The 140,402-nt window shown below is 55.3% G+C and overlaps 2 protein-coding genes and 1 long non-coding RNA gene across 7 annotated transcripts; all 3 read left to right on the forward strand.

Moving 5' to 3' along the window:
* Positions 1-4,451: 4,451 nt before the first annotated feature.
* Positions 4,452-106,029, forward strand: SUSD4 (sushi domain containing 4). Of its 4 annotated transcripts, XR_004900857.1 has the most exons (11): positions 4,453-4,704; positions 5,334-5,519; positions 51,579-51,791; positions 65,445-65,618; positions 69,770-69,957; positions 87,200-87,398; positions 88,413-88,557; positions 90,759-91,135; positions 92,095-92,183; positions 97,059-97,063; positions 106,017-106,029. XR_004900857.1 is itself a non-coding variant. In XM_028531201.2 (9 exons), the coding sequence occupies exons 2-9, from the start codon at positions 5,369-5,371 to the stop codon at positions 92,121-92,123; spliced, it is 1,470 nt and encodes a 489-aa protein (XP_028387002.1). In that variant the 5' UTR covers positions 4,452-4,704; positions 5,334-5,368; the 3' UTR covers positions 92,124-93,063. The 4 variants fall into 4 exon arrangements, 3 of the variants coding, with proteins under 3 accessions (XP_028387002.1, XP_035872112.1, XP_035872111.1); XM_028531201.2 differs by lacking the exons at positions 97,059-97,063; positions 106,017-106,029 and having other exon boundaries at positions 4,452-4,704; positions 69,770-69,958; positions 87,207-87,398; positions 92,095-93,063; XM_036016218.1 differs by lacking the exons at positions 97,059-97,063; positions 106,017-106,029 and having other exon boundaries at positions 92,095-93,063.
* Positions 106,030-114,230: 8,201 nt separating this feature from the next.
* On the forward strand, positions 114,231-117,051 carry LOC118498278. The gene is made up of 3 exons (XR_004900802.1): positions 114,231-114,341; positions 114,447-114,598; positions 115,446-117,051. It is a non-coding gene; the product is annotated as an uncharacterized LOC118498278 (long non-coding RNA).
* Positions 117,052-122,427: 5,376 nt separating this feature from the next.
* On the forward strand, positions 122,428-128,806 carry TLR5 (toll like receptor 5). 2 transcript variants are annotated; one of them, XM_028531236.2, is made up of 3 exons: positions 122,428-122,720; positions 125,546-125,653; positions 126,078-128,806. In XM_028531236.2, exons 2-3 carry the CDS (start codon positions 125,649-125,651, stop codon positions 128,656-128,658), a joined length of 2,586 nt encoding a protein of 861 aa, XP_028387037.1. In that variant the 5' UTR covers positions 122,428-122,720; positions 125,546-125,648; the 3' UTR covers positions 128,659-128,806. The 2 variants fall into 2 exon arrangements, with proteins under 2 accessions (XP_028387037.1, XP_035871956.1); XM_036016063.1 differs by lacking the exon at positions 125,546-125,653.
* Positions 128,807-140,402: the final 11,596 nt, after the last annotated feature.

Consider the following 140,402-nt stretch of genomic DNA (forward strand, 5'->3'; position numbering starts at 1 on the left):
TTTGGTTGCATCTTCAGACTCGGGTGTTTCTCCACATTCGCAACCTTAATGCCGTTCAGATCTGCAGAGGGTAACGGACCAATTCTGTGGAAGAAAGGAAGGGCTCAGAACAAGCACTTTCAGGGGGGAAAGTGAGTTCACTTCCACCAGGAGATAACCGGATGCAGTTACAGGGTCACTCAGCGGTGACACAGAAACCCCAAACGGCACAGTGAAGTCGTCGGTGTTTTGAAATTTCATCACAAATAGTTTGTAAGGTTAAACATTAGAGGAAGTTTCCCAGTGGAAATGTGAGAAAAGTATTGCACTGGATAATCGATCTCCTTTGGAGTTGTTTCTTCATCATCCTCGACATAACGTATTAGATATCTAATATCTAACATAGATATTAGATATTTTTTTTTAAAGAAGGTGTTTTGCTGGAACTTAAAATATGTGTGAGTTTTTAAAAGTTCTGTGTTTTGTTTTAATTTTTTTTCCTGTTCTGCTACAATTGAGTCTGGATTTTTTAAAAATATTTTTTAGTTTTTTTAAAGATATTATTCATCCATTTTTAGGGAGGGAAGGGGAGAGAGAGAGAGAGAGAGACAGAGAGAGACAGAGAGAGGGAGAGAAGCATCAATGTGCGGTTGCTGGGGGTTATGGCCTGCAACCCAGGAATGTGCCCTGGCTGGGAATCGAACCTGGGACACTTTAGTTCCCAGCCCGCGCTCAAACCACTGAGCTACACCAGCAGGGCTTAGTTTGGAGTTTTTAACGCCCAAGGAGACTTGTTTCTCGGAGAGGCGTCAGTGAGGGGAGAGAGCTCCACAGCGGTCTGGTGATGGACTGCCTGCAGTGACCGCTGGCTGCGCATGCGCGGTGACGTGTGGCGCACTGTGGCTCTTCCGCTGATGCCATCAGCAGGGTGAGCACCCTCAGCTCTCTCAAATTCCAGCCTCCGCGGGCTTAACATACTGTGGAAAGATTTTCAGTGAGCGTCTCAGAGCATTCTTTTCACTCAAAGCCACCCCTCCGCGAGGCTGGAGTAGGAGCTTGGCAACCGTGAGTGGCTATGTCTGTGAAGCGCCTGGAATGGCGCTCTTCCTCTGACCCCCCTCCAGGTGAAATCCTCCACTGTCCACTCACAGCGCCCTTGGAGCACCAGGCTCTCTCCTTGCTGGTATATAGGTCTGGTGAGGGCTGGGGGGGGGGAGGGGGGCGGGGCTATGTGAAAATTTGATACGAACATTTTATATGTGTTGTATACCAGGTGGTGAAGTAAAATACAGGGTCCGGCACACATAACGCCCCTTCTTTTTACTACAAAATCATAAGCATGTAATTCTATAGTATAACAATATCGCTCTCAAGCATACCACAGGTCATTTTAGGGGAAAGGCTCAAATTAAAACTATAAATTATTATACTCATTATGACCCTACTAATCACACTCAAGCAGGTGTTACCTCTGCTGGACCCTGTATATCTCTTACCACGAGTTGCATACAAAAGCTGTGTTTCTCTAGAAGTGTTCCTTTATAGTTGAGAAGGCCAAGGCTGATATCCCAGAAGCCAGATCTATTGGCCTCCTCTCAGCCTCATCTTGAGTTCTCTGTCCTATTTGGCATTGAGGTCCACCTTCTATTTGAATTTTTCCCTCCCCTCCCCTCCCCTCCCCTCCCCTCCTCTCCCCTTCCCTTCCCTTCTCCGAGCTACTTGCACAAAAAGAAATCCAGGTGTTCCCTGGCCAGCATAGCTCAGCTGGTTGGGGTGTTGTCCTGTACACCAAAAGGTTGGGGGTCAATTCCCAATCAGGGCACATGGCTGGGTTGCAGGTTCAGTCCCCAGTCGGGGAGCATATGGGAGGCAACCAATTGATGTCTCTCTCTCACACTGATGTTTCTCTCCCTCTCTGCCTTCCCCTCTAAAATCAATAGACTTTTAAAAATTATACCTATTTTTTAAAAAAAGAACTCCAGGAGTGTAGGGACACAGGTGGCCAGCCTCCAAGTTGCCTCGTACACCCATCATTTTGTTTCCTGCCACCCTGCGCCTCCCCCTCTCACAGCGAGTAGGACTCAGCCGTGTAGCCAGTGGGATTCTGCAGAAGGAACCACTGTGACTTCCGAGGCTGGGTCATGGAAGACATGGTGGTCTCTGCCTTTCTGTTTGGAGCACCATGGGATGAGGACCATCACCTTAGACTCAGATCCTCCAGCCCAAAGAAGTCTGCGGATGTCTGAGGCCTGGCTGACCACTTGCCTCAACCTCATGAGATGCCCGGCCAGAAGCACCCAGCTGACACCCCGGGGTCTTGATGCACGGAAGCCAGGAGACAGCGATGCTGCTGGCAGCTGGCTGAAGATGCTGAGCCTTGGGGTGATCGGTCAGGGGTCACTAGATGAGGGAGGGGGTATGCTCTTTAGATGGTATGTTCCCAGACCCCACCGTAGGCCTACAGATTGGATTCTGTGCGGAGGGGCTGGGAGTCTGTGTGAATCTCTCTGCTCTTCCTCCTTTTTACTGACTGGCCTCCCTCGCCCTTTTCCTACAGTGCAGTTCTCAAAATTTCTGTCCAGGGCCTCTGCCCTTTTCCCTGCACCCTCCCCAGGCAAGCGCATCTAGTCTGTGACTTTAAGGGACAGGCTCAGGTGATGCATGGACCCGCTTTTCCTGCTCTGACCCCTCTGCAAGATACCTACGTTGTAATTTCCAACCGTCTGCCGGATATTTCCAGATGGAGTTCCCTCCAGCTACTCAGATTCCACATCACATTCATAACTGTCGTCATAAAACCTCCTTTTCAGTTGTGTTCCCTATTTTTATTAGCAATTTACAGCTTGGTCTCCTAGACTCTAAATCTTGATGTCATCTCTGCATCCTGTCCCCCTCCCCCAGGCCGTCCTGGTCCCTGAGATCTGACAAACCCCCTCTTCAGAGCCTTCCACGGTCGCGGCCATGGTCCCTGTATCTCTTAGGAATTGAAAACGATGTGCATGATCCACACGTATTTTTGAGCTCTGTTGATTTGATGGCTATCAGAAAAGCTTTACAAAATTTACTGAGAAAGTAAAAGAAATAAGTGTTCAAATTGTAAAGGTCCGTCATAAGATCTCGGGCAAGTGGGAGGGCCCCCAGCGAACACTCCAGAGCCGGAAGTACAGGCTTTAGGCACCGAGAGGACTTGTGTTAGTCAAAATCGTAAAGTGATTCTGTGCAAAACTGCTCCCTCTAATTTCACAAAGCAAAAATAAATATAAATAAAAATGCTGAGTTTGATTTAGCTACTAGAAGTTAATCTATCCTGAAAGAATTGGCTAAAGTTAATCCCAGTACGAGTGGACCCAGTAAAAGCCATCATTTCCAGACTACCACCGGTTTGGGAGGTTGGGGGAAAGCCGGTAGAAGCAAGGGATGCTTTGGTGGCGTTATCAGAAACACGGTATTGACAGCAGAAAACTGCTCCGGAACGAAGGGGTGCCTCTGGTTCAGAAGTGCTGCCTGCCCCTATCACCTCGTTTGCATACACCCCTTAACTACCCTGGCTGGAGAGCAGGCGGCCGGAGCCAGTGGGAATTCAGAACCTCACCCGCTACGGGGCGGGCGCGGGCACCGGAAACGGCACAGAGACATCACCCAAGAGGCGAGCTCGCTCTACTGGGGGCCGGGAGAACAGACACCCTAGATCCCCTTGGGTTCCCACTCAAGTCCCCCGACAGGCCCTGTCCCCGCAGCGGAATTTCTGCAGCGGCACGCACGGATCGCTTTACCCCGACCACGGGAGAGCGCAGCGGGGCAGAGGTTCGGAGGGACCAGTGCACCCCCAAGACCGGCTTAAAGAGTCCTCGCGCAGGACGCCGGCGGTTTGCAGAAAGTCCGGTAGCTGAGGGGAGGCGGACGAGTGTCCTGCGGCATCCGAGGGCGCGTGCAGAACCTTGGCTGCGGGGAGGGGAGAGGACTACAGTCCACAACGCCGGGAAATAGACTGTAGCAATCGGCCGCGCCCGCCACCCACCTCCCCCTCCTCGCCCCGCACGTGAGGTGGTGAGGGTGAGGGCACACGACCAGCCCGGCCACGCACTCCCGTCCCAGGGTTTGGCGCCACGGCCGCGGCAGCAGCCTAAAGCAGAGCGCTCTCCCACGCTGCGCCGCCGGCGCTGGGGGCACTAGACGCCGCATGGAGGCCGCAGCGGGCACCTGGCTGTCGCTCAGCCCAGGCGGGGACCCCGGTCCTGCGCCAGGGAGGGGTCAACCCGGCCCGCGCGCGTGTGGGAGGGAGGTCGCCAGCACGTCGCACCCCGACAGGTGCAGGCGCGCAGGCATCCGATTGGTCGCGGAGGCGGCGGCGGCCCCTTCCCGCTCCCCGCCGGCTCTAGTTCCCTTCCCTCGCGGCCGCCGCTGCGCGCCTCCGCTCCGCCCCTGCCACCTCCCTCCTTCCGCGCCGCCGCCGCCGCGCGCTCCCGAGCTCAGGTAGCGGGAGCGCGGGCGCCTCCTCGGGGGCGCGCGGCCGGGCTGCGGTCCTCCCCCACCACCCCGCACCCAGCGGCTCCCGGAGCCAGGGGAGGGAGAGCGCGGGCGGGGGCAGCCGGAGCCCCGCCGCCGAGGCTTCCAGTCTCTGTGGCTCGCGCAGCGGCGGCGGCAGAGGTCGCGCACAGATGCGGGTGAGACTGGCGGGGGGAGGCGGCGGAGGAGGGAAGGAAGCTGCTTGCATGAGACCCACAGGTAAGACCCAGAGCCCCGGCAGGGGCTTTGCATCCCGGGGAGGCGCGCGCAGGCCCAGGAGGGGGAGTTGGTGCCCGGTTCTGCCCCCCGGGGAAGGATTTTTATTCATTTATTTAATTATTTATTTTTGACGGCGCAGGGCAATTTCATTGGGGACCGGGCAATAGGACTCGTCTTCATCCTGGGGTAAACCAGAGAAGTATCCTGGGGGATCCTGGGGGGTCGGGTGCCACATGTGAGATTCCTAAGAGTGACCTGTCTAGGCCCAGGAAAAAGTGTTTTTTCGGCCCCGAGACACTGGAAGGCTTTAGACTTTCCCCTCATGGTCACTGCCGCTGGATCCCGGGGACCGGCGCAGAGCCAACGTGCGCTACCCCGGGCCCTCCCTCCCCTCCCCTCCTCCATCCCTCCCCGCACGCGCAGCACCCCGCCGCGGCTGTTACTCAACCCGCGCTGGGGGGATCTCGCCGTGGGAGAAGGGGTGGGAGAGGACCGGGGATAGAGCCTGGAGCCGGGGAAGCCGGGCTCCACCCCCGCCCCCCATCCCCGAGTCCCATGGCTGAGGAGCGGAAGCGTGGCCCCGGAGCCCAGGCAGCCAGGGGTATTGTCGTGTCGGTTCCTGGTTGCAGACTCTTGCAAGCCGGATGCCCTCTGTGGATGAAAGATGTATTATGGAATGAACCCGAGCCATGGAGATGGATTTCTAGAACAGCAGCAGCAGCAACAGCAGCAGCCTCAGTCCCCCCAGAGACTCTTGGCCGTGATCCTGTGGTTTCAGCTGGCCCTGTGCTTCGGCCCTGCACAGCTCACGGGCGGTGAGTGACTCTGCTGCGACCAGGGGGGCCAGGACGGCAGGGAGGGGGAGGCTGGCCGGCAGGACAGCCCCGCCACTCCCCGCTACACCCAGACTTCTGGGGTACCTGAGAACCCGAGGAGCCCCTGTGTCCCAGCCTAAGACCATCCTTTTTCTAAGCTGCTGGAGTTCCCCCCAAATTCCTCCAGAGCCTGCACAGCTTCACACCCGCAGTCTTCTGTCTGGAGCTTCCCATCAGCTGCCTAGACTGGCTTCTCTGAAGGGAAGACAATAAGGCTGGCCTGTTATCCCACTTTGGCAGAGAGAGAGAGAGGGAGAGAGATTTGTGGATTGTGGGTGCTTGTGGACCCCTCGTCTACGCCCTCAGCAGACAGGGGGCAGGTTTCAGTTGCAAGACCCCCTTTGTGCATGCCAAGGGTCTGAGAACAAGGCCGGGCCGGCTGCAGGACTGGTTCACTGGGAAGTTAACTTTCTCTCTCCTTGGGAGGTGGCGTGTGCAGGCATGCCTGTGCATGTCGGGGGTGGGGAGGGGACGCAGAGGGGTTTTTTCAGATGCGTTTCTGAAGGATAGCTTGGCTTCTCCAGCCTGAGTTACAGGGGGAGCCAAGTCCAGTGCTTTCGTATGAAGTGGAAGCCGGCTGGGGTACAGGTTAACCTCAGACGCCAGAGGCGGCTACCCTGTAACATACTCGGTTTGGGGGGAGTGGGAGGGATGGAGGTCCCTCCTGCATTTCACAGCCTGAGAATGTCTCTGCCTCCCCGGTCCATCGCTGCCCGTCACTGCTGTCCTCTCCACGCTTTCCGTGAGAGCTTGCTGGTGTGTCCATGTTGAAAGGACAGAACCAGGTTCCAGAGCTGAGATACCGTTCACATATAAATAAGTTATAGTTGGTGGAAAAACAGGTATTGATGGATATGCATACACCATGTTAGTGCATTAAGATATTGCTGTTTCAGAGAATTCCAAGGTGAAGATGGGAAAAAAAAAGAAAAATTAGCAAAAGTGGGGAGGGTAATAACAAGTTGGGACTTCAGCACGGAGCCATCAATAAGGCAGGCCTCGCCCTTAGGGATGATGGGAAAGACACTGTCTGCTATGCACTGGGCAGAACTGGTGAGGAGACCCTTGCTTTGGAGGGGGGTCCTGTTTGGGGTTTTGGTTTCTTTTTTTTTCTCCAAAAGGTAACTTCTTTGGTGCTCTTCTTTTTATGGTACAGTCTCTGAGGCAGGCTCCCTCTTCACAGAGGGCAAGTTCAAATGCCGTGCCACGACGGCATCCATGTGGGGCTCTGGTCGGAGCCTCGGCCAAGCCCTGGACCTACGAGCTGCGCAGGTGGGCAGGGCTGCACGGGGCCGAGGTGACTCATTTCCGTCCCCCTTCTTCTCTTCTCTTGCCTTCTGCCTAAGCTTCCATCGCCCCAGAGCGGGTCCACGGGGCCTCTCCCCCTCCTGGTGGTCTCTCCCGGAGAGGGAACAGAGTCATCCACGTGTGCCCACGTGCGTTTTGAGGGTCGATATCGCAGGTGTGAGGTCTGAGCACGGCCCAGACTCAGAGGCGGTGTTCTTGGTTCTGCCGCTTGCTCCGGGTCTTGGGGCGCAGCGCGGCCCCCTCGGCCTCACATTAGTCACCCACCAACATGCCCTGGAGGCCTCTCTTCCCAGGGGAGGGGACATCAGGCAGAAAGATCCAGAGCTTCGAGGATGAAGCAGGGAAGGAGGGTTGCCGTCACCTCTCGGTTTCAGAGGTCTCCCTTTTTAGGGGCTCCAAGTGTTCCATCTGGAGCTCCTTCAGGCCCTGGGTCTGAGTTCCGGAAGAACACTTATTATGTCAGAATTCCTCTGGGAATACACAGTGTGGGTGGGGAGGGGGTGGGACTGTCCTGTGGAGTTCACTCTTCAGAGATGTCTTTCTTAGGGCAGAAACCAGAGGGGGGGGCCCAGGATGGTAATAAAAGGAAATTCACTTCAGTTCTAGGTCTGTGCTTCTAAAATTTGACTGTGCCTGGGAGCCAACCTGGGTTGTTGCTCAAAGGCAGACTCTGGTTCAGCTGGTCAGGGCTGGGGCCTGAGAGTCCGCATTTCCAAGCGGTTCACAGGTGAGGTCCTTGTTCCTGGCCCAAGGACTGCACTTCGTCAGCGGCTCTGTAGACCAAAGCCGAGGCGTTCCTCCAAATCAGCCGGTCCGGCACAGGAGTTTCGGCTGTCCCTCTCAGGCGCCCAGGTGCAGATGGCCTGGTGGGGGGTGGTGGGGGGGGTGGGCAGGTGTCCCCATGGTCTAATCTCCAGGTGAGACATGGAGCTGAAAATCAACCTTCCGAGAGCGCTCACTTTTACTTTATCCACAACAAAAGATGCATATTTAGGAGACACTGCTCTGAAATGTGGATTTTCATTTTTGGTTGCTTTCCCTGGAAGAGGAACGCCACAATAGCAATCTCTGATAACCTCTGCTGGGAGGAGAAAAGCCTGTGCCCAGTACAAGTATCACGGAAAAAGCCTGGACTAGAAAGGGAGAAATTGAGAAAATGATCAGATGAAGAAAGGGGCAGGGTGGGGGGGAGGACTCTTATCAAAAATGAAATGCTTTGTCCTCCAACCCCAGAGATTCAATTCAGTTCGCTGAGCCCCGGGAGGGAGAGCTTTCAGGGGCCTGAATTGGCCTCAGGTGACTTTGGGGTGGCTCTCCCCAGGCTGTCTTTTGTGAATTAGGAAGACCGCCCTCACTGGGGGCCACGGAGCCCAAACACCCGGAGCGGACTAACAACCAGGTGGATTGGGAGACGTGGGTCCCTGCTGCTTCCAGCACCTGCGTGGAGGCGGGCTGGGATGATTCTCTCTTCCCCTGTCCCAGTTCCTGTCCGCAGAGGCGGGATTTGGGGGGAGTTGGGGCGTAGGGGAAAGAGGAAGAGTTTATTCCGTACACCGTTTGCTCCGTACACCGGTCCTTGAAGACGGGCTCCTTAGCACATCCCTGTGTTCTCAGGAACCCAGGCCCAGGCTGCTCCCTGAGAGCTTTGGGGCCTTTGAAAGCCCGGATCAATGAGGATGGTGCCGCCTGCCTTGCAGGGTGGGTGGGAGGGGTGGAAATCACGTAGGTGCTTGCTCTGTAAACTCAGCGAGTAGTGGCGAGGAAGGGCTGAGACAACGCTGTAATGACCTGGGCTTTTGCTCCATTCCCTCAAGGCGTATCAAGTGCCTGTCCCCACTGTTCCAAACCCAGAGGTCTATGATACTCCTTTCACCTGGGAGAACCTTTCTTTATGTTTTGCCCCATGAACAAACGTCTCGTCAAGACCCAACACAAATGCCCTCACCTGTTTAGTAACTTCCCTGGTCACTGCATTCTCCCCTCACCTGGGCTCCCTTCTACTGCGCAGGATATATATAACCCTCCACCCTCCTTCCTGGTGCCTCATCCACCAGACCATAAGCCCCCCAAGGCCAGGACCCCGTCTTCCTTCATTTTTGTGTCTCAGGCACCTGGGACAGCGTTAGACGCGTAGAAACTGCTCGATGCTGGTTGACAGCAAGAAAAAAGGTCCCCAAATTGCTGCCACGCCACTTAGAAAAGGATGAACAAGGGTGGTGACAACGTGCAAGAGTGTCGTGGCACTTGAGGCCACTTCCGCTTGGTGGTGGTCTCGGAGGCTGGAGGGAAATCAGGGAGGGCTCCCAGGAAAAGGCGGTGCCTAGGCCGGGCTCCGAGGGAGGGGGCGGCGGTTGGAGCACCCGGAAGGTTTCCCTTAAAGAAAAAAGCATTTTATTCACTGTCCCATTCCAGCTGCCATACGATATTGTATCAGTTTCAGGGGCACAACACCGTGCTGAGACACTTGTGTACCTGACCAGGCAGTCACCGTGGTGAATCTAGTGCCCATCTGACACCGCGCATGCTCATTGCAACATCGTTGACCATGCTCCCTGGGCTGTGCTTGGCGTGATTATCTTTATAACCGGCGATGTGTACTGCTCAACCCCTTTGCCTTTCTCCCCCGGCCCCTCCAACCCCGCTCCCATCTGGCGACCACCAATTTGTTCTCTTCGTCTGTGAGTTTGTTTCTGTTTTGTTTGTTTATTTTGTTTTTTAGATTCCACATGTAAGTGAAATCGTGTGGGGTTTGTCTTCCCCTGTCTGCCTTACCTCACTTAGTGTAACACCCTCAAGGCCCATCAAAGAGGTTGACTTCCAAGTAAGAATTGCAGAAGATGGTCTGTGGGAGTCTCTTGATTACTCTGCTGTCCAGGGTTTGATGGTAGCGACCTAAGATACTAAGTTCTAGGGGAAATTCTGGCCCAGTTTCCTCTTCTTTAAGAAAAAGAATCCCGTGCTACTCTTAAGACAGAAGAAATTACCCACTCAAGAAGAAAAAAAAATAGAAATAATTAAGCAAGTTGCTCATGAACTAGAGTTAAAAGTGCATTTAAAATGGCTTTTTCATTGAGGAGATTGTAATTGCTTTATTAATTTTAAACAAGGTAAACTGGGGACATGAGAGAAGTATAGCAAAAGCGATCCTTGACGTTAGTTGGGACTGACGGTGAACTTGGACACACGGTGGTGGAAAACAAGCCTCTGTTACCCCTAGTGCCCCACGCCAGGGGGAAGGCACATGCAGGCCCCCGCGGGGCAGGGTCTGCGGTCGGCACGAGAGTGAACCCGCGGAATGAAAGCCTGGTCTCCAGACTCTGATGCTTAGGGGTGAGAGGGATCGCTGAGCCCCGTAAACTTGACCAATGATCATTTCATCATTATCCCATTAAATGGAGCTCTTCAAGAGGATGAGTAAGGTTCGCTTTTGGAAATCAAGGTTCGACCTGCTGTCTCATGTTTACGTTTGAAATCAGTGACTTTAATCTCCTGGAATTACCTGCGTGGGTAATTCCAGTCTGCACAGTGAGGGTCACTCACGGGCCGTATTCCCTTTTCTCGAAGTAACAAAATCCAAGAAGACCTTGTTTCTTTGGTCTGATTGGATTTATCGAAGATATAAGTGATTGAGTCGGGAGAACCAGTGAGAAAGAGATGACATCCATTCTTGCAGTGGGTTCTGTAAAATCTGTGCGTGTACAGCTTGGTTACAATCCAGCTGCTTTCCAAATTCAGATCCTCGGTGTATAGAAGGAGCCTTAGGACCTCCCTGAACGCTTAACCTCAGAAGATTCTAATTCTCTCCCTGCAAGAAACGCCAGGTCCTGCTTGCTCGGTGGACATCTGGTGGGTTTGGAGGATTAATCCTGTGCGAGGCTGTCCATTACTCTATGAGATCCTGCTGCTGTTAACTCCCCCTGAGTCTCAGTGTGAGAATCCCCTCCAAGGATGCGTTTTAACAGCTTCTTTTGGGGGGTACATCTGCAAATGTAAGCCATAGGATGACAGCAGGTACTCGATGGCTGATTGGAGCCGCCTCTGTGTTTAAATTATACGTAGACAAAATAGGGAAATAGGCTTTTTAGAGACTTGAGTTCCTTCAGTAGAGAACAATCCAGTTCTGAATTACTGTGTGGCCTTTCAAGGGCGTGCCTGGAGTTTTCCGTTTGGCAGTGGGGCACCTTTTTTTTGTTGTTTTTTTTCTGTCATTTTTCTGTCTACACCATTGTTTTGTAGGGAGGAGCTGCTCATTTGCTTATCATAATGACTTAGAGGAGGGTCTATTTTAGTTTCTTGAGGCAAAGAGCCGGAGAGGTGTAATCATGTCCAGTAGTAAGTACACGCGGCCACTTGCTCCCGTCCCCCACTGGCTACGTGGCAGTACCCTAACTGCTGCCTCAGTTTTATCCTCCCCATCTGCCAAATGGGAATACCACTGCACCACCAGCCACGCGTGGTGGTCGAGAGAATCAAACGCGTTAACGGGGAAAGCGTAGTTGTTTGAGGCACCGACACCGTCACCCACGAACTGGTAGTGGATGCTCACCCTTTTCACTGTGCTGAGGGTTTCCGGGAGCTTCTTCTGCCCCGAAAGGGTGTAACGTGACGAGTGCATCGTGACACTCCGTGGCGCGGGCCGAGATGGATGGATGTGTGGTATCGAGATCACTAGGTGGTCGCCTATCCTTGGTCCCCGCAGCCCCCTGGGACTGTCCGTCATGACACGGCATCCCGGGTCCTACGGTGGCCCAAGAGGGCGACATTCGAGCTGAGTCTTCTTTCTCCCTGTGGTTAAATCAGCCTTGCTTTTCAGTTATAGTTGACATGCGGATACATTATTATATGAGCTTCAGGTGTTCACCCCGGGGATTAGACGTTATATGACTACCTGAGCGACCGTCCCCACAAACCCCGCACCCGTCTGGTGCCACATGCTGTCGGTAGAGCATTATGGACTGTACTCCCCGGGCTGTGCTTTACATCCCCGTGACCGTGCCGTAACAACCAACCAATCCGTACTCCTCAGTCCCTTCACCTTTTCCACCCAGCCCCCCCAACCTCCCTCCCCTGAGTCTTGAGCGATAGAATCATTTTCCAGGTAGAGCAGGTGGTGAGAGGTGATTTCTCAGGAGAGAGGAGAGAATCGACTAAGGCTCAGAGTGGGGAAAGGACAAGCATCAGAGACCTGGGCCAGCTCAGGGCAGCCTTGGCGAAGGGCGAAGGGGAAGAGAAGAGATAGGCCAGGCCGGTGGGACTCACGTGGCAGCCGTGTACCGGGCTCGGGTGTTGGAAGGTTATACTGCACTTGGCCGGGGGCCTGCAGAGTGGTCTGTAGGTGTCTGGCTTGGTGGGCTCTTCGTTTCAGAAGAGGATTTTTTAGCAACGTGGCAGGCGGAGGTGAGATTGAGAGGCCCTTCCTCATTGACGACGTCATTGTGCACCCACCTTGACTCAGCGGAGGGCGGGTATGGAAACAAAGAACCAAGTCCCGCCCTCGGGGAACTTAGATTCCAGCGGGGGCCAGTGAGGACGCTCTTGCACTGGCCCAGGAGGGGACGTGAGGAGGGCTTTAACGGAGAGGAATAATTGCACGTGAAACAGAGGCCAGAGCCAGACAGCTGGCTGGCTGAGGGGGCGGAGGAAGAGAGTCTTTTGGGGCCCCTGCAGTGGTCATCTGGAGGGAGGCTAACGAGTTCGTTTTGAGTGAGGAGACTGGCGTGGCCTGCAGGACATCCATCCGGGCGCCGTCGTCCATCACGCAGTCGAAGACGAGCTCGGGTGCCCTGGAGAGTGACGAGAGCCGGAGACGCAGATTTGTGTGCGGTCTACGTAGGGGGGCTGCCTGCCCTGCCTGGGCTGCGGGTGGGGTGGGGCTTCCCCGGGAACAGAGTGCAAGGAGCCAGGAAGAGGGTTGGAGGGTGACGCTCAGGAAACACACACATTTAAGCGTCAAGAGGAGAAGCCAGTAAGGAGGACGGGCCGTTGTGCTGATGATCAGTGCTGGCAAAGATGCAACGGCAAGAGAACTTGATCCTGGCTGTCGTTTGCTCACTCTGATTTGGGGGCAGGAGATTCATTCTTGTGATATTATTAGGGTGGTGTTAGCTACCCTGAGCTCAGGAGGCCCACACCACTGGACCCAGAGGAGAGCAGGGCCAGGAAGGGACAGGCAAGGCTGTGGCTGGGAGGGTGGTGGGTCGGCATGGTGGTCTCTGAGACTTGTCTGCGAAGAGTCAGAATCTTCTCCAGCCTTGACCGGGAGAAGCGGGGTTCATGGGAGGCTTTGGGTACTTCCCCTCTGGGGATGCGGAGCAGAGGGGACCCTGGGCATGAGTGTAATGACGGTGGCTGGAGGGCTTCCTCCCTGCTGTGGCCCCTTCCGCACGCCTGGGGCACTGGGACTTTGCTGGGGCTCTCTGCTGCCCGGGCCTGTCCTTCCTGCACGGGCCTTTGGCAGCCCCGCCCTCCGGCCCTTCAAAGACTCATCTTCTCCAGCTGCCGGTGATGCTTCAAAGGCGCGATTGTCAGAGAGTGATCATCCCCCCAGACCCCCTCCCCCTACGCCGTGACTAGCTCCATCACCTCTGCAGCGAGTCACTTAACCTCTCCAAGCTTTGGTGTCTCCACCTGAAAATCAGGAGCAACAGGGCTGTTGCTCTGCACTTCCCAGGGGGCGGGATGTGCGTGGACAGAGCAGGCAGGGTCAGGAGACCAGGCGTTTGATAAATACAAAACAATCTGGAAGGACACCTGTCTCCGCGCGGCGCCCGGGGCCGTTTGTGCCCTTTGCTTCCCCCAGTCTCGGCGGGGGGGCTCAGGAATGCCCCACGCGGCGTGCGGACGCCTCCCCACGTGCAGGTCCTGACCCGGGAAAGCTCATTTTGTGTGGACAGGATGTCAGGCAGCCGGAGGGGCTCCTCTGCTGCGAAACGGGATGTGCTAGTCTGTGCTCCATCCCTGCTGCTTGGCCTGTTTGGTGAACAGTCTCGTCTGGAGGTGCAGGAGGTCCCTGTGCCATGGAGAGGAACTCCTCAGGAGCTGCTGGCCCAAGCCCAGTCAGTCCCGCCTGTGGGCTCACGGAAGCCTGAGGGTTGGGTGCGAGGTGGAGAAACGGAACATGTGAGGCAGGCGAGCGACTCATTACAGGGGCTTCCGAGGGCCGGTGAGGGAGTCGGGGGCTCTGTGTCCCTCTGTGCTTCCCCCGTACCCTGCGTGGTACCCTGCATGGCATCTGTGCTGCTGGGAGCATCTGGGCGCAGCGGGCCAGCGTCTGCAGCCCCAGGTAGCACGGTGGGATGAACAGGGAGCTGCATGCAGATCTGGAGCATCACTGAGTGCTTTATCCAGGTCGGGTGCCTCCCCTCCCCTCCAGCTGCCGGCTGGCTCTAATTCTTGGGAATCTCTTTATAGCTCTGTGGGTGGGATGCTGCCTCTGGGATGCTGTGGGCTGCAGATCTTGGGATTCCTCGTCTTTGGCGGGGATGCCTGGCAGTCTTCTGCCTACGTGCAGGCCTCTGAGCCCTTCAGGGCAGCAGCCGGCCAGCCAGCCCAGGGCACCCCACTGCAGCCTCTTTTGGGCCCCCGTCTTCTAGTTCTTTGCCACAGGTGGGCCTCCGGAATGTGGGGGTCTAGTTTGGAGAAGGAGTCCTTAAAATAAGACCTGATCTCGGGTTTCGGGTGAACAGAATAGGTTCTTGCATGGTTTCGTGAGGTAGCTGGGCACTCCCCCTTTTGGCCACCCCAGTCTGCCTCTGCGGATTTCGTTTCCATGGTCATGAGGGTGCAGAGACTTTGCCCTTTGTCCTCGCCAGAGGAAGGAGGGCCCAGTTCTCAGGGGGCTCCCCAAACACACAGGAGCTGCAACTGGGCGTGAACCTGCCCCGTCTCTGTAGCAGTCAGTCGCCTTTGTGCCTCAGGTGAATCACGGGCCCATTCAAGGGCCGGTTCCCGCGAATCTGCCGTCAGGATTGTTCTCTCTCAGCTCCCTGCTCGCGGCGTGGCTACCAGCAGCTTTCCTCCGCGGCAGAGCCGGTGACTGGTCCCTGCCTCCACTTCGCGACATGGCTTGTGTTCATCTCACCTCCTACGTGCCTCGGCCTTCTAATGGTGGGCATTTTCTCCGGTACCTGCTGTGTTGATGTTGCTGCTAAATTGGGTCGTGTTCTTGGTGCTGTGGCAGAAGCTGACTTGCACGGAAACGCACGAGGGTGTCCCGAGCCCGGCTCTCCCTGGGCCTTCCGTGTACATGCAAGCTCAACGTGTGCAGCGCTGTTCCTGGAGGAAGATGGACACACACAGTTGTTCTCCTGCAGCTGAAGGGCAAGGTGGCCCCATGGTCACCATGGGTTCCAGGACATGCCGCATTAAGGGTGGTCCGTTGACCCAGAAAGACAAGGGCAGGGGGCAAAATTCAAATTGCACCTGCTGCACCTAAGTCCTCGCTCTGCCCTAAGGGGTGCTGGGCGGGTCCCTGCGGCTGGCCTTCACACAGCTGGGCCTGCAGTCCCCTCGTCCTCTTTCTACCGTCACAGAGCCTTCCTGTCCCTTACGAGACAGCTTCTGTCTCACGTCCACTCTTTCTGTGACCCTGTGGGTGGCCCCTGGCTCCCCCAGCTCAGAATTCTCAGGACACTCCCATCTTGGCCAGTCGGCCTTGGGAGGGCCACGGGGACAGTCTGGGCTGGGACGTCGATGCAAAGCCCCTTAGCTCCTTCACAGGGCCTGCCCAAGCTGGGTGGGGACTGAGGGGACCTGGCTGACTGTCTGGGCCACCCCGGAGCCCCCGCCTGCCTTCCCCGGGGTGCGCCCCTGCTTTCCATGCGGCGCCTCCTCAAAACCGTTCCCCAGTCCGTGGAACCCCTGCACCCCGTGCGGCCCTGTCGTTCTGAAGAGGAGGAGGAAGGTCTGTGTCACCCACAGGGCACGTCAGGGTGGCCACTGACAGCAGGTCCCCCGGGACTGAATCGGAGCCGTACGGCGTGGTCGCTTCCTATGTGGGGCAAACTGCTTCCTCTGCCTCTGCCTCAGTTTTGTCATCTGGAAAAGGGGGGCAACGCCCACCCCACGGAGCTGCTGGGAAGACTCGGCAGGCTCACGGGGGGGGGGCACGGAACAGCGCAGCGGGACTTGCGTGAGCGCTGGCCGTCCGTCTCCTCGTTCCCTTCACCGTGACTGCTGGTTTTGTCTGTACTCAGAGAAGCTCCCGGGAGGCAGGGTGCACGGCTGAGTCGTCTCGCACGACCGCGCCGTGCACGTCCTAGATACTCAGGAAACAGGTCCGCTGGCTGACGGGCGCACTGAGGTGGCGGTGACCCTGACAGGGTCAGACCTCCACAGTGGATGTTGTTTCTAGAGGCGGGGGGGGGGCCCAGGCCTGCCCCCAGAGCGTGGCCAGTGGGTTAGCGGGCTCTGCAGCCGGTTCCAGGGCCGAGACTTGCTACTCTGTGAATAAGATACCGTTGAGTGCCTGATTATTATTACTAAGGTCTCCCTTCCCTCTTGCATCTGACGTCTGGGTCAGGTGGCAGGAAGGACAACGGGAGCGCTGACGTCTGGCTCTGCCTTGGACCTTGCCCCTCCCCCGGTGGGTGAAGCACCCGGACGGACTCTGTTTGCACTGCTGTGACCTGCTGGGGCTCAGGCGTGGCTGTGACCTCCTGAGGTGGGAGAGGGAGTGAGCGGGACTTTCAGCCTCGAGTCTTCCATCATCCGCTCTTCTGCTTGCTCATCAGGGATGCACAAAGCCCTCACCGTGTGCGAGGATTGCGTTAAGGAGGCACTAAGACTAGAAATAGGGGTACGATATACTACCCAGCCTTCAAGGAGCTCGGGTCCGTGTGTCCGTGTGTGTTATCCATGTACTTGGGCGGCTGTAATGAAGTGCAGTCACCTGGGGGGCTTACACAACAGAAACGTGTTTGCTCACGGTTCTGGAGGCTGGAAGTCCAAGATCAAGGTGCCAGCAGCGTTGGCTGCTGCAGATGGCTGCCCTCTAGCTGTGTCCTCACACGACCTTTCCTCGCTGTGTGTGCGTGGAGGGAGAGAGGGGAAGGAGAAGGAACACACCGGGGTTTCTTTTTATAAGGACACGAGTCAGGCTGACTTCGGACCTCACGTTCATGACCTCGTTTAACCTTAGTCACCTCATTATGGGGTGGTGGGGGGCTGTGCCCAAATACTCACATCAGAGGTTAGGGCTTTCACATATGAATATTGGGGGCAGAGTCAGTCCTTAGCAGATGCTAAAGAAAGATAAATGTTAACTCTGATGAAAAGGGACCCTAGCCAGGGGAGATCAGGGAAGGCTTCCAGGAAGAGGTGAAAGCAGGGCTGCGATCTGAAGGAGGAGCGGCAATCAGGTGAAGAAAGGGAGGAGGAAGCAACACGAGCAGAGCTGTAGGCACGGGAACTCGCCTGGGTGCGGCGAGGGGGCGGGGCGGAGCGCGGCAGTTTATTTACAAGCCATTCCCTTCCCTCCTCCTGCCTGTTGTTGAGACAGTGACCAAACATTCCCCAAGGTCGGGTGGACACAGACTCCTGCGCAGACACCGCTGGCGGGGTCCAGAGGTGATCTGGAAGCTCCTATTTGCGGAATTTCCCAAACGCAGGGCCTTCCTGTCTGCTATAACCTAATCAGCCCACCGCTAGACACTCCCATCATTCGACTGCAGCTGCCGGCCACTGAAAAATCGATTGCGAGCGGCTCCCCAGGCCACCCAGGGGGCTCACCCCTGGTCCAGGTCAGGCAAACATTGAGTTATTCCACGGAGTTAGTCTGCGGAAAAGCGACTGGTTAATACCTCCCGAAATGGGAGGCTAGCTCCGATTGTATTTTTAAGTCATTCCCAATCTCTCTCTTAGGGCGCAATGTCTTCTCTCCTAATCAAAACATTTCCTTTGCTCCTTCCCCCACCCTTCCTTTGCTGATATCTGAAGTTGAAACAAGTGGAGAGCCCGAATGGTCTGTGAGTCCAGGTGTCGTTGTGGGGTCACTCTAAGGTGCCTGTGTTCTGAGACCGGCAGCCCTTTTCATCAACGCGGTGGCCTCGGTGGCAGAGAAGGTGCCGGGGTCTCCCTCGCTTTGCCGACCGTCTCTGCCCCCTCCCCCCCCCCCACATCCTAGGGGTGCTCAGCCCTGTGCCACGGACCCGCCTCTGTTGGGGGGGGGGCTGTGGGCCTCCCCGACCCTCACCCTTGAACACGCATGCAGACTTGCGTGTGCACTTCTCCGAAGGGGGGTCTACAGCCTTCAGCAGGCCCTCTGATGGGTTCCTCACACAGAAAAATCACAGGCTCAGAGCCAACTGCTTGGAGCATGTCTGCGTCTAAGCCACGGACTGAGGTCCTGTGGAGAAGGAAGCTGTTTTCAAGGGCGAGGGAAAGCATTGGTCCCGTTTCTGATGGCCTTTCTCTGGAAGTTCTGGGCCCAAACGCCTGTGCGCTGAGGCTCGAGGTGGACTGGGGAAAAAGAGGATAAAGCCGAAAGGCGGACAGGGTGGCTGACAAATTCATCGGACCCCGGGGCCATCAGACAGCTGCCCCTTTAATGTAACCCTTCACCCTCCCTCCCTGGCAGTTGAAAACACTGCGCATTAAAACCAACCAACCAACCAAGCAACCTCTATTAAGTGAGTTCTCTACAAATATTTAAAAAATAAGTAGACACAGAAGAGGCAGGATTGATTCAACACCATGGAGCCTTTATTATGTGCCAGACCCTGGATCAGGCAGGCGAGGCGAGTCCGAGGTGAATGAGAGGCAGAACCCCACAGTCTGTGCTATTGGGGTCCTAACTGAAAATTACGTGCGGAAGATATCCATCTTTGTACCCCTCCCCCCGCCCTGAAAACGTGGGCAGAATGAGAAACAGTCTCTCTCGCAGGCGGGAACAGTGCTTTCGTGTTGGCCGTGTCTGTGCGTCCCGGGGCTGTTGTGACACGTCGAGGCGGGAGGGACCGCACAGCTGTGAGGGGGCCGGCGTTTCCAGGGCTGTGAGCTGATGGCTTCAGCGCACGTGAAGAAAGTTGTTGTTTTTTTTTCTGTTGTTGTTTTAGGGTTTCATTTCTGCCGTGCTGGATATTGGAAACATAACACATGTCCCTGTTGTTCAGATCCCTGGTCCGCCCGGTCTGGGCTTTGGGCTGGTAGAGCTGGGCGGGCTCCGGGAGTGGTGTGGGCGGGAGGACCCGGGAGGGGGCGCGGCGTGTGGCCGCTTTCACTGCTGGTTCGTGGCAGAGCTGAGCCGGGGACCCCTCCTCCCTGGTGGGGCGTTTCTGGAGCATCATTCTCTATCCTTCGGGCAACTGGGGATTGTAACCACAGGCTCCAGCTTTCGGGGGTGGTTTGGATTAAATGAGATGATAGGTGGGAAATGCACGTAGAATGAGGCCTGGCCCGGGACACGAGCTCAGTGCATGCCAGCCCCTATCATTTCTATTATTCCGCCCTTTCTGTGAATCTCGCTTTCCGTAAAGTCATTTGACCCTTCTCGAAGAGGGCCTTTTCCCCTCTGGGTCTCGGGCGACGTGTTTCATGTGCGTACGACCTGCCAAGCACTTCTTCCATTTCTTGCACATACATTTGTGGTTCCAGGGGCCCCTCAGACGAGCCTTGCACTTTTTTGGAGCATTTGAATATGCTGTTGTTTTCAGACTTCACTCCCCCAGGAAGGTCACCGTTTGTCCCTGCCTCTGTCTCCTTATCTTCCGGTGAGCCTGACTCTCCCTCCCCCGGGCCGGGGCCATCTGGTCCCCAGAGGCTCGGCCGAGGGGCACTGGCGGTCAGCTGCCTGGGCGTGTATGCTGGTCCATGGCCCGTGGGACAGGTTCCTTTCCGATGACAGCCACAAGACTGCTGACAGCCTCACGCCGGGCGATGTTGTTGTCCCCAGGGAACAGAGGCTCCAACTCGCAGATCTGTTGGCGTGGTTTGAGGGTGGCTGGGAGGCTGTTGTTGCAGGGAGCCTGTTGTTGCAGAGAGCCTGTTGTTGCAGGGAAGCTGTTGTTGCAGGGGGGCTGTTGTTGCTGGGAGCCTGTTGTTGCAGGGGGGCTGTTGTTGCAGGGGGGCTGTTGTTGCAGGGAGCCTGTTGTTGCAGGGGGGCTGTTGTTGCAGGGAGGCTGTGTGGTGCGAACAGCTGTCCCTGAGCGAGGCTCCCTGACAGCGAACCTCCGGAGCCCCGGCTCGGAGGACGTCACCCTGGGGACGCCACACTGGCTTGTGCGCATCGGCCCTGAGGTCTTCCTCTCCTTACGGCGGTGCCACCCGCCAAAGCTCACACAGCAGCCAGAGTACCACAAGGCAATTAGTAGTCTGTGGGAGAATATTCATCAACACTTAACATACAAAAAAGAAAGTGGGGGAGGAATGGTATTTATCACGCTTAAGACCTTGTAACTAAGAACTTGAAGTTAGAAAACTTTTACAAGTCTGTGCTAGCCAGATGATCAGTACAGCCAGCACAGGGGAGGTCACATGTTCATGTGCCTGAAAAGGCTGGTCTCGGGCCCCGACTGGTGTGGCTCGGTGGGCTGGAGCGCCGATTTCCGGTCAGGGCACATGCCTAGGTTGTGGGGCTGGTCCCTGGTCGGGGTGTGGTTGGGGGTGCCTACGAGAGGCCACCGAGTGATGTGTCTCTCACATCGAGGTTTCTCTCCTTCTCCTTCTCCCTCCCTTCCCCTCCCTCTTAAAGTGGGTAGATGAAATCTTACAAAAATATATGCTGGTCTCAGATAAGAAATCACAGCACGATAAAACAGGGGCTTAGAGGAACTGCTTCATTTGTGCATTCCAGCTGGAACTACAAAGTACTCACTATGTGAGGGGCGCTACCCCAGGTTCCGGAGAGCGATGTCTACATAGGACCCTTGCCCTTCGGGGCCGAGGTGTGTTTGGTTGGGAAATAACTCTGTCACCTGTAATGGGGACAGAGGGGAGTCTCTCTTGAGGGCATAGTCAGGGCAGTGTGGGGTCCAGCTGGAAGAAGGCGTGGCTGGTAACAGGGAAGCCGTTGCAGTTAGAGTGTCCAACTGCCCGGGAGGAGACGGGGCCAGGAGATTGCAGCAGCAAGAGCGTGGCCGAGGGCGTCGCCATGGGCGGGCATGGGGTCCGTCCCCGGCCGGGGAGGGACTCACAGGGGCCCGGCCTGAAAGCGTGTTTTGTAGACACACAGGCAGCGAGGCGAGACCTGCAGTAGTAATAGTAATACTAATGGTAACGCTTGTTACCACTAATAGTTATCAGTGACTGCTGTATGCCAGGCGCTTTTCAAGTGCTTTACACACATTAACTCATTTAACCCTACGCATCAGGCAGTGTTTTTATCCTCATTTTCAGGCAAGCAGAGGCTGAAGGACAGACCCAAGGTCCTGGAATTAGGAAGTGCAGGGGCTGGGGTCTCCATCTAAGTCACCTGGTGCGGGAGCCTGGCTCTCCACCACCGAGTCTTCCACTTGCCACCACCAGAGACCCCAGGAGAGTTTATCCACCGCCCTGTTTGTCCTCATTAGACTCTCTTTCCCCAGCACCCCTCGAACCCCAGCCCGAAAGTGGTGGAGCCCAAAACCCCACTCGAAGGAAAATCATAAACAGGAAACATCATTTTCTAATGCCTTGGAAACCGTTTCCTTCCTGAGAAGGGAGTCACTGGCGAGTCCCGGGAGTGCCTGTGGGGGCAGCGTGGCTGAGTCAGGCGTCAGGGCCAGGGCCCCAGCTGGGCGGGCCAGCCCTCCCGGGACCTTCGGCTACACCTGGAGACGTTTTGGGTTGTCCAGACTGGAAGGGGGGTGGGGGTGGGGGTGGAGGGGGTGTGCTACCGGCTTCTAGGGGCCAGGAGTGCTGCTGGTCATCGTATAACACCCAGGGCAACCCCGCAGCAAGGAGGCGTCCAGCCCCAGATGTCCATGGACCGAAGGCTAGAAACATGTTCTGGGGTTTAGTCTGCCTGTGGTGGGGGGCGGGGTGCCCCTAGGGGAGGTGAACACAGGAGGCCAAGAGGCGGTGTTCAGGTGAGGGGTGCTCAGGGTCCAGAGGAGAGCTAGGCAGCAGCAATGGGAGGGGAGGGAAAGGGGTGAATTCGAGAGCACAGAGGGAAAGACCCGGAAGAAATGGCAGCCAGAGGTCTCCAGCGTGCGTGCGTGTCAAAGGGAAGCGTGGCACCATTAGCTGTGATGGAGACATCAAGAAGAAAGCTGAGTTTAGGAAGATGATGAGCTTGGCCTTGAGATAATTTAAATGTTGACATGCAGGTGGAATTGCCCGGCAGGCACTTGAGGAGAGGATGGAGTGAGAGAAGCCGAGGTTATGAGTGCGGGTTCAGGGGTCATCTCCCGGGGGCAGCGATGACAGGGTAGTCGGTAGTCAGTCCTGAGGGGAGGGGCCGGGAGGCCTGGGGCAAAGGGAGGGTCGCGAGGCCTGGCTTTGCCTCCCAGCTCTGATGAGCTTGTGATCTTGAACACGTCCTTGAACCGCTCTGTGCCTCGGTTTCCTCGCAGGAGACCACGCCACTGTTCAGAGACATTGCTGGGGAGCCAGGACAGTGCGTGGCTGCCACACTCAGGGACGAGCGGGTGTAGGGACGGGGGTGGTCGATGGTGTGAGACTCTGCAGAGGGGGGCCCTGGGAACTGGAAGCAGCCCCCGCATGAAGAGCTCATCGGTGACTTTGGGGCCAGCTTTCTCACGATGGTTTGCGCGTGCCCCGTCAATGTCAGCGGGCCTCCCCACGACATCCAGTGTTTTTTACAGTGGGTCATAGAGGCTGCGTTTATGTGTACCTAGTAGCAAATGACTGGAATCATTCTTTTTTTTTCCCCTCCCTTAAATAAGGGACAAACTGTGGAGGAGAGAGAAAGAGATGAATAGGCGAGAAGGTACACATGAGAGGAGAGAGATGGTGGGCAGGAAGACATGCGCATTTCTGTAGAATCCATCTTCTTTCCAACCCCCAAACTCGGAGCCTTGGGCAGAAGAAATAGTGCTACATGTTCTAAACTCAGGAAACTCGTCCAGATGGACTCGAGGAAGCAATCTGCCTGCCTTCCTCGAGTCCCTGTGGGACCCCTCCTGGACCCCAGACAGGCCTGCTCTGTCTCGGAGCCCGTGGGAGGGGGCGTGCCTGGCCTCAGATGGGAACGGTCCATCCTGATTAAACCAGGGCCTCTGGGTCTGGAGGCGGGCCGGGCGATTTCCCTGTGTTGAAACCTCAGGTGCGGGGCTCACACAGATAAGGAACGGGGGCCCTGTCCTTGGCGGCTCTTCAAGGGGAAGCTTTTCTCAGCCGTAACAGTTCTTAAAAGCAATTTCTTCGGTGTAGGAAGTGTAGCCTGGCCCTTTCCTTTCTTGCAAATCAGCCGGCCGGTTTTATTCTCCGGGAAGTGCCGGGTCAGCACTGCCTTGCTGTGTTCAGAACGCCGGGCAAGTGGGGTGCTTGCACTCTCACCCCCTCTCAGTGGTGTGAGCCCCTCACGGGAGAAGCTGGGCCCCACACCCGCGCCGCCCTGACCTCTGACCGCGACACTTTTGCCTGCCCGGACCTCGTACCCCGTGCACGCCGAACACACGCAGTCCGCCCGCCTCTCTGAAATACGGTGCGAGGGATCTTTGCCTCGAGTTACCGAAACCTGCACTCACCCCTTCTTCCCTTTTCCCGGGTGGTCAGCTGCCTGCACAGACAGGCGCGGAGTGGACACAGCTCTCCAGGCGGAGCGTGGACAGAGGTCCAAAAAGCTGTGGCTCACGTTCCATTGGAACTGTTCTGGGGAGTCCAGCTACTTGGTGGAAATCGAAGGTTTTCTTAAAATGTGGGGTGCTCATCTGTTTAGTTTTTACTTTCTGAAGGGGCTTAGAATCTGGGGCCGAGAGGTAGCTGAACAGAGCTCTCCCCGGTGCCTTGGAGCTGGGCTCTGTGTTCTCGTTCTTTCTGGGCGGAAATAAAGATGAAGGCGTGAGGAAGGAGGGTCGGGGGGAACTGTGGAAAGGGGAACCCACAGTAATTTCCAAGGTGAAATCACACAGGGACTCCATGGCTTAGAGCAGAAAACTGTAAGTAGTTTTAATCATTTCTCCCTTATACACACACATACACACGCTCACAACATATATTGAATTTTTCAAGAAAATTTGGATAAGCAAAATTAAGAAAATGAATGTCACGCCAGCCCTCTGTTAAAAACGTGATGTATGTGCCTTTCCTATGTGTATACATTTTCCCCCAAAATGGTACTATAGACATTATTTTGTGACCTGTTTTTGTTACTTAACAATACATATCTTTTACACTGTTTTCACAGTTCATCTTTTATGACATCACTTTAACGGACTGTATAGGGCTCCGTTTTACGTGCATCCCATAATTTATTTAACCCTTGTGGCGCACATACAAGGGTCAGAAAAAACAGAGGCAGTTCGCCCACGGGGAGGGGACAGTAGGAGAAGGACAAAAATGGATGTGTGAGTGCAAGCCGGAAAGAGTGCCACGCGGGATATGACACAGGAGGAGGGGGACCTGGCGTAGCCTGCGCCGGGGGAATCGGCTTTGAGCAGAGAGTCAAATGGCTTTCACCAGGTCAAGGTCAAGGTTCCCGGTGTTCCCGACAGAGGGAACCGCCTGTGCAAAGATCCTGTGGCAGGGGGTAGCACTGGATGGTCAGGGACCAAGAGAAGACCAGTGTGGCCGGAATGAAGAAAGCCTCCTGTCTTTAGTGACCGTTTGCAGTTTCTGTTTCGAATCATTGGTTCATGTTCTTTGTCAATCTTTGTCCATCTTTCTGTTAATTCTTAACATCTCTCCCTTATCCATTGGTTAAAACTCCTCAAGTATTCACCCTTTTACATATATCACCATAATTGTTCCTACCATTTCCATTTGCCTTTAAATGCTTTATGGTAATTCTGTCGACCTTTTTTTCCCTCTATGGTTTCTTCCATGTGGTGTCATGCTTTGGATGTTCTTTGCCAGCCCAAGGTTATTTAAATATCCATCTGCCTTTTGATAGTTTACTTTATGTAAACTTTTACTCAATCTGGAAATTCATTCCTGTGTCTTGGAAGAAGTAGGGATATGGTTTATTTTCATCTCAATGCCTAGCAGGTTGCGCCAATACTATTTACTGAGTCATTCATTTGTTTTCCACTGTTTTGAAATACCAGCTTCATAACATACGAACATCATTGAGACATTTGGGTCCGTTTCTGGACCTTCTATTATATTCCATTGATTTGATGTCTCTCCCCGTGCATCTGCCTCACAATTTCACTCCTTGCTCCTTTAAAAATCCGATAGAGCCAATCCCCATTTGTTACTCTTCTTTTTCAACATGTTCTCAGCAAGTCCCATGAAATTATCCTTCCAGATCCATTTTAGAATCATTTCGCTAATTTCGCAGATTAATTTGGGGACGAGTGACATCTATTTGATACTGGTGTTCTCTGCATAATGGCAAACCTCTTTGTTATTTTAAATCTCCTCTGGGTTACTGGGTAGAACATTTCTAAAGAAAACATCAGCCCCGAGGACACTGCCGTTTCATCTTGAAAACATCACAGGCCCAGGGAACACGGCTGGAATGAAAGCTGGACCAATAGCAGGAAACCGAGGACCCTCCGGTGGTTTTCTCCACCCCCTGTGCCCCAGGTGCCCCCGTCCTCTGGACCCTGGGTTTGTTGACACCGTGGTCCACCTCAGCCGTGACTGTGAAGACACCATCAGATGCGGGTGTTGCTGCATCCAGATCATTTATGCTGGGCATCCATCTGGAGGCATTGCATGTTACCTCACTTACCCTTCACGTGACCAGCCAAATTAGTGCTCATTAGCTCTGATTTGCACCAGCGTGAGACCCTGAGAAATGACAGAATCTGGCCAAGACAGAGAAGGGTCCAGCAGGAGGCAGGTGGTTGACGTGGGTTTGAACCCAGGCCTCTCCAAACACGAAGTCTCACCTCTTTCTACTGGACCAAGATACCTGCTCCCCTCCTTCTGGCGGAGTGGCCCCCTTACTGGCCATTAAGTGGGCAGGGGGGAGTTGGGAGCGCCCCCTATGGGTGTGGGTGGACACACAGTTGTCAGTATTTGGGCCACAGGGGAGGAATGTGCATTGTCTATTTGTGTATTTGAAACAACATATGGGCCCACAGGCGCTCGGGTACCCCATCACCAGTGGATCCAGGGGCCACCGGCGCTTCCAAGCCGGGCGTTCTGCCTGGGGAGCTTGATGGATTTGCCCCTCCAGCTTCCCACGTGGCCGTCACGGCTGGGAGGCGGCCCCGGCGGGTGGGTGGTGGGACCCTCTGCAGGCTCTGCTGGTGGCAGCTGCCCTGCCTCGCGGGGAGCCTGGGCTGGCGACATGCAGCCGCAGCTCAGCTCGGCTATTTTTAAGCCGTCCGCTATGCTCCAGTGGAGGCTGCCGGCGTCTGATGCTGAATCATGATCCAGCTTGCTAATTGCGGCAGCGCCTGTGGCCTGCCAAGCACCCAGACAGGCATCTGGCTCTGCATTTCGGGTTCCCGTGATAGAGCCGGGGTGGGGGGGGGGCAGGTAGGGTGATGAACACCCAGGAGAACACGAGTCCCAGGCAGGCCCAGCACTCTCACGGCTCTGGGGCACACCTTCGGTTTTTATAAACGCACAATGAGAACACTTCCCCGAAGAGCTCCAGATCATGACCGGGTCTGCTTCCAGAGGAGGCCTTTGCAGTCAAACATGCGTATTTCAGCAGTCAGGTTGCTTTCGTTCCCTCCCTCCGAACAGGTAGCAGCTTCGTGCCGGTGGGAAAGTAAAAGACTACGCGGAACACACAGGAGGGTCGATGTGTGAGGTCAAGTGTGCCTTCTTCCAGAAGTCAGCCTTGCCCGGGCATTTATTCTACTTCTGAAACAATGGCGATTTCAGGAGTGTTCCCACCGGGAGTTTGCACTGTGGACACACTCTCTCCCACCACAGGCCTGTCTGCGCGGGTCCCTTCTCTCGCCCTAAGCACTTTAGGAGTGCAAGGGCCCACCTTTCACCTCCTGTGCGGCAGAGGTCATGCTCTTGACCCCTGATCTTTTGGCTGGAACCTCTTAGACCCAACTGCCCAGCGTTCTAAGCAGATCGAGTGGTGAGGCCTTCGGACAGAGGGCCCCTTTGCGTGAGTGAGAATTTATTTAAAGGACTCGGGGCTGACGGCCCCTTCTTACTTTTGAAGGTGGCGTGTCTGCTGGGCGGGGCCTCTCTGCACGAGAGGCTCTCCTCGTCTCTGCTCTGACACAAAAGGGACTGCGGTTTGACACAAAGGGACTGTGCTTTTCAGTCACAGCACCGTGTGCTTCCCGGGCTCTGCGTCGCAAGTGGGGGGTCTCTGGGGGTCAGGCTGTCTCTTTGTGTTCGCCGAGATGCCCGTTTCTTCCCACCACCCCTTGGGAAGGACCGACAAGCCCGAGGCTCCCCCGAGCTCCCGGAGCCTGCGCCCTGTCCGTCCCCGCAGGCAGGGTCAATTACCCGGGAGCCCAGCTGTCTGGGGAGGAGGAGTGACGAGCATGCACGTGGCTGCCCTGCTCCCAGACGGGCGGGGTATTGAACTTCTGGGCGTTGTTCGTTGTTTTCTCAGGGCATCGGGCCGGCACCAAGGCCCGAGGTACAAGCCAGAGCGTTCCTCCAGGCCTGAGTCCACGTGGTCATCCTCAGAGAACGTGATCCCAGCAAGGTGACCATGGGGCTGTGTCCCCTGCGGCTCTTCCTAGACCGGAGGGGCGCAGGAAGACGCCTTTAAGGGGATGAAGGGTTTCTGTGTCATTGCTCAGTAAGGGGAGGCTGGCGGGTGAGAACCCCATTCCCTTCAACTGAGCACATTAGTGTCCATTTCCACTGGGGGCTGCCGCAACCCCCCTAAACCGTGTGAGGGCAAAAGTGGTGTGCAGGTGTCAGGACCCACCGGCTCTGGGCGAAGGGTGGGACCGGCTTCTGCTCCCGGTGGGCGCTTCGGTGCACAGTGTGCAGGCAGGGCTTGCTCTGTCCGTGGTGGTCCAGTGCGTCAGAACTCGCTGGCAGGGGGGTTTCTGCAGAGGTCGCCTGGCCTCGTGCCCGGAGGCTCCAGGAAGGTAGACCTGCGTGCAGAGTCGGAATTGATCTGTTTGACGACCACCTCGAGAGTCTGATGGGCATCTGGTTACATGCGGTGACTCCCTCAGTGCCACACGGGATCAGGGAGGACTCAATGTTCCCAAGGGAAGGCGGCCAAAACCCCGAGGCAAACTGGCCAGCGGGAGACGCCATAGACCTTAGGAGGCACAGCAGACTGGCACGGTGGGGCGTAGGGGGCCCTCTGTCTCACCCCACCACTGCCCCCTGCACCCCTGATCCTTCTCAGCTGACGCCAGACCGACGTCTCCAATCAAAACTGTTCCTTGGTCTTGGCCCTCCCCTGAAGTTCTCCTCCCTCCAAAGTTGAGCTCCGGGAGATAATGGTCCATTTTTAGTCTCTCTCCTCACTTCCAACTCACTCTTCAACCCACCGCAATATGGTGTCCACCCCCACCGCTCCACTGAAATTATCCCGGTAAATGTCACCGCCAGAAGACACGTCAACACCGCGTCCGTGCACACAGTGCAGCCTTGTCTGTCCCCGTCTTTCCCGAGCCCTTTGCACTGCTTGACGACGTTTTCTCCTGCCATGACTGCCATGACGTCACTGTCACAGCCCTCTTTGCATCCCTGTCCCCGGCATCTGTCCAGGGGAGCTCCTCCATCTGTATCTGGGTGCCTTTGTCCCTCTCTGATTTTTTTCCTGGACCCCGTGAGGACACGCAGCTGCTCACTGGACGTTTCTCCTGAGTTGTCACTCACACACACCTCAAACTCACCTTGCCTGGAACTGAACTGTATTCTTCCCTCGAAGTGCTCCTCTCTCCCAGGTCCCCGTCTCGGGGAATGGCACTACTGGCCGCTTGGCCCTCCACCTCACACACCTGGGTCACCCTGTGTCCCCGATTCAGTCTCCCCTGGCAGTGTTCCGCCGTAGACTCCTGGAGTGTCACCCGCCGCCCCTCTCCGCTGCCCTCCTTCCTGCTGTCTTCCTGTTGCTCCCAGACAGACCTCAGGAGAAGCTTCCCGGCTCCTGGGCCACCCCTTGTAAGTGCCTCTCCCCTCCCCACAAGAGCCTGCTCTTCCAAGTAGCTCTTTGCTGGTGTCGTCTTACCTCTCACGCCCTCCACTGGTCCCCGTGCTGCTGGCGGTGGGTCAAGGCAGGGGCGTGACAACAGAGCCCTCTTGCCAGCTGCACCCACCCCTCTGTCCTGCTTCATTTGTGCCACTTGTCCCTCCTTTCCGGCTGTACTCAGCGACTGGAAGCCCCTGGCTACTCTGTGCAGCCCCAAGGGCTCTGGTCACAAAGCAAAGGACGCACATATCCCTCGGAGGATGCTGGCTCCCAGCCCTCTGCCCTCTGGGTCCCCTTAACTCTCTTCCACCCACGGACTTAGTGTTCTATAGGAGAAGGTCCACGTTTATGAACTGCAGTTTCACCCCATTTTCGAGGAGAGATGGACGTACATGTAAATATCCGTGTGTTCACCATGAGTTAAGCCTTTTCACCGCATCGTATTTCCAAGCAAACAAAACCTGCATTTTTACGTGGGCCTGTGCAGACCTGCCCTGGATAACTGTGCTATTTCCACTCACCTGTTTAAAGAAATGGAAAGTAGTTCAAGCAGCCCCTCGGAGCCCAGGGACTTTGGGTGGAACAGATGTTGTCCTGTTTGAGAAAGCGGCCCCACCCAGAGGGCTGGACGGTGTCGGTCACAGGCTTTCTCGGCTCCTGGGATCTTCCCTGAGGGACCTGGTGTGCGTTGGCCTCATTTTCTCACCCTGAGCCTCCTTTGTTTTTGCCTCTGGTCACGCTGAAGACAAGGGTTGCTCCGCCTCTTGAGCACAAAGGCTAGCCTGAGCGATGACTCTGTAAACCGATCACGCAGCAGGTGACCACGCAGCTGACGCGGGCGCAGGGAGGGGAAAGCGAGACCTGACGGTTTTGCTCCTGGGCCACAGCGTCCTATTCTCCGTCTTGTGAGCGGACGGTTTGCTCCGGTGCAATTAAAGTTCCAATAGAGCGTCTGCCGCCAGCACGCACGTACGCACGCACGCAAGAGCGTGTCTCCTGTCACCCTGTTCTCAGGAATCTTGTGTTACGTGGGTCCTGACTTCTGTCCCTCGCACCTCAAGCTACATGGGGACACGTGAGGCTGCATCCACTCAGGGCAAGTGCGGGAAGGCTCCAGAAGGCACCGTTCATGCATGCTACGAATGTTCTGGCGCCAAGGAACCGGTGGTGACTCAGAGACACAGTCCGCTCTCACAGAGCACGCAGCCTAGACTAGAGGGAAGACGGCAATAAAACAGGATGAATCGTGAAGACTTCTTTCAAGAAAGTGTGCTGTCGGCAGGATGCATTGGCAGGGAGCGGGGCCGGCAGCAGGCGGCCAGTTGCAGGGCTCGTGGCAGTGGCCTTTCCTACTGTCTTAACTACACCGTCACCAGGTTCCAGGCTCTTCGGGGGCTGTTTCGGAGCCACATGAGTCCCAGGCTGTGGGACACAGCAAATGACACCTGCGCAAAGACTCTCAGACACTTCCGGGGGGCCAGGAGTTGGGGAGACAGAGCCCGAAGAGCTGGCGTTCAAGCCCACCTGGAGCATTAGCTGCGTGGCTTGTGGAGTCCTCACACGTGTAAGGACTAACAGATATGTATGGGCTTCTGTTAGGGGGACATGGGACAAAGGCTGTGCCAAGATCTACAAGGACAGGGTCCAGGAAGGCGAGGCAATGTGCCATAGTGGGGGGCCATTGGGGCAGTGTCCACCCAGAGTGCCAGGAGCACGTGGCCAGGGACCATCACTGGCGTGGGGTCACACAGAAGATGCCATTGTGAGCCACTCCTACAACAGCCCCTCCCCTCCTCAGTGCCCAGGGGGCAGCCAGGGGGGGCGGCAAAGAACAGAGGCAGGAGCATGAGAGGCCCAGCCCAGGAGCACCGGGCCACGAGAGGAAGTTGTCACCCCCGGGCCCGTCTCCCTGTGGCCTGAAGAAGGGGAGGCTTGTCCGTGGAGGCTCCCATCTTCCCGCCACTTCCCCGAGTCACCGAGAACCGCAGGATAACTCATCCGGTGCGGCCAGGCCAGGCCGTGTTTCAGGGCCGGGGGAGTTTATTTTAAAGTCTCGAATCCAAATTACAGCCTTAAAAATAAGCAACGGCCTCTAGAGGACATGGACAGGTCCCGGGGAACTTTATATATCTCTGGGCAATGAACTAGGCAGGGAGGTGTTAGGTAATGCTCGCTCCTGAAAATTGTTAGCGATGCCGGCAGCGGCAAACGTCCGATTTTTGCAAGAGAGAAAGTAATGGAATCCTTTTGATGCTAGTTGGAATGCGGGTGGCGTGTCTGAATAGAGATGTGCCATTTATAAACACACGATGACGTTTTCTGTAGGTAGGTGGGTATACGGTCACATCGAGAACAGGTTGCTCTGAGGTGGCCCAGCCATGCTTCCTGATAGCATCCTCCAAATATTTTACGAGCTGAATCTCATGTATTTTATGGCCGCATGTAGCGTCCCTGACACAGCGCCATGACTGCCGTTTTCCTCTGTAATTGTCACTTGACCAGGTGGGCTGGAGCTCAGAAGCCGGCTTGGGAAGGGGAGCTTGTAACCAGGGCCAGGCAGGTGCCTGCGTCCCCAAGACTCAGCCCTCCCCGCTAGGGTCCATGGGCGCCCTCTACAATGGCCTCATCGGGATTAATGGCCACATCAGGGTTTCATGAAACAGGACGCAGGTGGAGGTCGGCCGGGTGAGGGGGGATGGGAGCCTGCTTTGCAAAATGTCCTTCTAGCATTGACGAAGGTCTGTCCCTGCCTTACCATTCATCACTGGTTGTTTTGTTGTTGCCTCCGTTGTTGTTTTCGATACAATGCGGACATGTCACTGTCCCTCCGTGGGGTGATTTCTTGGTGAAGACAGGTGAGCACACGTCCTGCGGGGTGTCTTTGCGATGGCACTGCCAGGCTGGGGTGGGGACTCGTGGGGCCCCCTGGGCTCCTGGGGCTCCTGCTTGTGGAAGCATACGGCTTTGGTGGAGTCTCTCTGACGAGTCACACAAAGTCTTATGAAAGTCTTGCACGGTGCGTGAGTCAGGCCAGCGGCTGTTGAGGTCTCAGATCCCAAGGACCTCGTTTCTACCTTGCGTGAATAGTATCAGAGGCCTTGGAGAGAAACCAAGGGCTCTGAGGTCAGCAGTGGGGGGTGACTGATTCTCAGGCCATGTGGGCATTGCTTTTGGGGGGCCCTTTTAGCTGTGCTCCACCCAACCACGTGGTTGGTCCAGGTTCAGCGGTGTTTTGCTGGAAGCGGCAGGCTTTGTGGGCACACAGGGCTTCTCAGCTGGCTTGGATGGGAATAAAGAGAAGGGGAAAGCTGGCCCTCGGGATCTCAGTGGCCCAGCGCGTTGGCTGTGGGCTAAGGAACAGGTCTGTCTGTGACGTCGGAGTTTGAAAGCAGGTCGCGAACTCTGAAGCTCCACCAAAGCAAGTCCAAGGCGTTGTGATTCTTATCCCTTTGATAACGGGTGGTAGTTGCCACTCTGCACCATCAGAGAAAATAGTGTGAATCTGATGGGAAAGCAGGAGCATAGGAATTGAAAAGGGGGGGAGGACCCATTAAGGGGCCTGGGTGGGCCTGTCACGGAGAAATACCCTCGCCTGCAGTGACTCGGTCAGTCATACCTCTGGCTACTATGAAAATGGGGGCAGCCATGTTTATCGGGACAAAGATTCCCAAGTCACCATTTGGCAGAACTCTTCTCTCTCTCTCTCTCTCTCCCATCCATCCATCTTTGATTTCTGGCAGGATAATATGTGTGTGATAAAGAGGCCCTACCTGTCTACATGCCCCTCCTCCCCCCACCCCAGGACCCTCCTGTTTTTACATGAAACCCACCAGCTACGGTGGCTGGTACCACGAGACTAAATGCTGCAATCAATTGTGTCTACAATCTGTTTACTTGGATTTGTCTCCGCTGTACTTGAACTCTGTGGCTCCAATTGCCCGGGGTGCTAACTGTACATGAGCTGCAGGAGGCTGGGGACGTGCAGTTTTATTTCTGTGAGTGCCAGGAGAGAGAGAGAGTTAAAAGCAGTAACCAAGACAAATGGTGTTGTTATTGGCAGATCCTCCTTTCTGCTGTCACTTAACCTATTTTATTTTTCTTACTGTGGGCTTTATTTTCTCCTCCGTTGTTCTCTGAACCTCCTTGTTTAAGACCACAAATTTGACGAAAATAGGCAATGAGAGTCTTAGGAAGAAAGAATAAAGATATTTCGGGAGAACTTGGAAAGCATATGAAGCAGGTGAAAGGAGGAGGACCTGGGGGATTTCCCAAACGGGGAACTTTTATTATTTTTAAATACAAAGTGAGAACAGTGACATGTGGGTTGTGGTTTAGCTCTTCAAGTTTCAGACGTCTGATGGAGTTCCCTGGCCGCAGCCTGCCAGGATGCTTTTAATTTAGTGATGGCGATAGAGAAGTTGCAGCACTCCCACAACTGAGAGTGTGCCTGGGAATCCAACGAGTGTGGTAATGACATGAGGATGAGTGTGGGCTGCTTTTCCAAAGGAATGCAAAAAGAGAGCAAGTTGTAGGAGCATGCACGAGGAAGAGTCTCCCTTCTGTCCCCCATTTTTCCATGCATCTATCATTTAGCCATCTGTCTATCCTGCCATTTAAACATCCATCCATCCATCCATCCATCTGTCCTGCCATCCATCCACCTGTTCATCTACTCATCAATTTATCCATTCATTCATTATCTGTCTGTCTGTCTCTCTTGCCATCTACCCATCCATCCATCCACCCATCCATCCATCCATCACCTATGAGTCCATTTACTAAACCAACTTTTACTGAGCTCTACCCACGTGAAAGGCCAACAGTAAACACTTCAGGGATGCAAAAGTAAATCAGGAGTGTGCGCCTTCTAAACGCTTCGAGTCAGAGATGAGCACAGGACACAAAAGACTGTAAGACAGAGAAAGTGAAGAAAAAGGAGTGTGTAGGTGGAGTCATGTGGGAGGTTGGGGGCGGGGGGAATGACAAACCTGGGAGGAAGGGCATGAGGGTGTGACCACAGGGAAAAGGCAAGGCAATTTCAGGCAAAGGTGTTTTCGAGCTTTTTGGAATGAGATTGTAAATTATTAAGTGACACCAGACAACCCACAGTCATTCTTGTTCATTTATTGATCAAGGATAGGATACTTTGGGGACATGAAGGCCGTTTGTAGCCCCCACATTTCATCTGCATGTGTTTTAGCCCCCCCCGATTGTAAATAGAAAACTGGACCTACAATCCTCCTTCTCTTACTCCTCCTCACCGTCACAAGGCTGCCGTACTGAAGTGGGAGTCACCCCCCGGGAGCACGGAGGGCTGGAGAGGAAGAGATGTTAGCAGAGGGGGCACCCCGAGTCCCGGGACGGGAACACCAACCTGACCCGAGTGAAGGTCAGTTGTCAGGACGGGACACGGGGCTGAGTTTTGCATTCCCGGCACAGCCCAGGGACAGATGGACTTGGAAACCCAAGAGAAGGTGGGTGGCACTAAGGTCATCAAACTCCAGGCCAAAATAAAAGGTAGGGGACTGGTGGTAGGGGCAGATACTTCGATAGCCAAGAGCATCCGTCAGGGGGCCAAACTCAACCCTGGATGAATACTAAGGAGTCAACTGGTCTACCAGCCAAGGAAGCAGGGATGGCCCCTGTGGCCCAGCTGTTGACATATGGTCCCGATGGCACTGGCAGAGTCAGGCTTACACCCAGCAAGCCCTGCAGATGCTCCTGAAGTCGGGACTTGGGGCAATAACGAGGGACTGGGGACCAGACTGGTGAATGGCAAAGGCGGCTGTATTATTGGTCTCTCTTTCCCCAGACAGGTGCGTCGAGTCTTTGAATGGTGTGGCTAATCAGGTGAGAAAAAAGCAATCAAAGAGGCACATTTTGGCCCGAGAGGAGTCTCCAGTATGTCTCACAAGAGGAATTGGGAACTTTTTACATACAGAGTACGTAGATTCTGTACTCAGAGCAATTCAGGCAACCCAGTGCTGAGTATCTGTTGTTGGGTGCCCAGAGCAGGAAGGGGCCTGGTGCTGGTCTTACCTCTGGGGCTGCCACCTACCCCGAGACTGGGAGCAAGCCACTGAGCCTCTCAGAGAGCTCGGGCGTCCGTATGACGTAAGGGCCACGTAGAAAGGACTGAGGCTGCGCCAGAGAGCCCTTTGTACAGCACGGGGAGCCAAAGGTGTTTTAATAACAGTCATCCTTGGACACTTTGACACTGTGATTATTGTGTCTAGTAGCACAGGAAAAAAATGCTAATTTTCTTTAAAAACATTTTTTTAGGGAACACTAATTATTTTGCTGCCGACAGACGACATCACCCCTGTAGAGTTCCGTCTCCGTCTAATCTTGAGTTTGGAGGCAGAGATTGCCTTTGTGGATAAAGAGATTAGAGTCAGCTGCTGAGAGCCACGTTCTCTGCCTCATGCTTCCCTGTGGACGACAGCCAACCAGAAATTACCCCTCAAGGAGATACATTTTCAGTGAGCTGATGCTTTCTAAATGATTAGACAGTTTGGCCAAGGAGACTCTCTGTGCCAGTGCAATAGCTTATTGAGTCTTTAAAGCTGGCAACAGCTCCCTGAGATAGGGATATGCAGGTGGCCCCTGACCCAGGGGTGCCAGCAAGGAGAAGACTCTGTTCACGGCTGGGCTCCGCCTTTCTCCAAATGCACAGAGGCCACCTCTGGGCTGGCGGCGGCCCCGTGCGCCTCGCTGAGTTCAAGGCGCCCCGGGGCAGACAGGATACGGAGCCGCCGTCCAGCCCTCCTGCAGCCACGGTGCAGCCACGGTGGAGTCACCCAGTCTGGTTTGAACCCTACACAAGAAAGTCGTTTTCTTTTCTCCTCCATGGCGAATCGTTTGAAGCGGTGGGCTAAGCTAAACGTGGGCTACGAGAAGCTGTACGTGGATGAAGCTTGGGATGACTTAGGAACGGTCTCTCCTCAGAATCCTGTGACACCACCTCCAACTCCAAGTGTAGTCCCTGCTGTCACTCCTGGTGTGTGTCTGCCAGAGTCGGGCGCTTTCGGACTGTTTCTTATGGCCAGATTCAATGCAATGGTGGTATTATTGGGGATTCTTTTAGTTTTTAGTTGGCTTGTTTATTTTCGCCTTTAAATGGAGACCTCAGCACTGTGGGAGTGGGTGTCTGCTTTACCTGGTGTGTGGGAGGGATGCAGGGAATGAGCTTTTATCTTCTTCCCTCAACCTCCCTCCCTCGCTCCCCCTCTCTCCCCTCTTCCCTTTGCCCTGGGCTGAGGGTCAGGCCCAAAGAGAGGAGGCACAGGTCCTGGTTCTGCCCTTTCTTCCTCTCTTCCCTCCTCCTCCGGCCTCCCCCTCTCCCCCCACAGCTGGGAGGGCCATCCACTTCCTCTGCCTGCTGGGCGGCAGGTGGCAGGCTTTCTGTCCCGCCCCCCTCCTTCCCTGTCTGTGGCCTCCCCTGCGCTCCGCCCCCCTTCCCTGGGGAATGGATTGCAGGGAACGCGCTGATGAGGAAATGAAAAATGTATCAGTTTAATATTTTCGAAATACCATGCCTGTTGCAGAGATTTAAATAAGACATGGGCTGTGTCCACGCAAAGCTTATTCTAGCTGAGGACCTGGACTCATACCCTATAATTTCAGAAAAATTTGGCAAATGCACAACTGCCATTGTAGTTTTCCACTCCCCACCACACACACACATGCACACACACGTGTGTGCACACACACACACCCAGGCCACCTGCCCTTCCCGTCACCTATACGAGAGAGCATACTATGGCATTTTCCAGCTTTTATCTCGAATCACAGTTACTGTGTACAAGTTTTTAGCTTCTGGAGGGCATGAGCCTCATCTATTTTGTGGCACTTGGCAAAGACTCTTACATTTCTTCCTTTAAAAAAGCACAGTATGTTAAGACCTTCCTGTGTACCAAGCTCTATACTCAAGGTCAAGGTTCAAAGATAAGTAGAACAATGAACTCTTATGAAACTCGCAGCCTAAATCGAGGTTCTCAAGAGAATTCACGGGATCTGTGAGTCTAGATTAGAAAAAAATTACTTTTTTTATTTTCACGAAAGCCCAGCTGAAGTGTGGCGTTTCCTTTACTTAGGAAGGTAGGGAGAGCCTGGAGCTCTCCGTGTGGAATGCTCTGGTTTGTTGGTGAATTTTCAGCGCGTTTGGGGCGCATGCCCGGGAACAAGCAGAGGGGTCAGACCATGCCTCTTGGGGAGAGGGGGCGGAGTCAGTCCCAGTGGGAGGGGCGGGGCCTGTGTGCTCACTGACCTCACACTCGGATGGGAGAGCAGTACAGAGCTGCTGGGACATCCGGGCGACTCCAGGCTGCCACAGCCGAGCAAATTGGAGCAAATGGGTTTCAGGGCCTCGTGAGAAACAGTGATTTGAGAAGGAAAGAAGGGAGGGAGGGAGGGAGGAAGGAAAAGAGAGAGAGAGAGAGAGGGAGGGAGGGAGAGAGAGAGAGGAAGAGAGAGGAAGGAAGGAAGGAAGGAAGGAAGGAAGGAAGGTCGGTTTTTTGGAAATAAAGGAAGGAGTATGAACTTTTGGCAAAGACCACTTCCCCAAATTTCTTGAAGACTTTCTGAAAGACTAAATGGAATTTCAAAGCAAAATCTTTCCAGACACAGCATGCAATCTGAGAAATTCCAAGACCCTGGCCTAGACCCATGGCTCAGGCATGTGGCGGGCTCCCCCCTTGTGGACACCCTTGTTTACCAGTGCCCCCTGCAAGATCCCCCCAGGCGCTCCCCCTCCTGCTTAAACTCACCAGGTTCCGCAGGCCACAAGCTCCTAAAGTGAGCTCAGGTAGCTGGGGGTGGGCTGGCCAGTCCTGGTTTCAGATCTTGACTCTGTGACCTCCTAACCCAAGGACCTCAGACAAGTCACTTAACCTCCCCAGGCCTCTGTCTCCTGGGCTGTAAAATGGGTGTGTGGCCGTGAGCCCCAGCCCAGCTAGCTTTGCGCCAACCTGGCAGGTGGGTCCTGGAATTAGCAGGAGTCTATTTGAGAGAAGGATTCAGGAGACACAGGCTCATCCTCAGGGAAGGAGGGGCAGGTAGATAGATGGCTTCAACCAGCAGCAGTGATCAGGGGCAAGAAGAGTCCCAGTCCTGCGTGCTGTCTGTCGTAGCTCTTCCCGCACTGCTCCCACCCTTGCAGGGTTCCGTCTGGCCGGGGGCCCGGAGGAGGTTGTGGAGCGAGCTAAGGCGGAAGGAGCTGTTTGCAGGGGGAGCCCTGTCAGCCACGGAGGCGAGGCTAGGTGAGGTTGGCCTCCCCGGCAGAATCATTCCCGTCACTTCTCCTCCCCGCGTTCCTCGGCCCTGTGTCTGGTTGCTGGGTGCTGGGTAAACATGCGAATAGACACTCTCCATCCCTACTTGTCCCCCCACCCCCAGTCAGTCTTTGGTCCCTAAGCATTTTGCGAGCCCTTTTAGGTTTCCTTCGCCATCCTTTACTGTCACCCCCCTTGCATGCCCACCCCACGGTTCCGGTGCCCCCTTCCAGCCCCTGTCCCCAGCCTGCACAGCTGGAAGAGCTTCGTTTGTGAGTCAGAAGCACATGGTCTGTCTTTCCTGGGCTGGCCGAGCCCCTATCCTGGCTCCTCTCCTCAGCACAAATGAGCTGGGAGCCACCCTGAACAATAAAGACACATGCCACTCAGGGAATTCCGAGGACCGAGAGGGTGCCTTCTAGGAACCGGGGACGGAGGCCAGCCACCCTCCCTATTTTACAGCCCGGTTCTGCTTTTCTTTGCGTCTTGCCCGCCTCCCCAGCTCTGTTGCTCTGTGTGGTCTGCGGATTCCTGTCAGCAGGCTGCCGCAGCTGGTCACCAGGGAACACCTCCCTGGGTCTAAGTCAGAGGTGACCTAGGAACCGTGTAGAGCCTTTCTCCAGCTGCCTTGCCGGCTGGTGGGAAACACCAGGAATAGAGAGATGGGAGGGGGGAAATTGTGGGGTTTTCCTTGAGTCTCTGAATGAGGGAGCCCGGCCTCTGTGATTCCAGCCAAATCCCCTGCCCCTGGGCCTCAGTTTACCTACCACGTCATTTTCCAAGTTGCATTTGAATAACCTTTCAAAGCACGTAGGGATCCTCGCCTCCTCAGGTGCACTCCATCTCTGAGAGATGCACGGGGTCATTCCAAATTTCTCTTTTTTGGATAAGGGACCTACGCTCCAGAACCTTCTGTGATTTCCTGAACACATGTGCCACTGAGGTGAAGGAGCCAGCTCTACAGTGACGACCTCTACTGACCCTCCGGCCCCCATCTCGTGCCGTTGAGGCCGGAACCGCGTCAGCCCCCGGCCTCCGCTACTGGCCAGCTAATGAGACAAACTGTAGGCTCCATAAAAATTAAATAGCAGCTGCTTCATTCTCTCCCTCTCCCACTTGGAGAGGGTGACGACCTCCTTTGCATGGCAGCTCAAGGTGTGACCTTCCCGACCTGCAGGAGCCGAGGGCCCTTAAGCGTAACCAGAATCATATGGTTTTCTCCCGATCGGTTGACATAAAATATTTTGAGTACCGCCGTTCGTGCGCCCAACCATTAGCGGTGCAAATGCAGCACGTGACTGCCACTCATCCTGTGGGCTGCTAATTAATACACCTGACAGGTGGAGATCGCACCTACGCTTCTCGCTGGGATCATTGCGGAGAGATGGAATTAGAAAATGAATTGAACTTAGAGAAAATTAGCCAACAGCTGACTCTGAGAGCAGAGAGTTCTACGCTGTTCTCTCAGCAATAAGAACAGAGGCACAGTTCACGGCCTGGTGTACCTAAACCCCAAATGCAGATTTTCGTATTATACTTTCTGGACTATAAGGATAGCACAGGCTGCATTGGGACATGAGAGAAAGAAAGACTTATTTGCTTCTGTGTTATAGAGGTTTGGGGATTTTATAAAACTTTGCAAGAAAAACAAACAGTAGCAGCAAAACCTGAGCCTATTTCTGAGCACACAGCTATCTGCTTGCATTTTTTCTTTGCACACATCTTAAATGTACTCATTCCTGTATTTGACTGCCAGCAACTCCCTCCACCCCCAGCCCCACTGCAAGGCGGCATTTGAAACTGCACATTAGGGTAGAAACCTGCAGATAAAAAGAGGCGATTTTTTGATGCCCTTTAGTGACTTAGATTTTTTTTTCTTTGAAGTAAGCTGCTCCCTGGCAGCCTCAGGCTGCTGGGAGAACGTCTTCCGTCATCTGTGGCTTTTCTCTTTATCCTCCAGGTGGTGTGCAGATTAAGATGAAAGGAAAAGGCCCTGGCCGGTGTGGCTCAGTGGGATGGAGCGTTGTCCTGTAACCAAAAGGTTGTGGGTTCGATCCCTGGTCCGGGCCGGTATGATCACCGGTCTGTTCTGGTTGTGTGTGGGAAACAATCAATCAATGTTTCTCTCTTTCATTGATGTTACTCTCTCTCTTTCCCTGTCTCTCTAAAAGCAGTGAAAAAAAATGCCCTTGGGTGAAAATTTTTTAAAAAATCAGAGAAGAAGATATTTGTTTGGGGAACCGGTGGAATTTCACCCAAACAGTTTTGATTCCCCTCGTTTCTTCACAAACTAATTCCATGGACAGCATACTTACAATACAGTGTTTCGGAAGTTAAGTAACCTCAGCTAGGACATGACGATTCGTTATCAGTCCCCACCAGATGGCTGTTCCATCCTCAGCATCCAGCTGCTTTGCTCCTGTCCTCCTCTCATGGGGCCCTTTCATTTCCTGGGTGCCGGTGACCCTCGTGGGGAGGGGAGCTGCAGACCACACAGACCACATTCGGCAGCCCTTAGACGGTTCACAGTCTCGGGCACTCAGAGGTACCGCTGCTCCTCCTGCAGGGCGAGGGTTTAAGGAAGCCGCTAATGTGATGTCATGGTATCTGCTGGCACCTCTGTGGGGTGTAATACCCATCGGAGCAGAGCTGGCCCTCCACCCCACGCTCCCCTGGAAGAACCTCGCCGTTTTGTCCTTAATACTGAAAACCGGGCCCTCTGTTGCGCCACCCCCCCCCCCCCCCGCCAATTTAACACACCTCAGGCCAATCCTCTTTTAAAGAAAGGGATGTTCCATGATGCAGCACCCAGTGTACTGAGTTCTGGCTGTGACTAGGACAGATTGGTGGGGACAGAAGACAGCCTTTCTTGCACGATACCACCCTAGGTTGGCCGGTGGCTTCTTTCCCATTTCCTGTTCCCATGGTACCCTGCTCTCCTTCCCTACCCCCCAGCCCTAGGAAAGCCTGGGTGGTCCTTCAGATCGTGACCCCCATGGTCTGGACCCCAGTTTGTGAATGAACCGCCGCAGGGAGGGGGTGCGCAGAATTTCCAACAAAATTGTTCTAAAGTCAGCACTGTTAACAGTCGGATGTTCATAAAGTGACTGTGCACGTGAATACCATCAAACCGTTAGATCGATCTCGTGGGGTCGTTATGTGGCTGCACTGAGGCCGTGCGTGTGAAAGACTTCGTAAACTTCCCACGTGGGGACAATGGCGTCAGTTGCCTCTGAAGCTGTTGCTCACACACCAGAAAGGAGAGTAGGGTTTTTAAGAAACAGTAAATAGCCCCAAGCATTTTGGGAGTGTGTTCTGGGAAGTTTTTTGTTTGTTTAACCCCCCCATGAATTGTCTTTCGGGCTGCGTCGGTTTCAGTGTTGGTGTTCTGGGAGGTTGTTCCCAGTTTTTATCAAACAGAGTCTAGAAATTCTGGGACTTAAAGGTGGAAGGAGCCTGAGAAATCACCCAGTTGCCCTGTTCAGTGATGAGACGCCAAAACCCTGGAAGGTCAAGTTCTCTGTCCAGTGTTGCAGAGCTCAGCTAGACAGGCGACCTCATTATTGTCGGGAAGAATTTGCTTTGGAAAAGGGCCACGGTTTAAACTTAACAAGCCCGTTTGGAAATTCACCCTTGCCTTCTCCAAGGGCTCTGTCAACCAGTAATCCTGATGTTTGTATCCACTGGGACATGTCCCAGCTGCCATTTTCCTGTTGACGGAAGGAATCCTCAGACTTTGCTGGTGGGTGGTTGTCTGTGCGCGCTTTGTTTTGGAGAGATAATGGTCTATTCTGTTTTTCCACGCTATAATATCACAATCTGGAATGATGCTGTTATGTTGTGGGGCGTGCTTTTATGAAGCAGCATCATGAGACGGGAGTGGAAAAACCCCATCAGGAGTGAGCATTGTTACCAGTTTTATTGGAGCCGAAACTGAGTTGAAAGGGTTTAGGAATAATTGGGTAATCAAAGCGAATTAAATCAACGGGGAGGAAATATCAGCCCTGGTATCGAACGGGGAACACTATGACTTCCACATCTGTGGGCTTTATCCATTTTAATCAAGTCTAAATTATGCTGGGAAGACTTATTTTTGCTGTATTTCCTTGCTCAGACAGAGCAGGCTTTCTGTTCGTCTCCGGCTCTTCCTTGAAACATGAAAACATTCTCACGATTTCCAGGGAACAGTTACCTAACTTGATTGCCATCCAAATATTCAGAGTTGCCATCATGTGGATAACTAATAAGTATAATAACATTATGGTGCCATGTTCAATGTGCCCTGTGGGTAATGGAATCCAGGAGGCTGAGCCTTCGGCTCACATAGATAATTCCGAATTCCCCAACTCACCGTGGCGTCTTCGCAAAAAACTAGGTTCAAGCCGTCTCTCGTTAGTGTAAATTTGCTATAGTAAATAGTAGCCCGGGCCATTGGATGGCAGAAATATTACCTTCGTAATGAGCCTGGTCTTTGCTGTATTTCCCAAGGGACGCTGCTGTTGTAGTGAAAAATCTGTTTAGCCTAATAAATGGTAACAGTCATCAACTTCCCTGCCCCCGCCCACCGGCACCTCTTAAATATGTGCCTGATAGCACACTGGATGATGGAATGACGCAGCTCACTGGGTTCACAAACAAAACTAATTTAGAAACCTCTGGTTTCCTTTGTCGAGTTTTTTTGTGTTCTCTCCTGCGGAAAAATTTGTCTTCATCTGGTTCTTTTGCTCTGAGCTCTTTCTCTGTGAGTCCTCAAAGTCTCGGTGTTTTTGGTGTGGTCAATTTGGGTCTGACTCACTGGTGCCCAGAAATGTGCACATTCTTGTGTCTGAACTGGGGGTTCTGGGGAGCTTGACCGGTTACCCTAGAGAGGACACTAAGGAGGCTCCTGCCAGGAGCCGGCTGCGGTCTCCATAACAAAGACCAGAGCTGTCTCCGCACTACAATCTGCCTGCCAGCCCTCCGAGCTCCCCTCCGAGGTTGGGTCTCACGTGAGAGGTATCAGGGTTCAATGCTCTGGCAGTCTCTGTTACCCTTGACTGTCTTATGGCTCACCCGTTGGCCAAGAGAAAGACTCTGTTGCTATCCTTAAATTCAACAGTCATTTTCAAAGACACTTACTTCTAGGGCAAATTAGGAGAAAAAATAAGCTTGAATATTTTGGGGAATTACGGTAGTTCTAGGAATTTGGGGATTGCCTCTTTACAAAGTTTATATTCTTTTTTTTTTTTTTTTTTAGTTTTAACATCAATGTGCAGTTGCTGGGGGCCGTGGCCTGCAACCCAGGCATGTGCCCCAACTAGGAATCGAACCTGCTATGCTTTGGTTCGCAGCCCGCACTCAATCCACTTAGCTATGCCAGCCAGGGCTATATTCTTTGTTCTTTAGGGAACTGGTTGAAAACTATTAACGTAGGCACTTAGGACATACATACATTGTGTGCTTGCCACAGGTCATGCTTTGCATGGATTTACATCTCACTGAAACTCACAGTCATCCTAGAAGTGGGCACTATTCTGGTAACACTCATTTCGTATATAAAGAAGCCCGAAATACAGAGAGGTTAGGCGCTGTCGCCAAGGTCACGCCGCTGGACACATGCCAGCAGCATTCAAAGCGCCGGTCTCGCTCCGGAACCCATGTCCTTAGGCAGCAACCACATCACTGGAAGGAAATTCATGTTTTTACACAGCACGGCAAGGTGCGGTCTTTGAAAGCAGGGTTCTCAAGCCTTCTTGGCTGTGAGCTGCTGACAGAAATATATTTTACGTTGCAGACTGGCATGTGTGCCCACAGAGGACCAGTAACACCTCACAGAACAATACTCTCACCATATAGATGCATTCTGACTTTCTCTTTTGATTTTGTTTCTAAAAAGTGCTGGTCGTGCCCTGGCTGGCATAGCTCTGTGGATTGAGTGTGGGCTGCGAATCAAAGTGTCGCAGGTTCGATTCCCAGTCAGGGCACATGCCTGGGTTGCAGGCCACGGCCCCCAGCAACTGCACATTGATGTTTCTCTCTCTCTCTCTCCCTCCATCCCTTCCCTCTCTAAAAATAAATAAATAAAATCTTTTTAAAAAAATGCTGGTCGTGACCCTTTGAACTGACTGCATGACCTGCTATAAGGTCACAGCTTGTCAGATAAACTGCGGCGAGCCTCAGGGGTGGGCTCCCCTGTCGGGAGGCCGGGGTTCACGTGCTGTGGTGAGTGAGCACCTGTCGGCTTCTCTTCCCCGGTGCCCGGCGCTGTCAGTTGACCGAGGGAACGTATAAGGAGATTATTAAATTTTTATTAAATGTTTTCTCCCGTCTCTATTTTTTTAAGTACCCTTCGCTCCCTTTTCTCATTTCTTTTTAAAAACAAAGAGCTGAAATTTTGCCAAACAGGGAGATGATTTCAGCTGGAACAGGGAAGGTCAAGAAACAATAATGACTTTATTACGGAACGGTGGGTTATAAATGAAATTTCTAAAAGAAAATCACATTTTCCCATTGATTCTAATGGTAATTTTAACAGTTATAAATTGCTGCTTCTACCGCACTCGGATTGCGGGACTTCCTCCTCCATCTCTCCAAGAGCTGAGGCATTCTGGGTGGCCCTGGGCTCCGCTGTACTCAGTTCTTCTAGAATTTTGTGGGAGATATTTGGCAGCTTGTAAACTGTCTGTCATTGGTTGGGGGGAGGGGGGAGATCTTTATGTCTGAGCTTGACCTTGGCTCAGGACAGGTTTCTGGTGTACGCAGTACTTCTCTAGAATCTCCAGTGCAATCACCATCCTAAAGCGATGACAAGAGCCTCTGGTGTAGGTTGGTGGGCAGAGCGTGGACCAACCCAAATGTACGGCTGGCTGGAAACTGCTGGCATGTGAGGTAGCTCTGTGTTATCAGAACACCAGCAGCCAGGGGCATTATGTCTAAAATATTGGTGTCAGAGAGAATTATTTGATTGTCTATTATTTGAGAAGCACTTGATTCACTGTGTAATGAAATATGGGTGTTAGAGAATTATTTAAGCTTGTTTGCTGAATAGGTTTTGCCTCCTTTGATCTAAAAGCAAAATATTGCCTCTTTCTTCCTCGTCTTTTTGTTGCCGATGCCTTGTCAGGGATACAACACCAGCTCGGGCAGGTTGTGGAATAAGACAGGATAGCAATGCGCATGTTCATTTAAAAAATCAGTTGAGGTAGTTCTAATCGGAAGGGATTTGTGAGGTGATAGGGAAGCTCAAGGTGGCAGAAGGCGAGGCGTGCACTGGAGATGCTCAGAGGACCCTTTATCAACAGATGCTGAGCCCCTGCATGATTCTAGTTTGAGCTTCTAGCTCCACAAGCCCTGGTGACTACATTTTCCATCTTTATAAATAGGAAAGGCTTTGAAAGATTTTTCTCTAATGCAACAGAAGGGTTCCCTTCCCGGTATAAAGGCTTATTGAGGCACAGTGGTATTCTGCTGGTTGTGAGGGTTTAAAATAAATCTTATCTGCCTTGCCGGTGATGAGGAAAAGGCGGATTTCGGCCCAGGGGCAGCTGGGAGTAGAATGTGCAGATCTGCGGGAGGAAGGCCACTCGTGGTCACGGGGACTCTCTCGAGCTCACCTGCAATTCCTCCATCTTTATGCTTCATGCACGAGGGCTATCTGCACCGACGTCTCCAGCACCACCTCTGTTTCATGAAGCCAGTATCTGAGGTCCGGCTGCGATTTCCACAAGAGCCTCCCCCAACACCGGCGATGCTCTGCGGAAGCGCGCCCTCGTCGGCGGCTGTGGGAGGCCGACTGCCTGGACTCTCGGCTGTGCTAGGTGGCCGGGCAGGTGCCCCAGCCCCATGCCACCGAGAGGGGGCGCTGGGAGGTTTCCTATGGAACCATCATTCAACATCTCACCATCCCTGTGTGTGTTTTGACAGATACGGGGACTCAAAAACATTTACAAACATTCTTTCTCATGTATCTATCTATCTGTTTATTTATTATCCTCACCTGAGGACATGCTTACTGATTTTAGAGAGTGGGGAAGGGAGTGGGGGAGAGAGAGGGAGAGAAACATTGATCGATTGCCTCTCTCCAACACCTTGATCGGGGACCAGACTCACAACTGGGAATCGAACCTGTGACCCTTTTGTGTACAGGACGATGCTCCAACAAACTGGGCCACGCTGGCCAGGGCCAAAGGTTCTTTCTCTGGAAAAGTGCATGAGGTCGTGAAGACCTGTGGCGTCCAGAGGCTGAGATGGGACGGGAAGTGGCTACCAGGGGAGGCGACACTGTAAGAGGCGAGGTCACTGGGCGGCACGTGGGAAGGCCCAGGCTTGCGTTTCAGCTTCGTCATTAGCTGTCAGAGCGACTGGCGTGGCCACGTCGCCTCTCCAGGCCTCGGCGTCCTCCTCTGGGAGACAGAAGGGTCATAACAGAGACCCCCAAGGTGACTTTAGTGCCAAGTCTATGAGACTGTCAGTGAGGGCTGTGGGGAAGGGTAGGGGGCGAGGCTTGGGGGTGCTCTGGGTTCCAGTCAAAGTTTGCAAACATGTCTGTCTCAACTTGAGTGAGGATGAAAGCCCAGGACCCTCTCACTAAGTAAATGCATAAAAAATATCTGTTTTCCTGTCTATATTCTATTGCTTTACCCAAAGACTCATGGAGCAGTTTACAGAGGAGCTGAAACCCAGCCCCAGTCCTAAATCGATTTGGCTACACCTGATACACTCTTCCTTCCTAGAAGATGACTTTTTGGTTATAAGAAGCTAACTCTAGATGGCTTTTCACGCCTCTTTCATTTTGCTGGCTCTTTTCAAGGACTTCTGCCGTTGCTCAGAGCAGAGCCATGGGGTAGGTGTTGGCAGGCTCCAAAGTGACCAACCGGAAGTGTCAAGACCCCCTAATGAGACTGAGGGTGTGACGAGTCCCTGCGTGTGAGGACAGGGCCACTCTCACTCCCTGTCACTACCCCAGCTTTTGTCTGAAGAAAGGGAAGAGGGCATCTTGCCTACCACCAGGGACCAGAGTTTTTCCTGGGGTTACAAACGCTGGGCAGGAAATTCAGTGCCAGTGACAGCGATGCCAGGACCCCAGAGGGTGACACAGGCCAAGGGAGCAGCAGAGGGACCAGCGGCTGGACTCTCCCCAGGGCTGTTCAGATTCCGGGGCCCTGGCACTGCACCCCCCATCCCCCGAAACAGGCTGCTTATCTGAACTCGGGGGTCCAGGGAGAAATAGTGTCCTCTGGATATGGGGACAATGAGTGGGCATTCATGTCATTCTCATTTTTAAAGCACCCGAATACCTTTAGGAAGATAGTATTAGCCAGAGTTCTCCAATAGAAGATTCTCTCTCTCTCTCTCTCTCTCTCTCTCTCTCTCTCACACACACACACACACACACACACACACTCATGCACACTCATAAGGAATTGGCCAATGCAATTACGGAACGCCGAGAAGTCCCAGATCTGCTGTGGGCAAGCTGGAGACCCAGGACAGCCGATGGTGTAAGTGCCACCTGAATCTGCATCCGAAGGCAGGAGGAGACCGGTGTCCCCAGCTTGGAGACAGCCAGGCAGAGAGAGGGTGACTCTCCCTGACTCCACCTTCTACCCCACTCAGGTCTTCAGTGGATTCGATCAGGCCCCTCGCACGGCGGAAGGAAACCTGTGTTACTTGGTCAGCTGACGCAGACCCCAATCTCCTCCAGAATAACCCTCACAGACACGCCCAGAACACCGTCTGCTCAGATATCTGGGCATCCCGTGGCCAGTCACGCTGGCCCCGTAAAGTGACCCATCACCAAGCCCGTCTCTTGTCTGCAAGGGCTGCACTCTGAATCGAATTCAGGAGGCAGTGCCGGCGGACGCCTCTTCCTCAGGCTCAGTAAAGTGGAGGGTCCCCCTGTCCCCCTCCCCGCCGAAACAAACGAGTTGGAAATCACTCTGCAACCCCCTCTCTCCTCTCCAAGCTGGGGCTCCCCAGTCCCACAGCAGACTCAGAACTCGGGGGATAGGAGGGAGATGAGCTGGGACTTCGAGACTACCAGATCCTAGGATGAGGTTATTTATTTAGTGGGCCAGCGTGCAGGCTATTTTCCACTTCTCCTCCCAAGCACCTACGCCAGCCCGGCTCCTTCCTGGGCGCCTTATCAGATGGGGCTGCCCGTTGATGTGACGGAAAAACACTGAGACCAGCTCTCCGGGAAACACGGCCCAGGCTGGGCGCCGATCCGCTGGGGGGCTGTTTGGAAAGTGGAATCCGAAGCCCCGGCGAGCCCTGGAAAATCACGGCCTTCCTCGGTGGGATTCGTTGTCCAAACGTGAAGAATATTTTCTTCTATGCCGCCCTGCCTTCTGCTTGCTTTCTTTTCCCAGTGCATCCTCATTCCCCTCCTCTGTGCCCGTGGCCAGACCCCGTGGCCGGCGTGACCCCGATCATCAGCCCAATCATTGGCACTGCCCCAGGCCTGGGCACAGAGTCGGAGGGTAACCATGGTTACGTGAACGCAGAGAAACTGCATGGGGAGGTTCTTTTAAAGGGGGAGGACTGCATATATAGGAGGAGAGCAGACCTGGATGCGTGAGGAGATTCTGCTGTTCTCACACCCTGCCTTTCACGATGCTCTCGCCATTTACTTATTTATGAGTGCGGGAGGCGTCTTTCTGATGGATTCGGGGCTGGGTCTTCATCTCTCCCTGGGATTGTGTCCTGCTCTGTGAGAACACAGTTTCGTGGCTCAGGGTGGGGTGGCGTGCCAAGCTGAAGGGTCCGCGCCTAGGACTCAGCAGTCAGCATGGCTCATGCGTTCGCAGGCTGTGGCTGGTCTAACTGGGGGTGTTGGGGGGTGTGGGGGAGATACAGATGTCTCAGCCAAATCCCTAGCATACACCTGGGGGTCAGAGAGCTCAGTCCCGGCGGAGCCGCTGCCCCGTGTGGGAGCAGGCTCAGAAGGCCGGATGATGCCGCATGAAAGCATTCTCTGTTTCGCCTCCACGTGGAATCTGGAACACAGAACAGAACAGAAACAGACTCACAGACACACAGGACAGACTGGTGGTTGCCCGAGGGGAGGGGCTGGGGGGTGGCTGGGTGGAACAGGGGAAGGGGAGTAAGAGGTACAAACCTCCAGTTATAACATCAGTAAGTCACGGGGACGTAATATACAGCACGGGGAATACAGAGTCAAGGTTAAAATAACTGCAGTGACAGGTGGTGACTAGACTTATCGTGGAGACCACGTCGTAAGGTATATAAATGTTGGATCACTGTGTTGCACACCCGAAACTACGATGATATTGCCTATCAGCTGTACCGATATAGTTCGTCCTCTGTTTGATAAAATATCAGGCCCGCTCCTACTTAAAGGTGCAGTAGAGTCAGAGGTGGATGCTGTCTGCTCCTCCTGCCTCCCTCCTTTCCACTCACTTCCCACACCTCATGACCTCTGCACAGAGTGTACAAGAGCATGGCTTTCCCTGGCTGGCATGGCTCAGTGGATTGAGTGCGGGCTGAGAACCAAAGTGTCGCAGGTTCTATTCCCAGTCAGGGCACATGCCTGGGTTGCAGGCCACGGCCCCCAGCGACCACACATTGATGTTTCTCTCTCTCTCTCTCTTTTTCTCCCTCCCTTCCCTCTCTAAAAGTAAATTAAAAAAAAAAAGAGCATGGCTTTCATCACGACATTGCTGACAAATGTCTGGGGTCATCAGGCCACTTGGGGAGGGCAGCCAGTGGGTCCTATGTGAGCACATCAGGTTGGGGTGAAGCACCACCCGCCAGCTGAGCACGTCTCCCGAGCTCAGTGTGTTAGAGAGGACCAGTCAGTCAGCTGGTGAGTCCGATATCTGGGTGTCACCTGCAAACCAGGCACATCCTCCGGGAGCCCCAGGGATGCTGCCATCCGGGTCTGCATTGGGCTTTTATCAGATGGTCCAGACTGTTCCTGCCTCTCTCTCACATCTTGCTGGTGCCCGGTCCCACCTGGCAGGAGCAGCTGTGCTGGAGACAGGTGCACGGGCCCCCCCACCCATCCGGATGGAGTCTGTTACACGTATCTGTTCTTGGTACCCACACCGTGAGGATGTGTCCAGTGATTCTGTAAGGCCTCAGAGGTGTGCTCACCTCCCTGCCCTTGGGGAGCACGCTCGGATTACTCGGGGCACACAGAGGGCCCCTCCTTGTCCTTGGCTTCCCCAGCCAGCCCCTGACGCCGTGTTTGTGTCCGAGATCTGCCGCCATCCCAGCCGCCTGGGCAGCTACCTCACCCCGGCCTCCAGAGAGTGGACAGTGCGGACCTGAAACTGAATGCCTCATACCCTCATGCCCTCCTTGCCCCGCCAGCATTCTCCTGCCCTCTCAGGCGATCGCCTCTTACCCACCCCACCTGTTGGCCCCCCAGTACCCACTGGCCTGCCCCCTGGCTCTATACTGGCTTCTCGGCTTGGCCTGGCTTCTTGAGGTCCCTCCAGGATGCCTTCGCCTGCCTTTTCCAGCTCTGGTTATTCATTTGGCAAACATTTATGGGGCACTTGCTGTGCAGGGTGTTGAGGGAGATTCTGGGGATGCAAAGGGGACAAGGTCTCAGGACCTGTCCTTAAAGGGCCCACAGTCCGGTATGAGAGGTGGCCATTCTCCAGCCCAATCACGGCAGGACTGCGTTCCTGTCGCAGTGGTGGGACACGGTGGCAGCTGCGTGGGGGAGCACGGGGTTAAGGAAGGCCCCCAGTGAAGGGCGGCCGTGGCTGCGGCCCAGCGGATGTGGGCGAGGACCCAGGGCAGGGACAGGGGAAGGTCGGCGTTCCCAGCAGGCCTCTCCCACACGCCGCTGGTAGAACTCTCACGCCCATGTGCTGCCCCCCAACGCCCCCGCCCCCCGCCCCAGCCATGGGTCCCGCCCTTCCCGTCAGAACGCCACCCCTGCCTCCCTCTACGAAGTTAGTCCTGGCTGCAGAACCCTCACCCACTGTTCACGGCTGCTCTCAGATTCTCTGTCCCCCCCCCTCAACCCTCAGCATTTCTCCCACCACTGAGGCTCTTACCCTCTTCCATTCCCTTTGTGGTTTACTCTTCTCATCTCCTTGAAAAACAAACTTGGCCTTGGGACAGAAAGCTCTAATGAGCACTCCTCTAAGCAAGGAGTGAAAAGCAGAGGGAACCGCGCCCCAGAAGGCTTACCCACTCGGCTGCGTGGTTGGGGTGGTGGGGCAGGCCACCCACGGGGTCGGAAGGAGGGCAGCCCCCGCCCCCATTTACCTTGGCAGCCCCTCGGTGCTGGAACGTGTCCAGAGTCACCTTTCCTTCTCTCTGTCGACGTAGGGCTCGATGACCCTCAGGTGTGTGCCGACCCAGGCGTCCCCGAGAATGGCTTCAGGACGCCCAGCGGAGGGGTTTTCTTTGAAAGCTCGGTCACCCGATTCCATTGCCAAGACGGCTTCAAGCTGAAGGGCTCCCTGAAGAGGCTGTGTGTGAAGTTTTTTAATGGCACGCTCGGCTGGGTCCCCAGCGATAAGCCCGTCTGCGTGGAGGAAGGTAAGTGCTTAAACCTGCCCCCGGGGCCCCTTCCCATGGAAACCTCCCGTGTGGTCCACCCTTGCTGCACAGCCGTGGGGGCACAAGGCTGTGTGGGCCAGAGGGGTCGGTGCCCTGGGCCGCTGGCACCATGTCAGGGCCGGACCCGTGCAGAAAACCACGCCTGTGTCCTGAGGGCTGGGGGAGATAAATTCATCCAGGCATTAGACGTAATCATCTTCCTTCTCTATGTCAATTACTGTCCAATTTATCACCATTTTTGTCCATGCGGGAGAGAAACTCGGATAACATTAGGGCTATTTATTACGGAGCCGCCAACGCCACACTCATTTCCGTGGTACTCAGTAAAAAGCGAGGTAAATATATTGGGCAAAAACTACCTAGGATGATGCAGACGATGCCTGTGACTCAGAGGATTAAATCAATTACGCTTATCAGCTCTTGGTTAGATGGGATTCATTTAGGGGAAGAACTGTGACAAGCAACGACAGACTGGCAAGGTAGACACTTATTCTAACAATCTTCCCTGCAATTATTGGTCGTGACAAGATATTCTTTCACTTCCTGCAATTATCCTTTAATCTGTTGGTTGAAACAACTTTGTATATATCGTTTTTTACTTTTTGTAGATACTTTTAGAGTTTAAAGAATGCGCTGAGTTTAACTCGTTAGGACACCAAATTGTTGATGATGTATCTCTGAGGATCGGCAAGCCAGAAGTAGGCATAGGTGTGAATCAAGAATTAATTCAATCCTCAAATTTCCATGAGGCACAGAATTTATATTTCGGTGAGTTCATTGGAAATGAGCTTCAAGTTCTCTTAACACCATTATTGGTTTTCTCTTGGGATGGAGCTTTTATAACAATGATATATAAACTCTTAATCTGATTTAGTGTATATCCATATGAATGTTTTAAAATAATTTAAATTTGGGAAGCATTTATTATGATCTTCCTTACGGGAATTTTAAAGGATGGATAAGATGGTGTCTTCTCCTTAAAGTATTTGCTATCTTTGCTTTTATTTTTAAGGTATTTTATTAAAACCAAAATTAATAAAAGGGCTTAAGAGTTCAAAAAAGTAAATTCAGTTTTCCTGTTATTATATGCAGCTCAGGCAAGCTGTGGTTTCCATAAGATTCAATTAATTGTAAGGTTATTTGGTTGGTATATACATCAACTTCCTTGCTTACACCTGTGCCCTCCTCAGATACCCAGGGTTTAAAACCCAGGGAAGCGCAACAACATCAGAGAACGAAAAAGCCCAACAGCCTTCCCGAACGTTACGCAGAGGTGAAGTCCCTCTGTTATTTTGCCATCCTGGTAAAAAAAAAAAAAGGCTTATCCTTTTCTATGTGAGAATCTTCACAACCCTGTGTATAACTAATATAAAGGAATTCCAACAACAGGACTGGACAAATCACCTTGGAGTGGGAGGCTTGGGTTGCATAGGTCTGCGTGCGTGAGCCTTGAACTCAGCCCCAGCGGTTTGCTTGGTTAGACACTATGTAGGTGGCAGTGACGGGCCAGTGCTTTTATTATGCAAACCGAAATAAGACCACCTGTTTCCAAAGGAGGGTCCAGGACCCTGCATTCCGGACTCGGCGCGATGGAGTGCTCTAATTGCGTTTTTTAGAAAGTTTGGAAGAACAGGCATCGCCTTTCTAAGTATCATGGTAGATTGATTTTTGATATTAATGGTCATTGTGTTGGTCTTTGAAGGAGCTGGGTAAACGGAGGGCCTTTGTTGCTCTGATGGTGGACAGAACCCCCACTGCCCGTGTCCCAGTAACCGTTCGTTTGTCTGAGTGGCTTGCCCCGGGCGGGCAACCCCTAGAAGTCTGTACCCTGAAGGTCATGCAGCGGTGAGGGATCGAAACCGCCCCCCTCCCCGCCCGACTGGCAGCGGGCCTTTACCGCCTGCTCGGGCCTCATGCAGGAAACAGTGAGGGCTGCCGGATTCACTGCTGTCCTTGGTCCGGCAGTTCTTAGGAGGCTGATGCATTTTTGCGTGGCGGTACTAGTAGTAACAGTAATAAAGCAGCTCCTTTTTACAGGTGATTACAGGTTAAAATTTCATATACACTATCTCATCTCGCATGCACAGCCAGGCCGCAGGATGAAGTCCTGTGGCTCTCATCCTCTCAGTAGGAAACCGAGGCTCAGAGAGGTGCGTGTACTTTGTTAGGGTCACACAGCTGACGAGAACTAGCGCAGCCGGAACTACTCAGCCAGCACTCTCTTCCCCTCCAAGGTTCCATGTACCCTTCGTGGTGTCACAAAAGCCCCACCCTGGTTGGCGGTGACAGCACAGTGTTACAGTAAGTGGCCTCGCTGAAGCGCAGGGTGGAAGGAGCTCATAGAAACCGTAAAACCTGAGCTCGCAGGCTGGTTCAGTTTTTGTTGGACCAACAGGGAAACTGAGTCTCGGAGAAGTCGAGTCTTCCCAGAGTTTAAGGGCAGATTTGGGACCGACCTGTTCAGCCCCAGGTCTCCTCACTGTCACCTGGACTCCCCCCAGCCTTGCACACTGTCCACGTTCTACCTGAGATGCAGATTTAAAAAAAAATAAGTTTATGCACATTAAAATGCTGTATAATGGGGAAGCGCTGTACCAAACCCAGGTGGTGAGGAGACACGTGTTTTCTTGTTCATTTACACAGCTTCCTGCTCTTGTGTTCTCCGCTTCCTCCTGCCGTATGTCTCAGCCGTCTTCCGTCTCTCGTGGCCCAGTCTAAGTGGTTTATTCCAGGTGCACGGAATGTAGAGAAGTTTGGAATTACCGGACTGATAATACAGGCCATGAATTGATTTTATAGCTCCCAAAGGCTCCAGCCTGGAGATTGTACATAGAGATGTGTGCCTTGCTTCTCTGAGCTGCTTTCCCTCCCGTCCCTAAGCACCGGGGAGAGGGTGTCTGTGGGCCAAGGCGCAGGGCGGGCGACCAGAAAGGTGGAGAGGAAACCCTGGAGTCAGCAAAGGCCGGAAAACAGTTCCCTTGGGCACAGGGCTCCTGGTGTGTAAGGACAGCGACTCAAGGCCAGGGCGGTAGCCACCGTCTGGGCCTCTTCCTCCCCCAAGCCACTCTGGCAGGGCTCCTGGGGATCACGATTCCTGGGTACCTACAGCCCTTTTCCCATTTCCTAAGAACAGGCGGACGTGCAGGAAGGTTGACTGGACATAAATTCACTTTGCAAACACTGAGCGTGTGACAAATCCGGATGTGTCCCGGCCTGCACACCTTCATAGGGGCCGGGGAGGTGTGGTGGCAACACAGACTTCAGCTTGCACGAATAAAGTCGTAGCATTTAAAACATTCAGCATCCCAAAGCGGCAAAGGTAAAATGAATTCAAATCCACTTGCATTAGGAACAGCCCAAACGTATTTATTATCCATATTAACGGAAAGACTTCATTACTCACCCGTCCCTGGGTACAGCTGTGACACTGAATCCATCTCAGCTCTTGGGGCATCACTTTTACTGGCTACCTAGCAGTTTGGGGGGTTGTTTTTTAAAAGGAGACAAAATAAATCATGGCTCCCCGTTCCCAGGCTGAGCTTGAGCCTTCCTTAGGTGATGAGATGATGTTCCGTGGCACCCGGGTCCCTGCTCCCTCGGGACTCCCATTCCTGGGGAGAGAGGGGTTGGGGTGTGTTTAAAGGTCAGGGGCCTCTAGCTGGGGCTTCAGCTTCTGGGTATATTCAGGTATCCCCTGAGCACCTTTGGGCGTGGAGGACCTCTCGCAGCATGGAGCCTGTCGTCTTTGAGCTCCCTCTTGGAGTATGGCCCTGAGGGAGGACGGGAGGCTCACCCGGGGCTGTGGCGGATGTCCATTGTCATGCCCTGGTGTTTTATGCTGTAGGACTCTTCCCACGGAGCGGAGGGACCTTTCCCTTTTCTCCTCGCCTTCCCCCTTGAGCAGTTCTGTGCATAGTCACTGGCCACGTTGGTTACTCGCTGCAAAGAACCTTTGGGTAGACCCATGCTAAGCCCATAAAAAGGATCTGGGGGCAGCTGGAGTGTGGCGGGTTTCACGGCCAGCCTCGGCGTGAACCTTCCAAAGCAGGTTCCTGACCAGCGGAGGACCGCCGGGATGCCCGCCGAACAGCCCCAGCGGGAGGCTGTCATTGCAGCTCAGGTTGTGCCCGCAGAGCGCGCTGGCTCGAGAATGAACTGGCTGAGCCGAGGGCTGTTCCAGAAAATCCTCCCTCTGACTGGTGCTCGACTGCTTTTGGCCTGGAGCGGAGCTGAGGGGCAGGGCAGGAGGCAAAAGGATTGTGTAAATCTCACGTTTGATGCGCCCAGGCAGCACGGCCCTGTAAGGAGATGGTTTTCTCCGCTCTGACAATCTCCTGGGCCATGGCAGCCCCTTGCTTGATACCAACCACGACCCGCAGCATCATGGGAAGATCCTGGGTAGAGGGAAGCGTGGCTGGAACCTGTGAACTTGTCCTGGCCACCCAAAGGACTACCTGTCTGGCCCTTCTGTGCTTCGGGGCAGAAAGACCCCCAGATCTAGAAGGCAGATGAGGGTACCAGGGACACGCTGTCGTGGTGGCACATGTGATGGCTGGGTCCACCCACTACCTGTTACCACTTACTGCCCGCATGTCTCAGCCATCTGTGTCACTACCATGAGGCAGGCGAGGGCGGCCCAGGGCACTGCCCGCTGTTTCCCGGGTCTACTTTCTGGCCCGTCCTCTTCTGTCACCTGGCTGTTGGCCTGCCCGTGCCCTTACCTGATCCCCCTTCAGACAGGGGCTCTGGTTACGGCCCCTCAGTGCAGGGAGGGAGCGCCGTCCACACACGCTCACACTCAGCTCCCTCAGGAGTGGCTGCTGTCATTCCCCGGCCCTTTCCGTGACTGCTTTTCCCAACGTTTGGGCTCCAAGTGCGTGCGGTCGTCCGCCGTGGATTTCCGTTCCGTGCACACGAGGGAAGGGCACAGGCGTTCTTCCCTCCCACAGTCCTGGTGCTTCCTCGTGGCTTCGCCCACAGTGACGTGTCGTCCGTGCTGTGGAGCTCTCCGGAGGGCCCTGGGGCTGGAGGTGCCTGTCCCAGGGCCTGTTCCCTGGGGACGCAGAGAGGCAACAGCAGGAGAAGGCGAAGATTCCTCAACGTCAGTCCAGAGCCCGCCCCCACCCCCATCACCGAAGGCAAAGGCTCGGTGGGGGGGGGTGCAGCTCCTGCCCATCCCCCACCTAGACCTGCTCCCAGCCTGCACACGGGTTGCCTTTGCTGTCCCTTCTCAGTGAGGCTGCAGTGCTGGGAGGAGGTGTCTGTTGCATGTATCTGGTACCACGCTTGGTGGGCATTATCCTCTCTGACGCCTGCAGCAACCCTGCGAGGCAGGTTCTATTGCCTTCCCAGGTGAGGAAGCGGAGGCCCAGAGACACGGAGTTTCCCACGGTCTCCCAGGTAGCCAGCGGCAGGGTTGGGGTTCAGGTCAAGGCCTGTGCTTTCCAGTCTGCTCCTCTCACCTGACCCGAGGCGGTTTTTCCCAGGGAAAGGGCGGGGAGCAGCTGACACATCCATCGTGGGCCTGGCCCAGACTCCACCTGGGGGCAGGCACCCGGCTCAGACCGGTAGGAGCCTGTCCCTGTGAGGCTCTGGCTCCCCACATGCGTCCCAAGGCCCACCCGCACCAAGGGTGTGTTACAAACACACGTTCAGACCTTGCGCACTAGACGGTTAGGAGTGAGGCCAAGGACTACATGTGTTTTTTTCAACTCGCAACTGGTTCTTGCGTGAAAAAAAAAGTTTGAAATCCAGTCATGCAGGGAGATGGTCTGATGTCGCTTTACCCTGGGAACGAGATTATCTCCCGCGTTAAACAGAGCTCCGGGGGGATCATCAGTTCTTTTTTTCTTTCTTTTTTTTAAATTTTATTTTAATCATGGTTCAAGTACAGTTTTCTCCCATTTACTCCCAGTCCAGCCCCCCCCCCCCCAACCGTCCCCACTTCCCTCCCATTACCACCCTCCCCCTAGTTTTTGTTCATGTGTCCTTTAAGTTTGTTCCCGTGAACCCTTCCCATTCTCCCCTGAAATTCCCTCTTCTCTCCCCTCTGGTCACTGTCAGCCTGTTCTCTATTTCAGTGTCTTAGGCTATATTTTGTTTGTTTCTTTGTTTTGTTGTTTAGATTCCTGTTAAAGGTGAGATCATATGGTATTTGTCTTTCACTGCCTGGCTTGTTTCACTTAGCATAATGCTCTCCAGCTCCATCCACGCTGTTGCAAAGGGTAGGAGCTCCTTCTTTCTTTCTGCTGCACAGAATTCCATCGTGTAAATGTACCATAGTTTTTTGATCCATTCATTTACTGATGGGCATCTAGGTTGCTTCCAGCACCTAGCTATTGTAAATTGTGCTGCTACGAGCATCGGGGTGCAAAGGTTCTTTTGTATTGGTGTTTTAGTATTCTTAGGATAGAGTCCCAGCAGTGGAATTGCTGGGTCAAAAGGCAGATCCACTTTTAGTTTTCTGAGGAAGTTCCATACTGCTTTCCATAGTGGTTGTACCAATCTGCAGTCCCACCAACATCATCATCAGTTCTTAGCGTCCGTCCGAGAAGGTCAGTGTGTCATTTCACAGGGAAGAGATTCAAGCCTCTGCAGCTCAGATGTCTGACGGACACATCACGTGGAAGATCAGCAGGGTTGGGACCCACGTTCCGACTCGCTGTTCAGTGCTCTTCTCGCTCTGCCGGCGGCACGCACGCATCCCGGGCTGCCTGTCGGAGTCGCCTGGGGAGCTTTGACAGGTGCCGGAGCCTGGCACTTCCCCCAAGAGGTTTCATGTTAGCTGCTCTGGGCAGTGGGAGCTCAAACAGGAGCACTGCTAAAAGCTCCCGAGGGAATTTCAATTACCCCGGCCACCTGCCACTCTGTGTCACTCTCCCTCACTGTCTGGTCGTGGCCGGAGGTCACATGTGGCACAGGAGAGCTGACCCTGTCCCCCCCCCCCACAACGTGCCACATCTTCATGCTTACCCCTCTGTCCCCCAGTTCCTTGCACAGAGCAACAGGGAAACAGATGAATTCATTCAGCCAGCATTATTTTTTAAGCACTTACTAAAACATTGCGAGGCCCATAGACCTGACGAGGGCTGCTATAAAAGATGAATAATTTGCTGTTAAGAAGTTTCTTTGAGCTTCCTGGGGGAAAAGGTGCAGTGCGAGTTTAAACTTTATTATTACATTGTAAATTTTTAATTAAAAGATACACCTTGTCTCATGAGCTAGCGGTGGCAGTAAAGATGGGCGTGAGCTCCTGTATTCACTGGAACTGCGGGGTGCAGGCATTGGTCACACGCCGGGCAGGCGTGCTCGTGTTTGGGCTGTCACTCCGTATTAAAGTGAGTCGTCTCCCAGCTCCGGAGACTTCGCCCAAATGCATGGACGCTTTAAAAATGTTTTATTTAGAATCCCTTTCGCCTTGTGTGCATTTTTCTGTCATCTAAAATTTCTTTCTCGTTGCCTTAAACACGGGTTATCAGAAACAGCAGCCTGTGCCCACGAGGGCAAACATTTGCATGCCTTCTTCCCCTAAGACAGTCTCCTCTCGTTTCCCATCTTCTCGGACAAGCAGGAGCACAGGGGCGCCCCTCCCCGCCTCCAGGACCGCCGTCAGGTCTTATTTATGCTTCTTGTAACAGAAGTCACTGCTTCCCTGCTCTCCCTCCCTTGTGGCTCCAGTGTGAGTTTGTTTTTTCGTTCTTAAAAAGATTTATTTATCTTAAACGTGGTCGTGACTTGAAAGGGAAAAAAATATCCAGAGGAAATAAGGTCAGGTCAGCAGGGGGGCGGGGGAGGCAGCTGCAGCAAAGAGAAGTGACAAAAGTGATCGGCCGTCATCGTGGCAAGGTGACAGCCAGACTGTCCCAGACGGGGGGTTCGAGAGCCTGAGCAGCTGACCCCCCTCCCCTGCCAAGGGAAAATCTGAATTGGAGCAGCCTTTACCAGCTGCCTCCTGCCGTCTCCGAAGTCACGTGAGCACACTTCTTCTGCAGGGGCCCTGGAGGCAGAGAGTTGCTTTAAGTCACGGAATTATTAGGCAGATGCAGAGCAACAGCATCAGCACACGGAGAGATCCTTGTCAGATCATGCAGAAAGGCCGCGACGTGATTGTTAGCAAACCCAGAGCACCAGGCCGCTCGTGGCAATTTCCCCAGCAAGCGGTTGTCCATTTCACAAGCTTGCAATGGACACTACCCAGAATTAGGTTGGCTGCTTATGAAAAATGCAGGGCCACCCCATGCGTGTCCTTCCAAACCCGTTGCAGATGACATCCATCTTCCCTCATGGCAGTCTGGAGTAGTTTGGGGCTAGCCGGGGCTCCCCGGTCAGCCTCTGAGAGCCCTGGGACTAGGGCAGAGCTCCTGGAGCCCCACGCCGGACCTGCAGGCGCACGTGGCCTCAGGGGCAGAGCCACCTCCCGGCCGCAGCCTGGGCAGGTTGGCAGCTCCTCTTCATTAGACACAGATGCTGAGGAGTGGGCGGGGCCTTGCTAGATCTGAGCCAGCCTCTGCATTTGGACGGCTGTCTGTGGTCCAGTCCAGCAATTGTCAACTTTTTCCATCTCATGGCACAAATAAAGTAATTACTAAAATTCTGTGGCATGCCAAAAATATGGCTTTTTTTGCTGATCTGACCAAAAAATACATATGATTTTGATTCATTTACATCAGATGGCTATTGTACTGGCTGTTGTCATTTTTTTATTTGACAATCAATGGGAAAAGAGGTCACCGACCCTGACTAAATAAATAGCTAGATGTGCATGTTTTAAAAATTCTTATGTGCCCTGGCTGTTGTGGTTCCGTGGATCGAATGACAGCCTGTGAACTGAAAGGTCACTGGTTCAATTCCCAGTCAGTGCACATGCCTGGGTTGTGGGACCTGGTCACAAATAAATAAATAAAATCTTAAAAAAAATTCTTGTGGCACACTGGTTGAAAATCACTGATCTAGTCCATCACCTTACCTATCTATCAAGCAGTGGCTCTCAATGTTTGACTTTGTGGGAATTGCCCATGGGGCATGCTAAAGATGCACACTTATTTCCAGGCCTACTCTTACAGGGTTTTGTGCCCTAGGGGTCTGAATTTAGGAGGCACCTTGGTGCTACTTGCGATACTTGCCATAGGCACTTAAAAATCAAGATGTAGGGTGGAGCGATACGTTTTGATTTCAATACTTGCCACCTCTCTTTTTTTCTATTCATATTATGAAATTTTATGTCTTGTAAGCAAAAGAAAAGAAACAAATGGAAAAAAAAAGATGTAGGGTGGAACTTCTGTAGGTTGTCAGCTCATGAGAATGACATTTGAACTGCCTTTTTTATTTTTCTCTTGAGCTCAGCTCTGGCAACTGAGTGCTTTCTGTCACTTCCTTGTTGTTGAAAGGGAAAGCTTCTTCAAAGGTAAAATAGTTAAAGCTCCGTTTGCCAAGAAAAAGCAGGACATCAGGAAGATTTGTCTTCCAGGGCAAAACTCTCTGAACTAAACCCCGTTTCTCCAACAAACTGTGTAACTGCACAAGAGGCCAAGTTGCCTCCAGAATGTTTTCTGGAAGATAATCAAGGTTTTCTGCTTTTGGAAATGTAATTGCCACCCCCGATAAGCTTAGTCATTTATTTCCTCAAATTCTGTGAAGCGCACTCTACTGATAGGCCAGAGACTGCGAGTATAGTTGGGAACGATCACACCATTTTAGTGAGTTTCCTTACTCTTCTTTCTGGATTAATGCTGTTGTTGTTGTTGTTGTTTTAACCTTTTAAAAATTCATGCACTGTGACACGTATAAGAAGACACAAAACCAAACAGTTTGCTTTGTGAGTTACCACAAAGCAAGCACCCACATCACCACCATCCTAGAACACTGCTGGTGCCCTGGAAGCCCGCCACCTGTTCCCACCCTCTCGGGGGAGACCTCCCTCCAGAGGCATGGTGACCACTTCCCATGGTGGGCACTCAGCCAGGGACGGTGCGCCCCCAAACATGCCACGATTGTGAGTTTAACTTACCTTGGCCTCGTGTGACCCAGAGTGAGATTCCTGACTTCTTCTCTACCCCCAGCACCAAGAACATGCCAGGCCTGGAGAAGTGCTCAGTAATTTGCTGAATGAATGAACCAATGGGTGAAAAAATAAGCTTTACAAATGCTGGCTTGAACAAAAGCCTTTCTTCAGAACCTTTAGCATGCCAACAGGAATTGTGAATCTCTGAGCGTGTATCAGGTATTCAAGTTCCTGGGAACAGTTTTTGGGGACGATTGATGTCAAAAGCTGGTATTTTTAAGGAATCAGATTTGTATCCACATATAACATTTTTTTTAAAAAAGCAAACCTATCACATAGCTCCTATTCTTTAAAATTTCTTTTACTATTTCTGCTTCATCCTTTAACTCTGCTCTCTGATAACTAATCTGATCAATTAATTTGTACTGATCTATAAATGTGTAGTACTACTTTAGGACCTTTTACTGGTCCCCTTTCATTTACTTATTCTATTAAATCCCCATTGTTACTAGAACAGAATACGAAAAAATAACAAGAGTGGCAAGTGACCATTATATCCCCAAAGTACCCATTTGTGTCCTATCTGCATATGTTTTGATCGTCAACTAGATTCGACCTGCCAGAATCAGGCGTTATAATAGACGGTGTTTTTCATAGTCCTTGGTAACAGCATTTCTTAAGTGGCTTCTAAAAATTCTTCCTGGAAACCAGGTGAATTTGTGCTATATAGAAAATCGTGTTCTTTCTATTTGATCCTTTAGAATTGACGAAAATGACACCTATCTTTTCAGAGTCTAAAGCTCCTGGTTTCTTCCCGTCCATCGAAATAAGGCCCATAGTTGTTTGCTGCTGCTGACGACGTCTGGGGGGATTAGGTGCCAGCACCGTGGATGAAACAATGGTCCAGTTTTAGTTTTAGGTTTTGGTCTGTTTCAGTTTTGTCCTGGTCACTAGGGCACAGCCCCTCCCGGCCCCCCTACCTTGGTGGAATATTGACTCTGATGAGTTCCCACTCGAGATGTAGCTCCTCTTACACAATCAGTTGGTCCTGTGTCGCTCATTCCCTGTGGTGACCCTTCTTAGCCAAGTGCATGGTTACTGCGATTTGGGAGGCTGTGAATTCCCTTTGAACCTCATGTGATCCGCTCTGTAGTCGTCTCCAACTCTTGCTTCTGGACACGGAGTTCTAGTTTCAAGTTCAAAGCATTCCGTATTATAGAGCATGATGCAGAGAAGGCCTGGGGGCTTCTCCTCCTGGTCAGCTACTCTTCCCATGTTCCCCACGTCCGAACAAACATTTCCGTCCATTGAATTGACTCGCTACAGCTGGCTACCTCCTGAGTGTACTGGTTAATTCTTGAATACATTTTGAATCAATCATGAAAACAGTCAGTCATATAAATTACCGCCATAGGACCTATTCACAGCCAAGATTTTACGGGCGGATGCCTTGATAAATGTGTGTTTATTTGCTGTGAATCATTTCTGCATAGTGATGCTGAAAAAAAGTGGAACCCACCCTTTCCATCACGAAGGAGGCCGCCGCGGTGGGCACAGACACGACAGTTATCAGTGGCTCCAGGCAGGAGTGTCCTGGGAGGGGCCTGGGGGAAATTCAGCTAGTCTGGGGGAAAACCTATTGTCTGAATGTGAACAGTTAGAAGTTGCCTTTCCACAGCCTGAAACGCAAAGATGAGGGAACACAGTTCTCCAGCCACGGCTGCCCCTGCTGCGGTCCAGAGGCAAAGGGTCGATTACTCATGCGTTTCCTCAGTGGGGGAGGGTTTAGCTCCCAGGGCTGCCCCGAGAGTCCATCCGTCAGATTCCTGCAGGGCCAGCTGCTCAAGGTTTCTCGGGCAGAGGGCCTCACGGTGCCCCTCAGAATTTCTCCTATGCCCCCTGTATACACAGGTCTGGGGTCCTGGGAGAAATGTCGGGGAGAGGGTGGTCGTCCCTGCTCTCAAGCTAATGAAGGTGCCGAGGGCTGAGCTAAAGGCAGACCTGGGCCTGACAGTGTCTGATTGATTGATAGATTTATAATCCTCACCAGGGAATATGTTTATTGATTTTTAGAGAGAAAGAGAGGGGAACATGGATGGGTTGCCTCCTATACTCCCATCCACCGGAGGTCAAACCCGAGACCTTTTGTGTACAGGATGACACTCCGACTGCTCCAACTAACTGAGCCACCTGGCCAGGGCGGCACTTGACCTCTGACGACCGATGCGAGACAGAGGATGGCCACCACTGCTTGGTCCCCAGCTCTCAGGGTCCTCCCTGGCCAGGGCCTCCCCCTTCCATCCCAGGCTTTCCCACCACTGACATTCCATTTCCCAGAGTCTGTGGTTGTTGGATCCCCCCTTTGCACCCAGTCAACCCAGCCCCAGCCCACATCAAAGCTCCCGGGACAGGCTCTCTTTAAGGCCACCCAAGATCCCAGCCACCTGAGCCCTCCACCAGCCAGCCACTGCTCCTTCCTGCTTCTTCCCTCTGCGTGAGGGTTCCCCTGGGGGCTCAGCGCCTCGGAGCCGACGGTTCAAAGCTCAGAGGAACGTGGTCAGGATACTCTTCCAAACATGTCGTGCATTCTGCAGGCTTTCGGGGTGGCTGAGAAATCTATAGTCTTTTAGAGCATTGGGAAGTTTCTGGGGGAAGTTTCTTCGATTGCCAAAGTGCAGTCCTTTGATTTCGCCTCGTCTCAAAAAGTTCAGAAGCAGCAAGCCTAGACTGTGACTCATCTGTAGGTCAGGGCCATCCGACTCCAGCAGGAGAAATACACACCTCCAGCTTACAAGCCCCAGGCCTGGAGGATCAGAGATATTAAATGGAGATGTGCCAGTAAGAGATAGGGAGACAGGTGGTGGGCCAGTGGGACTTAGATGGGATTGGCTGGATGGTGTTTAGGGCGGGAGTGGGCAGAGGGAGCAGGGTCCCACCTTGGCGGTGCAGAACGGAATGGCCCGTGTGGGCAGCTGGGCGTAGAGAGAGTTACAAGGGGGTAGTTATAATGGGTCGGTTTTGCTTTATCTTCTGCCCCTGGGCCTCCAACCCTCCAAGGCCATGCGGGCTCCCAGCCTGGCCCCTGCCCCTCCCGTTCCTGTCCACCAGCATCCTGCTCCGACTCCACGAGCAGGCGGTGGTAGGTGGCTTGCTCTGAGCCTTGGCACGATTGGCGGTGGTGGTGCGCTGCTCTGTGGACGATCTTCCGCAAAACAGATAAGGTGGGCGGGGAATGCCGACAGCTAATGCAGCCGCGGCTCGCCCCCTGCTGTTCTGCAAAGCACCCTTTCTTATGAGGCCCAGGCCCTCACCCCACAGGCAGTGACCGGGGGAGACATGGCGGGGTGTGGGGGGCAGCCAAACAAGATGCCCCGTGCTGTGTGCTGTTCACAAACACAGCCAAGGCTGGAACCGGGTGGATAGTTTGGGTGGACCCCCAACTCTGGGGTTTCTTCACGTATTTTCAAAACCGTCCCTGAGCTCAGCTGTGCAGTGTGTGGTGTCACAGGTGGGAAACTCAGTTCCTTCGGTGGCTGAGACCAGGTCTGAAAATCAGAGCTCTCTCTCGAGGAGCCATGCATCACAACCGTTTTCAGTGCCAAAACTTGTGCATGCTGTTTGCACCCTTGCAGCTTGCCGCATCCCTCAAATCGAAGATGCCGAGATTCATAACAAGACCTACAGATACGGAGATAAGCTAATCATCGCTTGTCGAGACGGGTTCAAGATCCGTTACCCCAACCTGTACAACCTGGTTTCGCTGTGTCGCGACGATGGCACGTGGGACAACCTGCCCATCTGTCAAGGTATGAGATGGCAGCCGTCATTGTCGGCTGCTCTTCTCGCAGAGCACGTTGGGGTGTGTGTGTGCCTTTCTCGGACAGACTGAGAGAGACGACAGAGGGGCGGCAAAGCCACCCACGCTGCCCCGGGGGGTCCAGCTGTGCCTTCCCCTGGATCACCGAGCTCCATTCTTGTAGTTGTCACCTCGCTCCCTGGGTTTTCTCCAGCTCCAGGCACCCCGTTCCAAAGCATAAATGGGGACTGCCTTCTTCTTTAGCCTGTTCGATGTCTCCTTTGCTGAGAAACCACAAGGAGGGGAAGAATGAGGAGATTCATAACTAGGCTGTGGACACAGTGATGAACTGCTGTGTACTTAATGGGAATAACAAAACATTTGTTCTCGTTTCAGCAGGGCTGAGACTGTATTTCAAGCCGATCTTGCAGTGGCTATTTTCTCTTAATAATGGTATGCCGTTTTATAACGCATGAGGAACAGAAAAATAATCAAATTCAGATTTCATCCAGACCACATGGTGAATAGTTATCCTTTTCCTCTTTAAAGAAGAAACATTAGCCTGGGCTGACATACAGAGCCCTGCTTGTGTTCACACGAACTCTGATTGTCTCTCTCGACACGCAGCTTGGACTGAAGGGCCGAGGAGCCATTGCATAATTCACAGTGAGAGGAAGGGAGAGAGCGGTCTCATTCGCACGGAAGGCTCTGGTGCGGTCAAGTTGAGACGAATGTTAACTTTGTGCTTGGAAATCATAGCCGGCGGACTCTGCTGTTACCTCGCATGCCCCGTGGTTAGAAATAAATCATTTCCTTGTGCAAGAGCTGAAGAGTCATGGCCCCGGGGGGAAAAAACAGAACAGACCAGGACAGAGGCGGTGCACCCCCGTCTCACACCTGGGTTTCTCTCCTGAAACTCCCTGTTGTACATTCTGCAAGGAGACACGTGATTCATTTACACTTTCAGAAACAGTCCACACAATCAGCAGCTTGCTCTTAGGTTGGGTTATTTATTCAAATGAACTTCATTAATCACTAATTCTTTCCAGTCCCATGGGCCTCTCCAACTAAAGGCAAAGATAATGAATCTAGCCACTTCTTGCCTTGATATTTTCTATGTATCCTTTCGTTCTCCTGCTTTCTATTTCCTTTTATGTCACTTAAATATAGTATGCTTCTTTAGGCGTATTTTTTGCCCCAATGACTTTTTAAGAATTTACCCCAATGGCCCCGGCTGGTGTGGCTCAGTGGATTGAGTGCCGGCCTGCTAAACAAGGGGTCACCGGTTCGATTCTCAGTCAGGGCACACGCCTGGGTTGCTGGCCAGGTCTCCAGTAGCGGAAGAAGCAACCACACATTGATATTCCTCTCCCTCTCTTTCTCCCTCCCTTTCCCTCTCTCTCTAAAAAAAAAGAATTTACTCTATGGCGATATACATCTTGGGGTGTCATTTTCCCTTGCTTAGCCTGCCACTCTAGTTGCTCCCCTCCATGACCCCTTACTCAAATCTCAGCCAAAACATAGTGTTTAGAGTTCTTGAACAACAAAGGAGCTGGCCAGCTGCTCTCGAGAAGCACGCTTTTTCCAACAACAGCATGGCCTATAGCCCAGCTTCCTTCCTCCTCGAGTCCCCCCGGTCCCCACAGAGGAGGTGCCCCTGGTCCATGCTCTGTCCTCCCCTCCACCCCCTGTGCCTTGCTGAGGCCCCGGCTCCCTCAGGCTGCCCACCCGCCTGGGAACAGCGTGAGCAACAGGGAATCAGGCGGCCTCAGATGGCCTCCGGAGTCCCCAGGGGGAATATAATTGGCCCTCGGAGTGACATTTCATTCTGTAACTTTAATCGGCACCTGTGGACCAGGAGCTAAAGCCCGAGGAGCCTTCTCTCTGTTCTGCAGAAGTGCAAATAGAAATCGCATTGAACTATTGAGTGCGAGCCAGTTTTCTCCCGTTATATTTAGAACAGGCTGCCTCCAACCAAGAGTGAGAGTATCTTTCCTTCGCTTATTAGTTGCACAAGTTGTAACCCCTTCCATCTCCTTTTGGGGCAAGAGTAGAAGGGCAGTTCCGAGGCCATTTTTTTTTTGGAGAGTGGTATCCTGAGGACTCCTGCTCACTGGGGGTCAGAGTTCGTCTTTATTTAGGGAGAGCCAGTTTATCCAGATGGGTAGCTCAAAACTGTGGTGTGCACTGGCCGTGGCCATTTTATAAGGGGTCTGGAACATTCACAGATTTGAGTATCTGTGGATTTTGGTATTCGTAGGGGATCCTGGAACCAATCCCTCATGGATACTGAGGAAAGACAGAAGTTGTTTTTTTTTTAAGACTTTTTATTTATTTTTCAAGAGAGGGGAAGGGAGGGAGAAAGAAAGGGTAAGAAATGTCAATGTGTGCTTGCCTTTCACATGGCCCTCACTGGGGACCTGGCCTGCAACCCAGGCATGTGCCCTGACTGGGAATCCAACCAGCAACCCTTTGGTTTGCAGCCTGTGCTCAGTCCACTGAGCCACACCAGCCAGGGCAACACTGAAGTTTTTCAGGAGGCAAAAGTTATATGCCGATTTTCAGCTGTGTGCAGTTCACTGCCCCTACCCCGGTGTTGTTCAAGTTCAAGTATACGTGTTATCAACAGGAGGCATGGGCATAGTCATTGTGCCAACTTACTTGAACTATACCCGGAGGTTCTAACACATTCACTTGTCCAAATAGTAATTTGCTCACCTTTTTCTCCACTATTGCTTTTATTTTTTCCTAATTCCCAACCTCCTCCCACACATTTCACTTTTGCTGTATACACTGTCAGCTCAGAACAAAACAATCACGTAAGGCCCAAAGGGCATGGCTGAGCACCACGCCTTTTAGACACGGTCCATCCTCATCCTGAGCGTTTGCTGTTCTGGGCAGTGGCCGGCTGGGTTGCCTGGGCTCGGTCACCCAGCACAGCAGGGCCAGCCCTGTCAGCCTGGAGTGAGCGCCTCCCTGCACTCTGCCCTGACCCACAGACCCCACACACTGGGTCGCTGGCTGATGTGATTGGCCAGACACCCAGCTCCTCGGTGCTCAGGGTGATATCTAGCAAAGTCGGCTTAGGAAAAGGGTCCAGTCATCTGGCATAACTTGTCCCTCTGGATCAGAAGGGAAACTAGGTATTTCCATTGTACGTTATTCACTTCACACACAATTAGTTCTCCCCGGGAAGAGCACCAGCTTGGCGGGGTCATTACACCCTCCAGTGAAACTGCTGAAACCAATCAGACGTTCCGTGATCGCAGCGGAAGCCACACTAAACGCGGTTCTGTGCCAGTGGGGACGTCCCCCTGGGCTACACGGGCTTCGAGACCAAAACGGCAGCGACTGTTTACAGACTAGGAGTGCGCCCTCCTGGTTCACTTCCGCTCAGAGAGCACCTGGATTCCCACGGAGCTTGGCCTCACGGAGGGAGGGGCTTGGGGGCCCCGTCCCCAGGCCTCTGGCAGCTGCTGTTCCACTGCCCATGGAGACCTCAGTCATGGGCAAATCCCGGGGCCCACGAGGACCCATGGGACCGGCGGCTCTGTGCCCTAACAGACCCTCCTTCTGGGTCATTCTCAAGTGTAAGAGCTGCCGCACCCTAGGTTTCCTTGCCTATTCCCCATGAAACACAGCTGGGTTTTCAAAAGTTTAACGCCATCGCCTCGTACAGGGCACCTGCCCCATATTCCGAGGCAGAGGAATGAGTCTGTGTAGTAACCTTCTCAAGACCACACCTCTGTGGTCCAAATGGTAGGGTGTCTTGTTCCTCCGTGCCACCTCAGTGGTTGTCAACCCTGATGCCCTCACTTGGGGAACTAGCAGAGGTAGGAAAGACAGGGGAGCCTGGGCTGCCCACCGACCCTGGGTACGGGGCCAAACCTTGTTGTTTGATAAAAGTCCCACCAGCTACACCCTTCCCCACAGCTCCCTGCTCCCGAGCCTCTAGTGCCATCTGCAACTATAACGTCACATGAATGCATCGCAGGTAGAATAGGGAAGTCCATGGGGAGTCTGCACATTGAAGGTGTCCCTCCTCAGAGAGCACGCTCAGAGGACGGGAGCCCGAGAGAAGTCCAGTGCTGTGTTTAGCTTCCCAGTGTGCAGAGGGGACCGAGTGAGACTTCCCCGTGTTTTCCCTGTCCCTCATCACAGGCTGCCTGAGGCCGCCGGCCTACTCCAATGGCTACGTGAACATCACTGAGTACCAGACGTCCTTCCCCGTGGGGACCGTCATCTCCTACCACTGCTTCCCCGGCTTCAAACTCGACGGCTCGGCCTACGTGGAGTGCTTACACAACCTCATCTGGTCGTCCAGCCCGCCCCAGTGCCTTTCTCTGGAAGGTAACACATATTATTATTCTTTCGGAAGTTGGGTTTTGGGCGATTCTGTCTGTCTCCCTAAGAGGCGAGGAGCTGAGAAGCGCGGTCGGTGATCGCTTGCGTTCAACTGCAGACGCCTCGTTTGCCTCCGTCCTGGGCGGGGGCCCAGGGACCCTGTCTTACAACCAGACGCAAAACCTGCTCCCCCCCCCCCCCCCCGCTTCAGCTTCAGGGATAAGAAAGAAAAGTTTCATGCATTAAAGGTTCCACTGCAAAAAATATTGCAAAGTTACATGATGTGTCTTCAAAAATTCATTTTCTCTGCACCAAGTGTAAACAGACTGTGTTACGGCATCAGTCACCTCACCCCCTCGTTTTATTACTGTTGTTCAATGTGTCTTCCTGTTTCTGGGCGTTTTTATGGCTTCGCGGTAAGTACATTTGCAGAAGCTCTGCCCTCCCTGCGTCTGTTAAATATACGTGGTTGTCTTACAGCGAGGTTCAGCAACGATCACTAATGAGCAGTGAGGGGAGCAGGCAGGCCCGCGTCTGTGGGTGCAGCGCCCCTAACGACTCCCGCCAGGCCAGCTGCGTGTGCTGGCTCAGGCCGCCCTTGAACTCGGGGTCTTGAAACGATGACGGAAGGGAACCAACACCCATTTGTTTCTTGGCGTCTCTTGAGTACAGTGGGCGGGAGCGGGGGTCTGTGTGGGAAGATAAACAGGAAAGGAAGCCTCCGGTCGGGAGGCCCTCCCAAGCCTTTCTCGGGAGACAAAATGAGCCACAATAGGCTGTGGAAGCAGGCGGATTCTCGGAAGCAGCATTTCTGCCCTGCGCACCTCAGTGCAGGAGGTGTGTTGGGGAGGGGACGGCCAGAGGGGTCAGGGAAGGCATCTCCTACACGAGACGCGGATGGGTTGGCTGGAGCCATGGTGCCACCTTGGACACAAGGGTCGGGGAGGATGGGGGGCCTGGTGCTCCCAGGAGCCAGAATGCCCCTGCTCACCCCCACTTCTCACCCATCCCCAAACCCCTAAAGCATCAGAATCCACAGTCGAAATGTCAGATAAAGTACAGGACACCAGTTAAATCTGAATTTCAGATAAACAACAAATAATTTTTTTATATGAACATGTTCTAAATATCGCATGGGACTTACTTCCAGCCAACCATTATTTTTTGTTGATCTGAAATGCAAATATGGCCAAGCGTCCGATGTTTTTGTTTGTGAAATCTGACAACCCTAAATCCGGAGGGATACGGGCAGCCCCTCTGTTTCCACGGAAACGGCTGTTCTGTCGTCTGGACGTGGCTGGCCTGAGCAAGGCCCTACTGAGGAGAGGGGCTCCTGGCTCCAGGAGGTCTCTGCCGGCTCAGATGACCGGGAACCCAGGGTTGCTTAAAGGGGTCATTGTTACCCCCTGGCCGTTGGGACCGCCTACTTGAAAATCTTTTCAGATTTGGTTTAAGTGCCTTTCAAGCCGTCCTGTTCTGATAAGCTTCCTTTTGAGACTCTGAAAGCAGTTTTTACAGCACCCAGAGAAGGTGATATGAAGAGATGTCAGCAAAATGGAACTTCAAGGGTCGCCGCGCTGAGCGGGCCTCGGACTGGAATCCCGTGTCCTGGGTCCCTTTTCCTCTGCCCGCCTGGGCTGTGCCTGAGGTGGGGGGGATGCTGACGATGCAGGGTGACAGCTGCTTGTACCAAGTCACATCACACTTTTTTAGCTCACTTTTTTAAAAAACAATCTTTACATCTTTATTTTCCATCGACATCCATTTACACTATCTGGTGGAATTCATTCGTGAGAGCATCACATGCTCCGTGGCTCACGGCGCCAAAGCCTGGCTCTGAACGGAGAGGCACGGGGCGGACTAAAGGGGTTTTGACTCAAGAGTGGATAGAAGCTGCACGAGATTAGCAATGGGTTCAAAGAAGAGATGAGAGTCACAAAAACACTTACCCAGGGGCCCCTGGGTGTTGGTATTTCTTTAACGCTTCCTCAAATGGCCCGTCATCTTTTTAAAAAGTGGGGCCTCATTTATGCAAACTGCCACAGGGCACTCAACACAGAGGGGCCGTTCTGAGGGGATCTGGCCCTTTGATACACCGCCCACGCCGGTTTCCCTGGCTCCTCTGCCTTCCCTGGCCCTCGGTGGGTTTCTCTTGACGGCGTTCGTGGACCCTGTTGCACTGTGCTGCAGAACCGGGTCGCGCTGCCGGGGGCTCTTAGGTCCACGGGGCTGTCCTGACCCCTCCAGTGGCCGGGCGTGGTCAGCTGTGCTGGGGACGTCCTTCCCCTTCAGCTGTTCACCCCTCTCTGTTCCCGGTCTCACTGTGCAGCCATTTGTCTGTCAGGCGTTGCTGTCCCTGGCTCTGCAGCGTTCCCTACCTGCGCCCCCCGCCCCCCCCCACCCAGCTCCTCACCTGCCCTGAGCCGGGCGATGGGCTCAGCGGGGTGGTTGTGGAGCCGGTGCGGCATAGGGATGAGGAGTGTACATGGACGTGTGACTGGCTGGGCGCGTGTCCTGGTCTCCTTCTTACTCATTTTGACTCAGGACAAGTCCCTGAGCTTCCTTCCATCAGTCTCCATCGTCTCAGCGATAAAGTAGGGGGGGGCCATTGTCCTCACGTCGTGGGACCATGAGGATCCAGCGTGATGACAAATATAACACAGCTAGGGAAGTGTGTGGCACATAGTAGGTGGTCAACCATGTGCCCATCATTACCCTTGCTCTAAAATTGTGCCCAGAGCCACCATAAACAAGCGAGTACCCCGGGCACGAGCGACGGATCCAGCACCCGGGCTTTTGCGCATACACACTGCGGTGTGGTTCTGGCTGCTCCGATGCTGTTTTGGTTACTGTGTGCTTTTAGCTCTGTTTGTCCAAGGTGAAGCCCCGACAATGAGAGGCAATACCGAACAATAATAATTGCCCTTCATTTTGAGGGCTTGGTATCAAAATGTTTGACACAGAATCGGTCACCCTCAGGTGGCAGGTACTTTTTAACCCCGCTTTGCTGGTGAGCAAACCCTGACTCCCAGAGGTTCCGCCGTTGGCCCGACATCACACGGCAAGCAGGCGGGGGAGCTGGGACTCGAACATGAGTCTCTGTCACTTCCAAGCTCATGCACTTGACTACCAGGGTCCATTGTCTAATTTGCTTGCTCCGATGGCTTTATAATTCAACAGGGAAACCCAATTTGATATGTTTACACGCCATTTTCTAAAGAGTCAAAAAAATGTTAAAGGGTTCTCACCAGGTAGGGGAGCAGGGAATCTGTCTTTCCAGTCTAGCAAGTCTCCCTGTAGAAACCCCAGCTTCTGGGGGGCTGCCCGGAGAGCCCCCACTGCCGCCAGAGGTCACATGACTGCCACTGTGAGGCAGATAGGAAAGGCCAGGGGTCAGATAGCTCAAGTCACCACTTGAACTTGGAGGCTCCCCCCTCTCAGAGATGCTTCTGTTTACTCAGCTGTTACATGGGAAGATGAGACCCTTTCACCAGAAGTCCCGTCCACGCATCTCTCGAGGGAAGGAAGGGTTTCCATCCAGAAAGGGCCAAACGTCTTATGACAGCGGAGTTTAGAAAGACACCAGGGTCCGTGCGGTGTCCCCATAGATAAAGGCCTGGGAGGTCCATTTAGCCATTCCGTGGACGTTTTTCAAATGTCTGCAGGCTGAGTGTCTTGCAAGTGCGGCGAATACAGAGGCAAACCTCGGACCCCCATCCTCCGCCCCTGGGCTCACGGATGTAGTGCGTGGTCCCTGCCGTCTCACTCCTGCCTGGGGGACTCGGGTCTGAATATCCCACGTGGAAGTTACCCAGGGCTTCTGGCAGTGACAGGAGGGTTCCATTCTCTGAGGCTACCCAAGGGGCTCTGAAAGGGGTCTCTGGGGGGTGGCTTTAAAAATATTTTTAAAAGATTTTTATTTATTTACTTTCAGAGAGAGGGGCAGGGAGGGAGAAGGAGAGGGAGAGAAACATTAATGTGCGAGAGATACATAGATCAGTTGCTTCTCATGCGCCCCCCACTAGGGACCTGGCCCGCAACCCAGGCATGCACCCTGACTGGGAATCGAACTGGCGACCTTTTGGTTTTCCGGCTGGCGCTCAATCCACTGAGCCACACCAGCCAGGGATCTCTGCGGTTTCGAGAGAGCTGAGGGATGCAGGGGAGGGGTCACTTTGCTGTGCTGGGTTGGCCCTGTGACGACGTGCCAGTGTTCGGTGTGTCCTCGGAAGGCAGCAGGGACACAGGCATCTGGGAGGCGGTGGCGGTGGACACTCGGCGTGGGTGTCTGTCTGTTGTGCTTGAGTATCTTCCTTTTCCAAGTGGGGCCGTAGGTCAGTCCGGGAAGCACAGGCACCGAACGCCTCATGGGTGACAACTTAGGCAGCGCCTCCCGGCACGCTGGCCTTTTCAACGGGGCTCGCTCAGCCTCGGGGGCTGGCCTTTCTCCCGGCCACAAACACACCTGACCCGCCCGCTGGGGAGCTGCTGGGGAGCTGCAGGCCTGCAGCTCTGTACCTAAACCCGACCAGGCCCGCCCCAAACTCAGAATGCCCAGGGTGATGTCTCCCGCTCCCATCCGTTTCAGGGCTCGCGGTGCAGGGGATGGAGGTTTAATCAGCGTCTGATTCAATCCCAGGAAATGCAGCGGTGCCGTTTCCTCGGAACCCGCCAGCGCCCCGCGGTTCTTTCAGGCCTGCGCCTTTGTGTGAGGAAGGGAGGAAAATAGGAGACGGCAAAGCTCTGTTTGGCCAAACGTGAAATGACTTGAAAGGTTCTAATTTGGGATCAGAACTCAAAGCCGGCTCAGACGCATGGGGAGGCGTCCCAGCTCCCGGAAGCCTTGGCGGCGGCGGGCTCTGTTCCCGAGTCAGGTACAAGGTGCCACGCTCGGATTTCTCCCTCCGGGAGCCCCGCCTCCACACAGAGGCCCCTGGGGACTTCAAAGCAGATCCTCCGTGGGGAACAGGAAAGAGGGCAGCAGAGAAATCAGGGCCTCCTCGGATTTCAGACCTTAACAGCAGTGACGGCCCCGCGGGGACATGTCTTTGCCTTCTGGATAGTCTGCCCAGCTGCCCACGGGTGACATCTGAACGGTCCCTGTCCCTGGGTCTTTAACATGCCCCACAGTCGGGCCCAAGCTGCACTGTGTGTGCTGGCAGACACCGCGGGAGTTTTCCTTCCTTCCTCCCCTCCCTCCCCGCTGCCCAGGTAGGGCGCTGGTGCCAGCCAGAGATGTCCCCAGTGCTTGGGGCCATCGCTCTTAGGAACTCAAGTCCTGCTCCCCTGACGTGACAACAGCAGTGGCCAACTAGTCCCCCACACCGCACAGGCCTCCAACCCTTCAGAATGGACCAGCTGGCCAAGGTCACGGTCTCGTTAGCCTCTCCTGGGCTGCCAAGTGCCCCGTAGACTCGCCTGTGATCCTGTCAGCAGCTGGGTTCCATAGGAAACTAAATCAGCAGAAAACAGAGAAAAGAGAAATGAATGCGCCTTTCTCTCTTCGTCACCCAGTGTGGCAGTGGGGCCTGCATAGCCGGGAAGGAGGAGAGCGCATTTCTGCTTTATCTGCCTGCCCCAGCCTGCGTCCTTCCCCCTTCTTCTCAGCCTAATGGGAGAGGTTTACACCAGGTAATACTCGGCCAGGTGGGTGGGGACTCCCGCCCACCGGGTCCTGAGGCCCAAGGAGATTCCTAGGGAGCAAAGAAGCCCAAGGTACATCGGTTCTGGTTCCGGCTGCCCTACCCCCAGGGGCTCTGTTTCTGCCCCTCTGTGTCCACTTCAGGGGTGTCTGAAGAAAGAGCTTGCCGTTGCCAAGGATGAAAATCATCTATCCAGTGCCGCCTCCCTAGGAACTGGAGACCAGAGAAGCGAAATGATATCCCTCGTCACAGAAAACATTCCCCCACCCCCTTAGACTCCCAGCCTTCAAGCAAGCGAGTAGACAGCCCATTTGGAACCGTAATAAGGAGCCCAGTTTACACCAAAGTCTTATGGGAATTTTTTTTTTTTTGTATCTTACTCTAAACAACTCAGAACCTTCCATTCCCTTTGTGGACAAGTGTGTGTTCCTCGGGCCTGGGAACGAAGAAACCCCAGGTGCTCCTCCGTCACACGTTAGTGGCATTGGCTAGGGGAAGCCCTGTCTCGAACAACGCGGAGGTCGATCCGTGAGCAGAGAGTTCATCCTCCCGTCTGGGCACGGGTGGCCGCGCGTAACTCCCGCTGCCATTGTGTTTCCTGTAAACATTCATTTCCGGCAAATTCCTCTGCCTGGCACGGTTTGTGTTATAGCCACCTTGCCCGTGACCCTCGCCGTTTCAGGGTTTTTTTTTATTAGAGGGGAATGCAAAGTAGGAAGCAGTCTTGCTAATGTATTGTTCACGCGCAACAGTAAATTATTGTAATACCCTTCCCATGCACTGTTCATACATCACAGCGGAGGGATCACGGAGCAGTAACTGCCTGTGTGTCACAGCAGCCTGTCTCCAGGATCGCCGTGCTTCATTCCTCTCCCTCTCTCCCTCTCTCCCTCTCCCTCTCCCTCTCTCTCTCTCTCCCTCTCTCTCTCTCTCCCTCTCTCTCTCTCTCTCTCTCACAATAAGTAATCACCACTGGAGCTTCTTCCTCTTCTCGGTCACACGTTGCTCTTGTACTTGAGAGTAGACTGTGCTGCGACATCAAGGAGCTTCGTTAGTTTTTCTCTATGGCGAGTCTAGAAACATCGATCTTCCCGTGCGGAGGAAACCAAGAGACCTTCTTCCTCTTTTTTGAGCAGAACCGAGTGTTCAGGCTTCCCTGCTATTTCTTTTTAGGCTCTTTCTCTCCTGGGTTCTGTGGGTCCCGGCCTGACAGAGAGCCCTGGACTCGCCTCCCTTCCTCTCTCCATGTCCCCTGGTCACTTGCCTTAGCCGCTCTGCAGGCCCTCCGGGCACCGTGCCTGCCTTCCGGCCTCATTGGAAACGCATGACCACCAACCCTCCTGCTCTCCTGGACTCCTAGAAGTAAATTTTTTTTAACCTCATTCGCATGCAGAGACTGACATTGACGTTGAAAGAAGAAGAGAGATGGTTCTTCTTCCCACCAAAGGGAGCAAAGGTGGCAGCATTCTGGAGTGGTTTCTCCCACCAGAGCAAGAAACGAAGACCACACCGAGAAAGGAGTCAGCTAGCCCCGTCCCCCACCCCACACGCACATTCAGAGATGGGACCCCCCCGCCCAGGCTCCAGCTCCGCTGCTCCCCGGCCCTCTGTCCCTGGGCTGTCCCTAGGAGGGGACACAATGGATCTGGCCCCAGGTGCCACCAGTCATGTCTTCACGGAACTGTCTCCTGGAGGCAAGGCACAGGAAGGGGCCGACTCACCAATAAACCTGACCGAGAGCCCCCTGTGCTGCGGGAGCCCTTCGGCAGCTCGTGTCAGCAGAGAGCACCCCTGGTCCACGATGAGAATCCCTTTTGCCGGGGCGCGCACCCTCTGAGGCCGCGGAGAACTGTCTTCCTCTGGGTCCTCACTTTGCCACGTTGCCGCCTCCTAGTGAAAAACTCACGGACATGCAAGTGGAGGTCTTTATTTTGTGATATTTAAATGTCAGGTCGCTTGCCCTGGCCAGCGTGGCTCGGTGGGCCAGGCATTGTCCTGCGAGCTGAAAGTTCGTGGGTTCCATTCTGGGTCAGGGCACATGACTAGGTGGCGGGTTCGGTCCCCAGTTGGGACACATGCAAGAGGCAGCTGATCGATGTTTCCCTCTCACACTGGCGTTTCTCTCCCTCTCGTCCTCCCTCCCCTCCCCTCTGTCTGGAATCAATGAGAGAAAAAGTACATGAATAAATGTCAGCTCACTGAGAGGGACAGAGCGAAGCCCTGCAGAGCTGTGACCAGCGGTTGGTGTGAGCCCTAGCTCGGCCAAGAGAGGAGCGCTGTGATGCTCCGAGAGCAGATGACCTGTGCACGTGGGGGGGTCTCTGTGTTCGTCCTGAGACCCTGGGACATCCTCTCCATCCCCGCTCCGGGCAGAATGTGTTCCCTTCGTTCCCCTCCGGGACGTTAGGGAACTTGTATTTCATGGCAGTAAAGCCTCCGGCAGTCAGGTGCAACACGAAAGGCAATAAATCCTGTCGTCACCCCCGGGGGCCCTTTTCAGGGGGAATTACTTGGAAGTATCAGGCAGGGCGATTTGGGGGGTCACTCCTCCCCGACTTCCAGCCCACCCCCACTTCTCTTCATAAACGATCGCCCACCTTCTCTGTCCCTTTTTCCCCAAAGTATTTAGGCCTGTGGACTGATCAGCAGGTAAAACACACATACCTTTCCGTGTCCACCTTGGTGTCGCATGTCATTCATGTTCCGCCCCCTAGGACTTGTCCCATAATGGGCATGTTCACAGTCATGGTCTCTTTTTGTACCAGAGGAGGGCCTTCGTTGCTCTGGGGTTTGTTTTTGCAAAACTCAGGTGCTCGATGCTAAACCGCTCTGGATTCCTGCAGCATGAACGCGCTCAGCAGGGCCGGCCCGCCCCTCGGCTCACCGTCTTCTCGGGGACCTCGGCTCCCACAGGAAAGGCTGGGACGGGGCTGCCATCCCTTCCGGCCAGTTTGCTCTCTGATGGATGAGAAGCCAACGTGTTTTCTGACGCCGTCTCTGCCGCTCGCGTGAAGCGGTGTAATCGGCCCAGGCGTGGAGGAGGTGGAAAAACAGCTGGAGTTATAAAAAAAAAAATTGTGTTGGAATTCAGGTTTTAAAACCAGCCCTTACTTCAGGGATCACAGGTGAACAGCTGTGCCTACGTCCACCTGTATTTTCATACCATAAATATATTCGGAGGAATCTATTTTTTCGAATTGGGAAGAAAAGCAAATTGGAAGGAAGCCGAGAAGCCGAGAATTCTGGAGACTACTGTGGCTAAAGTAGCCCGTGAAAGGAAACTCCCGCTACCATACTGCTTGACACGTTCAAGGGTCCTGTGACCCTTTGAGTTAGCTGAGGGCCACTGCTGTCCCTGGAGCGTAAGGCTCCCCAACCTGGTTTCTGCATTGTCCAGAGAGAAGAATGGCTGGTGTGTTCCCAAGGAACTCGTGGGTTCAAGGCCTGGGGTTCAGGCCTGTTCCTGTGTTTCTTTCCTCCCCACCCCCACCCCGCCCACCGCACCGTGTCTCACCAATGAACCTCTGTAATGTGACACAGCTGCTTTTTACCTCACTTTCAAGAAACCTCCAAGTCTCGTTATCTCCAGCAGACACCCCGTGACCCTGATTTTTTCCCCTTCCAAAAAATGAAGATGCTCCCGTTGCCACCAGGAAACCCAGCCGCGGGGGAATTCTCCTTTATAAAAGGTGCAGACGCCAGGCCATTTTGACACTGTAGACGTCTCGTGGTTTATTGTCACCTCGCGGCGATGACGGCTTTGCTGGACTGAGCTGTTGGTACTCGGGTCCCAGCGGAGAAAGAGGAACAGCCTCGTGAGGACCCAGAGACATTGCCAGCTTCGGATTCTGGTACCAGCCTTGCCTCGCCGCAAAAGCACCACCCCAGCCAGCCCTGGTTTTACACCTGCCCCTCCCCCCGGCACCATCCCGTCTCCAAAACCTGGTGCTCTTCAGATTTCTTGGGCGAAGCTGTATTTTCTCCTTTGCCCTGAAGTGTCACAGTTGTCATTGATGCGTGCTGTATGCCTCCAGGGACTCCCTAATGTGGTGATTCCGAGACGGAAAACAGATCCCAGCCCCTCCCTCAGGGCAGCTGGGTAAAACTGATCTTGGACTTGAGCTGTCAGCCCTCCTCCCAGCAAGTGAACCCCACACTCCCTCCAGCCTGGGAACAGGCAGAGCCCCAGGCTTGTCATCACTCGCTTCCTTGGTGGACACACTCCTTGGCCTTCTGGGTTGTTACGGCAAAACCAAAGTGGACAACGTAGGGTGCTGTGTAATGGTCATTGATTTTCCCTGAGCCGAAAGCAAAGTTTTGCACGTAGCCTCGGAAACAGCTGTGGCTCTGCATGGAGGTTCAATCCGGCTTCCCGGAATCATACCCAGACTTAGACGGCACTGGGGACAGCTGGCACAGTAGCCGTCACGACTGCTAGGAGCTAACAGAACTCCAGAGGGCAGAGGTTTGGGTGCCTCTGTACCCCTGGATCCTAAGATCATTGCTCCCAGCACAGGCGGGTTGACCTCGACACGATGCCTGCACACTCGACACACGGACTCGCTGGCTTGCCCACCACTTCCCCGTGCCCTTCCGGGCCAGCCGAGGTGCGGGTTCCGGCATCAACTGCGAGCTTTCTCTCCAGGTCACCACTGAGCTCAGCTGCACAGTTGTCTCACAGGCCGGGGCAGCACTCCCCAAACTGTCCCGTGAGCGCGGACCGCCGGGACCCTTGCTAACAGGAAGTTTCCGCTTCTGCGGGTCTGGGGTGGGGCTCGACAGTCTGCACTTCCAACAGGCTCCCGGCAGATCGACAGCTGAGGGCTCAGGGGCTGGAAAGCCGGGGTCTGGTGGACAGCGAGGCCCAGGCCAGATACCACGGCCAGTGGGTTCTGACTCTGGCCCACAGAAGACTTTGAGTCATCCATTCCAGCAGGCAGAGTCGCGCTTTTCCCAGCTCTCTGCTGCGGTGGCCTGAGTGGTGCTCTCTACTGCGAGGACTCATCAGCACCCCCCGGGAGCTTGGAAGGCTGCCCGAGCCCAGGCCCCGCTCCAGGCCAGTCAGGCTAAGCTCCCCAGGGGCTGCTAATGTGCAGCCGGGGCTGAGGGCTCTGCTAAAGCCGTGAAGACACTTTCACGGCAGCGTTAACCTGACAGGAGGCTGGTGCTGCTCGTGATCATGGCCACAGCCGGAGAGTGGGTGCCGAGCCGCTGCACACTGTGTACGGTGCACCCCGCCACTGTGAGGGGGTCCCCAAAGATGTGTCATGGCTCAAATAACACAGCAGTTTATCTTCGTGCAACAGGGGTCATGAAACCGTGGGTCAGCTTGCTGCCACGCAGCCATCGGGGGCAGCACAGCGCTGCTGTCTTCCAGGTGTGGCTTCTCAGGCCCCCTCGGCAGGTGTCCCCATCCTAGTGAGCCAGAGGCTGGGAGGGCTCCGTGGATGGGGCCTGGCAGTAGGATTGGTCGCTTCCACTTACATCGCACTAACCAGCGCGCAGAGGAACAAGGGGCGCTGGCAATGCGGGCAGCGCTGTGCCCAGGAAGAAGGGGGGAACCGGCCGTGCCAGGCCTCCAGCAGCCCCCAGCACTGCCCTGTGGGGCAGACTGGGGTGCGGAGACTAAGGGGCCACCGTTTCTTGCACAGAGAATGCCCAGGGGGCTGCTCGAACCTTCAGAAGACTAAGGACGGAAAGATCCCGTCCAAGCACCCGGGCCCACGGCGCGGAAGGATTAACGAGGAAAAAAATCGAGGCTATAAGTTACAATGTTCTACATTCTTCTGTCTCCCCAGGATAATTTGTGTGAATATTCACAAGGCACATAGACTATATTTAGACCTCATTTTCCTCTTGGGCCCATAGCGAAGTATATAAATGGGTTAAGGGCTGCGATAAGTGATCGGTAACGCTCAGCACGAAGCTTCCCCCCCGCCGCCCCTCACCTCTCATTCAGACAGTGGGAGCCTTCAGACAGCGACTCGCCCACCTCTCCGCCATCCCGGCCGGCTTCAGACCCACCTTCAGGCCCGTGTCCGGGTCTGCTGTCCCTGCACCTTCCTCCTGCACCTGCCGAAGGCCAGCCTGGTCACACATGTCCACACGACCATGCACCTTCTCTCGACTGCCTCTGTGCTCACGACTCCGGCGTTCTGTCCTCACCCCAGATGTTCCCTCCAGCTGCCTGGCCGGCGGGCAGGTGGCTCTCACTGGCAGTGCAAACGTGACCGGCGCAGAGCCAGACTGGGGGCCACGCCCTTCCCATAGACAAACGAAACAAACCCCTTACACGGCGAACGGTGCCGCCATCCACCCGGGTGCTGATGCCAGGAATCGGGCACCACCCTCGAGTCTTCACCTGGATCTCAGACTCCACCTTCCAGCAGCCCCTGCGGTGGGAACAGCAGATTCTGAAATATGTCCGGTCACCCTCTCGTTACGGGGGCGGCTGCCACTGTCCTGGGCCAAGCCACCGCCGTGCTTTCTCGCCTGGCGGTGGCAGCCGCCACTTCCGTCCCTGCAGCCTGTTCTCTGTGCTGCCGCTGGAGCTGCCTTTGAGAACCACAGCCACGCCTGCTCTTGACATGACGACATCCCCGCTTCTTCTCACGGGACCCAGGGCACGGCCCACACGGGACCCCCCCCCCCACCCCAGCTCCTCTGCGCACCTCCGACTTGCCTTCCCGTGTCGTTCCCCCGGCCTGGGATGTTCCTCCCAACTCGGCCCCCCGCCAGGTCCTGCCCCGTCTTTATCAGACATCTGCGTACGCAGCTAGGGAAGTCTCGGTGCTTCTCGTCCCTCTGCAGAGAAGGGACCAGTGGCTTGGGTTTTATCTTCCAGCACATTACAGACTGTTAACTGTACAATCTTCCATAAACATGGCTTATAGGAAAAAATAGAACAAGAAGACAGACACGATACAAGTCTCATTTTTTTGTTATTTGACTCAACAGTAGTAAAATTGCGTTTTAATAAATGGAAATCAGAAACACCCCTGGATGTTGTGATGAGGTCAAAGTTGCAACGAGGTGTCATGAACAGCTGCTCTCGGCCCCTCTGCTCACGTCGCCATGGGCTCGCAGCGGCGGTCCTGGAGTATGGGCCTGCTGGGCTGGGCTGGGCCGGCTCCAGGTTTCAGGTCAAGCGCCATGCCCCTGCCCCCCCAACAGCTCACCTGAGATCGACCCGTCCACACGTACCCCTGACACGGTTTGCACAGCTGCGCTGCTCCCCATCGGTCTCCGTCACGGCCCGGAGACCGTGTGACCACATGTGTCTCGGGCAGTTCTTGGTCTTGAAGCTGGTCTATCGTGTAGCTGATGGTGATTTCTCCCGACTCCCTCTGGCTGCCGCGCTGCCCGTTGAAGGTGCCCCTGGCACCTGCCCATGCTGGGACTTCGGGGAGGGATGGGGAGGGAGCAGCTCTTTCTGCCTGCTCTCGGGGAGCACTCCCCAACCCCCCTGCAGGGCTACAGCAGCCTGTAGCCCCCACTGCCCGCTGTGCAATGCAACCTGCAGTTTCAGGGTGGGTTGGAGACCCAGGTGGGGCGACCATGTGAGTCGGGGTTCTCCAGAGACACAGAGCCAATGGAAGACTAGCTAGATGGATGGCTAGAGAGAGAATAAAAGAGGACTTTGTTTTGGGGGTAAAGAAAGGTTTATGCATCAAGAAGGCACCAAGAAGATGGGAGAGCTGATGGTGCCTCAAATCCACCTTGCTCGCTGCACTAAGTTCAGGGTTTTGAGGGGCTGGGGGGGGAGAGGAGTGTGGAGACCCTGGTGGGGCAAGTTTTAAGTGAAGGACTTCGGAGCTCGGCCGTTTATGGTAAAGGGGCACCGACACCGCATCTCCCTGGCTCCATTCCGCCAAGGATTCCGGGGTTGAGTTCCAGCCATGCCCTGGCCCTCTGGTCCCATTGGGGGGATGGGTGAGCCTCTGGTTCCAGGTGCAGCCGGAGGTCCAAGTTCTCTCCTCTGCGCACACTTCGGCTGTGTGACCTGCAGCTTCAGCCTGTGGTCCCTGAAAGAGCAGCTCAGTGTCTTGTTCAGCTGCTGCACAGGGACATTTCGAGTCGGTTCCATGGTTACAAACCCTCCCCTTGTTGTTCTTTCCTCACCCTCGAGCGAACCAGGGCGACCAGGTCCAGGTTCAATGAAGAGGGAGGCGTCTGCACCTCGTACTCCCCACACCCGAGTCTTCCAGCCTCACACACCCACTCTCCCGGTGGTCCCTGTGCCTCAGAGGGGGCATTCTGGGAGCTCAGCGTGCAAGCAGAGACCACAGCGACGGCAGAGGCAGAAGACATTTGTCGTAGGAACTAGTTTGCATGACGGTGGAGCCCGAGCAGTCCCACTATGCGCTGTCTGCGCGCCGGAGGCCGTGGGAAGCCAGGGTGCAGTCCAGGCAGGGTCTGAGGGCCGGAGACCCGGGGGGCTGGTGCCCGAGGCAGGGGAAGAGGGGGCCTCAGCTCCAGCAGCGAGGGTGGAGTCGCCCTCCCCCTGAGAGTGGGAGGCTGTACGTAACCAGGGCACCTGGGCAGGAGCGTGGAGAGGCTCACCTCTCGGAGGGTCGGACACGCAGTCTGTCTGAGACCAATCTGCTCCCTTTCCGGCACCGGAGCGGCTGCTCCAGGGCTGAGAACGCAACAACGGGAAGAGGCGGGAGGGACCTCACTTTCCCACTCAGCACTGTACCGGGCTGTCCTCCAGCTTCACTGCACGTGGGGCACCAGGACTGGCCAGCCTTCTCTGTGTGCAGACAGGGGGTATGGGGGTCCGCGTGGACACAGGACAGAGGGGCGCTGTGCTCCAACCACACACTGGTGTGGGGATGGCGTGGGTTTGTGCTTCCAGTGTGCCCTCCCCAGACACAAGGTGGCATTTGCTGCCTCACCCTGGGGCCCTTGGGACGCCCACCCGGACCCGGTGTCATGAACCGCTCGCACCGGAGAGGCTGGGGGTCCCCAGCGGAAACGATCAGAGGCTGAGAAGTGGGCGTGGTGACTGGGTGGGAGAGGCAGCTCTGTGGCCCCGTCAGGGCAGAATGGGGCGCGTTCACCGTGTCACGGGGAAGCCCCATCGATGGAGAGGGTGGTGCCGCCCAGCCCCCAGAAGCAGCCTGCCGGATGGCAGAGGGCGTGGTGGGTGGCCCAGAGCCTCTGCCTGCAGCCCGTCCTCCCGGGAGCCAGGCGGTGTCCATCCCCCGGGAGGGTCCCCGTGCAGGAATGACCCCGGAGCCAGTGTGCTCCGGAGGGGACATCTGACCGGGGGGACACTTCTGACTGGACCTCGTTCTTGCTGAGGGGCAGGGAGAAAATCCACCCAGAGGCAGGTCGCTCAGGAGCGGGGATCCGCATGGGGACTCGGAGCCCAGGTCAGGGGCGGACCGTAGGAATGCGGGAACCACAGGCACTGGGCGAAGGCTTTCTTCCCCACGCTGCCCAGCAGCTCCACCTTGTGGCTGGAAGGGCGGGGGACACAGGTCCCCAACACCCGGCCATAGCAGCACCTAACACGGGCAAGCCGCTTCCTCGGTGCCCTTCGCTCAGAAATCCTCACAGCACCTCTAGCGAGTGGGGTCTGTTCTCCCCGTGCGGCAGATGAGGACACCAGTGACAAGGGGCTGTGACTTGCCTGAGGCTGTGCGGCCCGTGAGAGCAGAGCGGCCCCATCCCGGCATCTGCCTCCCCAGCCCCCACCCGGCATCCGGCCTGCTGGGCGGACAGGGCTGAGCTGAAGGTGAGGGACAGGGAGAGAGGTTCCAGGGGTGGGGGGTTCTAGGGGCCTGGAACGCATCCAGGAGCATTTTGGGAGGTGCTGCTGGTATTTCCCGGGCCACCTGGGGATGTGGATACCTCCCGAGGTACACACAGTGTCCAGTGACAGCCTCACAGGAGGAGCCACCGCCTGCCCCAAATGCCACCGCACCCCAGTGAGGGGCTCCGCAGGCTTAACCCTCGCCTTCTCCTGGCTCTTTGAGATGCTACACAGCACTAGTAAGAAAGGACTCAGATTTCTCCCAACGCCCCCCACCCGCTGCCCCCATAAAAGGGGGACGGTGGGGAGCCTTCCCTCAGGACCAGCTTCCAGGGTTCTGAAGGGCACGCCTGCCTCTCTTACCCTGGGCGGCAGTCTTGCGGGCTCTGGGTCGCGTGTGCAGGGTCAGGCACAGAGTGGCTGGCCAGCCCTGGACCACTGGGTCAGAGGTCACTGCCCACAGCCCTTGCTGGTCTCAGCCCATGAAACTTCAGTGGTCCCTTGGAAAACCTTTAGGGGTATTTCCCAGAAAGAGAACTAGAATCTTGGTATGGTTTTTTTTATACTTTTTTTTTGCAGGAGGAAGACCTGCCCTTTATTTTCCACACCTCAGATCGGCAGCTGCTACATTTTCTTTTCTTTATAAATGTATCGATTTGAGAGGGAGGGAGGGAGAGAAAGAAAGAGAGATTTGTTGTTCCACTTATTGATGCATTCATTGGTTGGTTCTTGGATGTGCCCTGACCGGGGATCGAACCTGCAACCTTGGCATGTTGGGACGACGCTCTAACCAACCGGCCTACTGGGCCAGGGCTGCGTGTTCTTTTCACATTGTCTTAATGCTCCCCCTGCCCCAAAACTCAGCCTTTTTCTCAGTGAGCACCACGCACCTCTCTGCTCTGCCATAAAGCAGGGAGCAGAGGGGGCAGCTGACCCCACGATGACCCCCTTCTGGCTGAGTCTCAGCCGAGCCTCCCTAGGACTCGGCGTCCAGGCCCCAAGCCTCTCAACACCCACAACTGTTGCCAATCATTTGTAAGTGGTAAGAAACATTGTTTAAAAACAGTGTTGCCCTGGCTGGCGTAGCTCAGTGGATTGAGCTCAGGCTGTGAACCAAAGCATCGCAGGTTCGATTCCCAGTCAGGGTACATGCCTGGGTTGCAGGCCACGGCCCCCAGCAACCGCACATTCATGTTTCTCTCTCTTTCTCCCTCCCTTCCCTCTCTGAAATGAATAAATAAAACCTTAAAAAAAAACAGCATTGCAGAAGAATCTCTGTTCACACCCCAGTGCCCGGGTTTTCGTGGCGCTATTCCGCTTAGAACTAGCAACTGCTTGGATCCGAGTCACCGGCTGAACCCCAGGGGGTTCTCAGGTCAAGCAAGGACCAGCCGGAAGTTCCAGGATCTCGGTTAGGGACACTGACCGGGGACCTGGACAGTCCACAGCCTCGGGAACGAGTGTGGGATGGCTGTTCCTTTCAGCAAATGTTTCGTCCATCGGTAGTTTTATTTACTAGCTTGTCTGGCCCAGAATGCCATGTGTGATTCGTAGAAGAGCTCGGTGCTGCCTATTATTACATAGGCACCCCTTTTGCGATGTACAGCGAACCCCTCTTTGACGATGCGCCCGATGAGGCCACGTGAGAGCAGGGTGTGCTCAGAGTGCCTCAGGCTCCTGGGAGGACGCAGGAGCAGGGGCCGAGTCTGGGGCCACCAGCTGGCCTGGGGACGGCCGAGTAGGCACGAGTCTCAGGAATGCGGTCTCCTGACCCGGTCTGTGGGAGGTGGGCTTCGTGCAGGCGGGGGGGGGCACCTGGTGCTGAAACACTTATTCTCCCCCACCGGCCAAGTCTGCCCGCTGCCCCCGATGGTGAGTCACGGCGACTTCATCTGCCACCCGCGGCCTTGCGACCGCTACCACCACGGCACCGTCGTGGAGTTCTACTGCGACCCCGGCTACGGCCTCACCAGCGACTACAAGTACATCACCTGCCAGTACGGGGAGTGGTTCCCCTCCTACCAGGTCTACTGCATCAAGTCGGGTGAGTGCGGGCCTCGCCGGCTGGGGGGCCCGGGGCCCGCAAAACGGTGTCGCCGTAGGTGAGACGTGCTTTCGCTTATAAACACGTGAGCTGGGGGCGGCCTTAAGTGCTTGCTGGTTAACAGCAAGTCCCTAGCAAAGCAGCCTCGCCGCTGGTCTCGGGGCACCAGGGTAGCGGCCCCACGACAGAGACCCGAACACCAGTGACCTACCCCCTCGCCCCGCCCACTCGCCCCGTGTTCTCCAGGTGTGCCCATGGCCACCCGCCCGAGCAGTGGGCTGGCTGCACACTCTTCCCCTGGGCACAGCGTGTGAGGGGAGCGCCCATTGATTGGGGCACCTGGAGGCCCACAGGCGGTCAGGTGAACCAGACGAAGGAGGGGTCGGAGAAGGTCTATGGGAATGCTCCTGAGCGAGGGGAGGGGGTGGGGAGGGAGGGAAGGGGGGAGGAGGCTTCGGCAGCCACAGAGGTGACATGTGAGACACAGGGCGGCTCGTGTCAGAGGGACAGGACTCTATTTTGGAAGGGTTGCCTTGCCCCCCCTTACCTGGGAGAGGTGACCCCCACAGAGGCACAGCCCTTCTGGCCTCCTGTGTCTTTCCTCACCCCACCCCGTAGTCTGTTCTAGAACACTCACCAAGGCCCCTAGCTCAGATCCCCTCCCCCCCATCTCCTTGTGCGTCGCAGGACGTGACTTCTCCAGGGGAGAAGAACCCCCCCTTTCCTCCTCTGCCCCGGAAGCAGGCACGTTACTCAGCCCCGGGCCTGGTTCTAGCCCTGGTCCGGAGTGTGAACCCGCAGGTCTGCCCTGGAGCTGGCAGAGACCCCGCTGGGGGCGGATGGTAGCGCAGCAGCCGGATCCTGATGCCGGCCCGGGGGGCACGCGATGAGCGGCTTATGGGGCCAGACTCCTGCAGCCCAAGGGCATGTGGAAACCTTCCCGCTGCCACAGTCTGGGAGCCTCACGTGCCCCTTTGTTCTCTCTCTCTCCCCCCTCCCCCGCTCTCTCGTCAGAGCAAACGTGGCCCAGCACCCACGAGACCCTCCTGACCACGTGGAAGATCGTGGCGTTCACGGCCACCAGCGTACTGCTGGTGCTGCTGCTCGTCATCCTGGCCCGGATGTTCCAGACCAAGTTCAAGGCCCACTTCCCCCCCAGGTCAGCACCGCCCACAGCTGCCGGTCGGGCTCAGCGCAGCCGCCTAGAGAAGCAGAGAGAAGAGGGAGAGCCGGACCCTCCTCAATGAGTGCGGGGTCTCACGGAGAATACAGGGAGAGCTAAACACTTTCCTGGGGCATTTTGGGGGTGTCTGGGGGTCAGAGCACCAAGCTGGAGTCAGACCTCCTATCCCTCTCTCATGCCCCCCCGCCCCTGCGCCTGCCGTGAGCCTGTGTCTCCCTTCTCCCCTGGTAGATGGTTCTCAAGAGGCATCCTGGGTGTGTGTGTGGGGGGGCACAGCTACAGGGCTGCACGCCGTGCCTGTCCCCCAGGGGTGCCGTGTCCATTGCCACCTGCATGTACGTGGCTCTGGAGCTATGTCCCTTGGAGCACCCAGTCCACGGGGAGGACAGGAACCACACAGGAGACACGGCCAAAGGCGTGTGGCCCAGCAGAGGTGCGGGGACAGTGGGCTGTGAGAGGTCTCAGGGAAGGACGCTGGATGGGAGGTCAGGACAGGGCTGCCCCTCCTCCGCGGCTGCCCAGACGCGCTTGGCTTGGTGTCTTCATCCACCCGGCCATCGTCTGCAGAGGGGAGATAGGTGGGTCTGGCCCAGCACCTCCCAGCGCCGCCAGCACCCTTTGGGGCAAAAACGTGCCCCCAGCCCTGCTGCCGGCAGATCACACCGTTCAGGGCACCAGATGTCACAGGGCACGAGCCAGGCCCGTCCGAGAGAAGTCAGCATTCCCTTGGATTCTGCAACCCTGTCCATCTTCTTTAGGGACCTCACGCATCCAGAAAGGGCACTTGGTTTTGCCTGCAGGGACAGACCGACCCCAGGGCGGTGCCCGCCACCCCCTGGAAGGGAAATGCTGCCCAGTGGGGAAGGGGCTGCCTCGAGCTGGGTGCCAGCCACCCGCCTCCCTCGGCAGCCCAGAGCGTGTCACAGCCGTTCTGGTGCCGGAACCTTCTTTCCTCTTACACCTGCCGCCCGCCCTCTCGGCCCTCAGCGTTACTATTTATGAACCGAGGGACCGTGCTCTCTCATTGAGCAATTACACTGTCCGAAAGAGGGCCCGAGGACCACCAAGAGAAAGCTAGGCTACGCGCTGTGATTCATGGCACGCTGGAGCTCATTAAAGTGGCCCGGAGAGCTATTTTTCTACATCTGCTTGGGAGAAAAGTTATATTGACTAAATATTAAGATTTTTTAAAGCCTCGCTGAGGATATGTTCACTGACTTGAGAAAGAGAGAGAAATGTCAATGTGAGAGAGAAACACCAATCGGTTGCCTCCCACGCACGCCCTGACCGGGGATGGAACAGGCAACCTTTCCGTTTGCGGGGCGAGGCTCCAGCCGGCTGAGCCACCCGGTCAGGCCTCGTCATGGACACTTTTTAAAAACCCTGACAATTGTTTCTCTGACAACTGAGCTCCCCCTGGGCTCGGCTCCCCTGGGTTCAGACTGTGACAACATGCAAAGGGCCGGGAGCTGCACGGGAGCCACGTAAGGGCCCGGCTGCAGAGAGGGCAGACCGTGGGTCCACTCCCAGGATCCCTCGTGGCAGGCCGCACGTGCGCAGCTCACGTTCAGGCTGCGTCGGCAGGTGGAAGTGAGGCTGTAACTTGAGGCAGGTGGTGAGAGGATGCTCAGAGCTCTCTTCCTGTTTCCTGTTGTTGATTTTCTGTCTTGACGAAATAGTAGTGCTTTTATATGCTGTGACAGGAAGCAGAAAGGCATAAGAACCACAGGGGCCAGCCGTTGCCTGTGGCACGTAGGGTCCCAAGTTTCCTGCACTCTCAACAGTGTTGTTTCGTTACCAGCAGCCTCCCCCAGGGACACCACGGAGGCACCCATGGAATGGGCCGCGTGGTCCCCTGCCCACGAGGTTACAGGGTTACAGCCAGAGGGCCCAGCCCAGAAGTCAGAAAGGGAGGCAGGATCTGTGAGGAGAGGGCAGAGAGGACAGGCTGGAGGGCACAGGACAGGAGAAGCCGCCGCTCTCCTGAGCGGCCGGCTGTGGCGGCAGTGCCACCTGCGGCCCCGATGGGAGGCTGGGTTCTTCCGCACCGGGTCCCCGCGGGGCTCTGCCGCCCGCCATGGGCCCCGAGGACCTCGGCTGTGGTGGGGGCCCTGGGTGGCTTCACCCCTGGGCTGGCGTGTCACTCTGACGCGTTGGCACCGCTTTTCCTTGCCCAGGGGGCCTCCCCGGAGCTCCAGCAGCGACCCCGACTTCGTGGTGGTGGACGGCGTGCCTGTCATGCTCCCGTCCTATGACGAGGCCGTGAGTGGCGGCATGAGTGCCTTAGGCCCCGGGTACCTGGCCTCTGTGGGCCAGGGCTGCCCCTTGCCCGTGGACGACCAGAGCCCCCCAGCATACCCCGGCTCGGGGGACATGGACACAGGCCCGGGAGAGTCGGAAACCTGCGACAGCGTCTCGGGCTCCTCCGAGCTGCTCCAGAGTCTGTATGTGTCTCCCGTGTGCCAAGGGGGCCCTGCGTCTGACAGCCCTGACTCAGTGGCCCGCACGTCGGGGGAAGTGGCTTCCAGCAGCCCCGGCATCGACATCGCAGATGGTAAGTGTTCGCCCCGAGACCTGAGCGCCCTGCGCACAGCCTCTGCACCCAGCATCTTGGAGCCAGCATGGTGCGAAATCAATCCATTTCCCTCTCTCTCCGCTTAAATTGCTCCTTGCTCTCTCTGCGTGGAGAGGCCACGGGCAGGGCCAATTAGGAGGAGGAGGGATCGTCATCTCACAGGCGATGAGCCCATTAGCTGAGGTCTCAGGAGGCACGGAAGGGCACGGGGCCATCCAGAGCAGAGGGGCTCCAGCGGCCGGCTGGCACTTGGTTTTCAGAGCATCTTTACGGTCCAGGCTGCTCGTCTGGTTTGTCCCTTCGTTAAGCAGGACTTCTGCAAGGGGTGCCCAGCACGGGAGTGACACACACACAGGCCAGGAGGGAAGCCCCGCGTGCATGTGAAGGGGCCGGGTCCCGGAGACGTTCCGGGCCCACACGGGTTATTTTCACCGGTGGGAAGTAGAACGTGCATGCCCACCCCTCACGGGGAGCGCAGCCTGCATGCAGCTTGTGGTAAAGCAGGAAAAAATGCGCCCTACTGAACGGGGCTGTTTCCCTGGGCGGGGACTACCAGCTCCACTTTGCAAACGAGAGGCTAATTCCAGCCTGTCGCGGCAGTAAGTGGCAGTAACGCTACGGGGACAGGGGCCTCCTGGTCCCTGCTGGGCTCCTGGGGGCTGCCTCTCTCGGCCCCTGAATGTGCCACTTCTTGGCTCGTCTGACCACGAGGGGCCACGGTCAGATTCTAACATCTCCGTGTTTGTGAGCTGGGTCTGAGATTTCCCCGCAGACGGATGGTGGACGGAGGAGTCGGTGTGTTTGATTATTGACTGATAGGTGACCGTTCCCTTCTCCTGGCTGAGTCCAGGACTCGAGGATGTTCCGCCAGAGCTTGGAGTCACGGACGGCCGCGGCGTTTTCGGTGTGCTAACCCCTACCCATGTCTCCTTGCGCAGAGATCCCGCTGATGGAAGAAGACCCGTAGCCAGGCCGGTCTCCGGGACTCGACTGCCCCTCCGGGAGCGGGGACCTTGTACCTCGGAGTGTGCTGCCTGGGGGACGTGTTGCGTTGCTCTCCACGGGGACAGTTACTCACGTGGCCCATCACGGACTCAACAGTGGGACACACACGGACTGCGGTGGCCAGTCTTTTCAGTGGGACCTAAGGATTTGCCAAGACCCAGGGGAAACCCCCGTGCGGGCCGGGGGGGCCGGCGTCCGGCGCGTTCCGTGCTGGCGAACACGAGGCGGTTCCACGCACGTGCCGCCGAGCCCCGCGTCCCACGGACTTCAGTCAAGAGTACTACCTGCCTCCTCCGAAAGCATGTCACATTATGTAAATTTGCTTCCCAAGTCTCCTTCGAGAGGTCTCCGGTTCCAAGTTAGGCTGGATCAGCCTGTGCGGGGAAGCACAGCAGAGCGCCCCCTGGAGGCTCCCGGAGGGAAGGTTCTCCTAGGACTTTGGGGGGATCTTCCCCCACCTGGACACTCGTACTCACGCAAGACTAAAAGCGGGGTGTGGCAGTCCCGGCGAGAAAGGACAGACGCAGGCAGACTCTGCTTTCGGGAAACTTCTTCAAGAAGTAGAGCGCGTGTACTCCGTGCTGTCCTCTGGTGAAATGGCGTCAGTATTTGTGTTCTTGGTCCCGCACCGGGATTTACGGCATCGGACAAACCCTGAGACTTCACACACGGTCAGAATGTGCTCCACCACGTCTCACGGGGGAGAGAGTAGCCACGGTGACGTTCGGTGGCGGCATTTTAAAGAGGGGCCACACGCAATGGATCTCCGAGTCACCAGCCCTCCCCGGTGAGCTGTTATGGATATTGTCCTCACTTCCAAACTCAGCCATATTTTATCTCCCAAAACAGAAATTGTTTCTGTACACACCTTCCTCCTCCCAATAAAGCGTGAGGCTAGATTTGTTTATTTTTTTCCTTTTATTGTTGTCCTGCCAAGCCCGCAGGCCGGCCCCCCAGCCCAGGCCCAGCTCTGGGCTCGCACTTCTAGGTGTTGTTTCTAAGAACACGACGGATACAAACAGTTCCCCGCGTCCTGGAGGGTCTCTTCAAACACACGTGGCTCTGGGGAGCTGCTTCCTCCCCTCCCCTGGGTTTTGGAGACGTGCAAACAAAACTCTGGTCCACACCGTCGCCGCGCCGAGAGAGCCGTAAGAGCTGGAAGGGAGACCAGATCCTGTCGGTTCCCGAGTCAGACTGATTAAACATGTAAGAGGACATGTCAGTTCGCAAAGTGTGGCTTTCACGGTGGAGTGGAGCCGGCCGGCAGGGAGGGGCAGTGGCCGTGAGCAGGGGTGGCAGGGATGCCTGTCTGGCCAGCGGCAGAGGCTAGATGAGGCGACGCGCAGTGCCAGCCGGGCCGAGTGCCCTGGGACGTGAGTGGCTGGGCAGCGCCGGGTGCGGGGGTTGCAGGCAGTGTTTAGTAACCGTCACTTGGTTCCCTGCCGGCCTCCCCTGCCACGGGCACCACTTTGTACCGCGAGCCCCACAGAAGGAGGTGGTTTTCATGAGTGTTTGTGCTTTAACGCCACTTCGGCAGCGCGGAGAGAGATGACGTGGGTGGGTGGCTGGCTGAACGGGAGTGGGGGCGTCCAGGAACCACTCTGGGCTGCCGCCTCCAGGCAGCCTTCCCAGAATCCTGGTCAGGCCAGGTCTCCAGGCTTCTCCATGCCCACACCTGTCTTCCCTCCCGGGCCCCCTACGTGGAGGGCGTGTCTCAGAGGCCACCAGGTAAGTGCCTCATTTCCCCCCCAGACAGGCGGGAAGACGCCTGGGAGGCTGCCTCCAGGCCTGGCCTCTCCTTGTTCCAGAAACATTCTCCGCCCCGAGTAGACTGCAGGAGCCTGCTCCCCCCCGCCACCCCTACCCTGAGAGCCGAGCACCTGCACGGACACCTGTGGAGCCCCACACCTGAGGGACAGGTACCACGCATGTCAACACGGTGCTAACAATCAAGGCTGGCAGGAGGAAAAGACCTGCCCAGTGGCCCCATCTGCAGACAACGCCTCACCAGGTCACCCGGACCCCCTCCTGGGTCCCTTCATTTGCAGACGCCCACCAGTGTCGTGTACGGTGACGTCTTTATCTGTTTCACTTGAGTGGGCTGCGGTGGCAGGGAAGAATCCTCGTGATGCCCCAAGCAGGGTTTGATTCTGGCTCTTTATTCATTTCAAAGTCTCGGGAGGCCCTCCAGGCATGAACGGAATCAATCTTTCTCGCACCGCCTCAGGAATTAGTGAGTGGGTGTGAGCACACACCAGCCCTATCCTCGGGAATCGTGCCCAGAGCTGTGGTGTGGAGAGAGAGGAGCAGCCCTGACACAGGTGCTCCCTGCCCTGGGAGTGGGGGGGGGGGGCACCTTCAGTACCAAGGTCGGGAGCCTGCAGTGAGAACCTGGGGGTGCTGCCCCCGACTTCTGCCTGTGCTGTTTGCGTGAGCAGGTCACTCAAGGAGCCACGGAGTGGCAGGGTTCTTTCTGGCTGGTGTTCTCCTGTTGCAGGTGCAGCAGGAGCCCCAGGACGTCTCTGCCCTTGGCTGCCATGTAGCCTCTTTTAACTGCAAGGCTGTGGTTTGCTGGCGTGGGTTTGTTAGGGTCACGGCACCCTAGGGACAGCCGTCCCTGCAGCTGGCGCCCGGGCTGCCTGCCTCCCGTTCCTGCAGAACTACTGTGGCCCTGGCTGCACAGCAGGGCCGGGCCAGCGGGCCTCAGATGCAAAGGCTCATGGGCTACCCCTGCTGGGTCCAGATGCCCATCTGCTCCTTCGCTGGACAGCCCTCCCCGAGTGGCCCGGGTCCTACAGAGGCAGCAAAATCGCTTGGCAGAGACTGGGCTTTACAATGGGCAGCACCTGGCTGCAAAACCTCACTCCGCCCCCTAACTGGTGTGCCCTTGGGCGAGCACCTGCCCTCCCCGGGCCTCCGCTTCTTCCTGCAGAAACTAGAGATAATTCCCTCTGGCTCCCTCACCTGTCTGTGGTGCGGGTGACAGCTGATGGAAGTCACAGCGTGCAGTAGGTACTTGGTAAGTGGCAGCTGGTCTCCACTTGTGGCCCAGTGCGAGGGAGGGTGTCGTGTGGGTGATCCAGTCACACATGCGTCCCTAGACTCCTCTGACCTGCCTGTCACCCTCTGCCACCCTCTGACACATGCACAGGCAAAGCTCACTTCAGGACTGCCCCACGGGGACCTCCTCCCAGGAGCCCCTCCCCGGCTTCTACATGCTAAGCTGTCCTGCAGGGGGAGATTGTCAGTCTGTGGCCTTTGTCCCTCCGCCCTCCCCCCCACTCAGCCCTCTCTGACTGCTATGGACGGTTCTGCTCAGGGAGGGCGGGGCAACCTCAGCGAAGTCCCCAAGGACTCAGGAGGACTCAGCTCACCTCCGCAGGCAGCCTGGAGATTTACACTAACCTTCTTCGCTAATTTTATCATCTAGTTTGGATTTAAACCATAAAAGTTTCTGCCCACACATTTCCAAGGTGATAAAGAGGGAGGGCCATGGTCAAGATGCGAGGTCTGGCAGCACAGGGCCCGGGAGAGTAGTGGCCACTGTCAGGCTGGGCAGCGCTGTGCATGGTGGCCTTGAGATCATAAAACTTAACGCAGAGGGTGGGGCATCAATGCAGTTGTGTATAAGGGCCCACGGCAGTGCATCAGCTCCACGCTGGGCAGAAACCAGGCCCGGGGACCGCAGGGCACAGTGTGGGTGGCCCCGTACCAAAGTAGGAGCCTCACACGCGTGGTCAGAGCCTGCGGGGACCCTGGGCCCTGGTCCTCCAAGGCCTAGGAATGAAGAAACCAAACGTCAGCAGAAGCATATAGAGTTATGGGACCGGCGGGACGAGATGGAGGCTGAAGGAATAGTGAGACTAATATTTTCTGCTTGGAGGCTGGAAGGAATATTTATAGACCCAGTTACAGTCCATAAATAGTTATTAAGCACCTGCTGTGTGCTGGGCCCTGTCTGTGTCCTCTAGGCCAGCGGGCAGTGAGGGCTGGTGAATACGGAGCTGCGGACTAGGAGCCGCAAAGCACAGGCCCCAGGCCCCAGGCCCGGGCTCTGGCGAGGTGTCCTCAGGCAGTGGCAGTGCAGCTGGGGGCAGGGGGCACGGGGGTGCCTGGAGGTGCAGGCAGAGCTGGGGGCAGGGCACACTGGGAAAGGGAGAGTCGTTCTGTGCTTCCTCGGGGCCCCGAGGTCCCAGGTGAAGCGCAGGCTGCAGAGACGGGAGGGGGACAGCATGGGAGAGAGATGGAACTGGAGAGGTGACTCAGGGCCGGGCCTGGGGGCCACACTCAGGAGGCCAGTGGTCCCCTTAGAGCTCGAGAAGCCAGGGGGGTGAGACGGGGAAGTGAGCGAGTGGGAGAACCATGCCGCCCACTCGACTTTGGGGAGCACGGGCCTAGGAGTCAGGGACACCCAAACACAGCTCGGGGCTGCTGCTGGGTCCCCGGGGGGGCCCTTCCGGGCCCCGGGGTCCTCACCAGTTCGGTCAGAGGCACAACAGATCACGTTCTCCAAGGTCTCCAAGGTCACTTTCAGCTCTGATGGGGTGAAAATTCTCGTTCGTTGCTTTTAAAAAAAACCCAGAGTCAAATACCCGTGTCCTGTGTCCCCACCAACAGAGTGTGGCACTCCTCCCAGCTCCTTCTCCAGCCGGCGCCTGGGGCTCAGGAGCAGCATCCCAACACCCCTTCGGGAGGGGCGACCCTCCAGGAACTCTGCAGCTGCCCCTAGCAGGATGCGGGTGGAGACACGGGACACCAGCCACAGCCGTCCTGGCCTCGGGGGCAGTCCCCTCCGCCCCTTGGTCGGAAGCAACAGACATGAATGGTGCCCGTCCCGGAACCCCACCAAAGCCACGGGATTGGTTTTGCCCAGATTGTGTAGCGTTTCCTGTTCTAGGAAGCGTGTGCACCTGCTGTGTACTTCATGGGGGATCAGGGGCGGGGGTGGGGAGGAAGCAGATACTCTTGGGAATCCGTCCTCACGGATATCACGGGTCGTGGGGGCAGACCCCCTTTGGAGAGCCGTCTGCAGGCTGGCTTTCGCCTCTGCCGCCCCCGGACCATCAGAAGGGCGAAGCCCTAAAGAATGCGGCCAGTCCGGCACGACCTCATGTTGATTTATGATCAGACCGTGGCTGGTGCCAACCACCACCGTTTCTGCATCTTCTCAGCCCTCTGCTTAGGGACTGAGTCAGATGCTTGTCTAACTGCAACACCAGGTTCACAAGTTCATAGGTCAAAGGCCACGTTCTTCATTTTGGTCCAACTCCGTCTCAGACGAGCGCGTCCAGGCTCTCAAGAGCACTCCGGCCCCCGCAGGTCCTCGCGGGTGCCCAGCGCTGGGTTAGCCAGGCCCGCTGTGGGTTTCCTGGGGGCCTGCAGTGGGCACTTGGGCAGCGCTGTCTGCTTAAACCTGTGGACGCGGAAATGCGAGGGCCTGGGGCTCAAGGTCAGCTCTGTCACGGGAGCCAGGTCCGGGTGTTGAACCCTCGCGCCCCGCCCCCGCCCCCGCCCCCGCCGGGAAGCGGGGGCCAGTGACAGCGCCCCCTGGCGGTTTGCTGATGGAGTAAACAGGACGCCGGTACAGTCCGCTGGGACAGCGCCCCGGCACAGGGCAAACGCTCCCAGACGCTAGCCGCTCTGCATAGGCCAGCCTTTCTCCCTCTGTCCTCGGAAGGACCCAGAAAATGCCCCCTTTCTCTGAGTCTCCACTGGGGAGCAGGGTGGAACTGAAGGGTCACCCTGCCGCCCTCGTTCTGGCCTTTCTAACAACCAAGACCCCCCTGAGCCCGGGCTAGGCGTCTTTCAAAGCTCCCACCCATCTGGGGGTTGCCCTGGCCTCCAGCTCTCAGGCCAGGCTGCCCCGCCAGTCACCCACAGGCCCTGCTCCCCACCCCCCAAGTGCTCCCCAGGGCCAGGCCTCCCGGAGTCTCTGTCACGAGGACCACTGTAAGGGCAGCTGGCGCTACGGAGGGGCTGCCTTGTGGCGTCTCAGCCCAGAGACCAGTCCCTCTTGACCTTGAACTTACTGAAATGTGATCTCCTAATGAAAACAGGATTAAAATAGAAAGCCCCTTTGCTGGAGTACTCAGGCATGGGGGCGCGGCTGCTGTTAGCCCCAAAGAACACTCTGAAATCGTCTGTTGTGGTGGTTCTGCATCAGCTGGTTTTGCGCACCCTCCCCCCACGCCCAGGAGACATTGGCAAGGTCTGAAGACATTCTGGGTTGTAACCATGGGGGGGCGCATTACTGGCGCCCAGTGGGCGGAGACCAAGGAGAGCCCCAGCAGAGCCCCATCCGGAGGGTGCGCCAGCCCGGCTGTCAGAGCGCGGAGGCTGAGAACCCCTGAGGCAGGAAACACGGGCCCTGAGACCGTGGGCTGGGTGTCCTGTGGCTGCCCAGTGGGCCGGTTTGGGTGTGGCTCGGCCCCCCTGCTCTGGATCTGGAACCTCCGACAGCTCAGGGAGGTCCATGGGACCTCTCTCAGAAGAGCGTGTTTAAATGCACAAAATAAATTCAACCAACGCGTTATATGGAAGCGCAGAGATCAAACATTTTTTAAAACTCATACGTAATATAGTTAGTGTTTTTTTTCTCAGTATGTGAAAAGGTCTGGCAGCTGATCTCACAGCCACCGTGAACGCACAGGACCCCTCTCGGGCCCTGTATTCTGAGACCTCCGTAAACACTGTCACATGGTGTGGAAGTATCTGTAGCTTCTTTTGGCAACAAAGTCACAGGTACGGCCGATACCGCAGTTTATCGCTTACTTGAGTGACAGAAACACTGAATTCTGTTAGAGGTGAGTGAGAATGGGATACCAGTGTTTCTTGTCCAAGGCCATGGTGCCCAGGTGGTCCACCCATGAACCCAGGTTTAAACGCCGGCCCTAGAGCGCCAATAGCTGAGCTGAAGTGTGGCTCCCGACGGGTTCGATTTCTCCTCCCAACGGGCATGAGCTTGGGATTCATGGAGGGCACTTTGGGGGCTTAGCAGCTGTCATTAGCCTGGGGTTGCTCCTGTCATTCAGTCTGTAGCCCCGGGGGAACGCACTGGGTTTAGAACCAGCAAACATGAGTGCCTGCCCCAGCTCTACCGTTCACGGCTGCGTGAGCCTGTCTGAGTTACTAACGCCTCGGGGCCGGCTCCTTCACCCGGGAAGTGCAGAGCCCCACCGGCGCATGTACTCGGGATGGAAGAAGACAAGGCGCCTGAAGCGATGTTTCCCACATGGGTGGGAGGGGGGGTCGGAAATGGGCGGTGGTTGTTCTTAAGGGAAGTCAAGAGTCGAATGGTATTTTCAGGGAGATTCTAGGAAGTTAAAACCATAATGACCTAATGGTCTCTGTGTAACAGGGTGCAGCCAAGAGGGGAGCCTCAAATAGGGACCTATAATAAGATCCAGAAGAGCTTGCAGATAATTGGCTCCACAGCACAGGGCCATACCTGCCCAGAATCTGGCAGCTGTGGCCAATTGTGAGAGGAGCTGGAAATGGGGCTGCAGAGGGAGATTGGCGCTGGGATTTAAACCGAGACTCGGCAGCCATTGGAGGGGAGAATCGTGCGCAGCCCTGCAAGAGAGAACCACACAGCTTTGGCAGAGTGAAGACTCTCGTGGCCCTGAGGGAGAGAACCACGCGGCTCTGGCAGAGTGGGGACTCCCGTGGTCCGGGGAGACAGGACCACGTGCCTTTGCCAGAGTAGGGACCCCTGCAGCCTTAGGAGATACAGTCCTCTGGACTGGGCAGAGGGGGAAGGAAGGAAGGACTGTGTCTGTTTGTGGGTGCTTTAAGGGACTTTAGGATTTTTGGTGAAGACATTAGGTCCCTCCTTTAAGTTTGTATAGCATTAAATAAACGTTTCCTTTCCTTTTCACGAATCTCTGGCATTGAGAGATGTCTTTCCTCTGGCGGCGGACATAACGGACCCGGGGCCTTCTTTCAATAATAGTATATCGTCCCAGTCCCCCCTTGTTTGTTTGTTTGTTCTGTAATATCTGGTCTCTATTCAAGACATCATCCGTGTCTTCCACCGGGTCCGGTGACTTGTCACAAATTCTGCAGGCAGTGCTGTTAACTGGAATGCTGCTTGTGGCACTTGGGGTGCTACTCCCGGTCACCTCCGGCCTCGAGGCAGAAATCCAGAGGCACAGGTTTGGTGATAAAGGAGACTTTATTCAAAAGCAGTTACTTAAGCCTATCAAGGCACAGCTTTAATCACTTAAGCCTATCAGTTAAGGGTAAACTTTAATACCTGAGTTCTCCTCGCTTTCCCTGTTCGTTTCTATAGCCCAGGTGGCAAACACCAGGCCCTCCGCCTTTTTTATCCGGCCTGGCACCTTATTTCTACCCGGCAGCAGCGCCAAGCTCTGGCTTAACTGCTAAGGAGCAGTCACCTTTACACAGTCCTAACATTACATTCGGCCCTTTGAAGGCAACCACAAAGTGAAAATGAGCTTGACACCCGTGGTCTATGGGGTTAGTTTACAAACTGAAACAACATCATCCACAAAAGCTACACAATTTGGGGGGAATGGCAGGCCTGTGCCCCAGAGCCCGTTCCCTCTAGGACACCCAGAGAATGAACCGCCACCCTCTGCCAGGCCAGCCTCTCGCTGGGCTGAGCCTGGAGGTCCTTCCCATGCAAAGTGCCCCCGTCGGGAACTGCAGGCAGCTGCAGCACACCAGTCAGGCATCCTCCAGGAGGAGGGCCCGAGGGCGGGAGGGCCAGAGCCTGAGAGAGCCAGCCCAGCAGCCAGCGCGCCAGCCCCCTTATTCCCATTGGTCCTGGAGGCCGGCAGCTTCTCAGCCAGTCCCCTCCCAGACTGCCCCCAATTTGCCTCTCCAACCTCCTCCTCCTCTGGCCCCTCCCAACTTCTCCCCGTGATATGAGTTATCTTACATCTCTCCGAGTCACTCCCACCGTGGCCCCTCTTCCCTGATCCACGTATACAGCAACCGTGTTCCGGGTTATTTTACCCTCCAAGCCGCGCACTTATGGGCACGTGTGTGTCTTCCACACCTGCCACTTTCCCCCTCCCTGCAGGCAGGCCTGGCGCCTCTGATGAAGAAGCGCAGCCACCGGGATGCAGCCCGGGGGCCTCCGGGCCCCAGGGACGGCACTAGCACCGTGTCCCTGCTCTGTCTGTGCAGCCAGGACCCCAGGCTGCTGTGCCGGCTCCGTCACTGCGTGCTCGCCCCGGAGCAGGTCTTCCTCCCTCTCGGGGCTGCGGGTGGGCACCTGTCTGATGAGCGAGCTGGAGCAGCCCGGGCACCCTGCAGCAGACACAGCCCCGGTTGGTTGTAGAGTGTCACTGTCCACGCCAGCGTTTTCAGGGCAGGTGTGTCCTTGAAGGCCCCAGGGCGCCAGCTCCCAGGAACAGGGTCCCCCTCCTCCCAGGCCTGTGTGCCCAGGGGCCTCTGCGTAGTGAATTGCTTTGCAGCAGCAGGGCCTGAGCCGCAGTGAGTGCACAGGGGCCGCTGTGGGTGCTGCCGGCTCCCTCCGGAGACCACAGGGGCCTTCCTGGAAGCCAGCTTTCCCCAGGACTGCCAGCGGCATCGAGCTCTCTCCTCGCTCTCCGCTCTCCGGGGCAGAGACTGGTGAGAGGCTGTAGGATGGTTCCCGAGGAGGGTGCCAGCAGCCTGCAATCCAGTGAGTCAGTCCTGGGAAGCCCAGAGCTGGGGGGACCGGGCGGGGACCCTGCCAGGAGCGCCCCCACTTCTGACCACCTGTGGGAGCCTGCTCCTTCCATCAGGCAGTCATTCAACAAGCACAGAGCCCCTCGGTCTCAGGCCCTGCTCTGCCCCACCCTTTGACCAGGGCCTGGCCCTGTCCCTGTCCCCTCCAACCCCCTTCCCTCACGATCACCCGCTGGGCTCCACTCCCTCTCCTCCCATCTGCTCCAAATCCTGAAGGCCTCTCCTTCTCCCAAAGGGCCCCCTTCCCTGTCCCAGCCTCTGCACAGGGTCTCAGAGGGCCATGCTGCTCTTGGGAAAGGAGGGGCAGCGTCAGGGGGTCCCCAAAGGATGGGGCTCAGAGATGCAACCCAGTATTACCATGTGCTCCAGGTTTTGGGGTGGGAATGGGAGAGGAAGGGAAAGGGAGTCAGGGAGAAGGAAGAGAACAGGGCAGGGCGGTGGGTGTGGAGGGGTGGGGGATGGGACCTGGGAGAAGGGAGCACCCAGCCCTCTGCCCCACCCCAGGGCTGCCCTGTCATCAGTGGACAGATGGCTGGGCCCCCTCCTGCCCCTACCTGCCCACTGGCCTGCACACCTGCTCTGTATTCCGATCAGGCTGGGCCCGAGTCTGATTATCAAAGCAACGCCATCCCTGAGACTCAGCTGTTGGCTGTAAGGCCAACTCCCTGCCGAGTCCTTCAGGCTCATCAACAACCCAGGGCTGCTGCTCTGCATGCTGATGGCGCGCCACAGGAAGGCTCGCAGCCGCCCCTGCTGGATCCTCACGGCTCAGAGAGAGCCTGGCCCGCCTGCGTCTCTGTGGAGTTCCCTGCCTCCCAGCCCCGGGTCCGGGCAGGTCTGGTCCTCCAGAGGGAGCAGGGAGGTGGCCTGGGCCGCAGGGAAGGGCACGACTCCCCACCTTGGCTCACCTCTCTGGGCCTCAGTTTCCCCATCGTTCAAGGCAGGGTGAACATCGGCAATCCCTAGGGTTCCCTCTGGCTCGGATACCCCTGCTTCCACTCCACTCGGCATCTGCAGAGCCCCAAGTCCAGCCCCCAGGGGCACAGGGACACAAAGAACAATCTCTAAACATTCAGGAGCCAGCTGTTGGGTGTGGGAGCTGAGGGTGGTGACGGAGAAGGCGCCATACACCAGCAAGCAACTGGCCCGTCACTGGCTGAGGGCTGTGGGGCCAGCTTGAGCCCCAACCCCCCCGGTCCCGCTGGGGCCCAACTGTTCGGGGGGATATGAACGACCTTCTTTTGATGCTTAGGCTTTTATTTTTTCACCTTCCACTTACGGAAAGTGACAACAGTTTTTCATTAGACCGTCGGCCATAAGAATACACTGTCACTGGGTGAAAGAAGGTGAAGGGGTTAGCCAATCGACAGAGGTGTCATAGGACAAAGGGCAGAGGCGCATGACCCATGGACATGGGCAACGAGGAGGCATTGCCTGAGGGAGGGGAGGGGGTGAAGGGAGAAAAAGTGGGGACAACTGTGAGAGCAGAAACAATAAAACTAAATTTTCCAAAAAATACATTCTTCTTTTTAAGTTAGTACATTTAATTATAAGTTGTTCCACAAAGAAAATATCACCAGGAAAATCTGCAGGGAGCTTCCCGCTTGCCCGAGATCGGGGCCCCCAAACCCACTGTGTGTCTCATCCGCCCTGACTTCTTTTCTCCTCCTTGCCTTCCTCCTCCTCTCTCTTCCTCTTCCTTTTTCTCCCTCTGTCTCTTCTTTTTCCTTCTTCCTCTATCCCTTTACTGCTTGCTGTCAGGATTGACAGCTATTGCCTCTCCATCTACCCACCCGCCTTCCTAACAAACATTTATTCGGCACGTATGCTGGATATTGCTCTGCACACAGGAGACAGAGCTGAGCGGGCCCCACCCTCACCTCACCTCACCTCACAGGAATACTCCAGGCTCAGCCATCGCTTTGGCGAAATCAGCCATCACTTTGGAGAAAGCAAGAGGAAATTCGCATGTTGCTTTTCCACGATTTCCCAGGTACTAGGCTTGCAGCGGAGCTTAGGTCGCCGATTTGAGACTTGCCCACGCTTTTCTCCGGACTTGCTACCACCTAATTCCGTCCTGCTCGGAGTGGTGTCCTCAGGTGCGACCCGTCACTCCACAGACCCGGTGCTTAAAGACTCAGCAGCTGACCCTGGAGTGCCTGCTGGGTTTCCGACGGGGAGACCCAAAGCTAATAGTCTTTATTTTTTTAGCAGCCAGGAAACAAATTCACGCAGGGCGAATATCTGCACAAGAGAAGTAGGCGCTGTGTTGCCCTCGCTGGGGGGGAGAGGCGCATCGGTATGCGCTATGCGAAACCAGAGGCCGCCTTTGAGCCGTGATTTGCATTTTCTCCTCGCAGAGCCATTCATCTGGGGAAGTTCAAGTCCTCTGTCTGCGGCGAACTCTCGTTTAGCATTATGTAAATGGACTCCGGCTGAATCCGTGTGGCTCGGGGAGATTTCCAGGAGTGCGCAGCCTGTTCTCTGGAATAGCTTCCCATAATTCTGTATAGAGAATTAGACTGGCTCCTGTGTCCAGGAAAAGCTGAGTTGGACATCAAGCCTTTTTCTCCAAGAGAACCCCAGAAGAGATTATTACTAAAACTTCAATCTCGGGGCTTTGGAGAAAGTTCGCATCTCTAGGAGGCACTGTGCAGGACAAGGTCACGCAAAGGTTACCTACAAGTTAGTCAAACTCTTCCCCCAGTCGAAGGAGGAAACACATATGCTGGCTATTTAATCAAGCAATGGACAGCAGGGAGCAAGAGCCCATGACCAACCCTGGCTTCCAAATCCTCCCAGGAAAGAGGCTGGACCCAAGCTGAGTCAAATCAATAGAAGGTCCCAGGGCCAGGCGTGTCTTCCCCACGTGGCTGCCGTGGCCACTGGGCAAAAGCCACCGGTTAGTTCATGAGCGTAGCTCACACATGGCCGTGTGTCGAGGCCATGTTGATGTCTCCTGGAGAAACTCGGGCTGCAGACTTCCCTTTGCTTCATTCCGACGTGGTCGCGCAGCTCACCTCCCAAGGCTTTGAGAAGAAAAGCCTGGCTGTTCGGGTGAGAGTGTGGACATCTGGTGATGGATGTTCTCGGGCCAAACGTGCCCAGAATATGCTGATCTGCACACACACTTGCTCCCGTTCAGAGGCCTTATCACACACACGTCTCTCTCTTTGCCTCATGGCGAGTCTCACGTCGCCAACCACACGGTGCGTGCCTTAGAGACTGGACAGCATCTCAGACGTCAACATTCCCCAGCACCTGGCTCGGTGCTGGGCGCCACGGGTGCCACACAGACGTGGGGGGGCCTGACAATGACTCGTAGTCTGAGTTTGCCCACTGGGGCCGCTGTAACAGAAGCAGCAAACTCCGTCTTCCTCTTCTTCTAAAACCACTAATGCCACCATGAAACCCCCACCCTCCTGGCTTCACCTGCTCGCGATTCCCTCCCAAATGCCCCATCTCCGAGTGACATCACATGGAGGGGCAGGGCTTCAGCGTGGAACTGGGGGTGGGCGGGAGGACACCACACACCGAAGTCCACAGTGTCGTAGTGACCCCTCTGGTCACCTTCAGACCAGGGAGGCTGCTGGGGGGGAGGGGTCCGGGGAGGGGGACCACGAAGGTCTAACTGAGACGCTTCAACAGAGAGGGGCACTTTGAAGGAGGTGGGAATCCAAGGAACAGCCAGGGGGCGGAGCTAGTGAAGGAAACATTTAAGCTTCTTGACAGGCAGGGGCACCCGTCCCCGAAGGGAGTTCTTCACCCCAGACACTGCACACAACATCCCAGAGGTTGTCTCCCTGCCTTTGGGGCACGTCCTCCCCGCTCCCTGAGGAGGACCAGTGAGGGGCCGCTGGGCTCCTTGAGGGGCTTGTCCCTCTGCCCGGTGGGGGACAGTCCGTCTGTCCAGTGTCAGTTTGCCCACTGGACCTGGTTTAGTCATTTCTGGCAGCCCTTGCGTGGGACCAGGACGCCTCACCTCTTTCCGCTCCCGGCCAGGGGGTGTGTGCAGGGTGTGACATTTTAAAGAAACCTTCACGACAAAGTAGTTTGTAGTCCCCCTTGAGGAGGAGGGTGGAGACAGACTGGCCGAGAGATCAGAGGGGGCGGGGCATATGAATCTCTGTGCTGATTGGATTCAGTTTTTAAAAAGGGAGGAGGACAGACACCCAAAGGGGTTTCCTGGGCTTCTCTCTCTGCCTCTTTTGCACACACACACAGAACATGCACGCAGCCCCGGCAGCCGGACCCCTCTCAGGGACCGCCTGTTTGCCTGCATCACCCTCAGCCTGCCTCTCCGCTCATCACCCTCCGCACCCTCGCTCCTCGCTGGCGCCTCCGCAGCTTCTCTCGGGCCCTGCCCTGCCCGCTCTCCGTTTAATTTCACAGCCTGTCTCAGGGCGGAGTTATTTATAAAGCCTCTCCCGCCTCTCCAGCCCTCCTCGCCAGCCCCTCCCCTCGGCTGACAGGCTCCGGTGACCCTGCCCCACACGGGAGATGGGGGGGATGGAGATTCTTTCCCGGTCCACCCGGCTGTGATTCGACTCCCGTCTCTAGATGAGCAGCACAGCCTGTGAGAATCCCACCTGCCAGAGCGAGAGCCCACAACCAGGGCTGGTTCTTGTGGTCACGCAGAGCTGCTGCGGGTCTGGGGAGTGACCACGGCTGGGGGAACAGCAAGGGGTGGCCTTTCTGTCTTTTTGTTTGTAGGAGTTTAAAAAACTTTTTTTTAAATGTATTGATTTGAGCCCTGGCTGGCGTAGCTCAGTGGATTGAGTGCGGGCTGTGAACCAAAGCATCGCAGGTTTGATTCCCAGTCAGGGCACATGCCTGGGTTGCAGGTCACGGCCCCCAGTAACCGCACATTGATGTTTCTCTCTCTCTCTTTCTCCCTCCCTTCCCTCTCTAAAAATAAATAAATAAAATCTTTAAAAAAATGGATTGATCTCCCAAACAAAATATCAACAAGGAAACAAGGATACTGTGGAATTAAACAATGCCTGAGAATAAATGGACTTAACTTTATTAAAAAATGTATTGATTTGAGACAGAAAGAGAGAGATGGAGAGATAAACATCACTCTATTGTTCCACTCATTCACGCACTCATTGGTTGATTCTCACATGTGCCCTGACCGGGGATCAAACCTGCAACCCTAGCACATCGGGGCGATGCTCTAGCCCACTGAGCTCCCCCGGCACCAGAGCTCAGGGGTTATTTTTACCTGTGGCCACTTTGAAAACAACACAACACTCTCTCTGGGAACTGAGATCTTGCTTGGGTCGCACGCCTCGGCTTGGCCAACATCCTGCTCAGTGTGGCTACGTTTCTGGTTTGTTCTGGGGCTTCCCTGAGGGCTCCAAGTCCGTTCGTGACTTTGGCCAACACACCGTCTGCGACTTCTTGATTCTCATTCTCAGATCTTCAAAAGGTGGCGGTTGACAGGGCCAGGGGGTTACCGTCAGGCAGTCCAGGCCCGGCTCTGCCACGGTTTCACAAGTTAATTTGCCCCCCACCCACCCCCTGTGCCCTCTGCCACTCGCTCATCTGTAGAGCAGGCATGATGGCGGTGCCTGCCCCAGGCGGCTGAGGTGGGGACACAGGCACCCTGAGGGTGAGCAGTGGGCACCAGGATAACTTGGGAAAGCAAGGCTCCAATGGCAGGGCGAGACCTCTAGGGCATCATGGGACAGCTGGGGCCGAACACATGTGACACAGGGGGCCTGTGGCTAAAACAGACCCTGAATGCTCTGGGCCCGGCCTCTGGCACCCGAGGGCTAAACAGTGGGGGAAGAGTGGGCAGGGGGTATTACGCCAGGGGATAAATCTGCTGCTTAATGACCGGTATTTTTTTTTTTTACAAAATAGAACTGAACTGAACAGACTAGAACAGAATAGAAAATTTCAGAGTGCCTGGCACACAATGAGAAGAGACACCGTGTCATGTAACTTTTGTTTCATTTGTGTTTTGTGTGTGTATGTTGACGTGAAAGGTATATTTTGGTTGGGTAGCTGCCAAGAAAAGTTTGAGACACACTCTCCTGGACATCGAAATGTATGCTGCTTGCTGGCGTCTGCCTTCAGAGCAAATAGACTTTCTGCCCGCCCCTCGGGTATTCTGCACTGGGGAGTCAGCAGACCCCCCCTCCACCGCTTCCGTCTGGTGCAACGACATGAAAGACATTCTTCTAAATCAGTTTTGGTGATGGGTCAACTTCCTTCCAGCGCCAAAGACTCCCAGGCCTTCCCACACCTTACAGGGCGAGTCCAACCCCTCTGACTCCTCACCGACCCCCTTCCCAGCCCGATCTTCTCCAACCGCTTCGGCCCAACTCATCTTCCTGGGGCTCCTTCCATCCGCCCAGGAGGAGACCGCCCTCCCCTCCATCATGTATCTCTCGGCCCCAGGCCTGTCCGCATATCACTGACCCCTGAGGCTGTCCCCGCTGGGACAGGACAGCATTTCTTGGGCCAGGAGCCCACGGGGATCCCTGGTCGTCCCGGGCCAGTGGCTAAAGTGCTGCCTCAAACACCGCACTCCCTCCGCACCATGCTTTTGAGATCCATCTTTGTGTGACGTGTATCCACAGCTCGTCCCTCCCTTGAATCGCTGAGCTCTAGTCCATTGTCCATACCACAATCTGTTTACCCCTCTGCGGTGAGCGTGCCAGATTGCAAAGTCTGAAGGAACCCCCCCCCCCCCAGTCCCCGCCCAGGGCTGCCCTCCCTCCAGAGAAGCTGGCTACAAATGCGGGAGTCTCCACAGCCATCCTCGGGTTCTACAAGTCGCTAGGACAACTCCCAGAACTCAGGAAAGGGCCACGTTTAGAACGACACTTCTGCTATAACAAAGAAATGCACATTAGAACTCTTCAAAGGTTCTCCTGCATCGGGAAGAAGTGGGGGGAGGGTTTCAAACGCAAAGTCTGCCTGTCCCCAGGGAGGGGGTACCCGCCTGGCATCAGTGGGCGGCAAGATGCACAGAGGACGGCAACCCAGGGAGCTCACTCAAGCTTTCGAGTGTGCGGAGGTTTTACTGGGACTTGATCACAGACTCCCACACGGCTGACCTTTACTCCCCAGGCCTCCCAGAGGCTGGAACTAACCTATCATAACTCAGCTCGTCAGACCATCGGTGGCCAAGCCCCCAGGCAAACAAAGACAGTCCTACAAGGCAGGACACTCCAGGGGCCTAGAGGTCACCTTCCACGAACCAAGGCAAAGGCCAGATCTTCTGTTTCATTTTCCATGCACACGGTATACCTGCTGCGGTGCACCTGGAGGGCTTGCCGTTGGGGGCCATTAGGAATTAGGCCGATGATACATGGCGAACCTCAGCAATATTAGGCCAAGGGAAAGAAGTGCAGGCTCGTGATTTTATTTAGAGGACACTGCAGAAAAGGCTAACTTCATCTACGATTATGGTGACGGTAGGACAGGCTGCAGCTACGTCATTTGTGGGGCCAGCTGCACTTGACTGTGTGTTGGTTACATCTCACTTAAGTCCCCTTTTAAAAACCCCTCTGCCGGTTACTGTGCTTTGCCCTGTGCCGGCCATTCTGCTCAGCACTTTACAATGTTAATGCTGGTGTGTGTGTGTGTGTGTGTGTGTGTGTGGCACCTGTACCCACTCAGCCATTGGCGGGTACCTAGGTTGCCTCCAAAGCGTGGCTGTTATAAATAATGCTGCAATGAACATGGGTGTGCATGCATCTTTTCCAACTGTCTTTTCTTTTTTCAGATAAATACCCAGGAGGGGAGCGGCTGGGTCATATGGTAGCTCTGTTTTTCATTTTTTTGAGGAAATCTCACACTGTTTTCCCTGGTGGCTGTACCAGTCCACATCCCCCCAGCAGTGCGCGAGGTTCCTTTCTCCACATCCCCGCTGATGCTTGTTATTTGTTGCCTTTTTGATAATAGCCATTATCAAGTGTGAGACCAGACTGTGCTGTGGTTTTCACTGGCATTTCCCTGATGATTAGTGACATTGAGCATTTTTTCATGTGTGTATTACAGGCCATTTATTATTTTACTATCGACAACAGTCTGATGAGGTAGGTATTATGCTTTCTGTTTTAGAGATAAGAAACTGAGGTTTGGAGGGATGGAAAAGCTCATCCAAGGTGGCCACGCTGGTGTGAGCACCCAGAAGTTACACGCTTTCCTCTTCATCTGCCCCTGTTGTAAATCAGGGATAATATTGGTTCGCACAGTTGTGGCGAGAATTAAATCAGCGAACGCGTGCATTGCGCGGTCTTCCAAATGGGGGTTCATGTCAAGGGCCACGGGTTGGGATGGGAAGCCCCTCACCTGTCCTGGCCATTCAGGTTGAAGTTGCCAAATTCCCAGTGGCCTTACCTGTCAAAAGACGGGGTCAGGCAGACATCATCCCAGGTCTCACATGGGTCCCTAGAGCCAGGCAGCTGGGACCCGTATGCAAAGCTGGGAGCCACCCAGGGGCGAGGGCTTCGGAAGTCCCCAGGAGGCCAGGACACCAACTGAATGGTCCTCCCCTCCCTACCCATTGCCAGTGCTCTGGCTCACGTGCTACTCAAGGCCCCTGATGGCCTTGCCCTGTGCACCTGTGAGGCAGGGTCAAGTGCAGGAAACAGGTGCCAAGTATCTGCCTTCCACTGACAAAAGAGAACACTGGACCTGCCCTCACAAAGTGTGGCTTAGGGTCGACTTCTGGCCACCGAAGCTCCCAGCTCTCAGCACTCCCTGGGTGCCCTTAGGGTCCCTTCCCTGCTGCAGCCCCCCACAGCAGAGCGTGAGCGCCCCTCCCTCTCCACAGCACCCCCCCCACCAGTGGGGAGGCAGCATTATCCCTGTTCATGCAGTCCTTGGAGACCTGCTTGAGGCAATTTGTCACTCACTCTTCAAGCTGCCAGCCAGGGAGGGGGGCGAGAAGACTCTGTCATGAGATCTTCCTGCTGTAATTAAGTGCCAGGCTTTGTTTTACACGTATCTCTCCCACCTTGCCTGACCGCACCGCCAAGCTCCGCTGGCCAGGGAGTGCCAGGGCTGGCTGTTCCATGATTATACCAAGAGCTCCCCCAGAGGCAGGTGCGTGGGGGTGGGGGCTCAGGCACCTGCCGCCGTCTGCAGCCCTGCGCGATGCTCCCCCACCCCAGTCTTGCTCACGTCAGCGCCACGTCTGTCTTTGAACTGGGTTTCAGCCGAAGAGCCCCTGCACCACCTGTTCATAAAGTCATCTCTCTCTCTTTTTTAAAAAGATTTTATTTATTTCTTTTTAGAGAGGGAAGGGAGGGAGAAAGAGAGAAACATCAATGTGCGGTTGCTGGGGGCCGTGGCCTGCAACCCAGGTATGTGGCCTGACTGGGAATTGAACCTGCGACACTTTGGTTTGCAGCCTGCGCTCAATCCACTGAGCTATGCCAGCCAGGGCTTAAAGTCACCTCTCTTTAACCCTTGGTTTGCTCCAGCCTCTGGGGAGCCAGTTTTCTTTCTTTCAATGCATCCCTTTTTCTGCAAACCCCAGCAGCGGGGACACAGGCAGGAAAGGAGACCAGGGGGCCTGGCAGAAGGAACATCTTGCTCATAGGACCGAAAGGGTCCATCTCCTCTTGGGTTCTCCCGCCAAACTCAGGGCTCCTTCCTCAGGACACCCCTGCTCCCACACACGCACAGGAGCACTTGCTGACTGGAATCTGTCACTGAGATCTTCCAGATGGGGACCCCCGGCCAAGATGGAGGCGTAGGTAGACACACCGTGCCTCCTCACACAACCAAAGAAGGACAACAAATTTAAAAACGAAAAACAGCCAGCACTGACAGAAAATCGAACTGTATGGAAGTCTGACAACCAAGGAGTTAAAGAAGAAACATTCATCCAGGCTGGTAGGAGGGGTGGAGAAAGGCAGCTGGGGCAGAGGGGATGTGCAGCAAGGCAGCGGCTGGTGGAATGGGTGGTCCCACGTTCGCATGCGGATAAACCAGGAGGAACAACTAGGGAGCGAGACAGACCACATCACCCAGGGTCCCAGCGGGGAAATAAAGCCTCAAACCTCTGATTGAAGAAACCTGTGGGGGTTGTGGCACCAGTAGGAGAAACTCCCAGCCTCCCAGGAGAGTCTGTTGGAGAGACCCACAGGGTCCTAGAACGTACACAAGCCCACCCACTGGGAATCAGCACCAGAAAGGCCCACTTTGCTTGTGGGAAGTGGGGGACACAACTGGAAACTGGCACAGAGCAAGCGCCATTGTTCCCTATAGGACTCCTCCCCAACACACAGCACCACAATGCAGCCACTTGGGTTGCCCCGCCCTGGTGAACACCTAAGGCTCTGCCCCTCACTACAAAACAGGTGCACTGAGAGAGAGAGAGAGAGAAAAAGAGGTCCAAATGAAAGAACAGATCAAAGCTCCAGAAAAAAATACAACTAAGCAATGAAGAGATAGCCCACCTATCAGGTGCACAGTTCAAAGCGCTGGTAACCAGGTTGCTTACAGAATTGCTTGAGCTCAGTTGCAAAATGAAGGAACAGATGAAGGTTCCCCAAAGTGAAATAAAGCAAAATATACAAGTAACCAACAGTGACAGGAAGGAAACCAGGACTCAGATCAACAGTTTGGAGCAGAAGGAAAAAGAAACATTCAACCAGAACAGAATGAAGAAATAAGAATTCAAAAAAAGGAGGAGAGGCTTAGAAACCTCCAAGACACCTTTAAATGTTCCAACATCCGAATCACAGGGGTGCCAGAAGGAGAAGAGAAAGAGCAAGAAACTGAACATTTATTTGAAAAAATAATGAAGAACTTCCCCAATCTGGCAAAGGAAGTAGACTTTCAGGAAGTCTAGGAAGCTCAGAGAGTTCCAAACAAGTTGGACCCAAGAAGGAACACGCCAAGGCACATCACAATTACATTACCCAAGATTAAAATGAAGGAGAGAATCTTAAAAGCAGCAAGAGTAAAGGAGACAGTTACCTACAAAGGAGTTCCCATAAGGCTGTCAGCTGATTTCTCAGAATAAACCTTACAGGCAAGAAGGGGCTGGAAAGACGTATTCCAAGTCATGAAAGGCAAGGACCTACATCCAAGATGACTCTATCCAGCAAAGCCTTCATTTAGAATGGAAGGGCAGATAAAGGGCTTCCCAGACAAGGTCAAGTTAAAGGAGTTCATCATCACCAAGTCCTTATTATATGAAATGTTAAAGGGACATATCTAAGAAAAAGAAGATAAAAAATATGAACAGTAAAATGACAGCAAACTCACACTTATTAACAACCACATCTAAAACAAAACCAAACCAAGCAGATAACTAGAACAGGAACAAAACCACAGAAATGGAGATCACATGGAGGGTTATCAGCAGGGGAGTGGGAGGGGGAGAGAGGGGGAAAGGTACAGAGAATAAGTAGCATAAATAGTAGGAAGAAAACAGACAGGGGGAGGTTAAGAATAGAATAGGAAATGTTGAAGCCAAAGAACTTATATGTACGACCCATGGACATGAACTAAGGTGGGGGGAATGTGGGTGGGAGGGGGTGTGCCGGTCGGAGGGGAATAAAGGCAGGGAAATGGGACAACCGTAATAGCATAATCAATGAAATATATTGTTTTTAAAAAAAGATCTTCCAAATGTGGCTTGAGGTTTGGTGCGGACGAAGGAGCCCTGCTCTGGGCGTGGGGGCGGGGGGGGGGGGGTGGTCGAGTCCCTCGGGTGCCAGCTTCTGGCTGTGCCTCGGGCAGTTACTCCAGGTCCTCGGCCCCGGGCCTCCTCCTGTGTCCGATGGGAGAGGAGAGGCCGGGGCGATGGCGGCCTGGAGGGCCTCGATGGACATCTCGGAGAACTACAGAGGCCGCAGCTCTGTTCCCCTCCCCTGCCCAGTCTCTCTCGGATCCAGATACCTGCCAGCACACCCAGCACGCACGTCCCGCCCCCTGCCCCCTAAACCCCCCGGGGACCAGGCAAACGGACACTTTGCCCGGTCCCCGCAGCCCCCCTTTCTCCCAGGCACCGGCAAGTTCGAGCGCCCAGCGTTGGGCAGAGGCTTGCCCCAGCGCACTCAGAGGTTACCCGGGGCGCGGGGCAGGGAAGGGGCCCCGGAACCGGCCGGGTGGGCGGGGCCGACCCGGGTGGGCGGGGCCTAAGGCTCCTCCTTACAGCGGCTCTGGCCTCGCCCGTTGGCGGCTCCGAGGAGCGAGTGGAAGCGCAGGCAGCCCTCCGCGGAGGTGAGCGCCTTGCAGCGAACACGCGCGAGGGCCCACGCCCCCAGCAGGAGACTGGGCGAGGCTGGAGTTAGTGGTCTGACGCCTTTCCCTCCCGGAAGTCCTGGGCTCTTCCCAGCTCCGGTCCCCACGCTGGGCTGGGCTGGGCTGGGCTGGGCTGGGCTGGGCTGGGCTGGGCGGGCGTCCCACCCCCGGACCTTGCTGTCTGCACCCCACCACGGGGGCCCTGGGCAGGGTTGGGGAGTGGGGGGGGCGGCAGAATGTGGATACCTCGTGCCAGGTAGGTGGGACGCAGGGGAACGCGGCTGTGTAGAAATCCCTTGCTTTCTCACCTTTGAACAGTCTTTTACCGGACTTTGTTTTCACTTTATCCCCGCCCACGAAGGGGCAGGTGGCTTCACTGTCTTCCTTGGAAGAACGAGACAGCTACCTCCAGCAGAGGCCTGGAAGCCCCAGACAGCGCCTGAGCTGACCAACAGCAAGCCTTGAGCCCCCCACCCCTAGCACGGGGGACAGCAGCGGGGCAGAGGCGCCGAGGTAAACAGGGTGGGTAAACAGGTTTATGTTTCTGTATGTGAGCCACGTCCCGGGAAAACCACAGCTGGGGTGACATTTCCCGAGGGTGAGGGTAGGTTTGGCGGGTTGTCTTGGGGGTGAGGAGCGCTGTCCCAGCAAGGCTGCTGAGCCCTGGATGATTGACAGCTGACGGCAGGACTTCCTCCTTGGGTTGCAGTCACCTGGCGCTGGAACACACCCATCCCTTACAGCAGCACCGGCTCATCCCTGGTGTCCTTCGGGGAGATACCGTTGCTGAGCAAGAACCTAGTCAATACGGTGCCTCTGTGGACATTAAGTGCATCTGGGTGTCATCCTCGCATCTGGGCCTGGGGGAGGGCATTAGTGTCGCCCGCTGATGATAGACCCCACGGGCCTAGACAGACTCCCCGTCGCTTTTCCCTACGTTCACTCAGCCAGTCCGGGCTCTGGCTGGTCTGCCTGAGCGCCCCTGGACTCCCTGGCTTGCGTCTCCCTTGTTCTTGTGCACAGAAGCCAGTGGCCAGCGCCCTCCAGGATGCCCGGAAACCCTGGGGCGGAGCCCGGGGAAAGGTCTCGCGCTCCATGCTAAACCCTCACTGGTGGGATTGTGGGGAGGCCCCAGCGGGTTCCCTCAGTGGGGGCCCAGGCCAAAGTAACAACCAGACACATTTTAACAATCAGTATGCCCACACTCGTGCATAGTGGCCAGACTGGTGCTCGCATCCCAAGCCATATCCCATCATCCCCTTGGGCGCTATGGCCCTGAGCAAAGCAGGAAGCTTTTCGATTCCCTTGTCTGAATGCAATGCCAACCCTTCTGGGTTTCTGGTTTTGTTCCTGAGGACAGAAGACTTCTGAGGGGGTTGTGCCCAGCCTCACGGCCACCTTTGCAGACTTCCCTGCACAGGGAAGTTGGCTTTGCTGAGTGTCAAAATCAGAGCAGGCCTGTGTGTGTGCCTCTGAGTGCTAGACTCAGACGGCAAGGAAGCACCGGAGTGCACGTGGGCTGAATCCAGCCGCATCACTTTCGCTCTTAGTTTTGTGGGGGAAAATACAGGCGGCGGACCCAAAGCCTCGGTCAGGCCTCAAGCTTCAGGGATCCCCAGTGCTGGCTTTGCAGTCCCCCCAAACCCACATGTAAGCCAAGTATGCCCAGCTGTATGGCACCGACTCAGCTGGGGGCATAGAAACCTCCAGGTTTAGGTGGGGCGACAAAGCCAGTGCCTGGGCAACCATTAGAGCGCCATTAAAGCGGGAACCTGCGTGGCATCGTCTCTGTTCAGAGGAGACAGCGGGTGAGGGCCGGGGAAGGCGGGGAGGGCTTCCGGAGCTCCGTGGTCTTAAGTAGCATTGAGAGACGACAGGGCCAGGTGGAGGGAAGGAAGCCTGAGTCTTAGGTGAAGCTCAGAACAAGCAGAGAGCTCACTGCCCACCAGATGCAGCCCTGGGTCCCTGTCTCCCTTTCCAGCTCTGCCTCTGGTCACTCTCTTCTGTCCCCTGCACAGCGACTTCCTGTCAGGTTCTGACCAGGTCTTTTTGCATGCTTCTCTCTTTGTTGTTGGGGAACCCTCTACCTTTTAAAAGATGTACCTTCTCCACGGAAGACATCCCTGGCACCCACCACACTGCCCCCCCCCCCCAGTCTTCCAGCAGAATCGGGGAGCTCCTCCTTTGCCCTCACTGCTCCTGCATGAACCTCTAGGGACGCTCTTACACCCTGCATTGCCTGCTGGAGTTGAGGGGTCTCCGCCCCACTTGCTGAGGCAGGGCTGGGTCTCACTCAGTGTGCAATCCTCTGAGCCCAAGCTGGCGGCTGGCACAGAGCAGGCCTTTGGGAAATGTTGTTGGACTGAACTTGAGCCATATATAGTGGGCATTGAAGCGCTTCACCTCCTTGGAACGGAAGGCGTGCGTTAAGCACTATTATTGGGAATTTGAGATTAGATACATCTGGTAGAGCTAAATCCTGGGGTCTCAAGGAGTCTGAGTTCAGGGCAGTGACAGCACTCAAGCCCTTAGCAGCCCCCGCTGCCCTCAGGACGGGATGCAGGCTCCTTCTGGGTCGGACCCCAGGGTATCCTCCTCGGCCTCAGCTCCCACGGTCCCCACCTTGGACTCACACCTGCCGAGCCTGGGCTCCCCCCTCTCCCTAGACCACCAGGGATGCCCACGGCCGCCTCCAGCTCATTCTTGATCCTTAGGACCCCGTGTCTCTCTCCCTGGGTGTGGAGGTCCCTCAGCCCCACCGCATGGGCACACCACCTCTAACGGCCTCACATCCCCTGGCGGCTGCCCCCCTGCTCGTGACTCGGCACCCCAAAGGCAGTGATGGGGTGTTCCCTGGAGAAATCCGGTTGGAGGACCCCTTTGTTGAGAGAGAGTGCCCAGCAAACACATCTCTGATGGAAGATCGAACCCTGGTGATGGAAACGAAAGAGGAAGAGCAATGCTAGAGAGACACTGGGAAGGGAGGAGGCCAGGATTTGGTGCTGAGGTGTTGTGGAAAGAGAGTAGAGGCGAGGGGGGGTCTAGGTGACCCGCAAGGCAGGTGGAGGCGGCGTCACACATGAGCTGGGTCCCTGGCCAGGGAAGAGGTCCACTTCTGACCGCCGTGCAAAAATGTTTCTGTCTCTAGGTGATTTCCAAAATTCAAAGTGTTATTAAATCATTTGGGGCCATGTTGAATCTGAAGTTATAAACGGGCCCTTTAATAGGCCAGAACAGCCACACACTTGGAGTACCGGCGATGTCAAGGCTAGCGGGAGATTGGGGAAACGTAGAGGGGAGGGTCCAACTTGTCAAGCCAAGTGAATCCACTGAGAGAAGAAGCCTAAGCCAAGATCAAGGGCGTGAGCAGAAGAGACGGGCTGGGGGGCGGGGCGGGAGAAGGAGAGGAGCTGGAGGAAAACAGAGTGCCGGGAAGATGGGGAGAGAATCAGAGACACCTGGGTGCGGGGTGGGGGCGGGGAGACACAGCGATTTCCAGAAACAGGCGGCCGACCCTGCCTGTGCTGAGAGCGACTGGGGAGGTTCCGACAAGAATGCTCCAGAGGGAGGCGACCTTGAGAGGGCAGTCCCCGAGGAAAGCCCGATCTCTCGGGGTCAGACGGAGGCTGGTGAATGGGCAGCGGGGACGTTGGGCGGAGCCTTTCCACCTCACGCCTGAGGAATTTGGCCCTGAAGGAAGGAAAGGCCAACCCTCAGTGAGAAGGGAGGAGTGGCCGTGTCACGAGAAGGCACCAGAGAGCCAGCCGCAGTGGAAGGAGGAGAGAAGGGGCCTGTGTACGCTGAGGAATTTGGATCAGTGCCCCCCTGCACATGGATTGTATTTCACGTAGACCCTCCTCCCTTCTCTCCCCTCCCCCGCAAACGTCCCAGAGAACTTCCACTTTGGGCGTTCTCCAGAGCCAGGGGACCGCTAACTCCAACGACAGGATACTGCAATGCTGAAATGCTGGCGGCTCCCCTCTCCTGCCTGGGGTAAGCTGGCCGCCAGCGCCCCCAGACTTGACCTTCCTCCGTGATGGTGCTAGCCAGACGTGTCCTCCTCTGCCGCGCACAGACCGGGAACAGCGTCCTAACAGCAAGCACGTGGACCGCCTTTGCTCTGAGTCAGACGCTGGTCTGAGTGCCTCTGAGGGGGTACTGGTATTATTACCGTGTTTCCGAGGGCAAAGAGCACGGCCATGCTTTAAGGTCGCTTGCTGTTCCTGTTCCTGATGCTGCTACAAGACTCATGGTCCTGGCACTGCCACCGGCATGCCTGTCCAAGGTCCCCAAACCAGGGATCTCTCAGCGCCCAGTTTCACTGTGGGTCAGACCGGCTTTCCCAGGTAACACGTAATTTAAGAGTCGACAGATAATCTACTACGTGCAAAGCGTTGCCAGGGACCCCAAAACAGGAGCTACGTGGTCTCATCGGACGTAATCTTCAGAACCCTTCCGTGTCGTAGACGGGGAGACTGAGCCCACACTTGAACTCGGACAGACGTGATGAAGGCAGGAACTAAAGCCACCTCCGGCCCCGAGCTTCTGCGGCCCGAGCTCCCTCTGCGTTGTGGTCAGAGATATAACTGGTTCTAAGTGCACGTGGTCCCCGACTTGTGATTTTTCGACTTGACAATGGTGCATAGAATCATCTTGCTGTTCCCTTTCCGCAGTCAATAAATGATATCATGAGATATTCGACACTTGGTTACAAAACGGGCTTTGTGTTGGGTGATTCTGTCCAACTGTAGGCCACCGGAAGTGCTCTGAGCATGTTGAGGGTGGGCCAGGCTAAGCTGTGACGTTTGATAGGCTGGGCATATTAAATGCATTTTTATGTATGATGGGTTTATCGAAATGGACCCCGTCGTAAGTCAAGGGGCATCTGTAGTTCCGAGGCTAACTTGTGTTCCTGCCCAGCACGTAAAATCAAAGGACAGAGGAGAGCGTGACTCTCTGGCGTGCTCAGGTGTGCTGGGATGGTGCTTCTCCTTTTCTTTGCTAGACACCTGCCCCGTCAGAGTGGCTAGAACAGAAACCACTGTCCCGCGGTGTCACCACTTCCGGCTGTCGTGCATTGTCAAAACCTCAGGGCAGCAGTGGGGGCGATGCTGCTCCCCTGTCTAGCCCACACAGGTCACCAGTGAGCATGTTCGTGTCCCTGCTCCCTGGTCTCTGCTGCTTTCAGACCACGCGGCCACACTTTGGGGTCACACCAGAGTCCTGCCCTCCTGGGACCCCCAGACCTACCACCCCTCCTATTCTTTCCAAGCCTCCCCGCTTTTCCCCTCCAAGCCTGCTCCTCTCTGTACCTCCCGGAAAAGCCCCTGCGTCCTTGACCTAAGGCCCTGTCTGGAAAATGAAAGCTACTTCTGGGTCTGGCCCTGCCACAAGCCCAGCCTGGGACAACGGCATGGGGCGGCTGAGGGAGACGCGGGGGGAAGCAGGGAAAGGTGGGGCGGGGGAGGTTTCTGCTCTCAAAATATTACCTAGCCTCCAAAACAGCCTCCCCTGAGAGCGAATCCTTGGGAGGATGTGCTGCTTAAGGCCAGGATCTGTTTGGATCCATGGTATTTATTCATTTTATTAGCACATTGTAACATTATTTTCTACCAGACGTTTTCAAGACGCCCTAGAACAGACTCGCACCTTTGCCAAAAGGGAGGCTGGATCTCCCACCCCTAGCAGGACTCTGCCCTGGCCTGTGACCGCAGTCACACCGCTGGGCACGTCTCGTCAGGTCATTGTGGGGCTGATGGGGGTACAAAAAACGCTGCCAGCTCACGCTCCCCGTCACATACGCACAGAAACGGGACAAGGGAACCACTCTGGTCCAGGCGCCCAGATGGTGGCGGAGAAGGACTAGGACCCAGGGGGCCCCTCTCTCGGCCCCGGGCTTTCGCAAGGATCTCAGGCGTCTTCCTGTGGGTGGATCTCCCACCCGCAGGAAGTGGAGCCAAGTGTCTGGCTGACCCCACTCGCACCCCCGCAGAAAGGAGCTCAGCCGTTCCGGGCAGCTTGCCCAGGGCAGATTCCGGGAACCTCCCCACGGCCCAGAACACTGCACACACAGCGGGCGCAGTGTTCCCAGTAGGGGTGTGGCTCCCAGCACCCCACCCACTCGCCCACCCTGCCCGGCACACCCCGCTCACCCAGCCAATGGAATGTCTTTCCTCCTCTGCACCTAGTGGGCCTGGAGACCGGGGGCCCACTCCTGCTGGCCTGACTCCTCTCTCTCCATCCTTCACCTGCGCTGGGGGCGGTGGGGGGGAGGTGTCTCCTTTGGCTACAGAGCAAACTTGGTTTTAGCCCCCCCCCCGCCTCAGGAGATTGGGGGTGGTTCTCCTGATGCCTTTACAGCCCGGCAGAGGAGACTCCAGATCCCGCCCAGGACAGCTCTCAAGGGCTTTATAACCGCTTCACCCATTCCCACTGCCTGTGTCTAGCAGACCACAGTTTAACAAGGTTTTTCCGCCCAGGGCCCCCACCCACCCGCTGCCTCCCTTTGCATCACAGTCCAGATGGCATCTGCTGCTGCTCTCACCCCAGAGCCTGTGTCATTACTGTCAGGGTGGGGTGCAACATCGGACTCCCAGCTCTCCTCTGCTCTGGCTCCTGACCTTGCAGTGGCCCGCCTTCCCTGGCAATTCACTTTGCCCATCAGCACGCCAGCATGAGCTGAGGCGCAGGCCGGGACGCTATCGGAGCCTGAGCTGTTAATTCTCTGATTGAGAATATTGGCGCTGCCTGAACTCAAGGCGAGTGGAAAGGTGCCATTCCTTGCTGAGCCAGCTCCCCCAGAGGTTTTAAATATGTCACGCTGGCTGTTCGTTGTTTAATAACTGCTCGGGCGGAATTCTTTCTTTGCATCCGATGCTTAAAAACGGCGCGCTAACCATTTGGGTTTTCAAGCTCCTGTCTTTAGAAGGTCACTGCCTATGGCTGCTGTTTTCGTTGCTTTGTGGTTCTAGGGCGCAACCACCTGAAGCCAGAAAGGCAACAGGGGAAGCTTTTACAGACAAGAGAAACGGCAGCTCACCTCCGTGCATTGTGAAATTCCATTTCCTTCTCTCTTTTCCCCTTCAGTGGTTTCTAAAAGGAAGGCGTTTCTGGTGAGATGCAGTTGGGGAAAACGGCGTGTGTCTACTTAGGCAAGCAAGAGATAACGGAGACTCGTGCCTCAGTAACTGGTTCTCCGGCTTGGGCTCCGCGGTGTCCTCAGATGCCCATGCTGCGGCTTCCCAGGGGGGAGTCAAAACTGTTACAGTTGCTATTGTGCAGGCGACTAAACTGGCGCTCCAGAAGGGTAAGCACTTGTTCAAGGTCACATGTCTATTAAACGGTAGGGCTAGGATTTGAAGCCAGCTACACACTTAGTTGTCATTTGGAGCCTTCAACGAAATCAAAATTGTACCCTGGCTGGGTGGCTCCGTTGGTGGAAGCATCATCATCAAAAGGTTGTGGGTTTGATCCCCGGTCGGGGCACATACCCTAGGTTGCGGGTTCGAATCCCGGTCGGGGCATGTAGAGGAGGCGGGTGATTGATGTTTCTGTCTCACATCGATGTTTCTCTCTCTCTCTCTCTCTCTCTGTCAAACCAATAAACATGTCTTCAGGTGAGGATTAAAAAAAGAGGAAGGAAGGAAGAAAGCAAGCAAGGAAGGAAAAAAGGAAGGAAGGACAGGACTATATGTCAATTCAACTTTCAGGATCCTTATTCTAAATCTGCGACCTAGTGATTACCCAACGTCTCCTAATTCACCCGGCCGCACTGTTGGAAATGCCACGCTCTGCGGGCGATCCTAGCTGCTTCTCCCTAGAAACCTGCGAGTCTTGTTCTCACCCTTGGGCTGGAGTCCCCAGTGACCAAACGACCAGGGAAATGCCATGACAGGGACTCCTCGCCACCGCAGGGATTCAGCCACGAGGGATGGCTTGTGAGAGTCCGGCGCTTCCCTTCCTGGAGCTGCAGAGAGGGAAGCCGTGCGCCTGGCCAGCCGGCGTACACACCCGCCTGCTGAAGCAGGGGCTAGGCCTGGGGCTCCTCCGGGTCCCTTCAGCGCTAGGCGCCACAGGCCTCGGCTGACCAAATGACCTTGATCTTTGCCCGTTATATTCCACTCAATAAGACACACCTAAGGTTGTAAATTCTTCCACAAAGCAAATGGCTGTGTGGCACAGAAGAACACCTGCATAATGTTTTCTGTTTTTCTCTCTCTCTCTCTTTAAAGATTTTATTTATTTTTTTCTAGAGAGAGGGAAAGGGAGGAAGAAGCAAAGGGAGAGAAACATTGATTGGTTGCCTCTTGTGCGCCCCCAACTAGGGACCTGGCCTGCAACCCAGGCATGCGCCCTGACCGGGAATCCAATCGGAGGTCCTTTGGTCCTCAGACCAGCACTCAATGCACTGAGCAGCACCATCCAGGGCTGTTTCTCCCTCTCACTTGGATTTCCTATTCTCCCCTAGGAAAACAAAGGCCCTTTCTCCCGATTCACTGGGAGACACCGCCCAGCGCTGCCTCTGTGCTGAACCTCCCGTAGTCTAGGAGCTAACGTCCTTCAACAACCAGGGCACCTGCCTTTGCCCCCAGACCAAGAAGAGCATGTGAGAAGCACCTTGTGTTAGGACTGGGAGGTAAGTACTCCCGATGAAAAGAAATCTCCTCCACGGTGTTCATGGGGGAGAGAAGTACAAACCTCCAGTTACAAAATACGTCGCAGGGATGCAAAGCGCAGCTCAGGGAATATCATCGACAATCTCCTAATAAGTCTGTGCAGTGACAGGTGGCCACTGGACTTCCTGCACTGATCACGTCGTAAGTGTGCATGTGTTGTGTTGAATCACTACGTTGTACACCTGAAACTAATATGACATTGCATGTCACCGACGAAAATAAATAAAATGGTTACGAAGACCATGACAGGGAAACATGTTACCGGGGTGCTGAACTTGTGCTGTGTGCTTCAGGTCCCTTGCTCTTTAGAAGTGTACAGCCTGGGGGCGGGGCGGGAGGCATAATAGAGTGAAAATGCTCTCGGGGAGCCGAGAACAGGAGGTCAGGGAGGGGGATGAGGCGTGTGGGTAGGGTTAGGAGAACTGCATCCTGGGAAAGCTGGCCCTGTGGAAGGGGCAGCGGGAACTGGGTGAGCGGATGAGGCAAATACAAGCACTAATGCCCAGGGGCTGGCTTCAGCAGGGGAATCAGATGGAGGCCAAGTTCTGAGACAGAAGCCACTCCCGGGACACAGGGCCAGGCTGTTGCCCTCTGTTCAGAGAGAGAGAGGGGTCAAGTGCTAAGAGCCCTCTCGGATTAACCATTCCAGCGATTGTAGCCCACGGGGAGGGCCCTGAACTCACGCCCCCGGTGGAGACACCACGGCCCGGAACTCACCTGGGCTCAGGTGCGTGGCGACGGCGATGCTGTCCAGGCAATGAAGTCAGGAAAGGGGACCCGCTCCACAAGTGGCTGGGACCCAAGCTAAATGAATCCGGCTCAGACGAAAGGGAAGCTGCCCCTTCTCCCTCTGGTCTCATTATCCTAATTAACAGTGCTTGGTGGGAGCATTGAGGTGGCATTGACATGCTGTTCCCATCACCCCTCAAAGCCCCGGACACACGCTGGCCCAGCCTTCGTAATAAACACCCAGCACTCGACCTCAGCCTGCGTTTCCTGCCAGCCCTTCTCCTGAGAGGAGAGCAGGGGTTCTCCAGGGGGGCTCCTGTAGACCGGGGTTCCTCACGCCATGGCCCAAGAACCACGTGCTTTAAAGTACGTGGGGTTTGGCTATGAAATGACCTCCCCAGGCTCACCGGACCTACCGAACCCAAATTTCCCGGACACAGGCTCAGGTTTTAGCAGTGTTGGGGGTTTTTCTCTTTAATTTTTTTCTGATTGCAGTAAATTATACATAACATAAAATGCACCATTTTAACCATTTTCAGTGTACAGTTTCGTAGCATCCAGAACACCTTTCTGTCTGATACCAAATCACCCCCTCCTCCCCGTAGACCCTCGGACCCCCACTTCCACAGGCAGCCCTCGGGCTCTTTCAAGGTGCAGGGATATTTTTTGCAGTGTTTCTATACCTCTTAACCATGCCACATGCGTGAAACGGTGCTGCCATTTCTACTAGGTTTTTTGTGGGTCACTGATGAAGTGTTTGAGTTTTGTTCTGCAGCCCTTTTCCCCCAGACGCCCTGTGGGCTTATTGCAGTTTTGCACAGCCACGGTGACAAGTAGGAAGGCATCCATATGTCACCTGGTGGCAGAACTAGCAGCATCTGTGACTGTCCTCGAAGCTTCTCCTCCTCTTGTTAATAATGCTTCAGGAGCGCACTGCCCTTGCCCCCAGCTCCCTTTTTTCTCCCTCCGGACACCACTAGAGGGCGCACTCCTCTGATGGGGTCCAAGGTGGCTCTCGGCAATCTGAACTTCGGGAGAAGCAGGTGGCCCCGTGAGCCTCACTCCTCACACTCTCGCTCCTCCTGATCCTTCTGGCTTCAACCCACGTCGGGCTTAGGGCTTTAGGTCACTTGGTCTGCTCCCCTGGATGCTCCAGTGTTCACACCTGCGGCCCACCTGCTCTCTCTCACTGTCCGGGTGGACCCCACTTTTGCACGCTCAGCCTTCTGAGGCTCCGTCAGGTCTGAAACGGCTGCACCGTCCAGTTGTCATCTGTGGATGAGATTTCCCCTATGTCCCTGCTCATTTGTATTTAACTTCACCCTGTTTCGGCCTCTGGCTCCGTGCCGTCCGGGACACTCCTGTCTGGGGGTCCCTCTTCCCAGCTCTGTCTTCGTGAGCGGCCCCTCCAGGCTCCCGTCCGCTGGCAGCTCACCTGGCTCCTCCGCTCACCTGTCCTGGCACCTGCCCCACGCAGGTCTGCCTCACAGATGAACATGTAGTTGTATCACGTCTTGCTGTACTTCGTAAAAAAATAGCTCCGAATGGTGTCGTTGCAATACAACAGAAACCCAAGTAATTGTCTTCGAGATCTATTTGTTCAGCTGGCCTTATCTACTGTTTCATTTGAGCTTCCCTGGGATGGACCTGAAAATTCAGTGTATTGGGACGGATGTGGTTTGGGGCTCTCTTTCATCAGCTGTTACCACAAATTCAAGGTCACGCCACTGAGGTGAGTGTCTGCATTCGGGGGCCAGCACTGAGTCATCTGTGTAACTAGACAGGAGTGAAACGAGAACGTTTACCCCTGTTATTCTGAGCTGGTATTCTCCCTCCCACGTCTCTGCGGGGATCTTGCTGTCCGGTTGCATGAGAGGAGAATCCATTCTGATGCCCGGATAAAACAGCAGCTGCAAAACTGGCAGTGACCTGAGGGCCAAGGTAGTTCAAGTTCTTTCCCACAAGTACTGGTAGTTCAAGATCAGGACGCGTTTACCTGACAGTCACTTAACATGCTCATCTGTGAAACTGAAGTTGCCATTCTCTTTTCTTCCAGAACAGAGGTCAGCAAACTGCGGCATTTGGACGGCAAAGGCTGAAATATCTGTCATCTGGCCCCTTACAGGAAAAGCTTTCCAAGTCCCGTCACAGAACACAACATGGGGTGGGTGTTACCTATAACCTAGGGCTTCTTGACGGGAGGTGGACAGGGGCAGGCTTCAGAGGGTCCCTGCACCCCCCAACGTTGGAAATAAAACATAGTTTGGGGTACAAGGGTGCATTTTTGAAAGGCAAGGAATCCGAGCTATTGTCGGATTCCTGAAGGGGTCCATGACCCTCAAACTAGGTAAGAATCACCCTGGCATGTAGCGAACCCAATACAAGAGATAGAAGGACAGCGAGGACCACCGCTCTGTGTACATCAGACGGTGTTTGCCCGTCGCCACGTCCATGGAGCCAGAGGACCAAAGGGTCTGAGACAGCAGGCACATCGTGGTAAAGCTCAAAAGGTCCCCCAGGCTCTAAAGATCCATGTGCCATACCTCAAGCTTGGACAGCTGTGTTTTCATTCTTCCTTCTCTCCATAGGATCATGGGAGATCACCTTGACCTTGTCTTAGGAGTGATGCTCATGGCCAGTCCGGTGCTTGGAATTTCTCCCTGCTCCTCCGACGGTCGGATTGCCTTGTATCGCTCCTGCAACCTCACCCAGGTGCCCCAGGTCCCCAACACCACTGAGAACCTCCTGCTGAGCTTCAACTACATCAAGAACGTCACAGCCTCCTCCTTCCCCATCCTAGAGCAGCTGCGCCTGCTGGAGCTTGGGACTCAGAAGACCTCCTTCTCCATTCACAAAGAAGCCTTCAGAAACCTGCCCAACCTTAGGATCTTGGACTTGGGCAACAGTCGGCTGGACTTCTTGCACCCAGAGGCTTTCCAGGGGCTGCCTCATCTGTTCGAACTCAGGCTCTTTTACTGTGATCTGTCCGATGCGGTATTAAAAGACGGTTATTTCAAAAACCTAGTGTCTTTGTCTCACCTGGACCTGTCCAAAAATCAGATTCACAGCCTTTCCCTCCATCCTTCATTCCGGGAACTAAATTCCTTGGAGTCCATCGACTTTTCCCTCAACGAAGTACCCACGCTGTGTGAGCACGAACTCCGGCCGCTCCACGGGAAAACACTCTCCTCCTTGAGGCTCGCTTCCACTCACCTGTACAGCAAGGTCTCGGTGGACTGGGGGAGGTGCATGAACCCATTCCGAAACATGGTCCTAGACACCCTCGATGTCTCGGGCAATGGCTGGACCGTGGGCATCGTCAGCAACTTCAGCCACGCCATCCGTGGCAGCCAGATCGCCAACCTGGTGCTTGCCCACCACATTATGGGGCCTGGGTTTGGCTTCCGTAACATCAAAGACCCCGACCGGAGCACGTTCACCGGCCTGGCCAAGAGCTCAGTGAGAGGCCTGGACCTCTCACACGGATATATCTTCTCCCTGAACTCCCGACTCTTGGAGACGCTCACGGAGCTGAAGCTCCTGAACCTTGCCCACAACAAGATAAACCACATTGCAGATGGGGCGTTTTATGGGCTCGACAGCCTCCAAGTTCTCAACATGTCTTACAACCTTCTGGGGGAACTGTACGATTCTAACTTCCACGGGCTCCCAAGCGTCACCTACATTGACCTGCAGAAGAATCACATCGGGATCATTCAGGACGATACATTCACAGCCCTGAAAAGGTTACAGACCTTGGACCTCCGGGATAATGCTCTGAAGACGACTCGTTTCATCCCAAGCATCTCTACGATCTTCCTGGGTGGCAACAAGCTGACGACTTTCCAAGACACCCGCCTCACCGCTGACTACATCCAGTTATCCGAGAACAGGCTGGAGAATCTGGACGATCTCTACCTCCTGCTCCAGGTCCCTCGGCTGCAGACTCTCATTGTGAACCAAAACCGCTTTTCCCTTTGTGCCCAAACTCGTGCGCCTTCGGAGAACCCCAGCCTCGAACAGCTGCTCCTGGGGGGGAATATGTTGCAGCTTGCCTGGGAGGCCGGGTCCTGCTGGGATGTGTTCAAGGGGCTTTCCCGCCTCCAGGTCCTGTTCTTGAATGAAAACTACCTGACCTTCCTTCCGCCGGGAGTGTTCCGCCATCTGGTCGCATTAAGGGGACTCAGCCTCAGCTTCAACAGGCTGAGTGTGCTTTCTCCTGGCGACCTGCCCCCTAATTTAGAGAGGCTGGACGTGTCGCGGAACCAGCTCCTCGCCCCCGATCCTACTGTATTAGCCTTGCTTAGTGTCGTGGACCTAAGCCACAACAAGTTCATCTGTGAGTGTGAACTCAGCGCCTTCGTCAGGTGGCTCAACCAAACCGACGTCGCCATATTTGGGTCGCACGCAGACATGTACTGCACGTACCCCGACTTGCTGTCTGGGACGCCTCTCTCCTCTCTGTCCACAGAGGGCTGTGATGAGGAGGAAAGCATACAGTCCCTAAGGCTCTCCCTTTTCATCTTGTTCACTGTCACTTTGACGCTGTCCCTCGTGACCGCCGTCATCGTCACGAAGTTCCGGGGCGCTTGTTTCTCCTATTACGAGACAGCCCGGAGACTGGTGTTCAGGGGCCAGGGCAGCACGCGAGACTCTGACACGTACAAATACGACGCCTACTTGTGCTTCAGCGGCAAAGACTTCGAGTGGGTGCAGGATGCTCTGCTAAGACACCTGGACGCCCAGTACAGCGACCGAAACAGGTTGCACCTGTGCTTTGAAGAAAGAGACTTCACGCCGGGGGAAGACCACGTGGCCAACATCCACGACGCCGTGTGGAGCAGCAGGAAGACTGTCTGCCTCGTGAGCAGACACTTCCTTAGAGATGGCTGGTGCCTGGAGGCCTTTAGCTTCGCCCAGAGCAGGGGCCTCGCTGCCCTGGACAGCGCCCTCATCGTGGTGGTGGTCGGGTCCTTGTCTCAGTACCAGCTGATGAGACATGAGTCCGTCAGGGGCTTTGTGCAGAAACGGCAGTACCTGCGGTGGCCCGAGGATCTCCAGGACATTGGCTGGTTTCTTAACAAACTCTCTCAACACATACTAAAACAGGGAAAGGAGAAGAAGAAAGACAGTAGTAGCATTCCGTTGCAAGTCATAGCAACCAACTAACTCCCAGTCAAAGGAGTTGTTTTCGACTGATGTCAAGCCACAGATAACTCTCCCCCTCTTATTGGCACATTTGGGGGTCTCTTTTGAAGTTTCTTTTCCCTACTATGAAAAAAAAAAACCCCATAAAACTCTTGATTTGCATAGCAACGCTCCATGGGTTTTCTTTCAGACTCAGTAATACTGTTCTCTCCCAGTGCATCAGCTACAGAATATCTCCCGGTCATGGGAAGGTGTGGTTTCCCACAGAGGACAGGCATCCAGCATCCAGCGTCCAGCTCCGGAAGGCGCTGGCCAGTGACTCCAAGCCCTCTGCGCTCTGCAGGACAACACTAGGTAGAAAACAAACAGAAAAAGAGGCGCGTTTCCTACTTCCGCTGTGGGAACAGCGTCCTTGCTGGGTCAAGGTCATGCTCAGTCTCAGGGATGAGAGGCGGCACCAAAGAAGCCGGGATGTGAACAATTAGCTCTCTTCCTGTGCTCACCTTTGGCTCCTCCCCACGGAACCCTCGTGGGCCATGAACCTTCTCTTTGGCAGGTAACCCTTCATTCAGCCCCGCACTGAAGACCTTCCATGATTCGGCACCAGCCTACCTCAGCTTTATTTCTTTGATTTTTATCATTTATCAGCCCCTCAGGCTCTTGCAGAAAGGACTGAGCCTTGGGACCCAGATCCTGGTTTGAGTTCTGAAGCTGCCCCTCATTCTCCCGATGACCTTGAGCACGTGGCACGCCCCGGACGGGCCTCAGGGTGTTCACCTGTCGGCACGGCTGCATCTGCCCCATTGAGTTGCCATGAAGACTGGATGCGCGGAGGATGCCGGGGTTTCTCAGGCCTTGTCCTGAGCTGCCCGGTGGCCACAGGAGGGTGCGAACACGCAGGGGCCTCCAGGACAGAGTCAGAATTCCTTGGAGGTTGTATTTGTTTGGTCCTAAAAGAAACCTGTGCATATTTTGCATTCTGCTTCATTATTTTCTTGTTCACTTTAACATAGAAGTGGTTTTCTGGAACTAAGAAAATTTAAAGCAAGGAAGTGTCGCCGAAATTACCCATGGTTTTACGAACAGCCTCTTCCAAGTCCAGCGGGGCCCCGGGATAGTTGCTGCAGTGTGAGGAGCTCCCTGGGCCTGGGACTCAGCTGTCCAAAATGTCACCCCCTCCCCTCACTGTGCACCCCTTATCCGAAGTCCTCCGACACACACACAGGCTATTCCCATCCCAGCCTCTTTGGGCCCCTTGGATTCATGAGACTGAGCTTGCCTTGCACATTCTGGTATTGTGTTTGAACAACAGTGGTGCCCATTAGCCCTGTTCATATGCACAGAACATACACACACCCTAGTCCACCCTTCCTTCTAGAATGTTCTCCCATCTCTGCACATCCATCCTACCTGGTCTTCGAAACCCTGCCCACCGAGCCTCCTGGAACCCCTCCCACCCCAAGTCCTCTGTCCGTTCTGTGCAAACGCTTAGCCCTTTAGGTGTTCGTTTACAACAAGCCCTACTCCCTGCCTCCCGTGAGAGTGTGAGCCCGTCTGGCCGCCCACCCTGTGGACCGTACGCTCCCCCAGGAAAGACCCTTGCTGCTGTGCCCCACCCCCGGCAGCTAGAATTCTCTCCGAGGCCACTTTTGCAAGTCCCACTTCACAAGAGTCACTGCACGTACGGCAAGAGCAGAGGTTAGTGCGGTACTGCGTGGGGATGTGGGTGCCAGGGGGTCGGCTGAGGGGCTGCTTGCTAAGCAGCTGCTCCCGGGTTCCCCTTCACGGCAACTCCGAGTCAGTGAGTCGATAGATTCCACAGAGCACGGTCCTTCGGTGTCCCTCCTCCATAGGAGGGACCACTACCATCCAGTCTGAGAACGGTGGCAGCCTGCTCTGTTTGAACTGGAGACTGTTCTGGAAGATCTAGAGTGTCGTTGGGGCTGCTGAAAACTTCAGAGAGAGCGTCCTACCCACGGCCCCAAATGCAACCAACTTGGAACATTTCTTACCAGCCACTTGAATCTGCAGAGACTAATGTTTAGATAGACCAGACATAATATAAATTAAACATGGTCGAAAGTTTGAAATGATGAAATAACTCTATTGAGAGGACGGGAGAATATAAAGGACAGGTGCAGAGTAGGTAAGTGCTCCCCTACCACAAGACAAAGTCAAGGTAAAGTGTCCAGGGTGTGAAGTCAAGAAAAGGCATTCTGAGTGTGCACTGAGAAATATGAAATGCCAGCAGAAAGAGCTACATGAATGAATGGTGATTGCCAGAGGGATTTGTGCCCAATCCTTCCACTGGAAACACTGAGAAAAGCTGGAGAAACTATTTTTTAAATCTGTTTAAAGGCATTAGAGATCTAAAAGGCAGTCAGGAGGGCCAAGGTCCAAGAGAAGAAGGAAATCAAGAAAGATGGCCGCATTTAAAGCAAAACCTTCTGCCCTGGCCAGCGTGGCCCATTGATTGGATACCATCCCTCGTTCTGCAGACCGAAAGGTCACCAGTTCGATTCCCAGTCAGGGCACATGCCTGGGTTATGGGTTTGGTCCCCAGCTGGGGTGCGTGTGAAAGGAAACCAATCAACATTCCTGTCTCACATCCATGTTTCTTTCCCTCTCTTTCTCCCTCCCTTCCCCTCTCTCTGAAAAGAACTCAAAGCTAGACCTTCTATTCATCAAAAAATGCCATCCCGAAATAGACAAGAGTATTAAGAATTTCCCAATAGGATACCCAATGTCCAAAAGCAAGTGAAAAGATATGCAACCTCCTTTATCATCAGGGAAATGCAAATTAAAACCACACCATGGTACTCCCGGCCCCCAACACACACGGAATGGCCAAAATAAAAATGCCTGGCAGTGTCAAGTATTAGCAAGGATGAGGGCAATTAAAACGTTAACTATGTGATAAGTGAGCATGTGAATTGATGTAACTTTGAAAAACAGGCTCTCATCGTCTGCTGGAGCTGAGCCCACATGTGCCCCGCGGCCTGCAGCCCAGTTCATAGGTGTGTCCACAGCAGAAAGCCACGCCCACATGCACCAGAAGACGGACCTGGTTATGGCAGCGTTGCTTCCAGTAGCCAACATGGAAACAAGCCACGTGTCCATCAACCACAAAACGGATAAATAAGTTATGGTCATTGCAACCTGCGGAGAAATGGCAATTGACCAACTACAATGACATGCAACAACATGAGTACGTCTCCCAAAGAAGCAAGGCCTAACTTTTACAAACTGAGTGGCTCCATTTGTAGAAATATCAACAAGGCAAACCTCATCTGTAATGACCACGAGGAGAATGGTCACCCTGGGGAGGAAAGGCGGGAAGTGTTGGGGGCAGGGGCGGGGCACTTCGGACGTGCCGGTCCCGTTCCACTTCCTGACCCAGATGATGATAACACGCGTGAGCGTGCACATTGTGACAACACATTTTATCTGTGTCCATTAATTTGTTCATTTTTCCGTATGGTAGGACTTTGCAATTGAAAACAAATTTTAAGAAGGAGGCAAGTTTTTTTTTTTTTAATTAAAGGAATAAAAGACGTGTGGTAGACCCATTCATGAAGAGCTAAGGAGACCTTCTCCTCCCAAATGCCCCCCCTTTGTTAGGGATGGCTTCCGGTCTGAGCGTGTGCCTCTTCCCCAGCCCTGACCGAAGGAGAGCACACAGTAGGTGTGCTGAGGGTGCCTGGAAGGACCGCAGGAGGCTGGGGTGGGCCGGGGGAGGGTACACTTTCATTAGGAGTCGATGGTATTACCGCAGGGTTAACTCCACATGCATTTCACGAACACTTTAATAATCACGGAAATAAATAATACGCACATTCATAAAGGAGAGTTAACTTCTGCCCTCGGCAGAAAGAGACCACGCCAAAAATTTTTCAATTAAGCCATCACCAAAGGAAAGTGACATTATTATTTCAACGGGCGATTTTATTTTTCTTAAGAGTCAAGGAACTTTTCATCTGTTTTACTTAGCAATTAAACATCTCGTTTCTGCGCCGCCACAATACCTTCCATTATATGGGCTCCTTGAGAAAGTCAACGCTTTTCTTTGACAGACCGTCCCGTGGAAGGCCCACGCTCAGAGTCCCTTGGTCGTCGCAGGCACGCAGTCCAGGCTCGATGACAAGGCGGCTTTATTCCCGAGTCCTGGGGACCTGGTCCACCCGGCTGGAAATCTTGTGTTGCCCCCACCCCCCAGCGTGGGTAGCTTACCTCCACGAGGCCTTGTTTTTCTGTCTCCTCTCACTGAAATGTGATAAAAACCAGTGACGTCATGTCTCATCAGGCCCTCGGCCCCTTCAGGAAGCAGGTGCCTTGGCAGCGTGGAGGCTGGCGCGTTTTCTTTTTTTTTTGGCCGTGCTGACCTAGGTTTGCCGCTCAAGTAGCCCTCGGGGCCTAACACTCGCGGCCGCTTTCTCGTTTTTTCCAGTGACCTTGACCGTGAATTGGCTCCCCGCGGGTTCCCCGTCTGCAGCTGTGTTATGGGACCCGCGTCTCCAGGCCGGTGGGTCGTGCCAAGCCTGCAGGGGCTTGCAAACACAGGTCGGCAGTGTTCCTGCGTGCTGGCGCGCAAGGAGCAAGAGAGCCCTTCTGGAGAGGGAACAGGGATCTCGCGGAGGTGCGTCTGAGGAGGGCAGACCCTCGGGCTTAGGTGTCAAACAAAGGAGAGAGAGCTGGTGAGGGAGGCACTGGCTGGTGAAGGTGCCACGACTCGCCTTGCTGAGGCTGAAGTCCCCAAAGGAGCAGGGGACAGGAGCTCCCGGGGCCACCCATGGGAGACCCTCTGGCCTCTGAATCAGAAAGCTCAAGGTGTCACCCTGGCCAACTCTTGTTTAAATGCTTGGAGATGCCATTTTGGGGGGTTTTGTTGGTGGTGGTGGTTTGTCCCTGGAACTGAAAGGTCTGTGAGCCAGCAGAGTAGCTCGAGCACCAAATAGATGCCCTCCAGCACCTGGGGGTGGGGGCACAGGGGCGAGGCCGCATTGCTCCCATAGACTGTCTGGTTCCCCTGAGTTCCCGGGGTCTGCCTGCAGGCCCTCTGGGCTTGCCCCTGGGGTGCATCGGGCCTTGTCCAGGCCCCGCCTCCGGAAATCTGACCAGGAAATCCCCCTGCTGTTTTCCTTAAACAAGTGATAAGACGGACAGATCCAAAGGGAACACTTCGATGCGCTTTGACATTGGTCTCCACCCACATGGTCACCACCTCAGTCAAGACCAGAGGATGTCCATCCCTCCTTTCGCCTTTCTGCCCAGAATGCCCACCGCTGCCCCAGCTCAGACAACCACCGCCGTGGTTTCCATCCGTTTTGCCTGTTCTAGAACTTCGCACAAATGGAATCCTGCCACCTGTGGCATCTGGCTCCTTTCACTTCTCATGTTTTTGGGGTTCTTCAAAGTGTTGCGTCTGTCAGTGGCTTGTCCCTTCTCGTTGCAGTGCACGGATCGACTGCAACCTCTTTATCCAATCTCCTGTTGGGAGAACAGGTGTTGGGGTCCGGTGTTTCCAACAAACTGGGGTGCTTCCAGCTAGTAGCTACTACAGATAACGCTACAGATTTTTTGTTGGCATGTATTCATTTCTCTTGGGTACATATCTAAGAGGAAAACTGCCAGGACGCCGAGTAAGTGTATGTTGTACGTTGAGAGAAACGCCCCAGCAGTTATAATGTTTTACACTTTACTGAGTAAGAGGTCCCAGTTGCCCCACATCCTCCTCGCCAGCACTTGCTATGGGCAGCCTTTTGCATTTTAGCCTCACAAGTGGGTGTGCAGCCCTATCTCCCCGTGGTCTCCATGTGCGTTTTCCTAATGACTGCTGTGTCGAATACCCTTTCACGTGCTTGTTACCCATTTATATCTGTGCTTTTACGAAGCGTTCATTCAGATCTCGTGCCCGTCGAAAATGGGTCATCCTTTTACCATTAACTTCTGGGCATGTTTTATATGTTCTAAGCAGAAGTCTTTGTCAGGCACATGCATTACTAGTGTTTTCTCACAGTCTACAGCTTGCCTCTTCGTTTTATTAACAGCAGGAAGTCAATTGTGGCCCTGGCAGGTGTGGCTCGGTGGCTCGGGCATTGTCCCATAAACTGAAAGGCCACAAGTTTAATTCCCAGGGCAGAGGCCAGGGTTGTGGGTTTGGTCCCGGTCGAATGCATTTGATGTATCTCATGTCGATGTTTCTCTCCCTCCCTCCCCCTCTCTCTAAAAATAAATAAATAAAACCTCTTTTTTAAAAAAGAAAAAATGTGAGTCGTCATGTCCCTGGCGACTCAGCAGTTCAGTCCTGGCCCCCAGGACTTGGGAATGCGCCCTTATTTGGAAAGCGGGTCCCGGCAGAGAGCTCCGGAGAGCAGCAGTGGGTGGGGGTCCCGCGGGACGCTGGGGTTCGTTTCATCCATGGTCCCAGATATGAGGTCCATTTTCATTAGTTATGCAAAGCAGGCAGCTCTAAATGGGTAAAAATCAGACTCATCAGGGCTATTTATTTAGAGCAACTGGATGTGTGAAAAACGGCCTGTGGGCTGGCGGGCTTGGAGCTTGGAGATAACGGTCCCAGCCCACTACGAAGCAGCAAACGACAGTGGGGCCGGGGCAGAGGGACCCTTCTTGTCCCACGCACACAACGCTCCCCGAGGAAAACCGCGGACAGGACGCAGGGCCTGTTCTCCGGGGCCCCTCCAACACTCACAGTCTCCACTGCCACGGGGACGCAGACGAGCCCCCTGGCCGCCCCAGAAGGGCCGCAGGCTGCTGCCCGAGCTGCCCCGGGACACAGGGTGCATTCCCGCCCAGGAGCAGGAGGAGCAGGAGGAGCAGCGGCGGCAGCAGCAGCAGCAGTGGCAACGGCATCAAGGTGTCTCCACCAACCCGAGCCGGAGGAGCCGGGAGCCACATACGAAGAGGGGAAGGAAACTCGGACTTTCCAGAGCCGGCTGCCCCCCTGGGCTGGGGAAGACCACTGAAGCTGCTTTGGGTGGAGGCCTCCTAATCCATCCCTTCCGGCACCCAGCGAGTTTACTCACAGCTGAGCTGATGTCTCGTTTTCTGGGTTGTTAGGAAACTCTCTTCATCGGTGTTTTCAAAGAATTGTGTGTGTGTGTGTGTGTGTGTGTGTGTGTGTGTGTGTGTTCCATCTCGTTTAAAGTGTCAGCTGGGAACGTTATGCCACAGAGATTCGTCATGGAAAGAAGTGTTCACTCGTCATGATGGAGCTGGGGCGGGAACGGGTGGCGGATCTGTCGCCTGTGTTTTATATATGTCACCTGCGGCACAACTGATGCCACAGGGAACACTGAGGAGCTCTCTCTCCCCTCAGCTCCCCCCTCATTCCTTACACTTCACGTTCGTGGAGATGTTTTTCCCTCGAAGTGTCGCACAATCCAAGTCAGTCTGGGGTGCATCTTCTGGGGGGGCACATGGACACACACACACGTGCACACACACACACACACACACACACACTTTCTCCTTTAACAGAGAGGCAGGAGAAAACGCTGCCCTATTTTTACCCTCGTACGAGTCACGCACAGGGGTGGACATGTGAACTCCACGCCCCGAGAGGCTGGGGCTGATGTCTGTGAAGAGGCGAACCCCGCCGGCCGGGAGGAGAACGGCCACAGACGTCACAAAAGTCGAACCTCCCGCACGTGAGCCGAGGGAGGGAACGTGTCCTGCCTAGACTCTCAGCAAACCTCGCGCCACAGGAGCCCCGCTGAACAGCTGCAGGGCTGTTGCCAACGGCCCTTTCTTTTCACGAAACACAAGTCCGAAAAGAAAAGATGAAGGCGAAGGAAGAGCACACAGCAGAGCACCGTGGGAAGGCGACCAATTCCTGAGCCTGAGCTGCGGCGTCCTCAGCTCCTGCAGACACCCCAGCAGACTCTGGAGACAGCCGCCAGAGGTTTTCCGGACTCATGCAAAACCTGCCTCTGAAGGCACAGAAACCCCGGAATCCCAGGCACCACCGAGAGGCTGAACGCCGCACCGCGAAAGCAGTGAGGAAGGAGCCTCGAAGATTAGATTCCCCGAAGCACATGGAAAATGTGGAACACAGCGGCCTCCCATTTAAAATAAAGATGGCTCCGCGATGGGCGAGGACACAACTGTGATGACATCGAGGAAAAAAGTCGGACATCTCCCAGTTGGTCGGAGAGGGATGCGTGGGTCCCCCCCACCCACCACCACCACGAGGGCGGAGAGGCCCTTCCCTTACGCATCGGGTTTGGGGTGAGCCGCACCCTGAGGCTGGGAGGGGCCGGGCAGGAAATGCAGCTTCACGGCTGGAATCAGAGGACACGAGTTCGGAGCCCGGCTCGGAGGATTACTTGGACTCTCCAGGACAGAGTCTTTCCTGTGCGGGGCTGTTGGGAGGCCTGGCACATAGTATGTGTTCAATAAACAGGGCCTCTGGCAGGGGTAACCGGAGGCCAGGCCCCAGAGCCACGTGTTCTGCCTCTGCTGCGTAACTTCTCGCACTCTGAGCAGGCTCAGCTTCTTCGAGCCTCAGTGTTCTCATCTGTAAAATGGGCATGACAACCCTGACCGCACCTACTCTCTTTAAAGCATGCTCATTGCTCCCCCACACCCCTCGATGGGCCCTGGGGAGGGGCACCCTCTCCCAGCACCAGGGATCAGTGAATTAATACCCAAAAGAATTCGTAAGCCTCAAGTGCTATAAAAATGTTTATTTTTATCATCCTTACAAGTCCCATGAAAACGTAATGTGGAGAGCGCAAGCAGGAGCATTTACAGGAGTGCAGATGGGAGTGGGCCAGCGCCGATGTTCTCTCCCATCAGGCCCACGGCAGGGCTCCCGCCTCCCGGTTTGAATGTAGGCACCTGAGAATCACGGGGTCCTCTGAGGCCAGTGTGCCCCCACCTGCTGCACCTCCCCCACTCGGCGAGCTGTGGCCCTCAGTTACTGGTCATTGGTCTCCTGGCCACACCACTGTCCTAGGCACCAAGGGCTCTCAAGACTTGATTTCCCGGAGCAGCCTTGAAGGGGGTCCCCATGGTCCCCACACTGTCTCTCCCGCCTTTGTAACATCCTGACTCTAGTCTCTGCTCCACGTCCCTCAGCTCACTACGCGGCCCTGCTCTGGCTTCGGATTGTCACCTCCCCAGAGTGCAGTCCGGGCCGCGTCTCCTCCCAGCGCAGCCGCAGGAAAAACCAACGCTGCCAGCACCTTGATCTTGGACTTCCAGCTTCCAGAACTGAGAGAGGACATGTCTCTGCTGTTCAAGGAGCCCTGGCTGTATGCGGGAGGTGTCAGCTCGTCCTGCTCCTCGGAGAGGGGCCTGGCACGTGTCCCAGCTGCAGAAGCAGCAAAGACCAAGGCCGGGAGACAGGGTGCGTGGGCAGGCCAGCGCAGGGCTCTCGGGGAGGGTCGGTGGCAGCGGGCATCAGCCGACAAGGTGGGCAGGCTGCAGAAGTCCGATGTGGACCTGACTGCAATGTTCTTCCCCTCTTTGTTCCGGGGGTTACGGGCAGAGACTTTGGGGTTCCACAAAGCCCAGGCTTTAATCGGAATATTCTCACAGCCCGCATGCTGCCTCAGGGGTGCCTGCCTGTGACGCTGCCCAGCCTCGTGCCCATGGTCCCCTTCGGTGACACTCAGCTCTGTTCTATCTTGGCGTGATTGTCGGGGTGGCCTCTCTCCCTTCAGACCTAGGTCCCTCCTGGTGTCTGGCCGCCCGTCACACGGTGGGTGGGCCACGTGCTGGGGGGAGGGGTGGTGTGGAGAGGGTGAGAAGCCAGGACACCCACCCCAGCCCAGTTCTTCACCTAGAAAATGTGGCGGGTGGACCCGACAACCTCCCAAGTTTGAAAATTCAAAGGGTCTTGGAGTAATTGTCACCTCTTCACGGGATAGATATTCTGACAAAAGGCGGGGCAGGGAGGGTGGGAGGTAGCCTCTTCTGGTCACTCTGGGACCCCCAGGAGCCAATCCCGGTGGAAGCCTGGGCGTTCAGGGCGAGTTTCTTCCCTGGCTATTGATGGAATCATAAAGCAAACCCCGAGGAACTGGGGGTTTTCCTCTGGGGTCTGTGCCATCGAGGAACCCGCCCCACCCTCACCCCCACCCCCAAAGGGCCACCCGGGAGGGGAGGCTGGTTGGTCCACCGACGTCATTTCCAGGGGCCATTCCCCCGGTAGCCCCCAGGTGGCGCTGCAGGACCACAGCCCTGGGCCGGCCTCCAGGGAGCCCTTCCTTGGGGAGGAGAAACCCATAGGCTGAAGCCTGAATTCCAGGCCTGACCCTCCTGGCACTCCAGCACCTTCTGGAGCCTTCCAAGTCATGCACTCAGAGGCATCTAGCATGTTCCCACCACCTGACGTCAGAAGTGACACAGTGCGGAGAGCCTGGCCGCGGGCATTCGCACTGGGCCGGCCCCCAGCCCATCGCCCTGCCCCCACCCTGCCCGTCCCAGCGCCCAGGGACCGCCCCTCCCCAGCCCCTGCTGCCCCCAGGAGCACCACCGACGCCTCGTCCACAGACGCCACGTCCACAGACGCTTGGCCGCAGGAAGGCAAACCTCCGAGAGGCTCCCGCTCGCAGAAACAAGCAAACACAAAGAAAAACAAACAGCACAGTCACCCAACAGTCTGCACAGATGGAGCCTCCGGGCAGAGAAAACAGCGCACCCTCCGCCCACGCCCCTTCTGTGACTCCGCCAGACTCCGGGGACCCACACCCACACCCCGTCCCTCACACACGCCACGACTTACACATCCACACACCCCACAGCACACACACACCCACACACCCATCACACACACCACACCCATCACTCACACACCACGACTTACACATCTACACACCCCACAGCACACACACACACACCACTTACACATACACACACACACTACACACACACCACACCCACACCCCCGTCACTCACACACGCCACAACTTATACATCCACACACCCCACAGCATACACACACCCACACACCCATCACACACACACACCACTTACACATCCACACACACACCACCCACACACCCACACTCCTATCACACACGCCATACCACTTACACATCCACACACACACCACAGCGCACACATACCACACACACACCCACACACCCATCACACACACGGCACCACTTACACATGCACACACACCACACACACCCACCCACACACCCATCACCCCCATCACTCACACACACCATGACTTACACATCCACACACACCACAGCACATACACGTACCACACCCACACACCCATGACACACATACCACGACTTACGCATCCACACACACTATACAACATGCACACATACACACACCCCACCCACACGCACCACACACCACACAGTGAGTGACCTCTCCTGCCCTAGCCCTGGGCTACTGAAGAGAAGCATTTTCTTCCCTTGTCTCGCAGGAGGAGGGCCCGAGTGACCCAGGAACAGCGCTTTGCAGACCCTGTGGCTTCCTTCCTGGAGGTCAGTGCCCAGAGCCTCACCCGGCCGCCAGCGAGGGCAGAGGCCCTGCGATCACTGAGGCCAGAGAGTGGGCCAGCCGGGCACCGTGTCAGGCCCCGGGTCAGGACCGCCTGGCCCCCAGGCCTGGCTGCTGCTCAGCGTAGCCGACGGGGCGTGTGAACCAGGCAGAAAGTGTGGACGGAGAGGTGGGCCACCGGCCAGGAGCGGGAGGCCTGGAACCGTCCCTGCACCCACTCCCATAAAGTAGAAATGCTCAAAGCCCTTGGACCCGGGGCGGGGAGCCAGGGCCGG

This window comes from Phyllostomus discolor, chromosome 15 (assembly GCF_004126475.2).
Source record: "Phyllostomus discolor isolate MPI-MPIP mPhyDis1 chromosome 15, mPhyDis1.pri.v3, whole genome shotgun sequence".
Taxonomy (NCBI): domain Eukaryota; kingdom Metazoa; phylum Chordata; class Mammalia; order Chiroptera; family Phyllostomidae; genus Phyllostomus; species Phyllostomus discolor.

Bases quoted from the DNA above. Each gene is read 5' to 3' on its own strand.
- SUSD4 (XM_036016218.1), top strand. From the start codon at position 5,369: ATGTATTATGGAATGAACCCGAGCCATGGAGATGGATTTCTAGAACAG. The intron at 88,558-90,758 runs GTCAGCACCGCC...TTCCTTGCCCAG, and splicing joins AAGGCCCACTTCCCCCCCAG to GGGGCCTCCCCGGAGCTCCA. The intron at 91,136-92,094 runs GTAAGTGTTCGC...CTCCTTGCGCAG, and splicing joins CGGCATCGACATCGCAGATG to AGATCCCGCTGATGGAAGAA.